General features: G+C 37.6%; 2 protein-coding genes across 6 annotated transcripts; both read right to left on the bottom strand.

Moving 5' to 3' along the window:
- Positions 1 to 4,583: 4,583 nt before the first annotated feature.
- On the bottom strand, positions 4,584 to 37,125 carry LOC127445899 (protein-glutamine gamma-glutamyltransferase 2-like). Its single transcript, XM_051706374.1, has 13 exons — positions 37,054 to 37,125; positions 29,370 to 29,549; positions 16,402 to 16,620; positions 16,114 to 16,232; positions 14,953 to 15,081; positions 14,644 to 14,824; positions 14,067 to 14,202; positions 12,962 to 13,065; positions 11,558 to 11,797; positions 9,380 to 9,655; positions 8,447 to 8,607; positions 8,151 to 8,287; positions 4,584 to 5,897 (listed from the first exon to the last, which is right to left on the bottom strand). The coding sequence occupies exons 1-13, from the start codon at positions 37,055 to 37,057 to the stop codon at positions 5,747 to 5,749; spliced, it is 2,037 nt and encodes a 678-aa protein (XP_051562334.1). The 5' UTR covers positions 37,058 to 37,125; the 3' UTR covers positions 4,584 to 5,746.
- Positions 37,126 to 40,813: 3,688 nt separating this feature from the next.
- On the bottom strand, positions 40,814 to 105,505 carry quo (quattro). Of its 5 annotated transcripts, none has more exons than XM_051706354.1 (24): positions 105,227 to 105,505; positions 83,246 to 83,443; positions 79,882 to 81,790; positions 76,671 to 76,838; positions 75,380 to 75,503; positions 73,008 to 73,101; positions 72,715 to 72,801; positions 70,381 to 70,497; positions 69,456 to 69,551; positions 68,614 to 68,762; positions 63,128 to 63,266; positions 62,852 to 62,974; positions 62,185 to 62,379; positions 60,778 to 61,946; positions 58,183 to 58,432; positions 55,744 to 55,833; positions 55,397 to 55,627; positions 50,498 to 50,668; positions 48,298 to 48,475; positions 44,093 to 44,209; positions 43,779 to 43,796; positions 43,498 to 43,704; positions 41,129 to 41,334; positions 40,814 to 40,966 (listed from the first exon to the last, which is right to left on the bottom strand). In XM_051706354.1, the coding sequence occupies exons 1-24, from the start codon at positions 105,227 to 105,229 to the stop codon at positions 40,925 to 40,927; spliced, it is 6,081 nt and encodes a 2,026-aa protein (XP_051562314.1). In that variant the 5' UTR covers positions 105,230 to 105,505; the 3' UTR covers positions 40,814 to 40,924. The 5 variants fall into 5 exon arrangements, with proteins under 5 accessions (XP_051562314.1, XP_051562317.1, XP_051562315.1 ...); XM_051706357.1 differs by having other exon boundaries at positions 41,231 to 41,334; XM_051706355.1 differs by having other exon boundaries at positions 55,397 to 55,624.
- Between the last annotated feature and the right edge of the window lie 20,740 nt (positions 105,506 to 126,245).

Raw genomic sequence — 126,245 nt, 5'->3', positions numbered from 1 at the left:
CAAGTCGCTATCAACAAACAGAGCCTTGATGTCAAAGCATCCCTGTGACTTGATCAATACAACAGTTTCTGTATAATCCGAAACAACTTTTAATATCTGTGGAAAGCACCCTCGCTACCCCCCCACCTCTCCCTTTCTCACACACACTCTCACACACAGACACATACACACATACACATACTCGCAGGCCGGGCACATAGTGATGTCAACTCAATTAAACAGTTGGGTAGCAATAGGAAAGCTATATATAAGAATGGCGACACTGAGAAGTATACTTAAACTTACATCTTGGTGATTTCAAGCGATGCTTCTGCTGACGAGAGCTGCAAACACAGGTAATCCCACATGCAATCTCTCTGTTTTCTTTCTCTTGCTTTACCTCATGCACACACACACGCAGAAACACTCAAACGCACTACCTTGTTATTTCAGTAAGTGCTCCAGTAAAGCAGTGCAAGCATTGCAATCCTCCGTTTCTATTTGTAAAGTGACTTTGTCGAACTAGCAATGAAGGCTCAGGCTGTATTAAAGCAATATGCTGAATCTGTGGCGGAAGAAAATAGTTCCACTCACAGGAGTGTTTTAGGGACGAAAACCAGAAAATGAGATAAAACCTTGAACAATGTCTTAAGGTGTGGTAACCGTGGTATAAGTGGAATAATTGACTCCAGCCCACTGAATTGTTGAAAAATATTGCACGCTCAAGGTGTAACGGTCACTGTGCTTCATGTCATGCTGTTTTACCACCTCGGGGTGTGCATTATTTTTCAATGATTCAGCGGTCTGTCGTCAATTATAACTCACTTATTAATTGGAACAATGTTAATTATATGCCAGTGTCACACATACTGTATATACTTGTGTTAAGTGCATTTGTGTAAAATCACTGCGTAATGCACACTCATAATGACTGTTAAAACAAACGTTTGACTGTATCTTATTGCCGTGTACATCTACTTGTGTTATATTTGCTCAAAACCCTGCATGTTACTAATTAAACGAATTTAAATAATGCTCCAACAGTGCAAGCAATAAAACACAGTCAGTCAATCTTCAGTCTGACCCATTATTAGATACTTTAATACTGCTAATGACTATTAAAAATAGCACTGCAATAATGATTTTGTTTTTGGTATTCAAAGGCGCAGAGTGCACTGCAAGTCACAGCAATAGTAGTAATTTTATTAATATTTGGTGAAGAAAAACACTTAAGATCTATAAAGTTGTTTATTAAAAAAATTATACAAAGGCCCCATTTTCACCTGGTATTAAGATGCGTTTCGGGTGATCCGATCACATGTGGTCAGCACTGAATACAAGTCTAAACGGGGTCTAAAATGTTTTGTGATCAGATCACAAAAACCACACATGAATGTGGTCAAAAACACATGTGTCCAGATCACATTTGAGGTGTAAATGCTAATCTGTCCTGTATGCGTCCCGGCAGCAGTGAAGCTCCACCCCTCACCTGTCAATCAACTTCTGCGCTAATACAAGAGTTTAAAGTTTGCCGTTTACGAGCGGCTTTAAAAGGAAATAACCGTCCAATTGGAAAGTTAAAAAAAGCAGATACACACACAATCATAAGAACTTTATGGATCTTCTTCAGTGTGTCTGATATCAACACAGAAAAGAAGCACAAACACCTGAAGCTCCTTTAATACAGGTAATACGCTAAAATAGCAGATAATTCTGCTTGATATTTTGCGTTTATGCTTAGATTGAATTTCAACCGCACCATTTTTTTTTTGCACTTTCTTTGTCTTTTCTGACTTAGTTGCACTTTATTACTAGGTGGATACGGGGCAAAAGATGCCGCAATATACTGTATATTATATTAGAGATTTAAGAGAACTCGTGTAAGATTAAATGCAAAGGCAAAAAAAAGTTTGTGCATTATCTACGTCATCAATGACATCTATCTGTCTATGACAGTGAATGTGATTCTCATCAGAATTTGGATGTGTGCTCCATACATAGAGAATGTAAGAATTATTAATAATTTTCATTTATTACTAAAACACATATCATGGCTAGTATTAACTGTGACTGTACCGGAACGCACTTCTAAAGGTCGATTTTGATTTAAAAAAAAAATAAATTATTAATTCAAAATCATTCAAATTCCAAACATTTTACTCTCTCCAACTTCTTCCACCGGCCTCTTTTGCAGTGACTTAAAAATCACTCTGTGACAACAGGTGGAAATTACCAATACACATTAGATCATAAATACTATTGAAAATATAAACATAATAATAATAATATTAATAATTGAAAAATAAACTATGAAATAAAGATAGATTAACACAATTTTTTTTTTCTATTTTTTTTTTTTTTCTTAAAACAGTGATTGTCAGGGACTTAATGTAATGTTCATGGGCGTAGAGGAGGTAAAGCCCCCACCCCGCACCCCCAGTGGAAACATATAAATGCTTCACACTGCATTTAAAAATGTTGCTGTGTATTATTATTTGTTGTTTTATAATAGTTTAAACATTTTGCTGAAAGCAATTGCTAAAAGGTTGTTTAAATGCTCAGTTTTGAAACTTACCACATAACATGTGACGACATGAAAGGATAAGGGGTAGACAGCAGGCCTACATCCAGTAAATAACTTATGGCAAATAACAGTCATAAATTGGCTAATCTGGTAGTACATGCTTCAGCCTAAACGTTTGTCTGAAGTATATAAAACGTATATTTCTAAATTTAAAGATTTAGAAAGTATGTGTTTGTACAATAGATGCACATAACATGAGAAAGCATCATTATTTAATTTGTTTATGACATATATATACTGTGTAACTGGCTAGTTTAAAATCTGTGTAATGCTTTATGTAGCCACTAATAAAAGTGTAATAAAGCATTTCTCCCTTTGAGCAACAGAGGTCAGTATTCACCCCTCATCTTTATTCATTACTTATGTGTTTTTGTGCATTAATTCAATTGTCTATTAACTGATAATTAAATGTTGTTTTGGAATATGTTACCTACTATTCAAGGTGGTTTGTTCTAAAAATTAAACAGATCATTATTAACAAGGAATTCAGAGAACAGTCAAATCTCTTACAAGAGCAAGAAACATGACAACACATGCAAAGTGTGTTATGTCTATTTTAATTTTGGACACATTTTCAAACTATTTTTTTCATTAAGTTTTTTTTGTACAAATGTATGTATTATTTAATACATTATATTTCACTTTAGGAGCATAATAAACATTTCTTATACTGCTGTTTATAGAAAACACTATCAAGTATTTATGCATTCCTAATAGTTTTCAATGGGGGTCAAACATAACTAGAAGAACAAAAAAGGTGTAAAAAAAAAAAAAAAAAAATATATATATATATATATATATATATATATATATATATATATATATATATATATATATATATATATATATTAATAAATAAAATACAATATAATGTAACTTAAAAATGTAACAAAAAACAGGATTTCCTGTTTCATTACCTAGAAACTTGTATAATAATAATAAAAGAAAAAATACTATGTAATTAATGTAAATATTTCATTACCACAAATTTTATATATTTATATAAACATAAAACTTTATATAAGTGTTCAAATTGCTTGTGCTTTTCTTCATTAGTAAGCTGCTTTATACAAATCATATGCTGAAAGATTAAATGTAAATGTAGTTCCAATATAAATATTTATTAGTTTACTTTTTAAAAAATCATGCTCACATTAAACGTTTGAACAATTAAATGTCCATCAAGGCAAACAAAAGATTCATTCTCCATATTTTACTTAATTCAAGAACTTCTCCCTCTACATGTTTGTCTGTTTGACTCTTTCCATCAGCACTTACATAAAACAGGTGAAGAAATGTTTTAATGGTGCACAAAGGCATTATTGATTCAGTGAGGAAATTTGTCTTGAAAGTACACAGAGGAATCATATCTACACTCTGCAATGACATACAAGGAGACTGTGCATGGCTATTTAGCATCTGTTTTCACCTTTTTTATACAGATATGTTCTGTACAAATTCCACTTTAAATGTTGCTTACCTCTGAGTGATTACATTGCTGAATTCAGTATATATGTACATTGTGTTCTGTCAGTTTAATTATGTCTCTGATAATGTTTAGTTCACGGGAGCCCTGTGGTTGTTGGAAATATAAACAAAAATTGTATAGAAGAGAAAAGACCATGAATGTTTTTGCTCCTTCTCATTCTATAGAAGGGTTTATTTTCCATTTTCAAAAGGTGATTTTGAAACTACAAGGAGCTTCGCAGAGAATTTAATTCAGATATTTCCACTAATATCCAATTTTCACAAAATCACAGTATGAAGGGTTGATATTTACAGATTAAAGTGTTATTGACGAGTTCACTTGCAGAAAATGTCAATACGTTTTTATATTATTATTATTTACAGTTGTTTCTAAGTTTAAAAGGGATAATATGATGGCATTATTTCTGAACTCAGGTCGTTTTTTTTTTAAAGATTATACAGGTAGAAGTCTGAACTCTTTACAGTGGTTGAACTTCATCATTACCTCACCATGACCGGACGTGCCAGTTTCTGAACATTAAATCACCATCACTGATGTGTAAATATTCCTTTTAATAAAAAGTAATCTCGGAATACAATGATACATAAGACAAAACACAAGACATATGTTCACAGTCAATGAAAGTCACACTGATTTTCAATTTCTTTCATTCATTCATAATTTTCTTTTTAATTGCAGGGTAATACTTCTTAATATGCAATACCAACATTTAAGCTTTCAAACATCCAGGGATGTGGCATGTTTAAGGTACAAATGAAAAGATTTGACATAAACACAAAAATATTTAGCCATCAAACTGAATTGTGTAATCTTTAACAAAAGTTTATGATTTTAAACTCTAAAAGTTTACACAGTTCAATTTGTTATGAAATTAAAATGCATACATTTTTTTTTTCTTTTTTTTTTGTGAATGGGTCAATGATGTGATGCCATTTTTTTGTCTGGATCTATTAAGTTGTTGAAAAATACACTAAAAATGGCACTCAAGATAATTACTTGAATACACATCTGATATCATGTGAAAAACCCTTTCGACTTTTAATTATTTGGCAATTTTATGAAAGGAAAATATTTTACTCGGGTCATTTGGTGTAACCCTGAGAAAACGTCTCCATATTCATGACTCAAAAATTCAAAATATTTGCAAAACATATATTTATTTATTTTTACCTTGGAAAATATGTCTGAAAGTGTTTTTGTTTAATGATTAAGTTGTGTAAACTCTCATGTATTGAGGCACAAGGTGCAACTATTTTAATGCATTTTTACTTATTAATGCATAATTCATAGATACGTTTGACATTATTAAAGTAATTATATATATATATATATATATATTGTAACAAATGTTATAAAGGTTTTTTTTTTTTTTTTAATTAAACAAACATGGACACAAATATTACATTTCTTTGATTTTTAAAACATATTTTTACCCCGGATGACCTTATTTGTCAATGACCCATATATCCATGCATACTGAGTACCACACTTTACTATTTTCAGAAATGGCATACTGTGGACAGTTTGAAATGCTATAGAAGCCAGTTTGTAGTGTGAAATTAATGTTTTTCACATTCTTAGAAATATACTGTATATAAAAGACATAGTAATACTCTCTCAATAATCACAAGTGGCACACAGAAAAACAGATGATTCCACTTTCCATTCTCTACCACATTAAAGGTTGAAAGGTCTTATTTTCCAATGATAACATTCCTGTATCCTCTTACATGGCCCAGCTTGTCACTGTCAAAATCCACTACGAGTTTGCGCAGGCCGCACTGAGTTGGAGTGAAGTAGATTTTGACTTTAGCCTCTTGTCCGGGTTCAATGCTCGACTCGAGTCTGGAGGGATGAAATGTTTATAAGTCAGACTCAGAAACCACACGTTTTCAATCTTTTACACATTCCTTACCTGATTATTGTTTGTTCAAATGTAAATTGTTGGACCATAGTAAAGAACAATTAGTGTTGTAATTCCTCACTCTTTTTAAATATTGAGCGGGGTCCAAAACTCTGAGACAAAATGAAAAATCTCAGATTTTATCAATTAAATCTGGAAAAAAAATATTGAAATAATTAAAATAACCTCCTGAGCCCCCTGAGTGACTGCCGTGTGCATTTTCCATTTCGCTTTTTGATTTGTAACTAGTAACACCTAATATAAATGCAAAAACAATTCTAGAGCAAATAGTTTTCCTAAAAATGTATGTCCTTATATGTGGACAGTGGGACTAAGTTGTGACATTTTAAATAATACAAGCTATTTTTTTTAATCCAACTGTTTCCAGGAGTGTTGGTTATTCATGTTTTTGAGACGTTACAGACATTACATCAGAAATTAGCATAAATAATTCTGACCCTAGCTCCCTATTTAGTGAATGACTTAACCTCCAGTGTGCTGTCTGTCTGCACTGGTCTCAGAACAGTTCAAAATGCACCTTATTTTCATCCTAACTCCATATAAAGCCTCTGCAAGCAACATTTTTCAGCATTCTCCATGTAAAAAGTAAATGTAGGAATGTATTTACTAATGTTAATGAATAGAATCGTATTGCACAATGATAACAGAATAAAATATAACAACATTTATTTTAAATGAAGCGAAATGACCCACAGATGTGTTAAAGTTGAAAGTGATTCATAATAACCAACATGTCTTTTCAACTTTCGAGGGAATAATGTCCCAGAATCCACGTATGTGGACATCATGTTTATCAGCGTGTTGACGCGTGAAAAATTCATGCATTTTTTTAAGCGGCATATCAAATGAAACAAGAGACGCAACTATTTACACCCAAATAGGTTTCAATGAAAAAAACTTAAATCGGTTTCTTACCAGAGGCACTTTTGTTGGCTCTGCACACATAGAAGCGATTCAGGGAAATCGACGTAGTGTGGCCGCATCACGACTCGATGCGGAAGAAGTTTAACCCTTTACATGACAGTCTAGAGTCTTGTAAACAGTATTCAGTCCGTTTAAATTCATTTAAATTATTTGTTGCTTGTCGCAAAGCCAAAATATACCACGCATGTAAACGAGGGGTCACACGAGGTTAATAGAATTCTGTGGTGTCAATGGCAGTGATAAAAATGACATTTTGAATGTTTTTCGAAAAAAATCGGGGATTGTCTGGGAAGTCTGGAAAAAACTATGTTTAAGGTTTTTTGGGGGGGGGAAATATTTAAGACACAAGCAACATTGGTTATCAGCATGTTCTAAATTTCTATCCACCCAAATTGGAACCCGATGTGCCACCATGTGACAAATGTTAAAGCCCCGAAAATACCCCACACTGTTCTTTTGATGACACATACCAGATACGACATTTGCAAAGAAGTGAAAAAACGCTGTGGCGAAGTTGCGCATGACTGTAGTTCCAGCTTTGGCTACTGGGATAGTTCGGAAATTCGGAAATCATTGACCAATTTTTGCAGACAAACACATATACAAATTGAGTTTGTCAGTCTGTCCGAGGTAGACTTAAGGGGATGTTACCACGGAATGTGTTCTTGCATTGCGTAAGCACTATTTTCGTTGGTCTACGTGTATATACACAAGATTTTAAAGCGTCACTGTGATTGCAACATGTGTCCCAAGTTTACAGTGTCTCTGGCCATAAATGCTGCCTTTTTAGGACATTATGTCAAGTTAAATGTAGTTTGAAACCACTGGATCTCGAGACCCATGCATTCTGCGCTGTGAAGTCGTCTTCGATTTCTTGTCTGTACAGCTGGATTTATGCTTACTGCCCCCTGCTGACTGGTACTCACAAAGACGGTGACAAGGTGGTACTTTTAGCTTGCATGGCTTATTTGATGGAAAATTTATTTTTAATGCATTTTTGTATGTTCAGAGGGCATGATCATTTTTATGTAATTAATCACACTACATTAACTCGTTAAATCGACAGCCTTAATAATATTTATGAAAGAATGAGCAGAAATTATGTTAAGTTTCCGATTGAGTGCAGCATGTAACACCGCAGTACATGTCAACTTCCCCACAATATTTCATGCCAACTAGCCGCTTCCTCATTTGAAGACATAAACATTAGTGTTCTTACTTCTAGTATTATTGTTAGTTAGTGTTCTTACTTCTCAGTGATGCTGTAGCCGCCCGTGAGGTTTGCACCCTCTATAGTGAAACAGCAGCCTTGTAAAGGTTCTGGCAGTGGGTTCTGCAGCGTAAGTTCTGCTGCCAGCTTACGGTTCTCCTTGGGTTCTCCAAGAATCTAAAAAAACATATCTACATTATCATGCATTTACGAGTGTGCTCAACATCTTGGACCTGACATGGCGATTGTACTTAAATGGGGTTGACATGGTGATAACAACATTTATTTTGTGATCATGGTGACTGAGGGGTTGCAATGGTAACCATGTGACTGTACCCTGATTTTGATATCTGGGTTGTCCACTACAATGTCTCTCATGGCCATGACAGCTTCTCTGGTGCTGTAGTCAATGAGCAGAGCGCCTAGACGAATTAGATTATCCTCCATTAGATTATTACAGTATTTACTGTAGTTCAGCCTCAGAGGAACCTTCCTTTCTGAAACAAACACACAACACAGTCAAGACACATACTATATCCATAACACACACATAAAAAGTGCTTTTTTATTTGATTATTAATTAACCAGCCTAAAGTATTTTTGTAAACAAAAACTGGGCAACAGCTATGTTATTATTCTAACTGTAAAATTTAAACAAAGAGAGAAAGTTTGCATATAACTTGTTATGACAGAGCTTTTAATAAATTATATATATATATATATATATATATATATATATATATATATATATATATAATCTTAAGGGTTTCTTGCGCCAAAAGCAACCATAATTTAGTTTTTTACCCCAATTTCTTTTCTTTTTGACCATTATAAAATAAAAAAAAACATGGCAAAATCTTAACATAAATTTATCTCCATATTCCTTGCTAAATATTTAAGAACAAAGTAAGCACACCAAGTAACACTGGCTATAATGAAATGGCATATCAAACAGAAATATATGTTTAAGACGACAAACTACCTTTAGCATTTCAATTCAGAGTTTCCAACTTGTAATTATGAGTTTGACAATACGTAAGCATTTTTACAGGTCAGAAACTCGTAATTGCGGTAGTCCGGACATGAGGTGAATGAAATTAGTTTCATTAAATCCTCTGGGTGGACTGGGGGTTTTGAGTAACAAATGACTAAATGGTACAATAAACTACTGTTTTATTTCAAAGGATCAAGAAAAAATAATTCTAATTACATGACCCCTTTAATATTTAATCACACACATCAGTCATATAAAAACTAAAAGTCACCCACCTGCTCCTGGCAATAGTTCCACATTGAGCAGATCTTTAAAGCCGCACTCTCGTCCAGTGACTCCATTATAAGACACGGCGCGGGATGCAAACACAAGACGACACTTCTTCTCTTCCACTGTGTTATTTGTCACAACTGCAAACACATCAAAGTCGCAGCCCTTCCTGATCCCGGAGGAGAGCTTGATGGTGACGTATAGCCCGGCGTTCGCCTGCTGTTGATTCAACTTGTTCTGGTGTTTGGCTTTCTCAAAAACCTTCCGCTCCTCCGCTGAACCTGCATGAGGAATCATGTGTCACCACAGGTCAAAACCCATCAACAGTCAAAGCTTACATAGAAATGTTCACTGCAAAGCTCTCTTCATCATGTTTTCCAAACGAGTCACATCATGAATTATAACAGGGCAACTTGTGTTTCTTGCTGCAGCCGCACCTAAAGTTATGTGGAAACACTGTACACTAACAGTGTCCCAGTGTGTGTGTGTGTGTATATACAGTTGTGCTCAAAAGTTTGCATACCCTTGGAGAATTGGTAATATATGTACCATTTTTAAAGAAAACATGAATGAGCAGGCAAAACACATTTCTTTTATTTCTTATGGGATTCATATTCAGCTGTAGGTTATAACAGAGTGGCACAATCATAAAACAAAACATGGCAATAAAGAAAAAATTGAAATGACCCCTGTTCAAAAGTCTGCATATCCTTAGTTCTTAATACTGTGTATTGCCCCCTTTAGCATCAATGACAGCATGCAGTCTTTTGTAATAGTTGTCTATGAGGCCCCAGGTGGTATAGCTGCCCATTCGTCTTGGCAAAATGCCTCCAGGTCATGAAAAGTCTTTGGTCATCTTGCATGAACCACACGTTTGAGATCTGCCCAGAGTGGCTCGATGATATTAAGGTCAGGAGACTGTGATGGCCGCTCCAGAACCTTCACCTTTTTCTGCTGTAACACCTGGAGGGTCATTGTCATGCTGGAAAGTCCAAGAGCGTCACATGTGCAGCTTTCGTGCAGAAGAATGCAAATTGTCTGCCAGTATTTTCTGATAACATGATGCATTCATCTTGCCATCAATTTTCACAAGATTCCCCGTGCCTTTAGAGCTCACACACCCCCAAAACATCAGTGAGCCACCACCATGCTTCACAGTGGGGATGGTATTCTTTTCACTATAGGCCTTGTTGACCCCTCTCCAAACATAGCGCTTATGGTTGTGACCATAAAACTCTATTTTGGTCTCGTCACTCCAAATTACAGTGTGCCAGAAGCTGTGAGGCGTGTCAAGGTGTTGTCGGGCATATCATAACCGGGCTTTTTTGTGGTATTGGCACAGTAAAGGCTTCTTTCTGGCAGCTTGACCATGCAGCTCATTTTTGTTCAAGTATCGTCGTATTGGGCTCCTTGAAACAACCACACCATCTTTTTCCAGAGCAGCCTGTATTTCTCCTGAGGTTACCTGTGGGTTTTTCTTTGTATCCTGAACAATTCTTCTGGCAGTTGTGGCTGAAATCTTTCTTGGTCTACCTGACCTTGGCTTGGTATCAAGAGATCCCCGAATTTTCCACTTATTAATAAGTGATTGAACAGTACTGACTGGCATTTTCAAGGCTTTGGATATCTTTTTATATCCTTTTCCATCTTTATAAATTTCCATTACCTTATTATGCAGGTCTTTTGACAGTTCTTTTCTGCTCCCCATGGCTCAGTATCTAGCCTGCTCAGTGCATCCACGTGAGAGCTAACAAACTCATTGACTATTTATACACAGACACTAATTGCAATTTAAAAAGCCACAGGTGAGAGAAATTAACCTTTAATTGCCATTTAAACCTGTGTGTGTCACCTTGTTTGTCTGTAACAAGGCCAAACATTCAAGGGTATGTAAACTTTTGATCAGGGCCATTTGGGTGATTTCTGTTATCATTATGATTTAAAAAGGAGCCAAACAACTATGTGATAATAAATAGCTTCATATGATCACTATCCTTAAATAAAAGATTTTTGCATGATCAGTCATATTTTCAAAATCAATGCCAAAATTTCACAATTTCTGCCAGGGTACGCAAACTTTTGAGCACAACTGTGTATATATATATATATATATATATATATATATATATATATATATATATATCGAATCTGACAGCTTACATGTAATGTGTGTATATTTCTACCTTCAGGATATTTGTACAGGTGTGTGATATCTTCTCTCACATCACAGCCCACACTCTTAGTGCTGATCTTCTGTCCAACCTTCTGGTCATTCACGATTTTTCTTGTACTGCCGTCTTTATACTTCAGGAAGAACGCTAGGTCTGCGTTCACCTCCGCAAAAACAAATGCAGCGTCATACTTTAATGTGAGCTCTCCTTCCTTTACTGCCCGTACAGGGACTGGTCCACAACAGAACACACCTGAGAGAATAAATAATTTTTGAGGTGATGCTTTTTGCTTCTTTAAAAGGGTCATAACATGAGACATTGTAATTTCCTTGATCTTTTTAAATAAAAGAGTTAATAACTTTCAGAACTCAAAACTTCGACCCCAGTCCAAAAAGAACCTTCTATTGAAACTAAACTGCAAAACTGTGCGTTACAAACTATACATTTACACTTTGACGATAGCTAATTGCATTTTAATTGGGTTTCTAATTTACTGGATTTCTAATTTGATGTCATATTTAAAATAAAAATGCATTAAAAGAAATCTTCAAGCTGATGCATGTCTGATCCATCTGATTGCAAATTTAAAATATAGCTGCAAGCAGCAATTACGGGGCCAAGCACACCAACGTATGGCATGTATGGAAGTGTCAGTGGACATCACTGATTATGACTTTAAGAAAAGCAGCATAAAAAACATAGGTACAATTGATAAAATACAAGTAATTATAATTTTTGACCAGTAGGTGGAGCAGTAACCAAACTATTCAGACATTATAAGCAAAAATAGGCATTCTTCATATCTCCTGACCACTAGGTGGCACTGTGCTGAAATGCTACAGGCACCCTCAAGTCATGATGGCTATAACATATACCAAGTTTGGTGTTAATACGCCAAAGCTTTGCAAAGATACAGCCTCACGTCCATTTTGGAGTACTCGCCATTCAATTCGTTGAAGAGTTATTCGAGAACAGTTTGGTCTATCAAAAAGCTTTTGATAAATTTTTGTCCGCTGTGTCTCTAGATGATACACAACAAATTTTGTGCAAATCAGACTTATGGTCTAGGAGAAGTTCGAAAAAGTATTTATTTTTTCGGAAAATTCAAAATGGTGGAAAATCTAGTCAGACGGAAATTGAAACCAGAAGTTATGAGCCCAAACATAAGTGCAATTTTGAACAGTTGGTGGCGCTAGAGCATTGGCGTTAGAGACCCCAAATTTGGGTCAGTTATAGTTAAGAGTGTCTTCTATCAGTGTGCCAAATTTCATAACTTTTCCTACGTACGGTTCTATGGGCTGCCATAGATTTCAATGGCGGAAGAATAATAATAAGATGAAGAACAATAACGAATACAATAGGTACCTACGCACTTTCAGTGCTTGGCCCCTAAAAACTATAGAATATTCTATATACCTTCACTTTTCTCCTGTGGTGTCGGGTCACTCGCCTGCCACCCATCAAAACCAGATGAGAGGTCAGGTCGGGTCATCCAACTCTCAACCCAGCAGTGATAGTTCCTACATGAAATAATAAAGATTTTAAATGTTTATTTATGATTAATGATTTTTTTGTAAACAACTACAGGCTCTCAATGCACTAGTAAAACAGCAGCTTCTTACTTACATAACGACAATATCCCTAAATACACAAGCTGACACATACAGTTCCACCAAAGGTATTCAGGCACTTAATGTCTGGATTATTGCATTAAATAACAAAATATCAAACCAAGTGTTGTCTGTTTTAAATAAAGATGGTACAAGCACACGTTTTAAGCAAAACTATTATACAAAAAAAGTGTGTCAGGTATTCATGATAATACTTTTAGGAGCCATTATGTGCTTATTTTTAACCTAATTCTTGAGGTTTCATATTTATAAACTATTTTTACTAGAAGCATGCTGCCTTCACATGCTAGCGGAATTATCCTACTTCACACTACTGGAGTCGTAATTACGAATATGTCACGTTCAAGTGCGATGTTATCAGAGAGAGTAGGAAACTTGGAGGACGCCAGGTTTATTCTTGCATATTTCTTGGGGAACTATTTTGACACTGTAATACGTGTTTGTCAGCTTATCGATGATAATGGAATTTTGGTCAAATACATGCTATTTTCTCTGTGTAAAAAATGTATAATGTGCATCAAATGGTTACTGATATATATAAATATATGTTACAGAAACAGCAAGAGATTAACAAGGTAGCTGTATTTAGAAAAATTAATAAAACCTATCATTCACTGCAGAAAGTGTGCTCTCCTCCGCCATGTTGAAAGTTTATGTCTCCTCCCAACTCGGAAACTCAGGTATCAAAATTATCTCTGAGTTTACCATTCGTGAATTATGACTTGCATTCATGTGCAACTTCCTAGTAGGAAACTCATATATACGATAAAGCTGACAGCACGTGAAGTTAGCATTAATAATAGAATAGAATTTAACATAATTTCACTGACAAATCACTTTCCTCATGTATTAATGTATAAAAAGTTTTTAAAAGAAGTCATTTTTCATACCATATCATATCTCTGCTGACACTCTCTGTTTCACCTCTTTCATTGATGTAACGTTCGATCACAAGGTTGCTGTTTGTATCGTGGGCTGAAAAGTAGTTTGTTACCACCCGGCATGGAATCCCAAGAGCTCGAGACACTGACAACAAACAAAAAAACATGCTTAGTGTGAGTACACAAAGAAAATACTATTTCAACTTTTTAAATAGTTTATAGTAGCTACATTCATCTTTCAATTTAAATGTTAAAAGTTAAATAAGTTATGTATTATTTATAAAGTATTATAACTGTAGTTACAATTATTTATGAGAAGTTATAACATATTATAAGACATATTATGAGACATTATGAATGCATTATAATGCATTATAAATATGGGCTTCATAGAAAGTGTTACCCAATGTTTGACTTTTTTTTTTTTACTTTTGTATTTTTGTACTGTTTTGGGTCACCACTTGACGTCCAGTTAAAAATCTGGATCCTGAAGCAAAACCAGTTGAGAACCACTGATCTACTGTAATACCTTCTACAAGAAAATACATATTTTTTACAGTCTGAATAAATGAGAATCATATAATACCCGTGCAGGCAACAGCTGCAAACACCCAGCACTGGCCGTAGCGCACGGGCAAACAGGAAGTGCTGTTCCACGTCCTCAGAATCTCAACGCTCCCCCTCCAGGACATGGGGCTCATTCCACCTTCAAATGACTCTTTCCAGCAGCCCTCCAGTACGCCAGAATCTCTGTCATTACTGTTTATCTGGATTGGGAATAAAGTAAATGAGTTGCAGGCCCCATTTACACCTGGTATTTAAATCTGTCTCAGGTGATCCGATCACAACAGCACTAATTAAAATCCTTTGAATGACGCTAATGTCTGACTCTTACCATCGCACTGAGAACTCGAGTGACATAAATGACATTTCTACGTCCAGAGCAGTCTTTCCCCGGGTTTCTCTGGTGTTTAGGGTTCATGTCCAGGATTCTCAAACAAGCATCCAGGATGCCTTCCTCAAACTGCAGGACATAACACAAAAGAGATGCATTTGCAAATAACACATTGCTCTACTATCGATATGTAGTGTTTACAACTGTTACAATGAATTACAATTTTATTCAGAAATAAAAATAGGAAAGAAAAAATTATGCTTTTGCTGAAGTGCTCAGATGTTTCTCCTGAGAAAAAGACCCTCACTTGCAATCTCACATGTATCTCACAAGAGATCTCAACAATGTATCAAACTGTGCTCAGATTTACCAGGATACCAAAGTCTGCAATTATAAGTGAGGGATCTAAATACCATAAAAAAATTTTTTCAAATCAACTCATCCCTCATCATCCTTTCAATGGAGGATTTTCCAGAAACTTTCATAGAAATTTTTCTACCCCATTATCTCTAGGGGGCGCTAATTTGGGACACAGATGTTTTGAGGCCTTATTTTGTTATTTTATGTAACATGAATGCAGAAATGATTCTAAACTTTCAAACGATATCTCATATGCCTCACTTATGTATACGGAGACTTTAACGTTTTAAGCGAAAACTTTTTTCGCGATATGGCGCCCCCCTTTGGACCCGCCTGCGGGTAACCCAGCCTCACTGTAACCCAGATTTTTGCTTTTTTTTTTTTTTTTTTTAAGAAAAGGAGGGTTCAGTCAAAATAAATGTTTGTGGTAATTATGCCACAAATGCTGTCGATTGAGCATAACTTGTATTGAACCCAGAATATTCCTTTAAGCATGCCAATTCTTATTATTACAATGCAAAATGCAGAAAAAATAATTACATATTAAGTATCATGAATGCTTAATTGTCATGGAAATAATGTCACAATGCAAAAAATCTTAATGGTACAAAACAGGCTTCAGTTTCTCACCAAACTTTGATTCTATGTTCATTCTTATAAAGCACCCTCATTTGTGTCTTTGCTGCTATGCATTAAGAAGTTGTTTTGAGCTGAGTTGTTACAGGGTGACATCACCATATGCTACTAGATCATTATCTTACACAGGAACACCTGCATTTGTTCTTGCGTATTTATTGGTACCTGTCCAAAATCCCAGGCCAACGGGACGGGATAATCAGCATCGCCCCTGAAGATGATCCCATCCTGAGCCAAAACATACTCCACCAGTTTATCTTCGCTGTCCATGTACACCACATCTCCTGTAAGTCATTTTTATAGGCTGAGTGTGTATGAACCATAACACAGTTTTATCCATCTGTCAAGTTGCAATTAAACAATATTTTCCAATCATGCAGGGAGGAGAACAGGATTTCCATGGGTCTGTGACCTTAAGATGTGGTCCACCCAAACACATGTGCTTGTACTTACTTGGACACCACGGGTTGAACAGCAGTATGAAATCAAACTGGACACAGCCATCTAAAGTTAGGACATATCGGCCAATGGGAGCATCAGGGGCAGGGCAGACAGAAAGGCAAATGGTGTCCCCAGGTGGACTGGTCACTGCAGCACTCCAACACGTGCTGTCGATCTCATCGCTGAGGCTAAACACGGCCCTGGTGCCGTATTGCATTGCAGGCTGAGGGCCTATCAGAGAATCACACTTTATTACAGCGTCAACTCCTAATTAGATGTTGAAATAAGTACATAAAAAAGCAAAGCCTTTAATGAGTCATTGTAAGGGAGAAATATGCCTTGCTGAGTGTATGACTTGTGTGCGAATAGAAAATATGGACATTATTTTGAATTCAGTGAGCAAAACTGGAGATTTTTTTATTTTTATTAAAGCAACTTTAAATAAAGAAATTACTACTTTTCGACAAAGTAATCAGTAAAGTAATCTTATTACAATTGTATAAACTCAATTAGTAATTTGAAGTGGATTATTTTTGACTAATTTACCTAAAACATTTTTTTTTACTGTTATTACAATAACACATATCTTCTTCAGTCTAGAACCAGGGTTTCCAGGGGCCGTGGACAGATGTATAAAACATAAAAGAGTTAGTTTAAAAATATACAAATATTCTTTATATTTCAACATTTATCTCTAGATGATCTATTTAACATTATAGAATGTAATAAAGTAATGTTTGTTAATGTTATTAATGAAAGATATTACAAAGTGTTACAGAGAAATCTAGCTTTTTATATTGGGGTACTGGGTCTGTAAAGGTTGAAAACCACTTATCTAGAACACCCGGCTTTCAGCAAATAGTCATTTAGCGGACACATTTGGGTGAATCTCAGCCAGGTCACTTTTCACCCCAAAATCAAATGAAAGAAAATTTACTAAATTAAGAAGTGTGAAGAGGTCACGTGACGCCATGCAAGGAGGAGACGTGTGAGCGACGAGCTCTGCGCACTTTGCTGAATTTTCGATTATTTTCATGTTATAATCTGGTAAATTTTGAAATACCCAGTTACACATTTGTCCTTTGTTGCAAAACATGGCAAAGAAGTCAATATCCTCAGGCTCTGGAGACATTAAAAGACACTTACGTGTTCAGGATGAAAGCCCCGACAGGCCTACAGACCGCTGACTCGATTTAGATGGCGCGGCGGGAGAGGAGATCCAGCGTCAGTTGTCCAACATGTCGGTGATGTTGACGAAGGTTCTTGCTGACTTGGAGGATCTCGCTGTAATACGTTGATCGATTACGGCGATGGAAATAAAATTCTCTGAGTTAGGTACAAGAGTGACTGATGTTGAAAAACGAATCGATTTTCTGGAATCTTCGGAGAGGGAATTAACCGCTAATCCACCCGCGACCAAAGTTGATCTGGAACATCTCCTTGAAAAGCTTGAAGATCTTGAGAATAGAAACCGCAGGAATAACGTTCGAATTGTTGGAATTCCGGAGCATGAGGAGGGCAGAGATATGGTGAAATTCCTAGACGAGTTTTTCCCGAGTCTGCTCGACATAACAGGCCACAAGCTGGAAATCGAGCGAGCTCATAGAGTCCCAGCTCACGGATCTGCTGAGGGAGACAGGCCCAGATCGATTCTGGACAGATTTCTGAGATCATCCGTTAACGATCTTGTGTTGCACCAGGCGAGGAGCAAAGGGAAGCTTTCTTGGAAGAACCATAATATTTTCTTGTTCCCAGACTTTGCGAGTTCAACAAGAGAGAAACGCGATCGGTTCAAGGAATGTAAGAAACTCTTACATCAGAAAAAGATCTCGTTTGCTCTGATGTTTCCTGCCAAACTGAGAATAGAAACGAAAGACGGTCACAAAGTATTTACATGTCCCAGTCAAGCAATGTCTTTTATTGAATCAATGGATGAGTAAACCATTGGATGTTTCTCATGTGAGTGGGTTTGACTCGCTGTACTTACTCTTGAGGAAGCTGGGCGACATTTTGGGTTTTTTGCGTTGGCTCCACCTAGTGGCTGGAGCTTGTTTTGTGAGTAACACTTTTCCTTGAAGAAACTTTTGCATTGAAGTTCCCGGACAGTTTGAGAGTGGACACTACGGATGACCGCAAAATATCTACATGCTCACACAAAGGATGTCTTTTATAAAGTTGACGGATTGAGTAAGTCATGGTATATATGTTTATACAGCCTCAGAGTGAATTGACTCGACCATCCGGGGAACCGGGATGCCGGTTTTGTTTCTTTTTGTATTGGTTCCGCCTAGCGGCTGGAGCTTGTTCTATTGAATAACACTCCTTTGGAACAGCTGTGGATTAATCTGTTCGTTCTTCGTGCTTATTCCTCCTGCTGGCTGTAGTTTGTTTTTAGTTTATTTTACGAGACATTGGAACAATTACGTCATCCGCTGAACTCATAACAGCTGACTCACTGAACATTCGTTTGTCTGTCTGAGGAATCTGATCGGTTTTATATCAGCTGGAATTTGTTTTGTGGAAGATCACACCTTTGAGACAGTTCTGTGAATGAATGTACACATTCTTTGTGTTCATTCTTCCTATTTGCTGGGTTTATTTGACAAAGTATTTTCTGTTATGTAATTTGTGAGGCAAAATTGAGCAATCCGATGCAAAGTTGTCATGGAGGCTCGTGGGCGTTCATGGACCTTTTGAGTTTAAAGGGAGTGTCGCCGGTTGGCGCTTTTGTGCGCGGGGTTAATGTGCGCGCTTTTCTTTTTTCTGTTTGTTTTGTTCGGGTGTTGATTGTTTCACTAATGGGGAATGTGGTCTGTATAATTTTGTTTTTCATACACAATTTTTTTTTTTTTATTATATCAATATGTCAAGTGTTAATATGAGTGTACTATCTCTCTCCACATGGAAAGTAAATGGGTTGGGGCACCCCATAAAAAGAAGGAAGGTATTACTTTTCTTAAATGTAAGAAATATGATATAGTGTTTCTTCAAGAAACACATCTCTACCTGCAGGAAGCTGAAAAATTTGGGAAGATATGGGGTGGACATGTTTTTTTTAGTGCTGGCTCAATTAAGAGCAAGGGAATCATTATATTGATTAATAAACATCCACAATTCAAATGTCTCAAACAGACTAAAGATAAATTAGGAAGAGTCATTATTGTGCATTGTGTTGAAATTCAAGGGCAAAGGTTGATTTTGGCTAATATTTACGCACCTAACGCTGATGATCAAGGCTTTTTTATAGATCTTGAAGGGATGTTGCAAACTGCTGGCACCCCTCATGATATAATATTGGGAGGAGACTTTAATCTTTTGATGGACTCAGTCCTTGATCATGTGATTTTTTTCGTTTTTTATTTTTAATAAATTTGCAAAGATTTCAAACAAACTTCTTTCACATTGTCATTATGGGGTATTGTTTGTAGAATTTTGAGGAAAATAAGGAATTTAATCCATTTTGGATTAATTTCAGATTATTTTGCTTTGGATAGGGGAACTCGGCAGGGTTGCCCTCTTTCCCCTTTATTGTTCTGTCTTGCCCTGGAACCATTAGCAGCCGCGATAAGAAAGGAGGATGATTTTCCAGGGGTGGTGGCGGGAGGTGTGGCGCATAAACTTCTGCTTTACGCAGATGATATTTTATTATTTGTCACTGAACCTACTAGATCTATGCCTTGCCTCAACAGAATTATTAATTCCTTTTCTAAGTTCTCAGGATACAAAGTTAATTGGTCTAAATCCGAAGCTTTGGCTCTACAGCATACTGTCCAGTAACGGCTTTCCAGCCGGGCGCCTTCCAGTGGCCCAAACAGGGCATTAAGTATTTGGGGATTTTATTCCCAGCAAATTTGTCTGATTTAGTTAGTTAATTTTGACCCTTTAATAAAAAGGTTTTCGAGCGATGTGGGCAGGTGGGCTTCATTACATTTATCGATGATTGGGAAGGTTAATGTTATTAAAATGAATTGTATTCCAAAATGTAACTACCTGCTACAGTTCCTACCTGTAGATGTCCCCCTCTCTTATTTCAAGCAATTCGATAGCATAGCGAAGTCCTTCATTTGGAATGGTAAATGTCCCAGATTGCATTTTAATAAGTTACAGTACATAGGCCGATTGACAAAGGTGGGCTAGGACTACCCAAGATTTTGTTTTATTACTATGTGTTCAGTCTCAGACATTTGGCTCATTGGTCACTTCCACCTGAGAGAGCCCCTCCCTGGTTTGTTATTGAACAGACAGTTCTTGTCCCTATTTCGCCGTTACAAAGCATCTCTATCAAACTAATTGGAAAAGTTACACCCCGTTATTTCGCATTTACACTCGGTATGGACTAAAGTGTCCAGATTGTTTAAATTGGACACGTATTTAAATGTTGCCTCGAGCATATGGCAGAACCCAAGATTGTGTATTGGCAAGTCCCCTTTCTGCTGGCCAGAGTGGATTTTGAGGGGGGTTGCTACACTCGGTGACCTATATGAAAGTGGTGTGTTGAGATCGTTTGAAAACTTGGTCCAACATTTTGGGATCCCCAGACCTCAGTTTTATAGGTATTTACAATTGCGCCACCTGCTTTGTACTATTTTTGGGAGTAGCACACACCCCCCTGAGGAGGCAGATGCTTTGGGAGAGGTGATTGTGGCTTTTGAAAAAGGTCATGAGGCATCAGTGTACTACTCCCTGTTAATTCAGAGTATGGGGGATGGAGTTTTAACTTCTATTGAGAAATTATGGGAGAAAGATTTGAAATTGGTATTGGAGGAGGGAGTGTGGACTAAGATTCTGAAAAATGTCAAGTCTGTATCTAGAGATGCAAGGGTTCGCTTTTATGTAATTTAAGATTTTACAAAGATTTTATTGGACCCCCTCTAGATTATACAGGCTTGGTCTTAAAGACACACCCACATGCTGGCAATGCCAATCAGAAGTTGGAGACATAGCCCATGTTTTTTGGGGATGCGTTAAGATCCAAGATTTTTGGTTAAAGATTCAGAATTATTTGCGTGACATTCTGGACACTCAAATTTTACTTTGCCCCAGACTTTGCATTTTGGGCGATGGGGAAGTTATAAATTCGGGTGACAAATATATAAAAATTGGGTTCTGACTAGCGTGATGATCGGTAGACAAATTATTTTAAGGGGATGGAAGTCAAATGGAGCGCCACCATTTCCAGAGTGGTGTGCGGAGATGGGGAGGGTGGCGGCTTATGAGAGGATGATAGATGGAAGGCTGGGGCGGGAGGACTTATTTTTCAGGAAGTGGGGTAGGTATTTGGCAGTTTTGGAGGATGAGGAGGGAGATGTTTAGTTTAATTATGTATGTTTATTATATATTTTATTTTATATTTATTTTTATTATTTATTTTATTCGTTGTGTGTGTGTATTATTTTATGTGACCACAGGGGTTTTCTTTGGGGTAGGGTGGGGTTGGTGTTTGGGGAGGGATATTAATGAGTGTTAAAAGTTAAATGTTGATTCGGTGTATATATGTTGTGTTTTTCTCTGTTGTGCTTTCTTTTTGAATCAATAAAAATGTTAATTACAAAAGAAATGTGAAGAAAATATATATTTTGCATAACAAAAATGAAGACCTTAAGATTATTTCCCCCAAATTCACTTTATTGTAATGCATACAGACATTTTAATTCTAAATGTCTCAATGGTGAATCTCATTAGATTGTCATTACTGTATTACAGTAAAATAAAATAACTATACACTATTTTTATTTGAATCAGCATACATTAAAGGTTGTAAAAGTGCTAGCAGAATATATATATATATATATACAGTATATAAGAGCTGTCAAAATTAATGGGTTAACGAATGCGATTAAAAAAGTTACCACACTAATTTTTCTTAATCACGATTAACACATTTACCATAAATAAAGCGTAAACCAGCATAAACACTTGTTGGAAGAGCCTTGTGATGTGTCTGCCCGGAGTTATTACACTGATGCACACACCACAACACACGCAGTGATTCAGTGTCATGATTCAGAGATCAGCAGTTACAGAAACACTCAAACCAGCCAATCTGGCACCAACAATCATGCCACGGTCCAAATCATTGAGATCACATTTTTTCCCCATTCTGATTGTTGATGTGAACATTAACTGAAGCTCCTGACCCATATCTGCATGATTTTATGCACTGCACTGCTGCCACACGATTGGCTGAGTAGATAATCACATGGATGATTGTTGGTGCCAGACGGGCTGGTTTGAGTATTTCTGTAACTGCTGATCTCCTGGGATTTTCACACACAACAGTCTCTAGAATTTACTCTGGTGACAAAAACAAAAAAACATCCAGTGAGCGGCAGTTATGCATATGGAAACGTCTTGTTGATGAGAGAGATCAACAGAGAATGGCCAGACTGGTTTGAACTGACAAAGTCTACGGTAACTCAGATAACCGCTCTGTACAATTGTGCTGAGAAGAATATCATCTCTGAATGCTATTCTGAGATGCGGGTTGGCGCTGTTTTGGTGGCACGAGGGTGACATACACAATATTAGGCTGCACACGTAATAATTTGCACTTGGTGTAAATAGGCCCTAAGAGTGTCACAAATTACACATTATTCCAGATATAACACATAGAACATGAGAACATCTCAGTAAATACAAGCCAAATGTTTGCACAAAAATTTCCCTCTGCTTTTATTCTAAACTATTCCGGAATGTGTCCACTGTTCAGTCTGTGAATCTCCGGGACTGTCAGATCTCATTGAGTCATTGACCCTGCTATCAAAGGTCAAGGAACACACTGGAATTCTGTGCACTCAGACTTGGAAGCATTCCAGAGAGCCACTCCTTTCGACTTGCTCCAGAGCTATGAAATATGTACTACTAGATGTACTTACAAAAAAGGAAAAGATTACATTTCCCATTATTATAACATCATAAATCAAACAAAAGTGTCAGTTCCACTGCATGAATGTGTGTTTTCTTGAACGATGCTATGCGGTTGCTTACTACCTCAAATCAGAAGAATCCAACCTTTAAGTTTCTTTTAAATTCTGGTCTCTACATATGGCTCAATATGTTTTTGTATCTAAATAGTTTTTGGCAACACTACTAAAAACTTTCAAGGGCTCAACATCTGTGATCTAACTTCATAAATTCCATTAAACAAGCCAAAAGTCTTGGTCTTGTTGTCTTGACAGTGGTGTTATCTGAGACTGAGCAGACACTTTCCTATCTGATTATTCATACAAGCAAACTCACAGAAAGTAAACAGTGGCTCATTTTTTAGAGAACTGCCTAAGGTAAAAGCATATAGTAAAGTCTGTAGCTATTTGGGGCTTACAGCAGTAGTTATCAGAGCACAAAAGAGACGTTTGTATTTGATAACTTACAGAAATCATATTTCACTTTATGATTCTTTTAAAAATCTTTCAAACTGTGGTATTAGGGCAACAAAATGTCACATCCCTGAGTGTGAGAGCTTTCATTTGATATATATGACTTGTCCATTTATGTGCTATGTAAAGGACTTTTATTTTTATATAAATATTTCTACCCCATTACCTCTGGGAGGGTGGGGGGGGGTGGGGTGGGGGGGGGGGTATATAAGGCACAAAGCCGCTACAACATGAGCCGTCATCTTGATTGTTTTGGATTGAACGGATCACTGACTGCATCACATGACAACAAATACATCATCATTTTCAGCCATCTCCGTTTTCCCCGTCCACACTACAACGCGATGACGGCATTTTCAAATGTATCCACTTGGGACAGCATTTTCGAAAAGCTCAATTTTTCCTGTCAAAAACACCCTCTCTGTGTGGATGGAAGGTTTAATAGTAGAGGAAAAGATGTGTTTTCAAACTAAAATGTATTGGTGTGGACAAAGTTAAAAAATGCTTACATTTTCTTTTTATTTAATAATTCTTCTATGATGATTCCACAACGCGATCCGCTCTGAACAGCTGGAAGCCCGGCAGATGTAGCATGCTGTCCGGGATGGCTTCATTCAGCCAGGTTTCCATGAAACACAGAGCAGCGGAGTTAGAAAGCGATGATGACTAATGTGTTTTGCGTCATTATCTGGTAATTTATTTCTAAATAGAAAAAAATACATATTTATTAATCATAAATAATAGTCAAATATTGAATTGTTTTAGCCTCATGCAACCCTGCGGCCTCATGCGAGGACTCGTTATTTTGGATTAACTATACGCAACGGATCATTTAAATTCATTTAAACACATTGCATACTGTTCATTTAAGGGTTAAACTTCTAGAGACACGTGACCAAACACCATAGCATCGATTTCTGTGAACTGCTTCTATGGGCGCAGTGCCAACAAAAATGCCCCTGGTACGAAACCTATTCACATTTGTTCCCTGAAACCTGTTTGGTAGTAAAGAGTCGTGTCTCTAGTTTCGTTTGATATGCTGCTTTAAATATTTCGTTCATTTTTCGCGCTTTGGCGCGCTGATAAAAGTACTCGGATGAGTGCTGTGGAGCGGTTTTCTGACAGACGATCCAAAAACTTTTCACAGTAACAAATCTGTGGGTGATTTCGCTTCATTTTAATATAAAATGTGTTATATTTTTGTTTGTTAACACTGTACAATACCATTAGTAAATGCATTCCTATTTACTGTGCATTTTCATATTGAGAATCAATGGGTTCATCCAAAAGCTGGAAAATGTGTCTTTCAGAGGCTTTATATGGAGTTAGGATGAAAATAAGGTGCATTTCTAAACTGTTCTGAGACCAGTGCAGAGAGACAGTACACTGGAGGTTAAGTCATTCACTAAATAGGGAGCAAGGGAGCATCCTATAGCTCTCTATGCAGTTAAGTGCATTCACTCCTAAAATCTGATCAAAAGTTCAGTTTCAGGCTGCAGATGATGTTTGGATCACTCAACATGTTTGGCAGACATGGGACAATGATAATCAGTACATAGATTCAGAATTTTATAATGCTACATTTTATTTTAACACGATTGGCAGTGATTTGATGATGCTGGACATTACTTTAAATCAGAATTACTGTATGTATTCATCTTTCCAGAAAATCAGCTGTAATGTCTATAACATCTCAAAAACATGAATAACCAACCCTCCTGGACATATAGTAACTAGGAAAATATTTGATGAACAAAATCTGACTTTCTATAGCTTGGTATTTCTTAAAATTTCACAACTTAGTCCTGCTGTCCACATATGAGTACATCAATGTTTAGGAAAACTATTTGCACTAGTTTTATGTTTTTGTTTTTATTTTGCTTGTTTATTAGGTGCTACTAATTACAAATCAAAAAATGAAATGGAAAATGCACACAGAAGTCATGCAGCGGGGTTAAAGGAGATTTAATTTTTCTGTCTTTTTCAGGTAAGATTAAAGAAAGTGATATTATCCATTTTGATAATTTGATGATTGATAAACCCCATCCCTCCAAAGACATGAATGCTCTAAATAACAAGGAGGTGAAAAGCGTTTCTGATTGGCTAAATAATAGCATCCTGCATCCTTTTTATGCTGTTTACAAAATATAATGCTGTCAGAGAGAGGTGAGATTACTCACGACACTTATTTCACTGATATCTATCAGTCGGGTAATAGCAACATTTTCTGTGTGCTTTTAATTTCAAGCATTTCAAACTTATTTACTTTCTTCCTATCTTACCTGTACTTTGTAATGCACCTTTAATTGAGCTATTGGCCTAATAAATTACCAGATAATGACGCAAAACACATTAGTCATCATCGCTTTCTAACTCCGCTGCTCTGTGTTTCATGGAAACCTGGCTGAATGAAGCCATCCCGGACAGCATGCTACATCTGCCGGGCTTCCGGCTGTTCAGAGCGGATCGCGTTGTGGAATCATCAGGGAAAACGAGAGATGGTGGAAAATGCTTTTACATCAACGAAGGTTGGTGTACAGATGTAACAGCGTTGAAGAAGATGTGCTGTCCTAATTTATAAGTGCTCTTCATCAACTTTAAGCCTTTCTACTCGCCACGGGAGTTTTCCTCGTTTATTCTGGTGAGTGTTTATATTCCTCCACAAGCGTGTGTGAGTGCAGCTCTGCAACAGCTGGCTGATCAGATCACAGACACAGAACAACAATACCCTGACTCACTTATCATTATTCTGGGAGATTTTAATAAAGCTAACCTCACCAGTGAACTGCCAAAATACTAGCAACACATCACATGCCCCACCAGAGACAGAAATATACTGGACCACTGCTACACCACTGTAAAGGATGCATATCGCTCTGTCCTACATGCAGCTTTAGGACTCTCTGATCACTGTCTGGTTCGTCTTCTCCCGACCTACAAGCAGAAAATAAAATCAACTAAGCCTGTAGTAAGGACTGTAAAGAGATGGACCAATGAAGCAGAGCTGAAACTACAAGCCTGCTTTGACTGCACTGATTGGAGTGTTTTTGAAGCTGCAGCCACAGACCTGGACATCATATATCAGCTTCTGTGAGGATATGTGCATCCCTACTAGGACATTTTTATCATTCAATAAAGATAAACCATGGTTTACAGGAAAACTCAGGCAGCTTCGTCATAAAAAGAGGATGCTTACAGAAGTGGGGATAAAATATTGTACAACCAGGCCAGAAACACACTGACTAAGGAAATTATGTGTGGCTAAAAGAAGCTACTCTGAAAAGCTGAAAAAACAGTTTTCAGCCAACAATCCTGCATTTATGTGGAACAGTCTGAAAAGCATAACCAAGTATAAGATACCTCCCCCTCATTCTGTAGAGAATCAATAAATGGCTGATGAATTGAATGTGTTTTATTGCAGGTTTGAAAAGCCCAGTCTCACAGCCATTTCCCACTCTGATCTTCACTTCACACTCCCCCTCCTGCTACTCAACCTGCACTTATGGTATGTGAGGAGGATATGTGCCGGGTCTTCCAGAAACAAAAGACTAGAAAAGATTCAGGCCCAGAAGGTGTCTCACATGCCTGTCTGAAAGTCTGCGCTGACCAACTGGCCCCCATCTTCACACAGATCCTCAATAGATCACTGGAGCATTGTGAAGTCCCCGAAAAACCCAAAATCACAGGACTTAATGACTACAGAATTGTCACTCTCACATCTGTGGTCATGAAGCCATTTGAGAGACTGGTTTTGGCCTACCTGAAGGACATCACTGGACCCCTGCTAGACCCCCTTCTATTTGCTTACCAAGCAAACAGGTCTGTGGATGATGCTGTCAACATGGGACTGCATTATATCCTGCAACACCTCGACAGACCTGGGACTTATTCAAGGATACAATTTGTGGACTTCAGTTCAGCCTTCAATATCATCATGCCTGATCTTCTCTCAACCAAACTGACCCAGCTCTCCATGCCAACCACAATCTGTTGGTGGATCAACAGCTTTCTAACAGATAGGCAGCAGCTAGTAAGACTGGGGAAAATCACATCCGGGACCCTCACTATTAGCACTGGTGCTCCTCAGGGATGCATTCTCTCTCCACTGCTCTTCTCCCTGGCCTCATTCGCGATGGTGATGAGTCTGCATACAGATGGGAGGTTGAACAGCTGGCTGTCTGGTGCGGTCACAACAACCTTGAACTGAATAAGTTTAAAACAGTGGAGATGATAGTGGACTTCAGGAGAAATTCCCCCGCACTCCCCCCCCCACCCCCACCACCATCCTGAACAGCACTGTGGCAGCAGTGGAGACATTCAGGTTCCTGGGCTCTACCATCTATCAGGACCTGAAGTGGGACACCCACATAGACCTCATTGTGAAGAAGGCTCAGCAGAGGTTGTACTTCCTTTGCCAGCTGAGGAAGTTCAACCTGCCACTGGAGCTGATGACTCAGTCATACTCAGCCATCATTCAGTCTGTCCTGTGTACATCTATAACTGTCTGGTTTGGTTCAGCCACCAAATCAGACAGAAGGAAACTACAACATGCAGTCAGGACTGCTGAGATGAATATTGAATGTTCCATTTATATAGCGCTTTTTCTGACACTACACTCAAAGCGCTTTACACAGTGAACAGGGGACTCTCCTCAACCACCACCAGTGTGCAGCATCCACCTGGATGATGCGACGGCAGCCATAGTGCACCAGTACGCTCACAACACACCAGCTATTGGTGAAGAGGAGAGATAGATTTACAGAGACAATTAATGGATGGGGATTATTAGGAGGCCATGATTGGCCAATGGGGGGAATTTGGACAGGACAACGGGGTTACATCCCTACTCTTTACGAAAAGTGCCCTGGGACTTTTAATGACCACAGAGAGTCAGGAACTCGGTTTAACATCTCATCTGAAGTATGGTGCTTTTATACAGTATAGTGTCCCTATCACTATACTGGGGCATTAGGACCCACACTTAGCAACCTTAGTTTTCCCCAGGAGGTCCCCCATCCAGGTACTGGTCAGGCTCAACCCTGCTTAGCTTCAGTGGGCAACCGGTCTTGAGCTACAGGGTGATATGTCTGCTATTGGTGCCGCCCTGCCAACCCTCCAGAGTAAGGAAAGTGCAGGTAGAATCACTCTTGACCCCACACACCCTGCCCACTACCTTCTTGAACTGTTGCCCTTTGGCCGGCGCAACAGAGCACTCAGCGCCAGGACAGCCAGGCACAAGAACAGTTTTTACCCTCAGGCCATTTACCACATGAACAATTAAACTGCCTTCAGGACTCCCATAGTGCAATAATGTATAAATATGTCATGTACATATGTAAATTCACTCATATTTAATTAAATAACTGTACATATCCTTACCTTGTACATATATCATGTACATATGCCATTCTGTTATATGTCCTGTTTTTTGTATGTCTATTTATACTCTTACCTTGTTTTATATTCTGTGTCTCACTGTAATGTTCTGTGTGCACTTGCTTGTTTCTCTAATCACCCAAAAAAAAAAAAAATGTATTGTCTACGTGAGGACACTTGACAATAAAGCTCATTCTAATTCTGATTCTGATTAGCACACAGCATTACCGGTCTCTGCTATGATTTGAAGTTGACTGACTCCCGGCAGGTAAGAACCAGAGTTGAGATACAGATTAATGGTGAAGGGCTGTCCTCTCCTCACGATCAGTCGATCGGTGCCGTTCAGCTCTGTGTGGTGGTCAGTGTTATTGAACTGACATGCCAGATCCCAGGTGCCAATATCTAAAGCTGTGAGAAGAACAGAAAATAAAGATTATTTTGTGTCACAGACAGAGTACCACTGCTGAACAGAATGAGAAAGAATGGACCCTATTTACTTTACTAATAATAAACATTACTGGTCTTTTCCTGGTTCACTCTATAGGACAACTGATATATATCGATAACTTATAAACCTACCGTAGGATCTGAGGTTGTTAATTGATGGAATATGCTTCTGTTGAAGGCATTAGTCCATATTATTTCAACTTCATTAAAAAAAATTATGTTTAATAGGGACCTGGGTAGATCAGCGAGTATTGACGCTGACTACCACCCCTGGAGTCACGAGTTTATATCCAGGGCATGCTGAGTGACTCCATCCAGGTCTCCTAAATGAACAAATTGGTCCGGTTGCAAGGGAGGGTAGAGTCACATGGGATAACCTCCTCATGGTCACTATAATGTGGTTCTCCCTCTTGGTGTGGCGCGCGATGAGTTGTGCATGGATGCCGCGGAGAATAGTGTGGGCCTCCACATGCGCTGTCTCCATGGTAATGCACTCAACAAGCTACGTGATAAGATGCGCGGATTGACGTCTCAGACACGGAGGCAACTGAGATTCATCCTCCGCCACCCAGATTGAGGCGAGTCGCTACGACACCACGAGGACTTATTGGGAAGCGCATTGGGAATTGGGCATTCCAATTGGGAAGAAAAGGGGAGATAATAAAAAAAATATTCCTGGTGAAGAACTGCACTACCCATGATCCTGAAGAGAAATATCCACCTATCAGAAATTCATGGCGAACAAAGCACACCAAAAGTGCTCTGCAGCAACACGTTATGAATGACGCAATCAAGCCGCTCTCCTTACACTCTCGAACTACTTATATATTTGTATATATCTGAATAATTTGCAATAGTATAAAAGTATATTGTTTATATGCTTATAATCAACACCTTTAAATAAATAGTTTTATTTCTTTCCATTATTTTTTATTTATGACATTCACAAAGCTTCATGGGATTGTAGTTCATTCCCTCATGAAAGACGGTAAGTACACAATCTTGTTTTGTCGTTGCCCTTCACTTTTGCTTGTTTATTATCATGTTTCACTCTGAAATTAATTACATTATGGAAGAAATTGTTTTATGCTGACTTCACCATGTCTTAATGAATTATTCTTGTACACTTCCTTACAAATAGATACTGTGTTGGTACTAAGTTGCCCAATTTGCATACTAACAAAACTTTTGAACAGGGTCATTTTAACAAATCAGCCGAAAAGTTTCTAAGACAACAAACGGGTTTGTACTTAGCAGCTAAGGTTAACAGTCTGAATCAGTCATTTTCATATAGTGAATCAGCCATCAGTGAGTTCACAAGTGACTACCGGATTACTGGACATTTATAACATGCGTTTGTACTGTTGAATTACTGCTTATTTGGAACATTTTCATTTTGCCGTGTTTTTTATTGTAAGTAACACATTGTAAATGATTGTAAGAGAGCCTATTTTGAACCTGGGAGCACATGCATTTCAAAATAAGAGTCCTTGTGTATTTTGGGCTTTATGTGTCAAAGCTTGTTTTTATTTTATTTATTTTTTTCTTCCTGGTTGTTATTGGTTTTTGGAAGCACAATAACTGCTTCTGATATAAATACAGTGTGTGTGTGTGTGTGATATATATATATATATATATATATATATATATATATATATATATATATATATATATATATTATCTCTTAACAAGGCCACATGTCAAGATCTGGGTAGATGGTAAGCGAACAATCAGTTCTCGTAGTCAATGTGTTGAATGGAGGAGAAATGGGCAGGAGTAAATACCTGAGTGAATTTGACAAGGGCCAAGTTATTATGGACAGACGACTGGGTCAGAGCATCTCTGTAATTCTGTAATTTAGAAACTAAAAATAGCCATTTGTCTCCTAAATGTTTCAGTTTAATGGCTCATTTTTTTTGGTCTGGAGTAGGGGTGCCCCCCATCCCGTAAATATGGGATCATCCCGTTTTTAAAGACGAAATGATGCATCCCGTATCGAATCAATATGGGACGCGATTTGTCCTGTATTTAAGCTGGTCAGATGTCGTTAGGGTGAAATCATTCCAGATTGCTAGTTTAATGTCGATATAAGTTGGAAATTTTGCATACGGTGGGTAAGGGACTGTCTGAAAAGTCCACACATTGTGCTAAAACGTGCTAATACTGTGGAGGGTGTGGTAAGGGTCTGTCAGAAAAGTCAGCACGTGCTAAAACTGTGGATTTTTGTTCTATATACATTTTCAAAAAGATGTACAAAATATACAGATGAAGTCATAAAGACAAAAAGAACAGGTGAAGGAAAAAATAATGATAATATATATATATATATATAAAAACTTATAAACCAACCAAAATGTACTGTGTACATAAATAAGATAAAGAAGATAAATAATCGAAAAAATAAAAATTAATATATATTTTTTTATAAATCATGGGTCAGGAATGTTCTCATTTTAGCATATAAGAAAGGATATAACATTTTTATTATTAATAACTCAGTGCATTTGTTGCTAAAACAGTGGAGGATGTGGTAAGGGGACGTGATATGTTTGAACTTGCTGACCAACATATCTGTACATACCATTCATACCATTAAAAACAAGAGAAAGCATGTCCTGTTTGGCCTCATGACATTTAATCAAGGCAGGTGGTGTTTGCCTGAGATTTTGGGTTTATGGTTGGGATTAAGAAGAAAACACCCTGGAAACAAAGACTTACACATCCAAGCAACTTACTTTCACAGCTGTTCTCCAGATAAACTCGTCAGAATAAGTGTTTGGTTACACTGATAGTCACCAAAAGAGAACACAATTAAATAAACACAACAAATAAGTTCAGAAAATGCTGAAAAAGCATCTTTATACAAAAGTTTTAGTCTAATGTGACTGTATGGTGTTGCACAATACACATAGTGATGTAAAGTATCAACAGCATTAATCTCACTATTTTTAAAAGTTTCTCTACTTTCTTAAATTACAACACAAATATTTATTTTTAGTTACAGAGTTCAAAGCTGCATAACTTGAATGGCTGTTACAATAGGAGTGCCTTGTAAATAATAATAATAATGAAAAAATCTAAAGAATGCATGGCACATGTGAAGCATGTGGTTTATGTTGAACAGATGCACCTTTGAAGGGCAGTTTACTGAGAAACGTTATCTGTCACTAATTACTCTCAGTACATCAGTTTGATGTGCAAACTATCATTGTTCCTCACACGATGCTATCTTATGACATCTAAACACTTTTACTATAGCACATTATTTATTTTACCGTTCGCATTACATAATCAACTACATTTACAAGCTTGTTCATGAGTGATTAAATAGTGTTGCACTTGTGATGTTAAGTGTTGATGTATTTGTGTTTTTCATCTCACATTTGCTTTTTCTGACACTATCGGTTAGGTTTAGGTTTAAGGTTTAGGGTAGGGAGGACAGTTTTGTTGATTTAAAACTCGATAGATCTGTTTGGAAGAACATTTAACTCACTTTTAGCGCCACACAGTGGACGTTTCACCTCGGAAATCCAGTGATACGTATAATGAACCACTTAAAAAACATTTTTGCAAACGTCTCACCACAGTTACGTAATTTTCATGAGATCAGGCAGGAACTATTGTTGCATGGAAAAAACTGCATGAAGATTCTTCAACATGTCTTTTTAAAATTTGTGTTCTGCTGTAAAATGTATAGAATACTGGTTTGGAACGGCATGAGTGTAAGTAAATAATGACAAAATAAAAATTTTTGGGTGAACTATTCCTCTAAAGGATGATGTTTAAACCACAGATATTTGTAGAGAACCATGGGAATGCAGATACACATTTTCGTTTTAGTATGTTGTAAGCTAACCACCCTGCGGTGAGATAATTACTCTCAGGCCAGTGTGTGTGTGTGTTGTCCTGCATATTTGTGGGGTACGTGCGCAGCGGGGTGTCCTCTGTTTTCTATCAGTCTACTCGCTCATGTAATCTTTAACAACTCTTTCGTCCAAAGTCTGAAAGAGATGTCGTCTGAGTCAAACGATTTTATAGGTGTTTCTTCGGGCACTTTCAGGTCCCAGGGTTTGATTTTTATTTATTTATTTTTTTTTTTTTTACTAATAGAATATAACTTTTTGTTATATGAAGGCCACATTAAAACTATCTTTCTTCACAGGCTTTCGTCATTTATTTGTGGTACTTTTCGAATTACTTATATATACATTTCCATTTAATCATTTAGCAGACGTTTTTATCCAAAGCGACTTACAAATGAGGTGAACAAATAGAAGCGGTTCATCCTAATGGAGACAGTAGGAAGCAATGTGCTGTGATCCAAGTTACAAAAATTAGTTAGAGAAGTAAACATAGCGAGGAAGGTGAAAGACAAGAGGATGTATAGATTTTAATGTTTTAGCCTTGTCCCAGACCCTGACTTTCAATATGAAGCTATGAAAACCCATTATAAAAATACTAATTATTACATGTTCAACACTTGTGTTGTGTTTGTTTATGCTAACACCTTTTGTGTCTCCAGTCAAAAATGACCGGCCCACTAAGATTGTTTATAAATCTCTAATTTTGCATATATTATCCAAAATATTGTATAACACCTTTTTATCAACTTCTTTTTTTAGTAATTATGACAGGTTTTGTACATCTTTTTTTTAAATATTTTTTTTTATTGATAGAAGGATTCATTGAACTGAGCTCATACTGGGCTAGTGGAGGGCACCCCCTGCAAATTAAAAAAATAAATAATAATAATTACGTAATAAATTAATAACCACTTGCTTGATCTAAACAAAATAGGTGTCATTTTAAGGCTTTGAATCTGGCCTTTCTATGCATATAGCTGATCCTACCAATTCTTTAATTTGCTGACAAATCAGAACTGTTTCGTTTTCATCATTTGCAGATTTGTCATCACAACAATTATGTTCAGAGTTGGTAAAACGATAAAACAGATGAGATAGTCATGTGTTATATATCATTGGAAAGGTCTCTATTTGTAGAATACAATGAGCAAACTTGTTTCACACAGAGGCCAAACTGCAGTGAGTTTTAGTGTTTGAAATTTGCGCAGACACACACAGAAATAATAAACAAGAGTGTCTTTTTGTCACGTTTTTCCTTTCTGTAACATACATATAACATTTACAATGACATGTCGTAACTTACAGCAGACTATCCCGATTCAGACGAGCCCAGATAAAACATAATATGATGAGTAGATCTTGAAATATTCCTCAAATAGCATACATGGAAAGATGATGCACAAAAGGGCGCTCAACACACGTTGTGTGTGTGTGTGTGTGTGTGTGTGTGTGCGTGTGTGTGCGCATATGTCAGAGGACTTTGTGTGTGCATCCACATATGTGCTTATCTAAAGGATTGGGATGCTCCTGATCACTTAATATTGCTGTATTTTGTAGTCTAATCCATTCATTAACAATGGCCGGTCATTTCTGACCGGGAACCAAAGTGAAATAAAACCAATAAAATGATCAAAGTTTTTGTGTGTTTTCAGATACTGTATGTGAACAAAGTAAAGGAATTTTATTCCAATTGGATAAAAAAAAGAAAAAGAAATTAAAAAAAAGTTGTCTGGGTCAAAATGACCGGAACACAACATAAGGGTTTAAATAAACATAAACCATTATGTACAGTATATATTTATGTATAATAATAACAATAATAATAATAATTTATATATATATATATATATTTATTTATATTTATATTTACATATATATTATTACAGTATTAATTAATCTTTGTTAATATTTGTTAATAAAAATACAATTGTTCATTGTTAGTTCATAGTACATTAATAAATGTTACCTTATTTTAAAGTGTTACAACCATTTCAATATTTATAGTTTGAAAATGTTGCAACCTCAAACAAATATCTGTATTGTGCCCCTGTGTGGGTGTGTGTTTGCTCATGTGTGTCTCATTCTTGGCTCACACACTCCATTCGGATGTTTAACTTCCATTCGGATATGTTGACATTCTGAGTGTACTTAAACCACGCTGTCTGCCAGTATAAACTAAGATGGGTATTCTGGACCAGTCCAGGTCACACATGCTAATGAATGAGTGATTGAACGAGAACAATAACAAACTGACAAACAAACATGTGAATGCTACTTTCATAGAAAGGTGAGGGAAAATAACAGGTCTTTGAGTGGTCAGGTGACTGCCGTACTATTTTAATCATTATGACCCTTTATAAATATTTTAGTTGAGGATATGATACAGCTGTATACTTTTATTGAGAGACACTTCAAAGCAACAGCAACATTGCAGTAAAAGTGTAAAACAGAATAGTTCTTTTCAGCAGAGTTCATAACACGCTAAATCAATTTATACAGGAGACATAACACCTGACTTGGAGCTGCACTCCTTAAACTACACCAAAACATACATACCAGAGATGCCAAACTTAATGTCACCTACATTGTCTACACTGTGGGCAGAGAGGTTTGTCATTAAACAACCATATAAATCTCCAAAGTAGATAAAACAGCGCAATTTAGCATTTACATCCAAACATTGTATGGAAAGACCATATGTTACTGTATGTATTGTTAATGCTCTGACAAGTATAAAGCATTTGTATCTCATGCCAGATAATGTTATAGTTCCATCATTTAAATATATCTAAATGTATACATACATACAGTATATATATATATAATATATGTGTGTGTGTGTGTGTGTGTGTGTGTGTGTATATATATATATATATATATATATATATATATATACATATAAATACACACACACACACACACACACACACATATTATATATATATATATATATATATATATATATATATATATATAATTTTTCTTATTTTAATAGTTTTTTTTAAGATTTATTTTATTACTTTTTATTCTTATTTCTTATTCTTAATTGGTTTTAAAATTTATTTTATCTTGTATTTTCTTTATCATTTTTACATAAAGCACTTTAAATGGCCATTGTGTATGAAATTGTGTTTGCTATATAAAAAAATTAAATGAATGAATGGAAAGGAACTGTAATAAGTACTTTTATATAAATATAGATTAGGTAAGACACAAAATAGATGTTCATTGAATTTGTGTATTACACAACAGACAATTAAACAGATCTCTATTGAACAAAATGAATTAATTAACAGCATATAAAAGGTAAAAATTACATTAGTTTTTGTAGCACAAAGTAGTCGTTTTTAGCAACTCATAATAATATTTTGATTAAATAAAACCAATTTATTTATATGTTTCCACAAGCTTGTTTTTTTACTGTAACAGTTGTTACAGTGTGAAACTATATGAAATATACGCTTAGCATTCATTTGCCTGTGAAAGAAAGTTAAAAAGCTCTATTTATTATTCGCTTATAAGACACCGTTATAACAACATGCACTGCTAATATAATAACGCCCCTAGCATCGAAGTATCCTGCTGTTGTGAGAGTCACTTACCCATGTTGTTAATGTTGTGATGTTTTGCTGTAGGGTGAAATTCACTATGCGCGCTCACGCTGACGCGCGCCTTTAAATTTACAGAGCGAGACACGCGTCACGAGCGACACGCCCACATGTGTGTAAAAGTGCGTGGGCTGTTAAAACAACCATTGACACCAGTCTGATCTCATGAAGCAATACATATACTGTATTAATCACCGAATTGAAATACTCTCTCTCTCTCTCTTCTTCACAAGTTTCTCTGAAATTTAGACTCAACAGAAAAAAAGGATGTTTTGTCAATCATCAGTAAATTGTCAAGTTTCAGGCTAATTTAAACGTAATCTTTTACACTGATTTAGCTCATACAAATTCTCAATTTGTTAAAATATGTTTGTACATTTGCACATTGGTAATTTTATGAAAGATGTTACAGGTGGATGTGTTTAGGTCTATATACTGTATAATGTGCACATTTAAGTAAATAGGCCTATATTAGATTTATTATACATTTTTCACGAAAACATGGGCAAAAATGAGGCATCACGACATATCTATAAACTGTACAAAATAATTTTCTTATTGAGTATTTTTGTCTTGTTTTCCAGTAAAAATATCTACACATTCTTAAAAAATTTAAGTTTACTTAAGAAGCAAAATGACACTATATGTCATCTTATTTTCAGAGAAATCTAGCAACATTTTGTAACATTTATGTTTATAACAAGCCGCAGACCGGTCAGAGTGCCCATGATGACCACTGTCAACATCAAAAGCGCCTACAATGGGCACGCAAGCATCGGAATTGGACCTTGGAGCAGTGGAAGAAGATCGCCTGGTCTGATGAGTCCCGTTGTCAGGGATGGCCGTGTATGTGTGCACCGTTTACCTGGGGAAGTGATGGCACCAGGATGACTGTGGGAAGAAAATAAGCCAGTGGAGGGAATTTGATGCTCTGGGCAATGTTCTGCTGGGAAACCCTGGGTCCGGCCATTCATGGGGACGTCAATCTGACACGTGCCACCTACCTAAACATGGTTGCAGACCAGGTACACCCCTTCATGTCAATGGTGTTCCCTGGTGGCAGTGGCCTCTTTCAGCAGGATAATTCGCCCTGCCACACTGCACACATTGTTCGGGAATAATTTGAGGAACATGATGAAGAGTTCAAGGTGTTGCCCTGGCTTCCAAATTCCCCAGATCTCAATCCGATTGAGCATCTATGAGATGTGCTGGACCAACAAGTCCGATACATGGTGGCTCCACCTCACAAATTACAGGACTTGAAGGATCTGCTGCTAATGTTTTGGTGCCAGATACCACAGGACACCTTCAAGGAGCCTATTAGAGTCCATACCTCGGCGGGTCGGTGCTGTTTTGCACACAGAGGACCAACAGCATATTAGGCAGGTGGTCATAATTTTTGGGCTCATCAGTGTACATGTAGACTATATTCCTTTTTGCAGTGTAGCATGTTGAAATGTATGTTAACAATCTATCCTGTAAAACCTTTCTTAGTATGATGTTGTTCAATTGTAATAAAACATTCTAACAGCAATGACCATAAAGTCTCACCAAAAATCTATGCTTTTGGTTTCATGATGCATGCAAAATGTTATTTTTTAGAGTTTATTTTGCATAGTAATATGTGTTTTGTTATTAAAAAAATATTGTAATAACTGGAGTAAAAAAGTTTGGTAGCAAGGGTTTCTCAGCAGAATGAGTTTTACTGTCGCTTTGAAAGACTGCTTCAAGACCTCCACCATCATCCCCGTCCCCCAAAAAACAAGGACCACAGGATTTAATGACTTCAGACCTGTCACCCTGACCTCTGTGGTAATGAAGTCATTTGAGCGCCTTGTACTATCCCACCTCAAAGCCATCACTGATCCTCTCCTGGACCCCCTGCAGTTCGCCTACAGAGCTGACAGGTCAGGAGACGATGCAGTTAACATGGCCCTCCACTTCATCCTCCAGCACCTGGACTCCTCAGGAACTTACGCCAGGATCTCGGCTCTGCTGCAGGACAAGCTCTCCCAGCTGAGTGTGCCTGACTCAACATGCAGGTGGATCACAGGCTTCCTGACTGATAGGAGGCAGCACATGAGGCTAGGAAAACATGTCTCTGACTCCCGGACCATCAGCACTGGTTCCCTTCAAGGCTGTGTTCTTTCCCTTCTACTTTTCTCCCTGTACACTAACAGCTGCACCTCCAGTCACCAGTCTGTCAAGCTCCTGAAGTTTGCGGATGACACCACCCTCAGATAGATCAGAAAGACAAATAGAAAGAGAGACAGACAGACAGACAGATAGATAGAACAGACAGACAAATAGAGAGACAGACAGACAGATAGATAGATAGATAGATCAGACAGACAGACAAATAGAGAAACAGACAGACAGATCGACAGACAGACAGATGATAGATAGATAGAACAGACAGACAAATAGACAGACAGATAGATAGAGATAGATAGAACAGACAGACAGACAATTAGAGAGACAAACAGACAGACAGACAAATAGAGAAACAGACAGACAGACAGACAGAGATAGACAGAACAGACAGATAGACAAATAGAGAGACAGACAGATCGACAGACAGACAGTTGATAGATAGATCAGACAGACAAATAGACAGACAGACAAATAGACAGACAGACAAATAGAGAGACAGACAGATCGACAGACAGACAGATGATAGATAGATCAGACAGACAGATAGATAGAACAGACAGACAAATAGACAGACAGATAGATAGAGATAGATAGAACAGACAGACAGACAGACAATTAGAGAGACAAACAGACAGACAAATAGAGAGACAGACAGACAGAACAGACAGACAAAGACAGACAGACAGAGATAGACAGAACAGACCGACAGACAGACAGTTGATAGATAGATCAGACAGACAAATAGACAGACAGACAAATAGAGACAGACAGACAAATAGAGAGACAGACAGAGACAAATAGAGAGACAGACAGACACATCGACAGACAGATGATAGATAGATAGATCAGACAGACAAATAGACAGACAGACAAATAGAGAGACAGACAGAGACAGACAAATGGAGACAGACAGACAGACAGATAGATAGAACAGACAGACAAATAGACAGACAGATATAGATAGAACAGACAGACAGACAAATAGAAAGACAGACAGATAGATAGATAAAGTAACATCATAAGCCTCTGAAGTGTTTATTATGTATGACTCAATATGATTCGACCTAAATTTTGAAATCGTGATATATTAATGAATTCCCTGAATGTTGTTTGTGATTCACTGGTGTTGTATCATTAACTAAACACATCTGCACTATATGTCAGGGAAGGACAAGTCAATTCAAGAACCTTTTGTGTATGTTTTTAACAGGATGTTATTAAATAGAATTACTATATTTTGCAATGTTATGTGTAATTTAGCCCGTCACTTTACTAACTGTGTCCTTTTTGCTGCTTTTTATGTTTTTTACTTTATCATAATAGAAGAATTCGAAACATTTTCAGAATATTTTTTCCCCTTTTCTGAAGACCAGAAAATTGATAATTCTCATTGTTGCTTATTCTTAGTTTATTTTTTATTTATTTTTTATATTTGAACAAAGTACTTTTCTACAGATAAAACAATTTTTAACAGATTACACATTTGTATGAGGTTTCACCTGTACAACACACCTAATTGGAAACAAATAAGGATTTTGTAAGCTTAAAAATGAAAAGTTAGTTCCATGAACCAATGTTATACACTCACACTGAAATAAATAAATAAAAAAAGCTTTATTTACAGTTTCACAGGATTCATAGTGGTCCACATGCATGATGTATGATAACATAAAGAGTATGGAGATATTACAGAATAAATATACATGATGGGCTATACTTCTGTTGACTTTCCAATGAAGGTTTTCTCTTGAACCTGAGACAGAACAAAGAGTAAATGAAAATATTAATAACCAGAATATGTCAGGATCTTAATAATACTAATGAATAACTGTATAAACATTTTTTTTTAATTTTTTTTTTTTTATAAAAATGTTTTGGTAAAGGTTCTGTTATGTTTTATTTGAAGGTCTCATACTTTGGAGCATGGCTGTTTAATAGTTTGGTTTGTTGGGTTAGTGGGTTTAACTTTGCTTTCCTGCTTGTGGGGACACAGTTTTTTCACAACAATGACAGGCACCTCAGATGGGGCATGTTCAGCGTCTCCTCCAATCACAGATTGGCAGCTGTGGCCAGAATTGCTGAAGCAACTAACACTTTCTCCAGACGATTCTGAACTCTCAACTGAAAAAGAACACAACAAAACATTTACTTTTGAACAAAACAGAAATTTCAAACATTTCATGTTTCATGAATAAGTCCCATTTACTCAAAAATAATAATAATGTGGCCTGGGTATCTCAGCGAGTATTGACGCTAACTACCACCCTGGAGTCGCGAGTTTGAATCCAGGGCGTGCTGAGTGACTCCAGCCAGGTCTCCTAAGCAACCAAATTAGCCCGGTTGCTAGGGAGGGTAGAGTCACATGGGGTAACCTCCTCGTGGTCGCTATAATATGGTTCTCGCTCTCAGTGAGGCGTGGATCGCGGAGAGTAGCATGAATCTCCACATGCTGTGAGTCTCCGCAGTGTCATGCACAACGAGTCACGTGATAAGATGCGCCGATTGACGGTCTCAGAAGCGGATGCAACTGAGACTTGTCCTCCGCCACCCGGATTGAGGTGAGTAACCGTGCCACCACGAGGACCTACTAAGTAGTGGGAATTGGGCATTCCAAATTGTGGAGAAAAGGGGATAAAATAAAATAATAATAATAATAATAATAAAAATTATAATAATAATAATAATAATAATAATAATAATAATAATTTTAAGGTTTACGTTGCACTCAAAATATTTTAGCCTATTTTTAAGATTCAAGCATTTTAGTTTCATAACAAAGTTCCATCAAATTGAATTGAGTAATATCTAATAAAATAAAATGTAAAAACCCTAAATATTTCAAGTTTAATACAATTTTGTTAAATATTACACAATTCAATTTAATGGAATTTTGTTATGAAATTTAAATGCGTAAATCTTAAAAATAGGCTAAAATATTTGATAACACTTTCTATGAAGCCCATATTTATAATGCATTGTAAAAGGCATTATAATGCATTAGTAATGCCTCATTATACACCTTATAATATGTTATACTTTCTCATAAATAATTGTAACCACAATTATTAAACATTATAAAACTTACATATTCATTGTTATACCTTAGAGTATAATGCATTATAACACATGCAACATCCAATTTTATCTGCAGAAGATTTAATGTATTATATATAGTTGTGATATACTGTGACGAGGAGGAGGGCGGGGCCAGGCCGTATTGCCCCAATCAGGCTACTCAGCCAAGGAGAGGGATAAGTGCAGAAGGATGCGGCAGTTCGAGAGAGAGAGAGCCACACGCAGCTGCTGTGTATGCATTTATGTTTTATGTCTTTTTGTTTAAGTTTAAATTAAAATATTACTTTGACTGTTCAGCCGGTTCCCGCCTCCTCCTTACCCATTTTAACCTTGTTACATTGGTGCCGAAACCTGGGAAGGAGGAGGGATGCGCTGTCATGGAGTCCTCGCCACTGCATGCGCCCAAAGGAGCATCCGCGGCAGTCTGCCGGGGGACGGAGGAGTTGCTGCCGGCCGCCTGGAGCAGTGAAGGAGTGATCAAGGACCAGGCGTCAACGTGTCTGGGAACCGGCGAGCAAGTTTTTTCTCTCTCTCCTCTCTCTCTCACTGTCGCTCTGCCTTGCCCTTTCACTCTCTTCTTTTTTTGTTTTTTGTTTTTCCCTCCCCTTGTCCCCCTCCACAGCTCTAGAGAGGCGGAGAAAAGCCTGCTGCCAGTCACATGGGTTAACCTCCTCATGGTCGCTATAATGTGGTTCTCGCGCTCGGTGGGGCGTGTGGTGAGCTGTGCGTGGATGCCTCGGAGAATAGCGTGAAGCCTCCACACACGCTACGTCTCCGCGGTAAGGCGCTCAACCAGCCACGTGATAAGATGCGTGGATTGACGGTCTCAGACACGGAGGCAACTGAGATTCGTCCTCCGCCACCCGGATTGAGTCACTACGCCACCACGAGGACTTAGAGGGCATTGGGAATTGGGCATTCCAAATTGGGGAGAAATAATTCCATCAGACAAAAAACATGACGTGACCAAGGACTTCACAACTTACTGTAAGAATTTTCTTATATCTAAAACTCAAATTTTCTCCCCCAAAATTGTAATTCTAGCAATTATCGAAAACGGAGTCTCGTTTTTGTTAGCATCAAATTAAATATGCCGTTTACTCCGAATACGCTCTATTGACCACAAAGATAAGACCATTCCAAACCAGACATCACTTCTGATATTTTGCATTAAGACTACTTTGGTAAGAAGCGTTGAGAAGGAGATACCAAGTACACTGTGGTTTCCACTCTCCTGGTCTAAATCATCTTCCTCCAGGATTCCTGAGGTTCCATGTCCAAACCGTTCAAGATCTCCACTGCTTTGACCCACAGGTGGTGGGAAGCCCCACCCAGAGGAGGAAGAGGAATGGCTCCCAGAGGATGATGTACAGCTGGTCGAGCCAATAGAATTTAACCGAAGGACAGGAACCCCACCTAGGATGTCCAAGAAAATCACATTTAAAGGGATAGTTCACCCAAAAATGAACATTCTGTTATCATTTACTCACCCTCATGTCGGTCCAAACCTGTATTTGTGGAACATAAAAGATGAATTTAGATTTTTGTTCTTTTAAATACAGTACAACTAGAGTTCATAGTAACCACATCTGACAAGCTCCAAAAAGGACGCACATTTATTTTATTTTCCACAGAAAAAAAAAAAAAACAGAAAAAAAAAAAAGCACAAAACACATCATTTTCATTTTTAGGTGAACTGTTCCTTTGAACAGGAGCTACTGTACTTAAAATGTGAAGTAAACCATCAGTTCTCATGCTGTCTAAGGGTTGGTTATGGTTAGTTTATTGATTACAGGTGTTTTACCTCGTCCGGTCAGAACACAGTTGATAGCTCGGTCATTAATGGCCATCTCGCTGGGCTGAATATCCATGAAGGGTTTGTGTCCGATTCCCATGAACACTCTCTCCTGCATACGGACGTCTATATGAACAACAACACAGATCTTTAGTACGCTGAACATCACGTCCCATTACAACAAACAATCTAGATAACCAGTAGACAGTTTTATGTGATTAATAGTTACATACTATGCTGTATCTTTCAAATCAAATCAAATCAAATCACTTTATTGTCACACAGCCATATACACAAGTGCAATGGTGTGTGAAATTCTTGGGTGCAGTTCCAATCAACATAGCAGTCGTGACAGTGATGAGACATATACCAATTTACCATAACATCAAATTAACACAACACAATTTAAGCATCTGTTATACACATAATTACACTCAACTTAAAACATCAAATTAACACAACACAATTTAAACATCTGTTATACACATAATTACACTCAACAATATACAAATAATAACATACACTGTACAGTATACAATACGCTGTTTTTGTTTTTGTTTTTTGTTTGTTTTTTGTTTTTTTACTATATAGATACACATTATTCAATAAAAATTAAAAATTTAAATATATATAAAAAAAGTATATATATATATATAGAATGTACAGTACTGTACTGTATTGACATTCAGGCTGTCGGTTGATAGTAAGTTGTTAAGAGAGAATATAATATAATAATAATATAATTTATGACAGTCCGGTGTGAGATATAAGAGTAAGGGTAATAAAGTGCAGTGCTGATGTATATTGATCGTGAGAGATCAAGAGTTCAGAAGTCTGATTGCTTGGGGGAAGAAGCTGTCATGAAGTTGGCTGGTGCGGGTCCTGATGCTGCGATACCGCCTACCTGATGGTAGCAGTGAGAACAGCCCATGGCTCGGGTGGCTGGAGTCTCTGATGATCCTCCGAGCTTTTTTCACACACCGCCTGGTATATATTTCCTGGAGGGAGGGAAGCTCACCTCCGATGATGTGTCTGGCAGTTCGCACCACCCTTTGCGGGCTTTGCGGTTGTGGGCGGTGCTATTGCCGTACCAGGCAGTGATGCAGCCAGTCAGGATGCTCTCTACAGTGCTGGTGTAGAACCGTGTGAGGATGTGGCGGTTCATTCCAAACTTCCTCAGCCGTCTCAGGAAGAAGAGGCGCTGATGAGCCTTCTTCACAACGACTTCAGTGTGGACGGACCATGTGAGTTCCTCAGTGATGTGGAGACCCAGGAACTTGCATATGCCTTAACATATTATATATATTATATATTAGGCCTGTATTTTAAATAATTTCACTACTTCGGTTTGAGCGAAACCTTCCAAGTTTTCTTTTTTGTTTTCCTACTTTCCATCCTGTAAGTCTTTTGCAATATCCCTTTAACTAACAAAAGCCAGTCCCTTAGTGACATCATAGGGGTATAATAATTTTGGATATTTAATTTAGTTATTATTTCTATTTGATATTCAATTTGTCATTTCAATGTAGGTTAGTTTTCATTCGTTTTCGCACTTTGTTAGTTTTAGTTTAGTTTTTGTTTTCTCAGTGTTTTCTAGTTTTAGTTGAGTTATTTTAGTTTTAGTATTTTATGTCTGCCATAGCTAAAGCATTTACTGATTTTATTTAAAATGTCTAACGTAATTAAATATCTCAGGGCAGTCTTGAGTCACCTCCTTCTAGTGGCATAGGTGGATTGTAAATGTTTAGAATTTTATAATATAGGGTGAAGATGGGTAAAGTGGGACAGTTAAGCTTGATCCCCATTGTATCCATATGTATTTCCTAACTGTTTTAAATGATTAAAAATAATGATTAAAATGGTCTTTGGGAAGTAAACAATTAACTTTTTGAGGCTTTAAATGGATGATTTTAAAATGGGATGCGAGTCATAAAAGCAATGGTAAAGAAAATGACAAATTTGAGGTAAATCTTTTCAAGGTTATAAAAAGTCAAAGTTGACTTAATGTTTGCAAATGTTACATATGGTGATTTATGGTGTGAAAGTGCATGAGAAAATGTAAAAATGAATTTTCTATAGAATAATTTCTCTGTCCCACTGCCTAAAAGAAAAATCAGGGATTTGGTCAAAAGAGGGTCTTCAAATGTTCTTCTTCCTAGTATTGAGTATCTAAGGTATGAGACATCCTAAGCTTTCTATAAAGGTATAATGTCAGGTTATGTGTCATTTGAATCATAATTAAAAGTGCCAAGAAAAGTAAAATGTTTCCAAAAGTGCTCCACTTTGCCTATATTCTGCCTATTGTGTATCGAAAACTCAAATTAATTCAAGTTCATTTTTATTTTAGTTAGTTTTGGAGTTATGAAAAAGTATTTCAATTAAGTTTCAATTAGTTTAGTTTTGTTTAGTCTTTAGTTCAGTTAGTTTAGTTTTTAGTTTTTTCCAAGCATTTCAGTTTTTATTTTTATTTTAGTTAATGAAAATGTTTTCAGTTAGTTTTCATTTTAGTTTCCGTTAATGATCATAACACTGCATCATCCTCCAGGAAGTGACATCATTTTTGGAGGGAGAACAACAGCACAAACATCAGTGAGTATTAGCAATGGATTGAATGAATTCTGTGATGTTTCGTTCTATTAGTTGATTTGCCTCATTCTAAAACATTTCATGTTGTTTGATAAAATTGCAGAAATCAGGATGATTTTGGTATGAAATTGTGAAAATTATTTTCAAGTTTATGAAAATTGTAGTAAATATTGCATAAAACAAGTATTTGTTTCATTTAAAAAAAATAAAAATTGTACATCTGATTTGCTGTTGTTAAATTGTATTATGTTTATCAGCATTTATATCGGCCATCCTGCTCTCTAGATATCGGTATCGGCCATTGAAAGACCCATTTCAGTCGACCACTTCTTCGCTAACAAATAAAAATACAACATAATCTTATTCCTTTTTTAAAGTTAGAGTTCAGAAGAAACAGCATAACTGGAACAGTATGGTGCAATTCTTTGTTATTTTTCTTAGGATTCCAATGGAAATCAAGAGTAGTGTTAACTGGAAAAGGGTCTGAAGAGCTATGAGTTGATAGAGAATAATAATTGCAGCTGTGTTATGTTGGGCACGCAAACAGTGCATGCTGTAATTCACCATTTCCTGTTATTTCTTATCACATTCAGACATCTTGCAGGGTTAATACATGTAACGCATAGAAAATTTTTGGCTCCTGATGATAGTTTCTTAGGTATTCTTGGTTTTATTTTCATAAACATAACGAAGAGATGACAGAGGCTGACACCATCCATCATAAATTCCATCCTCAGTATGATAAAGCGAGTTGGTGCTTATAGACACCGTACACTCTACAAACTTCTGGGAGTGATAACTACAAAGGGAGTGAATCTCCTAAAACGAGTCAATCTTGAAAGTGCAGTGGTTGACAGTGATAACCATGGTCGGGTCTAATGGTGCGCTGGGGGGCATTGCCCCACCTAAATGTTCCCTGTGTCCCCCAGTCAGATGGCAAAAAGACAGATAGTGGAATAAGCCGATACCAATAACTAAGGTGGTGTAAAAGGTCGATAACTGATAGTTCCAAAAAGCAACTATCGGCACAGATTAATCGGTAAAATGGATGTATCAGTCAACCTCTAATGCAGACACCTGAATCAATCCTTAAACATGGCAAAAGTGTGCTCAAGTGCACTGTGGGTCTGTTTGTGTACCCAGTAATATTGCTCTTCCTCATCATTTGAGCATCACTGGGTGAATTCTGCTGCCACTAAAAAATGTACACAAATGTTTCTTCTAATTAATCTGCTTTCCATGGGCAATTTAAACGCAATGTTACTTGTGCCAAATAGCGCTGATTTTGTGAATATGGCACATTCTATAATAAGCGTCACTGGACATAGAAAGTTTGCGCTAAACTGAATAACAATGACTTAATTTAAACACACCTGGCACAGCACAAAAGCAGCGTTTATTGTGTCTGGTTGGACTGTGATTGATTAGTGAATGTTTTTTTAATACTGCACACTAAAGTCGAGCAACTGTTTAGTGAATTGTTTGGTAGTGAATTTAGTTGCATGTGGTTGTCACTTCTGTGAATAGCTGAACTCTGTGCGTACAGAACGAGATTAAACTCTCAAGAGTGTAGGTGGCAATAGAGTAATAATATTTCATGATTTCACCATATGAAAACATCTGTTTACCTCTGTTGTGGACAGCTTGTTTCCACAGAATTCTTTGCAAGTCTTTGGTCCAGTTCTCCTTCACTTCTTGACTTTGTGCCTGAAGCACATACGTGTCCTGTGACTTCCTTCTTCGAAACCAGATCTCAAAACACAAACCGCTGTCACCAAAATTATGTGTCATACCGATGTCTGATGTCTGAGACAGGAGAAAAGAGATGGTAGACATAATCAGACAAACAGAAAACAAAAATCTAAAATTGTGCTGCATGTGATAACATTTAAATCAAATGGTTTTATTCAACTCCAAAATATTGTTTAATTTTTAAGACTAAGATCAAAGAGAAATGAAAACGTAGTCACTCAAAATTGATCGTATTCACTTCCTGAATACACCTTTCTGGTCTTGTTGTGAACGATTCATCAGTGCACATTTTTCCAAATAAAATTTTTGTCTTGGTAATCTTTACCAAAATTCCACGTTGTCACTTTTTTTTTTTTTACAGTAAAGGAAGAGCAGAAATACAGAAGCCCTGAACTGCAAGGTGATTCCTTTTTTAAAGTTAAGAGTTCAGAAGAAACAGCATAACAGGAACATTATGGTGCAATTCTTTGGAATCCTAAGAAAAAATAACAATGGAAAACAAGATTAGTTTTAACTGGAAAAGGATCTGAAGGGCTATGAGCGGATAAAGAGAATTAAAAAATGCAGCTGTTTTATGTTGGGCGCGAGCTGTGCATGCTGTAATTCACCATTTCCTGTTATTTCTTATCACATTCAACCATGGCATAACTTTACAGCAGGTTATAAATCTTGCAGGTTAATACGTGTAACGCATAGACAATTTTTTGGCTCCTGATGATAGTTAAAACACCTTTCACCGTATGAAAACATCTGTTTACCTCTGTTGTGAACGGAAAAACAAAATCACTAGGTAACATTTTTTTTTCCTTAAATGTCCAAAAAAAAATTTCTCTCTCTGAAAATTTCTGTCGATTAATATGTTTTTGTCTGAAATTGTTTTTCGCAGAAATGTATTTTTTGTTTGGATTTTTTTTTTCTCTGATTTTTTTTTCTTCTGAAAATTTCTTTTTTCCCCCTGAAATTTTTTTTTCTCTGAATTTTTTTTTTTCTGAATTTTTATTGTTACTTTGTTTCTCTCTAAAAAACTTTTTTTTTTTTTTCTTTGTTTTTTTTTGCATTTTTCACATGTAAATGCTGTAGTGTTCTCAAAGAAGCGCACAGGAGTCTCAGGACCATTTTTAAAGTAGTATTATTTTTGCAATTGTAAGGCCGATGCCCACGCCGTATTCGCAACATGGTTTAGGAGGTGACAAATGTGCTTTAGATGCATTCATGGAAGATTAAGGTTTGCCCCTTCCAAGTGATGTGCAGTTATAGTTGTAACTGCAGTTCTTCACACCACTGCACTACAGACCTGGACCTTCCTCTGGAGGAAGAAGAGGACGACCAGGAGGATGAGCAGAAGCAGGGCCAAGAGGGTGTTGCAGAAGCAAGGCACCTGCAGTATAATACTGATTTGGAAGCCCAACAGAACCATATTGCTTACACATTTGTAATTTATTTTTCTCCAAATATTTGGAGAGAAAGTGTTTATAGATTGCACTGAGATGCATTGCTATTTTATTTTATTTTAATAATCTTTTTTAATTGAAAATCTTTCTTTGTCCCATTTATTCACTTAATATTAGTGTTTAAAACTGCATCTTTCACTTTTTTGTCCTCCGCAATAGGACGAATAAGAGGGAAAATTTGATGAAGTTGCACTTAATGGAGTGGTTGAAAGCTCTCGTTAATTTACGAACATTTTTATGTACTACTTACTGTAGATAACGATGCTTTTGGGAAATGCGCCAAAGAGATTAAGTACTACTTAAGTGCTACTAACGTTTTACTTAGTGTTTCAGGAAACCCAGCCATTGTCAGTTGTCACCTTGTAAGAATAAGATTTCATGCTTACTGATAGTGGAACCTGGTGGCCAAGACTGGTACCACATGCTAATTGTTAGCCAGCAAAAAGACAAAAATCTCATGTTTTGCCTCTTGAGGATGAAAAACATATTTTTTAGAGAAAAAAAAAAAAGGGGGAAAAAAATGTCAAAGAGAAAAATAAATTCAGACAGAAAGAGAAAAGATTAAGAGAAATAAAATTAATACAATTTTGACCTATTCACTGCTGTTTCACACGTAGACGTTTACCTTGAATGATTGTTTGTAGATGTATGTGTCATTCCCGACATCAGTTCTCCTGGTCTTGCTGAAGAGTATGAGATCTTGGAAGAGAAAAATGTGACGGTAACATTTCTTCTTCCTGAAGGTCAACAGGAACTCATCCTGGCGAATGAGCTGCCCTTGTTCCTTCAGATTCACCTGTTAAGACATAAAACAAAACAATAAAGATGATTGCAGAGGCCATTAACACAGGACGAGTTTATTTGGGTTGTTTTTATAACTGATTTTGTTTGTTTTATGACGCTATGTCACATTTTTTGAACGCAAGAACATGTCCTGTGTAAGCGGCCCATTAGGCAGTATTTAGACTGTATTTGACAAACTAGAACTACTTTGGGGTGTAGTTAATAAAACTTAAATTAACCATGTCTTTCACTGTAAACCATGATTTTGTCATTACTGAAAAAATCAAGTTGTCTCAATTAAACATTACTTGAAATGTCAAGTTTTGGGCTAATATCTGTTCCTTGAACTGATCTTTCTTTAAAATCCACAGACTTAAGATTTGAAGTGTTAATAACTCAAATCTGAGTTAAGTCTACTTGCATCTATTTACCTTAACCCTTTAAGCTCTGAAGGTGTTTTTTTAAGATTTCCCATTTCAGTGGCATACCCAAAATTGAAGGCTTATATCTTGACAAAAAAAAAAAAAAAATAGAATTTTTTAATGATATAGATTATGATACATTGAGACTATCAGTCTAAGAAAACAATTGAGCCAAAAATGTACTCCCCCCCCCCCCCCCCTTATTTGACATTATATATCTCAGTGTATAAATAAGATAGCTCAGAAAAACTGCTTTTGTTTTGTTCCCAATCATTTCAACAGTACCTGAGAAAACCTTTGTGTTGAAATAATTTATCATAGTTTCCAAAAATGTTTCCAAGTGTCCAAAAGACTCTCCAAACAAATAAAGGTTTGCATAGCATGCAGACATGCAGACATGATTAGTAATGAGATTTCACAGAATGAGTTTCATTCTGTGTAATGGTTCTTGGATCTCACGCTCCTCACGACAGCCTCCGGCGAATTCCCCTGAGGAAGGACATTCTTTCTCAGGGACGGGGCATTATCTGGCACCCATGACCAGACCTCTGGAATCTCCATGTCTGGCCCTTGGATGGGACACAGAGGACTTAATTGGCCTACCGCCCGCAGTGTTAGACACAATCACTCAGGCTAGGGCTCCCTCTACGAGGCGCCTGTATGCCTTGAAGTGGTGTCTGTTCGCTAAGTGGTGTTCTTCCCGATGCGAAGACCCCCAGAGATGAGCAGTCAGATCGGTGCTTTCCTTCCTGCAGGAGAGGTTGTAGGGGTGGCTGTCCCCCTCCACCTTGAAGGTGTATGTAGCCGCTATTTCAGCTCATCACGATGCGGTAGATGGTAAGTACTTGGGGAAGCACGACTTGATCATCAGGTTCCTGAGAGGTGCTAGGAGGTTGAACCCCTCTAAACCGCGCCTCGTTCCCCCGTGGGACCTCTCTGTAGTCCTTCAGGGTCTACGGGGAGCTCCCTTTGAGTCCTTGGAGTCAGCTGAGCTTAAGGCACTCTCTTTGAAAACTGTCCTCCTGACTGCGCTCCCTTCCATCAAGAGGGTAGGGGACCTGCAAGCGTTCTCTGTCAGCGAATCATGCCAGGAGTTCAGTCCGGGTTACTTTCATGTGATCCTGAGACCCCGACCGGGCTATGTGCCCAAGGTTCCCACGACCCCTTTTAGGGATCAGGTGGTGAACCTGCAAGCGCTGCCCCAGGGGAAGGCAGACCAAGCCTTCACATTGCTGTGTCCGGTGCGAGCTTTATGCATCTATTTGGATCATACACAGAGCTTTAGAAGCTCTGAGCAGTTCTTTGTCTGCTTTGGGGGACAGCGGAAAGGAAGCGCTGTCTCCAAACAGAGGATCACCCACTGGGTCATTGACGCCATCGCTATGGCATCTCAAACTCAGGACATGCCACCCCCTGCGGGGTTACGAGCCCACTCTACCAGGAGTGTGGCGGCCTCCTGGGCTCTGGCCATTGGCGCCTCTTTGGCAGACATCTGCAGAACAGCAGGCTGGGCAACACCCAACACATTTGCGAGGTTCTACAATCTCCGGGTTGAGCCGGTCTCGTCCTGAGTAGTGGCAGGCACGAGCAGGTAAGTTCCGGGACAACTGGCTGGGTGTACCGCTTGCGCATAGCACCTTTCCCCTCCCTTGAGAGGAAGACATGCACTCTTGACTCCCAGTAGTGTTCACTGACTGTGATCCCTGGATGACTTTCCTCCTTAGCCCTGTGGCAGTTGAGTTTGCAGAGAAACTCGCTGCCAGTTCAGTAAGTGTGCTAATGAGACCCTGTACTGAGGTAGGTGCTCCGCATGTGCTGGTTCCCCTGAAGGCAACCCCATGTGATATTTTCTGCAAAATCGTTTCCCTGTCGGTAAACTGCTTCTTCCTTGGGCAGGAGCCCCTCTGCCCCTGGTCACCATGCTTTGTAGAAACTCCTCCCCCTTTGGGTAGGACCTACCATGGGACCTCTCCACATGACATACTTCCGTCAAGGCTCGGTAAAGACCATGTGACGTATTTCCACTCAAAATACCCCCCCCCCCCCTTCTCTGGGCGGGGTGTGGTCTCTGCAGTGTCTTCCCCTTGGGAGTCACACCCCCCTTATGTGGACACTTGCGTATCCCAGTCCGTTAACAAATTTTCACTCTTTTTGGGGAGAAAAAAAAAGAGGGAAAGGAGGCTTCGGCTGGGCTATCCTGTCCCTATTTGTTGGGCAGTCGACTTGTTCCTGAAGGACCATTCCTGAAGGAACACCATTACTAGTTTCATTGAGGGAATGAGTTTACTCTATCAATTGAGTAAAGTCAACTTATTAGGATTTTCAGTGTAGGTGAGATCCAAAATAAAGTCCGCATTTGTCTCAACATCTACAAGAAGATTTCAATTCACTCTTAAAACCGATATCATTATTTTTTGTACCAAATCACCCATTTACATTTATCATTCATAAATAATAAGTGTTTCTAAGATGATTTTTGTTTTGCAGGTTGTGGATTTTTGGTTTTGTCATTTCATGTCATGTATATTCTCCCTCTAAACTTAAATTTGACTTGATGTGGTGGTGGAGAAAGTGTAATAATTATCTTTTTTTTCTCTCCGCCCACTGAGTTTGTTTTTAAAGCATCTTAAAATAAGCATCTTAAACTTGTCTTAAAATAAAGGCAAATAAATATGAAGGTATTTTTCTTTGTAATTACAGACACTGTATGATGTGGGCTACACTCGCCTTCACTTCACACTTGACCAAACAGTTATATAAAAATGTCCTCTCTAGTTCAGCTAACATAATTTTTATTACACAAAATAATCCATGAAAGTTCATGTTCAAGTTGATAAAAACAATAAAAGGGCAAACTCAGTAGCTACACTGTAAAACACATTAAGTTACCTGAAAAGTGTTTTTAGAAAGTTACTTATAAGTAATCAGTAATCTGATTACCATTTTGAAGATTTGTAATTTGTAGTGAATTACTTTTTTTTGAGAAACTTTCCCAACACTGGTAGTGAAGACGTACAGCAATACAGTATACATTAATGTTTGAAACGCTTGTCATTCTGTCAGTACTGCATAATGTTTCTTATATTTTTTTTCACTAATTATGTTGGCTTGACTAAGTTTTTCCAAAATCCCTAAACCAAGATCAAAAATATCAATTGTACAGTATCTCCTCCTACAGCTTTAAAGCTACATCCACAAAACTCCACACAATCCAATACACTGTTCTGACTTAGTGTGCTATATATTTTCAAAATGATTGGACTCTTTTTTTACTGAGACCCTAAGAGGAGAGGGCGGGAATTTTTTTTCTGAAATAGTTTGTGATCCCTCGCAATAAGTTTTGCGATGCCTCGCAATAGGTTTGGCGTTCCCTCGCAATAAGTTTGCATTCTCTTGCAATAAGTTTTGCATTCCTTTGCAACAGTTTGCGTTCCCTACCAAAAAGTTTGGCATTCTCTTGCAATAGTTTGCGTTCCCTCGCAATAAGTTTGGCGTTCCCTTGCAATAAGTTTTGCATTCCCTCGCAATAAGTTTTGCATTCCCTCGCCATAAGTTTTGCGTTCCCTCGCAATAAGTTCACCATGGTTTTGCTAAAATAACCATATTTTAACTTTGATATTAGTAGTAAAACCATACTAATACAGGAAAACTGTGGTTTCCGTCAAAAAATAAAATTAAATAAATAAAAATGTAATAATAAAAATAATAAAAACGGTTAGCCTAAAACAATCATGGTTACTACGATATTACTATATCACTATAGAAAACCATAGTTAAACTATGGTATTTGCATTGTAAAACCATGAATTTTATTACCATAATTTTCGTTTTCCTGTATTATCACTATGGTATCACTATGATTATCATGGTTAAAATATAGTTACTGTAGTAAAAACATGGTAAATTTATTGCGAAGGCACGCAAAACTTATTGCAAGGGAACGCAAAACTATTGCGAAGGCATGCAAAACTATTTCAGAAAAAACATTCCCACCCTGTCCTCTTGGGGGCTCCGTAGTTTGCAAAACAATCGAAAATCCTAAAAATCCCAGAGGCTGTCACTGACTTAACGTTTAAACAGGTCAAGACTCTGTCAACCTGTATAACCTTAAAATATCAAACCTTTAAACTATTTCAAACTTTTAGGCAAGTTTCTGTCAAGCCAACATCAAAGTACCTATCTAGTTCCTAATAACAGGCTTCAAGTGGCCACTTTTTCACCACTTACTGTACACTTTATCCAGCATGTAGTTACTCCAACTAAAACTGATATGGAGCCCTCTCTGAAATAATGTAACCTCTGTAATCTCTCTCACTCACATCACACTCTTGAATGTCGTCCATGGCGAGCAGATTGTTGCCGTGCCGAAGCTGGAACTGTATGATCTCGAGTGCGGTCTGTATCTCCAATCGCTCGCGGCCCGTGTGTGATCCAGACTCACATTCATGCAGCATGTCCTGCAGCAGCAGACTGTATTTACTGATGCGCTGGACCGGTTTCAGAAGATACGATGACAGATCCATCTTATCACCCAACACCTGCTGTTTCTGCTGCATTTAAGCCAAAAACAACAATTATTAGAATTAATAAACACATTAAAACATCTGAAATGTACATATAGTGGACACATAAGTTACACATAGAAATGTCTGAATGTCATGCTCACCTTAAAGAACTCTTTGCCATGTTCAATGAGCATTTTCTCAGAGCGTGGTTTGTTCTTGCTGTATAAAGCGTACAGACCAAAGTTTTCTTTCTGAATGAGAGACACAAGGTTTTCGATCACTGGACACTCAAGTAGAACATGTAACAGATGCCATGACTGGCGATGATGGTATGTATGACGGTAAAGTGAATAGAAAATATGTCACATTACAGTAGGTAAGTCAAGTGTTCATGTGGTTTTGTTTCTTTATGTGATAAGAGTGGCTTTCTATTACTAGACTGCTAGTCAGGGGAGACGCCATATTTAATTTGAGGGTTTTGAGGGATGGATGCACAGTCTGTGAATACACTGAGTACCTAGACAATGTTTTTCAGCCAATGAAACATAGCATTTGTGGCATAATGTCAATTACCACAAAAATGTATTTCGACTCGTCCTCCCTTTTCTTAAAAAACTGCAACAATCTGTGTTACAGTGAGGCACTTACAATGGAAGTGAATGGAGACAATCTGTAAACATTAAAATACTCACTGTTTCAAAAGTATAGCCACAAGACGTAAACTGTATGTGTGTTAACATGATTTTACTGTGATAAAATCACTCTGTGTAAAGTTATATCCAATTTTACAACTTTGTTGCCATGACGTCGTAATGTCGTAAACCCTAAAATCCTAAAACTACCATAAAAAGGATGACTTTACAATGACTTTAACTTAACAGCTCAAATAATACATGAGTTTTAACAGAAGAATTAATGTAAGTGCTTTTACAAAATTATAATCGTCACATTTTTACCTTTTAACCCTCCAAATATTGGCCCCATTCACTTCCAATATAATTGTCTCACTGTAACCTCGAAATTATTTTTTGTGATCAACTAGGGGTGGGCGATATGACCAAAATTCAATATCATGGTAAAAGTAATTTTATATCATGGTAACGGTATATATTACAATATTGTTGGGGATTTTTTTCTTCGGAAAATTAAAACATTTAAAAAAAATTAAAATATCCATATGATGGGGTGGGCGATAAGCACAAAAATATATATAGATATTCTTAAAAGTTTTGGTTGATAAAGATATACATATAGGGCAGCTGTGGCTCAGGTGGTAGAGCAGGTTATCCACTAGTCACAGGGTTAGTGGTTCAATTCCTGGCCCATATGACTCTACATGCTGAAGTGTACTTGGGCAAGACACTGATACCAAGTTGCTCCCAATGGCAGGCTAGTACCTTGCATGGCAGCTCTGCTGTCATTTGTGTGTGAGTGAATGGGTGAATGAGACACAGTGTAAAGCACTTTGTAGAACTGCTAAGGTTAAAAGGTCCTATATAGGTGCAGAATATTTATATGAAGATACATAGGCATATAGCCTACATTTACATCTGTTCTGATGGAAATTGATGTCCAAAGTAGCCTAATGGTACACCTGTCATGTCCATTGCAATGAAAGTTTTTTTTTATTACAAATAATTTTTGATCTGTTTTATATTCTATGCATCATTTTTCAATCCAAGCAAAAAAAATAAAATAAATAATTGCACATAAGCATTTTTTTTAATTATGGAGCAAACTCCTCCATCAGGTATTTGTTTTGAATTTAGCATTCCATTGGACAATGCAGAACTTTTTGGCAACAATATAGCCTGCTACAGCTCGACCGATACCGATATTTTTCGTATTCTGTATTTTGCCGATACCGATAACTAAGAGGGTGGAAAAGGCCGATAACCGATTAATCGGCTGATAGTTTTTAAAATCGATTAACTGAATGTTTAAAAAAAAAAAATTTGTTTTTCCTTACTATGACGGGCACTGACATAGAGGAAACAAGAGCCAAAAAATGAATAAAATCAAATAAAAAATATGGATGAATATTGCAAATGATGACTGTTTTTATTTCACCTCTAGAGGCTGCTGTTATACTGTTAAACCAAGCTGTTCCAACTGTAGTATCCTTCAGTGCTGGCCACAGAAGAACATGGAGGATTAATAAAAATAAAAATATCGGCATAGATTTTTGTCAATAACCGATAGTTCTAAAATGCAACTATCAGCTTTGATAAAACCAATATATCGGTCTACCTCTATTACCTACTAGATATAAATGAACGGTTGACTAAGGTGTAATTTATTTAATAATTCCTGAGAGAATTTACTCAGTGCGATCGCTTCTCTATCCATGTTTGCAGAGCTACAGACAGCGTCAGCAACACTATAAAAAGCAGCTGGGCTTTTAGCGGCTTTTAGCTTTCCTCAACTGCCAGTGACGTTATGTTGCGTTCAATCGGGCCACTCAAACAAACAGATTGTAATTCCATTGGGAATTGTCATTACTGGCACAGAAATTACACACTTCAATTTTTCAATCTTGACTATAGTCTATAGTGTGAGGATAGACAGCCTGGTATCAGGCTTCTGCTCAAAGCTCTCACATGTTTTAAGAAGCAGCGTCCGACACAGAAGGGCTCCTTCAGACAGAGCTCCAATTCTTTCAGAAAGTGATGCTCATGGAAGTCTTGCAGTTTCTCCAGGTTTCCAAAGATGCTTCCTCTCTGTCCCCTGAGATCTTGAGGAACATCAGGACGCTCCAGCTCTGGGATGTAGTGCTCCACCACATACCCCAGCGCTCTTACATACTCTCTCTCCGTTTGGAGCAACTCCTCCATGATGCGCTGAAGTTTACTGTCAGGATAACAGAGAAAGATTTAATATATAACTCTCTTGCATTGTCGGACACACTGCAAAAAATAAATTCTTACTATTTTAGTCTTGATTTCTAGTCAAAATATCAAAACATCCTTAAAACAAGCTACATATACTTGTAATGAGATATTAAGTTTTGTTTTAAGAGAATATATCTTGAATTAAAGGAATATTCCAGGTTTAAGAGAAGTTAAGCTCAATCAACAGCATTTGTGACAATGTTGTTTACCACCAAAAATAATTTCGACTCGTCCCTCATTTTCTTTTAAAAAGCAAAAATCGAGGTTACAGTGAAACACTTTTTTGTGGAACAATTTTTGGAGGGTTTAAAAGCAGAAATGTGTAGCTTATAATTTCTTACATTAATTCTGTTAAAACTTGTGTATTATTTGAGCTTTAAAGTTTTCATGGTCGTTTTAGGGTTTACGACGTTAGGTCGTTGTAACAAAGTTGTAAAATTGGATACCACTTTTCACAGAAAAGTTTAATAAGTGATTTTTTCACACTAAAATAATGTTAACATGCATTCTGTTTATGTCTTATGGCTATACTTTTGAAACAGAAAGTATTTTAACTAGTGGTCGACCGATATGTTTTTTTGTTTTTTTTCCAGTGGCCAATACGATATCTAGAGAGCAGGATGGGTGATATAAATGCTGATAAATATAATACAATTTAATAACAGCAAATCAGATGTATACAAAATTTCTAAAGTGAAAAAAGACTTATATTATGCAATATTTACTCAGATTTAAATTAACTTGAAGAGAAAAAAACCTTTGACTATCGGTTGACAAATCAATTGTTAGATTTTGGAACAGATCCAAGGGAAAGTTAACACTTCTGTTAACCAGCCAAGCAGACGTGGTTATTGGCTGATACAAATCTTCAAATGGCCAAATATCGGCCGATTAATCGGCCTGGACGATTTATCAATCTATCACTAATTTTAACGTTATGCCAAAAATGCTGTCGATTGAGCTTATTGTACACCGAGCTTATTCTTACCCCACTTGCAAGAAGTTTTTCTTCTTTCTAGGGTAAATCTACCTAAATTCTCTGAAAACAAGACTTATTATCTAATTCAGTTTCAAACTTCTGAAGTAAATGTATCTTTTTTATTCATTTTTTACAATACAAAAATACTGATTAAGAAAATAGGCCTCATTCATGAAACACGAGCAGAACGACTTTTTATGTAAATTGTTCATAAAGCCGTTCTGATGTAAATTCTCAGATTCATGAAAGTTTTCATATTTTCAAAATGTTTGTTGGTACGAAAATATTTTTTTTCCCCCAACTCTGCTTATCGTTTTTCCAGCAGAAGTGCTTGATTTTTCTCAAAAAAATTAATGCCCTCTAACATGACTTGTTGGACAATTTTTTTGTTTGATAAGAGCTCTATAATTTAGGTTTCATATTTAAGTATAGGCATCAGTAATTACCACATTCAACTGATAACGTATGGTCCATGCTAATGCTGTTAAATCCATAAACAAACACATCTCGGGCATGTGCATATACAATACATGGAAAAAATAGAAAAAGCCTGCACATTGTCGTAGAACTTACAAATCTATAATATCATATAGCGTATTGGTCAAAGATCTTATTCAGGCATTCTATTAATTTCTCTGAAGATTCTTCCAGTTGCAAGTAAATCACTGTTACATCATAGTTTATCCGAGAAGTTTCACAAATGCTGGCGATCCGCTCAATTGAACCAGAGAAGCTTAAAGGTTGTGGACATCCTCCTCTCGTCGTGAACTGAACATTTTTTACACTCATGTCAAACCATTTTTATTGATTTTTACTGTTTGATTAAAAGAAGAGCCTCCGATGACAGCAAAAACATGCGATGACAGTAAGTCACATTCTTTGAGACACTATTGTGCTTGCTTAATCAAAATATTACAATGTGAATGCACTTTATTCATAAAAACGATTTCATTACTGTTCCACATAGATGTTAACTAGTGAGTCTGGTGCCTTCCTTATATGGCGTTTTCATGGGCGTGTATTATGTAAATTGTGAATGAATGTGCACATGTCCCCTCTTTACGAACGTTTGGAATTCACTAACATCATCCACAAGTTTTACTAACAAATCTGGGGAGTATGAAGCACTTGTGAATCCGGTGGAAAGTTTTCAGGAAGGTCCATTTTACATGCAAATTACTCTGAATTTACTCATATAGTTACAAATGTTTCATGAATGAGGTCCAGTTTTTTGTAGTGTAGGCAGTAGACCGCAAGGCAGCTCACTAGGTTTTGGAACAGAGCAATGTAAAGATGTTTTAACGCAACAACTACGTTTGACTCACAGTGCAGTACTACTGTTGTCCACTGTAAGGACAGGCCAAGAGGTCGACTCATCCTGCGATCTGCCTGAAGAAATCAAGGCCTTGTTGTCCCATTTGGTGTCACTGCATGTCTTCTTGTTTATCTCGCTTTGGCTCAGTCCAGAAGCGCTAGAACTGAAGCTGTCCTGGTGAGACAGTTTAGAGCTCTGTCCATCCCATGATGCTCTATCCGAATCACTGACTGGGCTTGAAGACCTCAGTGAGAAACCTTCTTGACAGGAATCTACAGATGTTCGGTCATTCAGATGGACCACAGGCTTGGCATTAGCTTTGGTTTTGCTCACTGAAACACGATTCCTGGTGGATAACGCGCAAGATCCCTCACTATGTGAGCGGACGAGGGTTTGATTACGTGGTAAGCAGTCATGCTCGTTGACACGGCCGGCTTTTCTGAGATCACTGTCGCTGTGAGAGTAAGTTTCAAGAGACTTCCCTAATTTCGCCGTTTGGCAATTGTGTGATGTGGAAACATTGCGACTGCTTTTGTTCAAGCACACTTGGGGTGGACTTTGTTCTTTGAGCTCTAATGATTGTTGAAGATCTTTTGAAGAACCTTGATGGACATAATGACCAGTCGGTGTGGTTTCTTTGTAAGAGCTTTCGGACATTGTTGGGTCTGAGTTTGGACTCCCTGAAAATTTATTCGCTTGTGTTCCTCTTGTCTCAGGTTGAAACTGGAGTTGCATCAATGTCTCATTATCGCTTTGCCCATCATGACTGTTTTGGTTTTTCATTTGACTGCCAGCAGGGTTTCTTTGGGGATCAATGTCCATGTCTAAACGGTTAGTGGTAATTCCGCTCTTGGATGGGCCTTCTAAGTGGGCTTCATCGTGCGCCTTGGTTTCCATTTTTGGAGATCCCAGGGGCATCTGATTTCTATAAGAGGTGTGCAGTATCTCTGAAAGTCTCTGTCTGATGTTTCGGCACTGAGCCCAGACTGCATTCCACATCCAGATCCCATCTGGGTGCCTCTCGAGAAGCGCGTTTCTCTTCTCTTCAAAGTGTTGGGGTGTGAAATCTCTGAATCGCTCTTCAAAAGCCTTCAATGAGCTCAAGCTGACACACATCGGAGAGTTCACGCTCTTTACAAGTTCTAAATACTCCATACACTCTTTAACCAGAGATGAGGCCTGGAAAGCAAAGAAAATGTACATCATTTCACCCTATTAAATCCAAATATGACTGTATCTTTTACTACATGATCATCTGGACTATTACTTTAGCTCGGTAAAATCAACATGACATCAAAATTGGCCTATTTACAGTATTTTCTTATTAGCTTTTAAATTTGAGTGTGAAAAATTGCAGGCAGCAGCCCAAAAATGCTCCAGAGTTAAAAAGGTTAACTTTACATTTTTGTTGTCTAACCTGTTCACAGAAAAGATATAGATCAAAGGATGTTTCCAGATCAGATTTACGTTCCTCAGCTTTCAAGAGAAAGCCAGCCATGTTGGTTTTGAAAACGGTAATGTGAAGACGAAAAGCGTCAGTTTCAGGAAAATGTGTTCCTTTGCTTTTTCTCTCCACTTCCTTTATCAACAACATCCCTTTTTCTTTTCTCTCCTGGAAAAAAAAATCTCATTAAACTTTACGCCTTATTATTTATTCATTAAGATTACAAATTTCCAGACCATAATTATTATCTATTAAAATCTGGTATTTTTATTACTTTTTTGATTAGTCACAAAAATCCATAATACACAATCTACAACGTAAGACTGATAACACATTCTCTCATTCTAAGAGGCATCCATGTTATGAACCATCAATCTATATTTACTCATTTACATATATTGGTTATAATATAGTTTAAAGGTGAAGAATGTAATTCTTTCAACGTTAAACTCGTATCCAAGTTTAATATGCAGAGACAACTATAAGTAAACCATTCAACTTTTTGGGGAGTTTGGGTTGGGACGATCTGTTTCAATGACCAATGGAAGACTGGTGACACTAAAGGTCCAGAAATTACACCATTCACAATTAGGTCTGGTTTGAGCTTGTTTAGTGGAATAAATCTCTAAAGATTTGTTACCTTTGCTTGAATCAGAACAGACTGAATATCTTGTAGTCTCTGCTCTATTGTCGGAAGAGTTTTCTGTGTGTCATCTTTGTCTTTCTGCCAGGACTGTTCTTCTGTATCACACCACGTTTTGATCTGTGAACAACATTTGCAATAACTCATAACATGGGATATGCTGGATATATCGTATTTATCACAGCTCTCAGACATTAAATGGAGAGCATATTGAGACTTTTGGTTATTATCTGTGTTATAAACAAGCATTCTTTGATTTAAGTGATGTCATACAGTGTTGAGTGAGTCCTCTGTCTCTCTCAACAGCAGAATATGTTCGAGATGTTGCAGTGACTGGTTGGATTTCATCACCAGCGTATGAACAGCCTCTTCAACCTGGTTATACAGACATGTCACAGATTTCAAAGAGTCCCTGTAGAAGAAAGAGAGAGAGTCCTGTATTATTTCAGTAACATTTTGTGCACCATTTTGTAAGTTTTTTTGTAAGATAGTGTAGCTAAACATAAATAATTTATGTTTATGGGTATATGACAAATCATGTAATGTTTGTCAGCATCAAGATTTTAGTACAGCATGTATATGAAAGTACAGTATAAGGAAAAGTTTACATTTTCAAATGCTGTAACAGGTCATGCATCTCTTTTTAAGTTTTCATCGTTTTAAATGATCTTTTGCCTTCAGTACTTTATTTAAATACACAAATGAACCTTTGAGAGTGGATAGTTGACACATAATGATTAGAGGTAGACCAATATATCAGTTTTACCGATATATCGGTTTTACTGATTATTGGGTGGTGATAGTTGCTTTTTGAAAAATAGCCAATAATTTACTTAAATAGTCAAATTAATATTTAAGAGTGGGTAGTTGACACATAACGTGTTAATTAGAGGTAGACCAATATATCGGTTTAACCGATATATCGGTTTTACTGATTATTCTGTGGCAATAGTTGCTTTTTGAAAAATAGTCTATACTTTATTTAAATAGTCAATTGAATCTTTAAGATTGGGTAGTTGACACATAATGTGTAAGTTAGAGGCAGACCAATATATCGGTTTTACTGCTATATTGGTTTTACTGATTATTTGGTGGCGATAGTTGCTTTTTGAAAAATAGCCAATAATTTACTTAAATAGTCAAATTAATCTTTCAGAGTGGGTAGTTGACACAATGTGTAAATTAAAGCTAGACCAATATATAGGTTTAACCGATATATCAGTTTTAATGATTATTCTGTTGCAATAGTTGCTTTTTGAAAAATAGTATATATTGTACTTTATTTAAATAGGGTAGCTGACACATAATGTGTAAATTAGAGTTAGACCAATATATTGGTTTTACCGATTATTCGGTGGCGATTGTTGTGTTTTTAAATCAGTTATCAGCAACTATCTGCATAGATTTTTGCCGATAACTGATAGCTACAAAAAGAAATTATCGCAACCGATAGTTTTTCTTCATTAACAATCATGTGGGGATTCGCTGCATCTTGATCTTTTATCATTGACAATATGCATCCATATTTCTATCCTCACTTCACTGCATATTTTGTTTTTTTATTAAATCATCAAGTGTTCTAAATTCAAGCGAGAGCATGCAAAGAAAAATGCGACTATATGGAAACGTACCCCTTCAGCACATACATCGATTCTCCAGTTTCATATCTTGTGAATATTACTAAACATGATTTCTTATTAAACCTCATCTGGTGAATATATAGGCTATAAAAAACTTAATTTGGTAAATACTTAAATATAGAGCATTGTCACGGAGCAGAGTCTCTGTCATTTTAAAATAAGAGCCCCTTCTGTATTTTGGGCTTGTTTATAGTAAAAAGTCCTACATTCTGCACCAAATCCAAATATTTCTGGTTATTACTGGGATTTTGGTTGCACAATAAACTGCATCTGGGATTTCATTCATTTTGTAGCCTCTATGTCAGTGCACATCATATTAAGGAAAGACTAATAACTTTTTGAAAGTTTTTTACATTCTATAAATTAATTCTTAAAACTATCAAGCTTCTATACCACTTTAGTTATCGTTATCAGCAAAATCCACTATTGGTCAACCTCTAATGTCAATAGACCATTTTTTATACATCAAGATATTAGGTTGAAATTTATATGAATGTATAAGAGAATGTATATATTTTAAAAGATGTTACTGTTCACCATTTTTGAACACATTTAACCTCACTAGTTTTTTTGTTTGTAATGTTATTGTCATGTTTGGGTTCTCCAAGGGAGCTTAGTTTCTTTAAAGGCTCTAACCACTAGGTAAATAGGATTAACTTGGAACCAACAGGTGTCCAAATATCATGGGACCTGCTGAGGTGTCGGTTTAGACCCATCTCACATAATCAAATACTGTATGTCTCTAGAGCAGTGGTTCCAACCCTGATCCTGGAGCCCCCCCAACACTACACATTTTGGATATCTCTCTAATCAAACACACCTGATTCAACTCATCATCTCATTAGTGGAGACTCCAAGACCTGAACTGGGTGTGTCAGAAAAGGGAGTTCCCTTTCTGTCACTCACTCGACGTTGTGTCGATGTAGTGACACTAGAGGTCGATCTTGAGAGCCCGAGACACCTTCAGATCTTTGAGAAAAGGCCAATGATAATTGGAAAATAGAAGGATGCGTACTTTCCCGTCTCGATTTTACCTCGACACAGACCCTTCCTACGGTTCACGTTCGATGGTCGGTCATATCAGTACAAGGTCCTCCCCTTCAGCTTGTCCCTGTCCCCTCGCGTCTTCACGAAGGTTGTGGAGGCAGCCCTTTCCCGTTAAGGGAAGTGGGCATTCGCATACTCAATTACCTCGACGACTGGGTGATTATAGTGCTCTCTTGAGAGTTACTGTGTGCACACAGGGACCTGGTGCTCATGCACTTCAGCCATCTGGGGCTTCGGGTCAACTGGGAAAAGAGCAAGCTCTCCCTGGTTCAGAGCATCTCTTTTCTCGGCATGGAGTTAGACTAAGTTTCAATGATAGTGTGCCTCACATGCGAGCACACGCAGTCGGTGCTGAACTGCCTGAACTTATCCAGGTGGGAAATGTCGGTCCCACTGAAGTACTTTCAGAGGCTCCTAGGGCATATGGCATCCTCAGCGGCGGTCACGGTGCTCGGGTTGATGCATATGAGACCACTACAGCACTGGCTCCAGACCCGAGTCCCGAGGTATGCATGGCACCGCGGCACACATTACGTGGCTCTCACTTGCCGCCGCCTTTTCAACGCTTGGACAGACCTTGCATTCCTGCGGGCTGGAGTCCCAATACAGCAAGTGTCCAGGCACGTCGTGGTTATGACGGACGTCTCCAATACAGGCTGATGCGCCGTGTGCAACGGGCGTGCAGCCGCTGGCTCCTGGACAGGACCTCGCCTGCGTTGGCACATCAACTGCCTCAAGTTGCTGGCAGTACAGCTCGCCCTGCGGAGGCGTTGATCCAGGGCAAGCACGTGTTAGTCCAGACAGACAACACGATGACAGTGGCTTATATAAACCGCCAAGGCGGTTTACGCTCTCATCGCATGTCGCAACTCGCCCGTCACCTCCTCCTCTGGAGTCAGCGGTGAATCAGGTCGCTGTGGGCCACTCATATTCCTGGCAACCTCAACGCCACAGTAGATGCTCTGTCGCGGCAGGTGATGCTCAGGGGAGAGTGGAGACTCCACTCCCAAGTGGTCCAGCCTCCCGAGAATCCTCCCACTGCCCGCTATGGTATGACCTGATGGGAGCTCCCCTTGGTACAGACGTGCTGGCACACAGCTGGCCCTGGAGGCTGCGCAAATACGCGTTCCCCCCAGTGAGCCTTCTTGCACAGTTTCTGTGCAAGGTCAGGGAGGACGAGGAGCAGGTCATTCTCGTGGCTCCGTATTGGCCCATCCAGACCTGGTCCTCGGACCTCACGCCCCTCGCGACAGCACCTCCCTGGCAAATTCCCCTGAGGAAGGACCTTCTTTATCAGGGATGGGGCACCTTCTGGCACCCACGCCTAGACCTCTGGAATCTCTATGTCTGGTCCCTGGACGGGACGCGGAAGACCTAACTGGTCTACCGCCTGCAGTGGTTAACACGATCACTCAGGTCAGAGCTCCTTCTACAAGGCAGCTGTATTCCCTGAAGTGGCGTATCTTCACTAAGTGGTGTTCTTCCCGAAGCGAAGACCCCTAGAGGTGCGCAATCGGGTCAGTGCTTTCCTTCCTGCAAGAGAAGTTGGATGGGTGGCTGTCCCCCTCCACTCTCAAGGTCTATGTAGCTGCTATAGCAGCACACCACAATGCTGTTGTAGGTAAGTCTCTCAGTAAGCACGACCTGATCATCAGGTTCCTGAGAGGCACCAGGAGGTTGAACCCTCCTAGGCCGTGCCTCTTTCCCTCATGGGACCTCTCTGTGGTCCTTTTAGGCCTACGGAGAGCCCTGTTCGAGCCCCTAGAATCAGTCGAGTTAAAGGCCATCTCATTGAAGACCGCACTCCTGACCACGCTCACTTCCGTCAAGAGGGTTGGGGACCTGCAAGCATTCTCTGTCAGCGAAGAGTGCCTACAGTTCAGTCCGGAAAACTCACGTGATCCTGAGACCCCAACTGAGCTATGTGCCCAAGGTTCCCACGACCCCTTTTAGGGATCAGGTGGTAAGCCTGCAAGCGCTGCCCCTGGAGGAGGCAGACCCAGCCTTTTCGATGCTGTGTCCGGTACGTGCTTTGCGCATCTACTTGGATCGCACGCAGAGCTTTAGATGCTCTGAGCAGCTCTATGTCTGCTTCAGCAGACAATGGAAAGGGAACGCTGTCTCCAAACAGAGGTTTGCCCACTGGATTGTGGACGCCATCGCTTTGGCCTACCAGACCCAGTTCGTGCCCGCCCCTTTGCGTATTAGAGCACACTCCACAAGGAGTGTGGCATCTTCGTGGGCACTGGCCAATGGCACCTCTCTAGCAGACATCTGTAGAGCAGCGGGTTGGGCAACACCCAATATCTTCGCAAGATTTTACAATCTCCTGGTTGAGCCGGTTTCATCCCGTGTTCTTTCAGGTACAAACAGGTAAGTTTCATTACGCGGGACAGCTGGCCGGGTGTGTATAGTGCCATTCCCCTCCATGAGATGAAGCCATGTGCTCTTCTCTCCCATGCGTGTTCACGATCTGTGAACCCTGGATGTCCTTCCTCCTAGACCTCTGGCTCACGAGTTCAGCGGAGGAATTTGTAGTTGGACCAGTTCACGTAACACAGTTCAGCCATTGTGGCGTTTCGTATAGGGACCCCTAGTGTCACTACATCAACACAACGTCGAGTGAGTGACAGAAGGGGAACGTCTCGGTTACTGTCGTAACCTCCATTCCCTGATGGAGAGAACGAGACGTTGTGTCCCTCTTGCCACAGGCTGAACTACACCGCTGTAATGGCCAGGACCTTGTCTCGGATCCTCAGTGCAAAAACCTGAATGAATCCACATTCTAGCCTCCCTTTTATACCAATATGTTGGGGGGAGTGGCATGCAAATTCTACTCGCCAATTCTCGTTGGCCTTTTCTCAAAGATCTGAAGGTGTCTCGGGCTCTCAAGATCGACCCCTAGTGTCACTACATCGACACAACGTCTCGTTCCCACCATCAGGGAACGGAGGTTACGACAGTAACCGAGACAATATACAAAATGTGCAGTGTTGGGGGGCCTCCAGGAACAGGGTTGGGAACCACTGCTCTACAGTAAGCCTGCTAAGATTCAAATATAAGGTAAAATACCTGTAGTCTTCAGACTGAGCGAATCGAGACTCTTCCTTCCTCATTCTGGCGAGAATTGCCCCACCCTCTCTCTGGAGAGTGACCAATCGTGTGTCTTCAAGCACCATTTTCATGGAGCGCTGCTGCTCCTGGATGCAGGTCTTCACTTCCTGTACAACAGCATTTCAATCAAAATGATTTGAAAACCAAAGGCAAGAAATATCTAAGGACAATGCTTGCATGTTCTTTTAGGAAATATTTAGACTTATTTGATTGTGCTCTCAGCGACCAATAAGAGAGAGCTTAACGCATTTTTACCATGTTTTTAAATCCATTCTACAGATTTCTGCAGATTTCCCCCAAATCAGTGCAGAAAATGCCAGAAAAGTCAGCAGAATTTAATTGACGGCCTGAATGTTCGCAATTCACATTCAGAAACTCAAGTTGTACCACTGTTATTTTTGTTAACTGAAATAAAAAATTAAAAACTAACATGGTTTGAAAAAACTGAAACTAAACAAATACTTTTTCATTTAGGGTTAGGTTAGGGTTAGAACCTAACCTAACCTAACCTAACCTAACCTAACCTATCCTAAACTAACCCTAACTCCAAAAAATACAAATACTTTTTTTGGTTGTAGTTTTTAATACATAGTATATTATAAAATTTGAAACATTTAAAATCTGCCTTCATTGGACACGAAAATGCTACTTGATAGCGCTATCACAAGACTGCCCTGAAAAACTTAATGTTAGGCATATTTAAATGACATCAGCAAGCACTTTAGCTTTGGCAGCCAAAATACTAAAACTAAAATAGTCAAAGAGTGCAAATAAATAAAAAATAACCCTGAATGTTGTACCTTTACCGTGTCCATTTTTTTAACATCAAGTCTTCTGATTGCTGTTTGTAGTAATGAAGATGCAGCTTGTAGATCGAGTTCAAAGAGGGACAATTTCTGAAACACAAATAGTATAATCAACTCCATACCTTGAAGGCAGGACCTCTGCAGATTATTCAGATCAAGTCATTTTATTTGTATGGCACTTTTCACAATACACATCATTTCATATCTGTAATGTCTTTAACAGCAAGCCAAAGGTGACTGTGGCAAGAAAAAACAACTACATATCTTAAATATGAGTCAAGATGTGGTAACTGAGTAAATTAAGTGAAGCAAATTTTCAATATGTTAGTAAAGCAATTTAAAAAAAAGTTGGGTAGCTCAGCGAGTATCAACGCTCACTACTCTCCCTGGACTCGTGAGTTCTAATCCAGGGCATGCTGAGTGACTCTAGCCAGGACTCCTAAGCAACCAAATTGGCCCGGTTGCTAGGGTGGGTAGAGTCACATGGGTTAACCTCCTCGTGGTCGCTATAATGTGGTTCTCACTCTCAGTGGGGCGCGTGGTGAGTTGTGCATGGATGCCGCGGAGAATAGCGTGAAGCCTCCACATGCGCTATGTCTCCGCGGTAACACGCTCAACAAGCCACGTGATAAGATGCATGGAGGCAACTGAGATTCGTCCTCTGCCACCCAGATTGAGTCACTACGCCACCACGAGGACTTAGAGCGCATTGGGAATTGGGCAATCCAAATTGGGGAGAAAAGGGGAGAAAATCAAAGAAAAAAAATGTGTTAATTGTGGGCCTTTTATCACTTTATTGATAGCAGATATTAACCACGAGAGAGATTTACCACAATTAAATGATTTGGAATAATAAAGACATTAATCAAAAGTGCAACATTTTTGTGAATAATTGTGACTTCTGTTACAATGTGTCTACCTGGTGAAATTGTAGCCAGTCACTGTGACTGTAGGGAAGGGTTCCCCCAAGGTCAGAGGTCAAGTGATGTGCATCAACCGTCTTATGAAGAGCTTTCAGTGATGTCACGACATCTATCTGAGAAAAAAAAGAAATGACATTGTAAAGATGTGAACATTAGGCTTATGAATCTAGTTTACAAACTAGGAAACATCCCTGCACACATCTTCATTGCATTTAATATTGCACGCAACCCTCTAATGTATCTTTCACACAACTTTACACACTTTACAATGAATGCAATAATGACTTTACAGTCGAGTGTGAAACAAAAACAAAACATAGCTTGAGGAACAATTGCGGAAAGCAATATATTTTACTGTATTACTGTCATATACTCTATAGGCATACCTTTGTTTTGGACATTGTTTTAAGTCAAAAGGACCATTCAGTAAATTATAGTTTTAAGTGGATTTTGAATTACTTTACCATAAAAAGGTTTGTATCAGTCGCAGGTCTGACTCACAACAGTTATACATTAATAGCCTTCAACATAAATATATTTATAACAAATACAACTCATACTAAATTGAACACAAGTACATTTATATATACAGAAAGAAAATGTGCTTGTCCAATTTATGTTCTCAATTAATTGGCACTAAATGTTCATTGATAAAAACTTTAATGAAAGGGTTTGATCAGTGACCCTGACCTTTATTGCTTGTTTATCTGGGCAAGCTAAGGAAGATACTAGTTATCATGTCCTAACATAAAAACTTAATGTATCCAAATCTGTGTAGTAATTTTTTATATGTATGCATATGTAGCTACTAAATACAACTAATAAAACTAGAAACACACTATTTTATATAAATGAGTAGAAAACAGTGTTAAATAGCAGCAATCAACTAAATATTTCGCCTCATGAAAGACACAACGCCACTCCCCAATGATACATACACTGTAAGTGAATCGGTGAATTGTTTATTTTTACCAGTTCATTTACATGTTAAATGTTTATTCTATTTGTTCGTATGTGAGGTTGAAATACAACTGATAAAACTAGAAAACACACAATTTTATTTAATTGAGTCGAACACATAATTATAAACAGCAGCAATTAGCCTAATTAAATATTTCATTTCAAGTGAATTGGTTGCTGGTTTTTGGAGCTGGTTCATTTACTATCATCCGAACGAATTGATCCACTAAAATTAGTTGGACTTCTCAACGCTACAAGTGAATCAGTGAATCGTTCATTTTAACCAGTTCATTTATGTGAACTGTCCAAACAAATGATTCACCAATCTAACCAGGAGAGCACGTAGGTGAACACTTTTATTCGGTTTGTTCGGCTGTGAGGAGGTCGAAATACAACTGAAAAAACTAGAAAACACAATTTTATTTAACTGAGTCAAAAACATAGTTATAAACAGCAGCAAATAGCCTAACTAAATATTTCATTTCAATAATAATTAAGAATAATTTTATTTATATAGCACTTTTTAGCAATTAAGCACAAAGTGCTTCACAAAACGTAAAATCAAAAAGAACGCACAGTAAAGCACAACATAAAGAAAACATCAAGTGAATTGGTTGTTGGTTCATGAAACTGTTTAATTTACAACCATTCAAACGAATCGATTCTCTAAAATGAGTTAGACTTCTCAATGCTCCAAGTGAATAGGTGAATAAGATCATTTTAACAGGTTAATTTACATGAACTGTCCAAATGAACTGATTCACCAATCTTACCAGAAGAACACACAGGTCAGGTGAACACGTTTATTCGGTTTATATGGCTGTGAGGAGGTCGAAATACAACTAAAACTAGAAAACACACAATTCTGCATAACTGAGTCGAAAACATAGTTATAAACAGCAGTAATTTGCCTAACTAAATATTTCATTTCAAGTGAATTGGTTGCTGGAGCTGATTCATTTACTACCGTCCGAACGAATCGGTTCACTAAAATGAACTGGACTTCCCAACTTTACAAGTGAATCAGTGAATCGTTCATTTTAACCGGTCCAAATGAGCCGATTCACTTAAATGTTTTGGATTTCTAAAGAGAGACAGTGCGAGCGTGTTTAATTCCTTCGGTTGCTCGACTGCATGTGCAATACAATTCGACAAAAAAGTGATGTAGCATTTACTCGGTGTAAAACGTATCTTGCTACTGGAAAAGCTACACTTCTGGGAAAACAGCTGAACTCAGAACAAACAGATATCATTAAATGTGTGTTTTGCAGACCAGTGTGAAATTCAACACCCCTTTTGACTGATTACAGTGTTTTCCCCTGAAGGTGTAATTGCCGGTGAAAATGAGAGTGTTTGGGTGTGTTAATTACCTGCAGCCCGGGATGCCTCTCCGGTCGAGGATTTACATCTTTATCAACAAGCATTAAGATAGTGTGCACTGCATGAAGAGCCTGCTCCTATATTACACACACAGCAGAGACAGGCTAGTGTGGGAATAATGGGAATAATCTTTTCATTTTAATTAGTAACATAGTGATCTTGGGATGAAGTGAACAAGTCCAGTGAACAACTCCAGAAATATGTGCATATGAAGGATTTGAAAGATCTGAAATATGTTTGTGTTGTTGTTAGTGATATTTATTTTTTCTTGGCTGGTTCTCACCTGAACCATGAGCAGAGACTGATAGAACACAGAGGGCAGAGGGCACTTCCTGCTGTCAATCACAACGGTCAGTCCCAGCTCTCGTACCTCCATCCTTCATAAACACACTCCTTATTTAACATCATATATGTGCTGAATTGGTTAAAAAGATTCATAATAAAATGCTCAAGAGTAAATTGCCATATTTGGTCACATTTTGCACAAGGCCGATTAGATTTGGCCAAACAGCTGGTTCAACACCTACAACAGCTCTGAGGGTAAAATGCAGTGTTGTAGTACTCGAGACCAGACTCGGTCTTGAGTCCGAGTCCAAGACCATATTTTCATGGTCTTGGTCTTGTCATGGACTCATGAGCAATTTGACTCGGTCTTGTCTCAAACTTGAAGAAGTGTGGACTCGGACTTAACCCCGAGTCCAGTTGAGTCCCTTTTCAAAAAATCTACAGTGAAAGCTTCGACTTATCTGACGAACATTTTTGACTGATAATATCAGAGATCTTGACGTCGTGTCTCGTATATGTAAACATTGCTAAACGGATGTCTTTGACCGCTGCATTACGTATCGCTGTGTTTTTGGCGTCTCGTGCAGGAGCGCCATAATGTTTTTTTAAAGTCCTTTTGTCAACTTAAAAAGAACATCAACTGTTAAAAACAAGTCTTGAGACACCTGTGTTATACTCTTTTTCCTGATAGCACACGTACAACACCCAGACGTCTATTTGATGTGTGTGTTTACATCTGGAAGACATCTATTTTACGTTGTTTGCTCATCTGCAATACGTCTATAAGACGCATGTCAATAAGTATGTCTCAGATGTCAATAAGACATTCCGCAAATGAGATGTTTATGATTTAGAATGATTATAAATCTGATCTTTTTAAGATGTTTAGCAGATGTTAGATGATTTCCAGATGAAAAGATCTAAAACAGACCTCTTGGAGACGTATGTGTGCTATCTGGGTTTGTTGCACTGCGTTGGTCTGAACGGCCTCTAGTCTTTTAGAAATGATTTAGCCATTAGTTACATGAATGCTACACATACTGATGAAAATGTAAAAATACTTCTCTCAATGTCATCAGAATTTAATGTTTTCTGAAAAAAAAAAAAAAAGGATTTCTGTGCGTACCCCGAAATGAAAACTTGCAGGCAAAAGTCAGCAGAAATGCTCACTTGACTTGTTATCAAATGTTTATATCACTATGTCATATTTAATACATTATTGTTTGGTTTTTAGGCCCATTTTAGTTATAGTACAGTTATACTGTATTTTTTAAAGCAGAAATGTTAAAATAACAAATTAGGTTTGTATATGCACCTATTAGTTCTTTAAACTATTTAATACATTCATAAAAAACTCTTGTCTTAGACTCAGCCTTTACTGGTCTCGGTCTCGACTCGGACTCGACTCGGACTTGGTCCTCTCCAGTCTTAGTCTTGACTCGAATTCGACCTACTCTAGTCTCGGACTGGACTTGGACTTGGATGAGCTGGTCTCGACTACAACACTGGTAAAATGTGTTGAAGAGATCCATTCTACTCTTTGAGTGTACACTAATGGCTGAAAATAAAATATTTCCAGGCCATGTCAATAAACTTATTTACAAGAATTGTAACAAACTGCTTTTTATGGGTAAACCGCTGTGTCTAAGAGTATACAGTGTGGTCCAAAACTCTGAGACCATATTGAAAATCTGTGATTTTTTTTTCCCCTCCTTCATTTAATCATGTAAATAAACAGAATGTTTTAAGATTTTGAAAAAAATTTGAAACAAAGAAAAGTTATTGTGTAAAATAAGGATGAAATGTTTAAAAGTTTACCATTTCTCAGTCACTAATGAAATTTCTGACATTGCAAAAGGTCATGTTTCTTTGCTTTCTTTGAAACACACAATAAACATGTTTAATTATACTGGATCACACGATCATCAGGTTTGTTCATGCCATGCTCTTATTAAAATAAAAGTGACACTAAATATGTCTATGTTTAGAGACATACCTAATACTTAGAATTCTGAAATTTAGGGTTAGGGCTAGGGTTAGTTAGGGTCAACTTTTACTCAAATTTTTATGCTGATAATATTATTTGTAATGAATGTATAAATGAATATATTAGAAAATAATGCAAAATATAAGCATGTTCTCTAGTGGTCTCAGTGTAAAATTATTATTATTATTTTTTATCATATGGGATGGTGTATATATAATAATTTATGGACATATTTGTCAAATAAAAAGTCTCAGATTGTTGTACCCTACTGTACATGTACATACACTCAAAGTGGATAATCCACTGATACTGGATATACTGTAAATTATACTGCCACTTTCTGCCCTCTTGTGGTGACTGAGCACAGTTTTTTTATTAGTTACCTGGGTATTGAGTGCAGGTAGAGCAGCAGTCTACAAAGACCCAAAGGAGAGAGTTCTGAGGATGCCCAGCATTTTCTGCCCCCATACACCTCAACCACAGCTCGGCCAGCTCTGTCACGACTGCCTGGTGATGATAAAACAACAGAGTTAAAACTAGCAGCAGTTAACACACTGCTCATATTTTGTGTGTGTGTTTGAGATAATGTGTGTGGAGGAAAAGCCACAAAATTAGATTAGAAGAGAAATCAGAGCTTTACTGTTTCCTGACATAAATATTTACTGTACATTTTTAAGTATTGTGCAGTACAGTGGTGGTACTTTTGATATATACCATGGTACACTGACACCTAGTGGCTTGGGTGCAGCATCATTTAAAATCACTAGTTTTCAGTTTTAGATGTTATTGTAGAAATGTAGTATTCACAGTCAGCCATGATTACTTTTAATCAATGAGTGAAAGTGTCAAATAGCAGGACGGTTACTGAGAATAAGCGAGTAGTATTTGACTGGTCATGTGATTCTAACATGGCCACCCCCATGTGCGGACCCTCTCCATGTAGAATAAAACAGCTTTAATAAGGTTACTGATATGACTGGAGTCTTCATTTGAATGTGAGTGCTCATGATTTCCTACATATACTGTATATGTATTGCAAGCAGGGGTGTAGATTCCAGGGGGGATGGGGGAGGTAACCCCCCAATATTTATACTATGATCAATGGAAACATGTAAATTCTTCACACTGTAACCCCCCAGTGTTCAAGATAAATCTACGCCCTTGATTGCAAAATTACCATCAATGTCTTTAGGAGTTAAACTTTTCTAATGAGTGCACCTTTAACTTAGGACTGGCATTCCTTACAAAGACCTAGAGTTCTGAAAATCTTGCTGCAAATTTGCAGCAAATTCAGCACTCATTTTCACATGCAAATGAGCTTTGCGGCAAACTCTTCTTTGTCGCCAATGGTTTGCTGCAGGTTCATAACCTCTACTGGTGAAGAGCTGCAAACTTCTGGCAAACATTTGTGGCAAATCGCAAGCTCGGTTGCATGTGAAAATAACAAGTGGGACATTTGCGGCAAGTTTGTCAGAACTCTAGATTTTTTTGTAAGGGATGTCATGAATCCCTGAGGGCTTGTGCACCCTTGGTTGAGAAAACCCAGCATTATGCCACACAACCAAGTGCAACATACAGTATATGTACAGTGCATTAAACAAGCACCATCATTTATCTATTAATGGTAAAAAAGTGTTGAGTAAAATCAGACACAATTTAAAGCATCAGACTTACCTGGCAGACAGATAATGCCCAGCTGGAGAAGACTTTTGACTGTGGGGTCCTGAGAGAGTAATCCATTCTCACACTGACCCATCAAGAGCTGATCACAGTCAGATGTCTGGAGCTCGACTGCATTAACAACAGGAGGTAGCAGAGTAACAGCTTTTCCAGATGAGCAAGCTTCATAAAAAAAAAAAAAAAAGAGCAACTATAGTGTCAATACTGTTTGGTGAATACTTAATTTGAGCATGACCCAAAATCTAGTTATTTGTATGTGTCACATGCTCTTCAGCTAGATGGAGCTGTTGAGATATCCTTTAGAAAATCTACAGGACTAAAGCAGTGGCCCTTCTCTTCCCATTTAGAAAGACATCAGAAAGCTCCCCCTTTAAAATGGGGGAGGATGTAGTTATTTTTGTCTCTTGCTCTGGCACTTGGTCACCATGAATGCTTCATTCTGTTCTGCTCAAGAGAGAGATCAATGAATGAGCCCAGATATTCCCCATGTGGAACGCTGTGCGCACTGCTGACCTTTGGCCTGTGTCACTCTTTTAAGATGACCTTTTTTAGATGGGTGTATTTTCTGAGAAGAAGGATTCTCATCACTAACTGCATCTAGACAAGGGGTCGGAAACCTATAGCTCGCGAGCCACAAGTGGCTCTTTGTTAAAAATCAAGTGGCTTGCCGGGTGTCTCACCATTCACCAACACATGATTGTTTAAAACATTCTAGAGATAATTTTCCTGCAGAAAGTGTGGGTGCGATTGCAAAGTTTGAAGTCAATGACACTGTTGATTCCTCTCTCCCGAATTTGTCATACAGCCTACTCCTGGTGAACAAGGTTTGAAATTAACACCCGGCAAATACAGATTTTTCATGCGCAGTGGCGGGTAATTTTGCTGATATACCAGCCACTGTGGAGGGCGACCTGTAAGATGTCTCGGAGTGATATATGACAAGAAATTAGACACAAAGACCTGCGTTTGAAGAAACATGTGTGATTATATTTTGAAGAACCAAATGCAGGTGTTTCATGCACGGGTAATTTTGCAACAGGCAGGTGACCTGTAAGACATCTCGGAGTGACACATGATGTTAGACACAAGACACGAGCTTGAAAAAACTTTATTATATTTTATTATATAAAAACAGACAAAAGAAAAGCCGTCATTGCTCGTGTCTGATGCGCTGTTTGTTCAGAGGTGAGCAGCAGGGCCCTGTCTCGTGGAACACACACATGTAAAGAGTTATCACTCCTTTGATGATCTCTAATCATCTCAGGAGGTGCTGTGAGTTTAGTTCGCTTTATTTCCACGGAGCAGTTCACTCTTACGCATTGTGAATGCAACTCTGCAGGTTGAGTAATATATATCTTTCTATTAAAGAAACAAAGACGAAAGTGATAAAATCATAAAATAATACAAGACACCTTGAACCTAAAATTGAGTTACAATACAAACACAAATTCGATAGGCAGCATTATTTTGGGAACACAAGGGAATTTATTAGCTTTTTTATTATGATTATTATTATTATCTTTACATTTATAATTGTGTTTCTGTAGGCTATTAGTAATTTTTCACCTGTTGTCATTGACGGATGCTTGTGTGATGACAAATGGGACGGTTGGAGACGGTAAATGTTTGGATTTGGGGAAGTGGTTATATAAGATTTTTTGATCACTTCAGTATTTTAATTGCTTTTTTCGTTTAGCTTAAAGTGCAATTTGAATTTATAAATGTCTTTTGTTTAAGTTTTTCGTGTTTTAATAAATTAATTACATTTTTATAGCAAAATCAATAAAGCAAAAACATTCACTGACCCTCGGCAGGGGGTTGACGATATAATCGGATATCGCAATATTTTTGAAGGCAATTATCATTAAAATATTTTTTTATATTTCCTATAAGGAAGTGAACTTTTTCATGAACAAATGTAAAATGAAGTAATTTTATGGAGACCCGCACAAACACGTGTACTCAATTCCATATTGCAACATGTTACTTTTAATTGTTACATATTTGTTTGTTTTTGTGATTTTGAGTATGCGAAAACTAAACATTAAAAAATTGGTTCCCGACCCTGGTCTAGACAAACAAAGCCTCATAACTATGGAAAATGGCTTGATTTTTCATCAGTCATGTTTGAACATGTTTCTGATTGAAGGATAAGGAGTCCTGTTAGCCTGACATCATTTTGCTTCAGATGTTCTTTCAAGAACAAAGCGAGATTTGGGTTAAAATCTGTACGCAATTAGTTAAAGGAATAGTTCACCAAAAATAAAAAGTTGCTCACCCTTATGTTGTTCCAGACCTGTATGACTTTCTTTCTTTCATAGAACATACAAGTAGATGTTAGGCAGAATGACAGCCTCAGTCACCTTTTACTTACATTCTGCCTAACATCTCCCCACAGAAAGAATTGTTGGAATATTTTGTCTTATTGTCTTCCTCAAGATGCCTATAACGCTTCAGAAAACAGATCATAACCACAAATAAATGTCATGTTAGGAGCCTGATTTCATGATAAACGTGACTGTAATGAAATTTTAGCAAATCATTACGTTGCTCAAGATCCAAGGTAAAATGTCCACTATTTGGCGCTAAAAGCGAGTTAAATGGTCTTCCAAAAAGATGAGATTTTTAAAGTTAATACTCTATTGTCTTAAAAACCTACTTCCCTACCCTAAACTTTGAACCCAAACCTAACCGATAGTGTCAGAAAAAGCAAATGTGAGACGAAAAATGCAACCATGTCATTTTGTGGTGCTTCCATTACACTCTTGACTGACGTGTCAACTCGTGTGGTCTTCAGGACTCATACCCAGGACCTTTGCATCGCAAGTGCAACGCTCTATCAGTTGAGCTACCGCACAATTTGATTATGCTTGTATCCATTTGTAATTATAGTTGATGTTAAAATGTATTGCCCTAGAAGTCATCCGCTTTAATAAAAGTGTTTAGATGTCATAAACTAGCATTGTGTGAAGAACAAAGTGAAAAGAGTTTATGAACTAATGATCTACCATTTTACTTGTGATTTGTATGAAAGTGAGCAAAAGTCATTGTTGTAGCGCCTTTAGGGTTAATTTCACCAGGGACTGCTGAAATATAGTATATAACGAGCCATGTAAAAATTAATTTGCAAAAATGTTGGTATAGTAACGTGATTCAATGAGACCAGGTTGCATGTTTGTATTTGCAGAGTTCTAACCACACTCACCCTTTCTCGCTTCTTGTCGCCTGTTTAATTTGGGGGATACCAAATTAGTCGTGTGCTTTATTGCTTGAATGACAGTCAAGGTGGGGATGATCTCTGGACAGACATCACTGTGGCTTCTGTTAGATGGTCTGTGCAGACACTCTCTTGTTGTTTCAGAGACAGAAGATGAAGAGCGTGATTTACACCTGCTTTTACCTGGTACTTTCAACACTTGCACAGGTGAACCTGGGCCTCTTTCACACTGTATGCCACCACAGAGGTTTCTGCAATCCAAAGGACTATTCTCATTTTGGAACAGGATCTGACTGCATTGGGACTGAAATAGAGGAAGTGTTTGTTCAGGGATCTGTGGATGCTGAATTGGATTGAATCTCCGCAAACACAGATTAGCATCTTGTCTGTTACCACTATGGTCAGGTAAAGCCCTGAGTCCCATTTTGGGTAAGTGTTGTGTTTTTACATGCTTTTGGCCACTAGTCCGTATCTGAAACTGATCTTGTCTAATACAGTCATTCAGACAATATTGTCTTTTGTCAGGAAACACCTTAGTTCCCAGTACAGTCTGATGAAGATCATGTTGCCCAGCAAGGAATGACTTGTGTTGTTGTCTTGCTTGGACCATGTTCGGGCTCAGCTGTGTCATATGTTGGTCAAGAGACTCTGTGTTTTCTATTGAAATACGGTCATGATATGTGTTCTGACTCAGCTGGGTTGAGTTCTGACAGAGTTTTGTCTCTGAATTCTTAAAGGATTGTATTGGGTTTCTGTCTGTTTGGCTTGGTGTCTGGCCAAATGTGCAACTCGAAAGTTTAAGTCCGAGGCCAAGTCCATTTTCCTCACTACTTGGCTCAGTGTCCGCTATGCATGGCCTAGTTTCATCCAAGGGAGGAAGCATACTTGTTCTCTCAAAATTCACAGGGTTTCGGAGAGCTGCCATGTACGACTGCCGATACCTGCATTTGAATTCTGGTTTGTTTTGCATGCCCTTTGAGAGTAGCTTGTTTGGCAAGCAAGGGTTGCAGTTCTCAACTGGAACTCTAAAGTTCTCACCACACAAGTTGGCGTTGTTTTTTGGTGCTGACTGAGCTGTACTGACTAGCTTGAAGCTCAGTGATTTTGCAGGCATCGCTTTTTGGTTTAGGCCCAAAGTCTCTTTGTCCTTGGTGAACTCCAACAGATCCACATATTCTCCTTCTTGCTCTCGGTTATGCCTGCTGTCCCAGGTATTGGGAGAGACCCAACCAACCGGTTTTCCAGAAAAACTGCTGATTGGGTGTCCTTGATCAACCTTGACCAATCTGGAGCCACCTTCAACAAGCTGAACAGACACAGCCATCCCATCTTTTGCTGGAAGAATCCTAGTTTCCATCTCAAGTGGTAAGAATTCTGCAGGTATCTGTGGCTGAGTTTTGTTCCTCAACATCTCAGTTTGAAGTTCGTCGACACTAAGAGTTGCAGTTGAGCATGCCTGTGTTTCAGACCAGATATTTGTTTTGGGTGTGTCAAGGAATTCTGGGTTGGCAACTTCACCCCAAGGTACCTTCACAACCCCCTGGTCAGAAGAAAGCACACATTGACCTAGAGGTTTACCATGACGGCCCTCGTTGATTTCTTTTAACCAAGATTCAGTGAAGATGCAAGGGTAGGACGTTTCGGATACAGGTATCCCCTCGACTGCAGGACCTTCAAGCACCCTGGAGCTGAGATTCTCCTGTAACAGGAGGTCATCCTGTACAAGGAGGCTTTTGAGGACAATTCGGGCTGACTGATCTCCAAAAGGTTCCACCTGCAGGTAGAAATCTCCAGGTCGGAGTAGTAAAGGGTTGATGGGGGCGAGCTGGATCACCACACGGTCTCTCAGGCACAGCGGCCAGCCTTCACAGCGGAACAGGACATCAGAGTATGCAGCCTATTTGGAGAGAGAAGGAGCTAGTTGATTAGCTGGCCGACTGGATTGGACTGACAGACTTTATGACCACTAAATCCTAAATGGCTTGGATTTTTCTATTAAGTTAACTTTATTGATGCCTTTTAGTGTCTTGCATGCAAACATTCTTGAATCGCCTTCAGAAAAACCTGCCTCGGAAGGCCTTTGTTCTCTCTGAAGATAAAACAAAGCAATCTTGTGCTGAGTGGACAGGAACAAGCAGCATGCAGGGTCTGTGCCATAAAAATCCACATGGATGGAAAGACTGCACAGGAAACTGCTTTGATCTTACATCAGTGAACCTTTACCTTTTAAAAGGATAGTTCAAAGAGAAATAAAACTTTTGTCATGATTTACTCACCCATATCGTTCCAAATACCATAACAGTAGTCCATACGACATTTGCACTATATTCCAAGTCATTTGATAGCTTTGCGTGAGAAACAGACAGAAATTTAAGATGTTATTCAAAAAAATATTTCTCTCTGCTGCAGCTATCAGATCTCGTTCACAATCAAATATGACACATGAAGATGTGTCATGCTAGGTTTGACGTCAATGATGCTGAATGGAAATGTGTGTCATGTGGAGCCAGATCACATGAAAAAAAAAAACGTGCTCCTTACACGTATCATGGCAGTTCTGAGGTGAAATGTCCACTGAGTGGCACTAAAAGTGAGTTAAATTTCCTTCCAAACAGATGAGGTTTTTAAGGTTAATACTTTAACGAAAACCTGCCTCCCTACCCTAAACCTAACCGATAGTGTCAGAAAAAGCAAATGTTAGATGAAGAACGCCATTGCTGAACCAACCACATGTGCTTCTATGACACTTTTGGATCATGTGTCCACTCGCATACTCTTCAGGAATCGTTCCCCGGTCCTTTGCATCACAAGTGCAATACTCTATCAGTTGAGCTACCATGCAATTTGATCATGCTCAAACAAGCTTGTAAATGTAGTTGGTAATGGAAACATTAAAATATATCAGTTTACAAGTCATGCACTATAGTAAAAGAGTTTAGATGTCATAAGATTGCATTGTCTGAGGAACAGGGCAAAAGTAAGTGTTTCTGAATTGATAATCTGTTTTAACAGTTTTACTCCTGTTTTGTGTGAAAGGAAATGTAAGTTGTTGTAGTGCCTCTAATGTACATTTCATCAGGAAACTGCCACGATATGTACAACAAGCAATGAAAAATCATTCAGCAAAAATGCAGGTATAGTAACATGTTTCCATGAGTCCAGGTAGGTCATGTGTGGGTGAGTAAATGATGAATGCATGATCCTTTTTTTGGGGGGGGGGGGGGGGGGGGGATTCCTTAAATGATAAATATATTCACTTAATAAGTAGACCATTGGAAGTTTTCAGTAGTTTTTCACTGTGCTGTTCTTGAATTTTAAATCTCTTGCACTGTGATTATTGTGTAGTACTCACACACGCAGCTTGTTGCACAGTCTCTAGGATGTGTTTGGCTGGGATGAGGAAGTTCAGCAGGCACTGTAGTGCATCTCCATGGTAACGCTCCTCAATGGTGCGAAAGAGTTGGCTGAGAACGGTAGGAGCGGTAGCCTCAAACGGCGGAAAAAGAGATGACAGAGTGCTCTGAATGGACCAGTCCAGGGAGGAAGGGTTCTGAGACAGAGAGAGAGAAACAGAGAGGGAGAGAGATTTATTTGTGAGATATTTGAGACCTTTTTTGGTCTGCAACTAATTTTTTAGTTTCCAAAATTCTGACCCCACACCCCCACCCACATTACAGAATAAAGCTATACACTTTAGGATCTCACAAAAAGAATAGTTTCTTCCTGTTCTTCTAGACGCTCAGACTTTTTGTGTTGATGCCGAAATTTGCATCACAAACCCTGTGTGTGAGATGTAGCAGCACTCTGAAAACTGAAGTGAACTTTGGGCATCCAGATGTATTTTTCAAACCTGAACTACTTTAACTTTAAAAGTTGCACAAAATGCAGCTTAAGTATACTGCATTTTGTGTGTGTGTGATGCTGCGTCTATGCTTACTGTGCTGATGACAAAAATTTCATGGAATACCAAAGCATACTTTGGCATTTAGCCGCATTTCGCGTCAAAGAAACGTTTTTCAGCTTCGAGATCGAGCCCCCTATGTTTTGCTCCACTTTGTTGTGATCTTTCTAGCTGTTTTAAAATGCAAAAACATGTCCTGTGTGAACAGCCCCTTATAGTTGAAAACGTGCATTTTATCACCACTATTATATCCAAATGGGATCGGTATTTGGTCTTAATGCAAGGGCGCTTAATCTGGCTTTGCACAAATATCTGCAAGCAGACTGTACCAGCAGTTTTAGGGCACTTAATTGGCAACACTTCTGCATATTCACCTTTTGTGGCAGCTGGCTCGTTAAAGGGGAGTTCACCTTTGTGTCCGTTGTAACCTACAGTACATTTCAGGTGACATTTCAAGCATAAAGGAAGCTGCATATTTATTCTTATAAATACATTTATAAAAAAAAAACGTAAAAAGTCCATGTGGGGTTGAGAATCTCTAAGTTAGTCGTGTATTCATTGTATGAGACACATCCAGGATTACCTATAAGGATACATGATACTACAACCATTGTGTATAAGGCCCAAATGCTTTGTTAAAAGAAGTCAAATGAGGCTGTTGTCAATTGCCAGTGGCAAAACCTTTTCATGACTTCAACCCATCCTAAATCTCAACCGTTACAAAGCCAGACAAAGAGACAATGAAGCTTGTGTGATATTAAGGTTTCACAGCCTTGTTCTCATCAAATCCATCCTGACGTGTTTCTATTCTGTTGTCCACCATGTGAAGTCAGTGTGGGCTCTCAAAAGTGTGAGTTTGTCCAAGATACACCTCGTTTGATAAGCTGTACCTCATGCAGGGAGGTTTGTATCATTAACAGACTAGTGAAACGAGAGAACAAAGAAAACACACAGTCTGAGAGGGATTAAACGTGTTTAGGTACAGAGCATGTGTCTGTAATATAAAAACATTCATTGATTACTGTGATATACATATGAATGTCTGACTCACATTTGCTCTCCCAAATATTTATCATGCATATTTCTCAGCCAGTCTGCCTTAATGAGGATACTGGGTTCAAGTTTCAAGTGTCTGACCTGGAATCATTTAAATAAGTGAAATCTGTTCTTCTCCAATCTAAATGCTCTTAGTTGAACCTTAAACAGAGAAAATCTGTTGCAGAATTGTTGGCCGTCCACTGCTGGTTTGAGGTTATGATTTTTAAACAGCATGTTTGAAACAATTTATTTATGCAACCCAGTACAATCATTAACCATGGAAGAAATGTATACTTTAGGCATGATATGTAGGGATAGTTCAGTGTTCACTCAATAATTTACTCCATCTGAAACACAATAGGAATTATATATAGCAGAATGTCCAAGCTGTTTTTTCCATATATATAGAAAATGAACGGAGATGGTTTTAAAGAGCGATTTTCAGTGAAAAACAATTTAAATGTCAGTCTTTTCAAGACTTGGGTATAATGCACAAGTCATAGGACCACTTTTTATGATACTTTAATGGTGCTTTTTATTTTTATTTTTTTGTCCTTTTGGCACTTTCGGTCACATCCGCTTTCATTGTATGGATAAGAGCAGCTCTAATAAACATCTCCTTTTGTGTTCCGCAGAAGAACAAAAGTCATAGGGGGTTTGGAACAACATGAGGGTGAGTAAATATTGACAGAATGGTCTTTTTTTTTTTGGTGAACTATTCTTTTAAACTTTTAGCTGAACAAACGTATTAGTGTCTTCCTGTAAAAGATGATTACAGGACCTCAGTGTGATCTCACACAGGAAGTTTATGTCTGCTTGGGAAAGAAAAACATACAAAGATAAATCCCCTCCTTTATGAAAAAAAAATGCCAAGTGTTTATTATGTAACCATGTGTCTAGGCTGACAGTATTTATAATAAGTGGTGTTTGTAAGTACACTTTTAATATTGCTCATAATTCAATACTAAGTATTAAACTTTGCCATGTACCGTGTGTGCTTCAGACATGATTCATTCCTCAAATCATGTGTTTTTAGTTTTTTTTTTTTTTTTTTTTTTTTTTAGGGATGTGTTGTTACTTTACTAAGAGATCACACACTCACCATTTACACCAGTAAACTTTCAGTTTAAGCTATAATGTGACAGTCACTGTATGATACAGACATCAGATGTCTGTGTGGCCGTGTTCTCATCCCTTTGGATAAAAGCGTCTGCTAAATGACTAGATGATGTTGATGATCTCCTGTCTGGATTTATCTGCACTAGACTTGCTCGAGTAATAAATACTTATTGTAATCTTATCTTTAATACTGAACATGGACTTAAACAATATTAGAACAACATAGCTATCCACCATACAGATGTGAACTGAGAGTGTGAATTTGAACTAAATTTGAAATTGGGTGGCAAACGTGATGCACAAATATATTTCAAACTGGAATATAAGGAAATAGACTATTCAAGTGTAGTTTTAATAATACAGTTTTTTTATTTTCGGTACAAATTACCCATGTCTAAAATGCAAGTTAAACTCAATCGACAGCATTTGTGGCATAATGTTGATTACCACAAAACATTTATTTGACTCGTCCCTCCTTTTCTTTGAAAAAAAAAAGAAGCAAAAATCATGGTTACAGAGAGGCACTTACAACTTGGAAGTGAATGGGGCCAATTTTTGGAGGGTTTAAAGTCAGAAATGTGAAGCTTATAATTTTATAAAAGCACTTACATTAATTCTTCTGTTAAAACGTGTGTATTATTTGAGACGTAAAGTTGTTTATATCATTGTTTTACTGTTCTAGGCGTTTATTTGTCACCAATGTTACGTCACCATGGCAACAAAGTTGTAAAATTGGCTATAACTTTCCACAGATGTGGTTAGTAAGTGATTTAATCACACTAAAATCATGTTAATAAACATCTTGTTTATGTCTTGTGTCTATACTTTTGAAACAGTGAGTATTCTAATGTTTACGGATTGGCCCCATTCACTTCCATTGTAAGTGCTTCACTTTTTTTTTTAAATATATATATATATATATTTTTATTTTATTTTTTTTGCTGATCAGCATAATGCCACAAATTCTGTCAATTGAGCTTAGATTCTATTGAACCCAGAATATTCCTAAGAAAGTTATCTCGTCTTGGACTAATGATTTTTTTTATTATTATTTAAGCAGTTTTGTGACTGTTTAAATAATTTCCTTTTCTATCAGGAAGACACGCAGACTTGAGTGAAGTTTTAGATTACATTTATTTGATTCATATAAAACAGAAATGCAATGTCTCTCTTTGGCATAAGCCCGTCTGGCGGTCTGAAGAAGTTGTACTCGGAACCATCAGATCTTGCCGGAGATAGGAGGCAGGGGCGAGGTGCCTACCCCCATGCAGGACGGGACTCAACTTGTGATGGTGGGGTGGTGGAGGTTGCAGTGTTAGCACACTGAAACAGCAATGTGATGCATGTGACTTATAAAGCGATGGCTTACATGTGATTGGCTAGGAGTTACCTAGCTAATGGTGCGATGATGTACAGCTGCTAGTCTTCCCGCTAGAACTACGCTGCGCTTACATTTATTGTCATTCCATTTTTGTTAAAGCAAAATGAATAGTCCCGCCCCAAATTGACGCCATTGGTTGAGCCTATGTTGATGTTTCGAGCTGGTCAGACTGATGAAATAAATCCGCTGTGTTCACACTTTTCAGGAAATCATCCTACAAATGGCTTCATGAAGTTTCTGCATATTAAGCTGGGATAGGAGAACGTCAGTTTCAAATTCAGATCTTGCCCAACTTTGTAGGACGGGGCCATGCACGATAGGTTTAATGGTTAATAATTGCAGAAAGACACAATAGTCTCTAAGTTTAATTGTTAACTGAAGTGGTTTGTCTGGCACGAGCAAGCATCTCGTCCAGGGTGGTCCTGTTTGAGCACATGTGGAACCTCTCCGGTCATTTGGCTGACTTTCCCATCCGATCCTTTTCGTCTTCAGTAAACACTCATTCTGCCGGTCCAGATCGCTCTCTCATTCATGGCTCCGGGCCTGTTGTTCCATTTACCCCCCGTCCTTTCCCGTTACACATCCACACCTTGCTGTTCCAAACACATCCGAGTCAAACTTCATTTAACAAATCCTCAGGATCCCAAGTCTTGGGCCTGGCATTGTTCCTCCAGTCTGGAATTTGCATTCAAAAGACTGTCAACTACATTTCCCAGTGTTTTTATATAAAACATCCAGTCTGGCCTTAGACTCAGCTCTTGGCTGAACTTTTTAAAGTTAATTAAAGGCTTATTTTATATCTGAAAATGTTAGGAAACTCACTCTTTCCAGAGCAAATAATGTTTAACAGATGCTCTGTGGTATTCTCAACTTTACTTCATTCATAGCAGCGCAGTTTTAATGCTAAAACTCTCATATCTCCTGCAAAACACATTTTCATTTGGCAATGCATAAGTCTCCCTATAATTATAATAAACTTCAATCTAATGTTTGAAGCACACCAAAGATTGTTGTCATTAATTCAGAGGCTTTTGCGGATGATTTCATAAACACTCAGTGTTTAGAAACTCGCACACACCCAATAAATAACAAATTTTGTCAGTCATACATTAAATCTGGGTGTTTGCTGTATATCCTCCTGAGACCCGAGCATGACTGCTGTGTGCATTTTCCATTTCCCTTTTTGATTTGTAACTAGTAGCACCTAATAAACATGCAATAGAAGAAAAAATTCTAGAGCAAATAATTTTCCTAAAAATGTATTTCCTCATATGTGGACAGCGGGACTAAGTTGTGAAATTTTAAATAATACCAAGCTATAGAAAGTCAGATATTTTTCATCAAATTGTTTATTATGTTTCCAGGAGTGTTGATTATTTATGTTTACAGACATTAAATCAGAAATTAGCATAATTAATTCTGATTCAATGTAATGTCCAGCATCATCCAATCACTGCCAACCATGTTAAAATAAAATGATACATTATAAATTCTGAATCTGTGTACTGATTATCATTGTCTCATGTCTGTCAAACATGTTGAGTGATCCAAACATCATCTGCAGCCTGAAACTGAACTTTTGATCAGATTTTAGGAGTGAATGCACTTAACTGCATAGAGAGTTATAGGATGCTCCCTTGCTCCCTATTTAGTGAATGACTTAACCTCCAGTGTGCTGTCTGTCTGCACTGGTCTCAGAACAGTTTGAAATGCACCTTATTTTCATCCTAACTCCATATAAAGCCTCTGAAAGCAAGATTTTTCCAGCTTTTGGATAAACTCTTTTATTCTGCGATAATGCACAGTAAATATACTGTATGAATGCATTTACTAATGTTAATGAATAGAACCATATTGTACAGTGATAACAAAATAAATTATAACAACATTTATTAAAAAAAAGTAAGCGAAATGACCCACAGATATGTTAATGTTGAAAGTTATTCAAAATAACTATCATGTTTTGTTTTTTTTACTTTTGATGGAAATAATGTCCCAGAATCCACGTATGTGGACATCATGTGTATCTGCGCACTAATGCGTGAAAAATAAATGCATTTTTTAAAGTGGCATACCAAATGAAACTAGAGACACAACCCAAACAGGTTTCAGTGAAAAAACGTAGAGGTTTCTTACCAGAGGCACTTTTGTTGGCTCTGTACCCATAGAAGCACTTCACGGAAATCGACATCATGTTGTTGTGTCACGTGACTCGGTGCAACAGATGTTTAACTCTTAAATGACAGTCTAGTGTTGTGAACAGTACTTGGTCAGTTTAAATCAATTGAAATTATGCGTTGAGTATTGCGAAGCCCAGATACGCATGTGAATGCAGGTTCGCATGAGCATGTGTAACAATACTCTTTAATAGAGCTTATCAGTGACTGATTTTTTCAGTGGCCTTGGCTACAGTCCAGAAGTAAGCCCTTATTTGCCTTTTATTTCAATAGGACAAAATACAACACTGTGAACCAGGGGTGTTATGCACCTTTATTTTTTTGAGGGGGCACCACTGGTGGTCCTGACTCACTTGGTAAAATAGACAAGATAAGACAAGACCAAAGAAAATACTAAGATGTGTTAGTCAAGTGGTACAGTTTAGTCAAGCATGCAACATATTTACAGTTTATGTGTACAGTCCGTGCGTACTGTACTGATGATGGAATCTGTGAGCGAATTGTAGCAGCATGCGGAAAACTGAAGTATATTTGGACCTTTATCCTTCCAGGTGGGCCTACAAATTAACCTCATGACTGTTGCTGTGATGATGACAGAAACTCCTTTTGTTGGTGGATCTCGATTCAGGACTGTGGGTAGTAGATAGGAATGCACCAATCCGATACCTGTATCGGTATCGGCTCCCATACTGAAGCTTTTAGATGAATTGGGTATCAGTCCAACGAGCCCGATCCAAATCCAATACTGTGTGTTAGTCATGTTCATTACTATCAAGCTCCAAAAATGACATAAAAGGACCATAAAAACACCATTAAAGCAGTTCATATGACTCGTGCATTTTATTCAAAGCCACTTGAACACGTGCGATAGTTCTGTGAATCACAAAAAGCTGTGTTTAATAAGTAAATATATAGTATGCACAGCGCCAGCGTGTTAGTGAATGGTGCTGTTCTGTTGACACAAACTCATGCACAGGCTGGTGATGCACTCGCCACTATTTTTAGCCTTCACAGCGGTGCGCAATATTTGAGCGCTACTCAAGAACAACATTTCAGATGTAGATGCTCAATAGTTCGGTTCACTTATAATATGCATTTAGAATGGCACCGGAGGAGTATTTTACCAGAATCTGAATAAGAAGTGAATTAAACTACTGTGAACTTGTCTACAAACAGACACATACAGGACTTCCTGGAGAGTTCAGAATGTCAAAATAAAAGCGTGAGGGTTTAAAAAGAGCACGATTTAAATATATTACTGTTGTATTTAAAATTAAAATTAAAAGTCAATAATAATAATATTAATAACAATTTATTATTATTATTATTATTATTATTATTATTGTCATCATTAGTATTTGTTTACAATTTATAACAATATTTCAAATTGAATGGGTTCCAAAAAATAACTGTGTGAATGAAAATTGGACTGATGTCTTACAACTAAATTGAACAATAAAGAGATCTGAATCCTTTAAAGTCCAGATGCAAGTTGAAACATTTTTGGGGAAAAAAAGAAGAAAAAAAAAGGCCAAAAATAAAACACTGGTTTCTTTTCTACATAAGACTTGAAGACTGGAATTACTGTTAATTTTGCTGCTACATTATCCAGTGGACTAGTTAATAATAAAGTGTTTCTTAATAAGATATACATTTATTTTGAAATAATGTGTAGTTAGAGGTTTGTGTTTCTTTACATATTAAAGAGTACTCCAATTAGTTCCACACAATAATGTAAAGATATTCTAAACTGATTATGAAATAAAAAAAGAAGGAAGGTTATTTCTTTTCTTAAATGTAAGAAATATGATATAGTGTTTCTTCAAGAAACACACCTTTCTCTGAAATTTGGGAAGATATGGGGTGGACATGTTTTTTTTTTTTAGTGTTGGCTCAAGTAAGAGCAAGGGAGTCATTATACTGGTAAATAAATATCTACAATTCAAATGTCTCAAACAGATTAAAGATAAATTAGGAAGAGTCATTATTGTTTTAGCTGAAATTCAGGGGCAAAGTTTGATTTTGGCTAATATTTACACACCTAACGCTGATGATCAGGGCTTTTTTATAGATCTTGAAGGGATGTTGCAAACCACTGGCACCCCTCATGATATAATATTGGGAGGAGACTTTAATCTTTCGATGGACTCAGTCCTTGATCATAGTGAAGCAAAAGTGTGTAAGCCCCCTAGAGCGACATTGACGCTTCACAGGATGTGTAAAAATCTGGGTCTTATAGATATTTGGAGACTTTTGAACCCATCTGGTAGGAACTATAAATTTTTTTCATCAGTCCATAAGATTTATTCCAGAATACATTTTTTTTTTTTATATCCAAATCCCTTATTTCATCTGTTGTTGATTGCTCAATTGGAAACATTTTAGTCTCAGATCACGCCCTGGTGAGTTTAGAAGTGTTGCCACATATAGAGAAAAAGAAATCATATAGTTGGCGCCTTAATGTGTCCCTTTTGCAAAATCCTGAATTCCAACAAATGTTAAAGACTGAAATCAATGTTTATATGGACTGTGGGCGTGGCTTGGGAGGCACTTAAGGCGGTTCTTAGGGGTCGGATCATACAGTACACCTCATTCATCAAAAAATCCAAAGCACGAGAACTCGTGGAGTTGCAAGGAAAAAATGCCGAAGCAGAGCTGAAGCACCGAATGTTGTCTGATGGCATCAGAGAATTGACTCAATTGAAATACAGATATAATACTATTTTGTCACGGAAAGTGGAGTTTTGGTTATTCAGGGCAAGATAGTCATACTTTGAGTCAGGGGACAAAGCAGGAAAACATTTGGCTAGATATATAAAGCAGAGAGAGTCTTTTTCTACCATTCCCTCAGTGAAATCTGCTGGTGGTGAAATATTTACCTCGATATTAATAACACTTTTAAAGAATTCTATTTTGATCTTTATAGTTCGACGTCTTCGTCTACTGATAAAGATATTAGAAACTTTGTTGAACCATTAGATCTCCCTAAACTGACGACTGAGCAAAAAAATTCTCTTGATTCTGAGATAACCTTGGAGGAGCTTGGCGAGGTTATTAAGGCCCTACCTACTGGCAAGACTCCGGGGCCTGACGGCTTTGCTGCTAAGTTCTTCAAATCTTATGCTACAGAACTGGCTCCACTTTTGTTAGAAGTTTATACTGAATCATTAAAGAATGGAAAGCTTCCGCCAACCATGACACAAGCCCGGATCAGTCTGATTCTTAAAAAGGACAAAGATCCAAGCAAGTGTAAAAGTTACCGTTCAATTTCCCTGACCCAGTTAGATGTAAAAATTTTGTCAAAGATTCTGGCTAATCGATTAAGTAAAGTTATGACATCTCTTACACATATAGATCAGGTGGGGTTTATTCGAGGCCGTAGCTCTTCTGATAACATTAGGCGTCTCATCAATATCATGTGGTCAGTAGCGAATGATTAATCTCCGGTCGCTGCCATCTCACTTGACGCCGAAAAGGCATTTGATATGGTAGAATGGGATTATCTTTTTAAGGTTTTGGAAATATACGGGATCGGGAGTACATTTATTGGTTGGATTAAGTTACTTTATAGACACCCAGTAGCAGCGGTACAAACAAATGGATTAATTTCAGATTATTTTACTCTGGATAGGGGCACCCGGCAGGGTTGCCCTCTTTCCCCATTATTGTTCTGTCTTGCCCTGGAACCATTAGCAGACGCGATAAGAAAGGAGGATGATTTTCCAGGGGTGGTGGCGGGTGGTGTGGCACATAAGCTTCTGCTTTACGCAGATATTTTATTATTTGTCTCTGACCCCAGTAGATCTATGCCTTGCCTCCACAGAATTATGAACTCCTTTTCTAAGTTTTCAGGATATAGAGTCAACTGGTCTAAATCCGAAGCTTTGGCTCTGACAGCGGTACTGTCCAGTAACGGCTTTCTAGCCGGGTGCTTTCCAGTGGCCCAAACAGGGCATTAAGTATTTGGGTATTTTATTTCCAGCAAATTTGTGTGATTTAGTTAGAGTTAATTTTGACCCCTTAATAAAATGGTTTTCAAGCGATGTGGGCAGGTGGGATTCATTACATTTATATATGATTGGGAAGGTTAATGTTATTAAAATGAATTGTACTCCAAAATTCAATTACTTACTGCAGTCTCTCCCTGTAGATGTCCCCCTCTCTTATTTCAAGCAATTTGATAGCAGAGCAAAGTCCTTCATTTGGAATGGTAAGCGTCCCAGGTTAAATTTCAATAAGTTACATAGGCCAATTGACAAAGGTGGGTTAGGCCTACCCAAGATTTTGTTTTATTATTATGCATTCGGTCTTAGATATTTGGCTCATTGGTCGCTTCCACCTGAGAGAGCCCCTCCCTGGTTATATATTGAAAAGGAAGTTCTTGCCCCTATCTCGCCACTGCAAAGCCTTTCGATCAAACTAGCCGGAGAGGTTAGGTCGCACCCAGTTATTTTGCATTTGCACTTGATATGGACAAAAGTGTCCAGAGTGTTTAATTCTGATATTTATTTAAATGTAGCCTCGAGCATATGGCTGAACCTTAAACTATGTATTAATAAGTCCCCTTTCTGTTGGTCGGATTGGATTGTGGGGGGATTAATGCACACAGTGACCTATATGATGGTGGAGTATTGAGACCTTTTGAAAATTTGGTTCAACATTTTGGCATTCTCAGATCTCAGTTTTATAGGTGTTTACAGCTGCGCCACCTACTCTGCACTGTTTTTGGGAGTGGCACGCAACCCCCCCAATTGTGCTTGCTGCTTTTGGGAAGGGTCATGAGGCATCAGTGTATTACTCCCTGCTAATTCAGAGTCTGGGGGACAGAACTTTGAATTCTCTCAAAAAATTATGGGAGAAAGATCTAAACTTAACATTGGAGGAGGGGGTGTGGGCTAGGATCCTAAAAAATGTCAAGTCTGCATCTAGAGATGCAAGGGTTCGCCTTATGCAATTTAAGATTTTACATCGATTTTATTGGACCCCCTCCAGATTGTATAGGCTTGGTCTTAAAGACACACCCACCTGCTGGCGATGTCAATCAGAGGTTGGAGACATAACTCGTGTTTTTTGGGGGTGTGTTGAGATCCAGGAGTTTTGGTTGAAAGTTCAGAGTTTCATATGTGATGTATTGGGCACTCGGCTTTCTCTTTGCCCCAGACTCTGTATTTTGGGCGATGGGGTGGTCATCGACGTTGAGAATCGGCACATAAAGAGTTGGGTCCTAACGAGCGTCATGATCGCCAGACAGGTTATTTTAAGGGGTTGGAGGTCGGTTGGAGCACCCTCATTTCATGAGTGGTGCTCGGAGATGGGGAGGGTTGTGGCCTTTGAGGAAGGGATCTATAGAAGGCTGGGAAATCTGGGGTTATTTGATAGGAAATGGGGCAGATATTTGGTGTTTTTGGAAGGCTTTTTAGGAGAGGTAGTGGAGAGGGATCTATAGGTTTAAATATGTGTGTGCAATTTGATTTTTTTTTTTTATATATATATATATGCTTTTATTTATTGAGTGTGCATGTTTTTTTTTTTTTTTTTTTTTTATATTTATGACCACTGGGGTGAGTGTTTGTGTCGGGTGGGGGTGTTTCTGGGGGAAGGGTTTAATTGTATAATTTGATTCCGCATTTTCTGTGATGTTTATGTAATTTGTAATTTGGAACAATTTACTGCCGTTGCCTAATTAACATGTAATCATGTAATCCATAAAAAAGTAACTGTAGTCTGATTTTGAGTATTTTAAAATGTAATTTAATCCAATTACAAGTACTTGATTTTCATAATCTGATTACGTAATCCAGATTACATGTAATCCGTTACTACCCAGCACTGTCGGTCTACCTCTAGTGGGTAGAGTATTACAGTACTTCACAGAGGATTCAGCAATTACTGTTAGCAAGAAGTTTTAAAAATTACGTTGAAATCACTCTTATAGCTTCTACAAAAGCATACATTAGTGGCATTGTTTAACAACCTTGGATCTCTTGTACATCTGTTGTGAAAAGTTATTGTTAAAAATCTATTTCGTGAGGGAACGTTTGGTATTTTTAAGCCTTACTGTTGTGGTCTGTTGCATTAAAATATATGAGAAATATAACAGAATTGCAAATAGTAAGGCACCATACAGTGTCTAAAAACATGTCTGCTATGCTCAAAGGATATGTCTTGACTTGCGCATTTGGCACAGGACAAAAGAGGCACTCACAGCCTTTAAACCCTCTTTTGAAGCTCTGTAATCACTTCAGAAGAGCACAAAGAATGCAAAAATTGTAAAAGTGGTTGAAGTTAAAAAGTCGATCTGCTCTCTTGAGATAAACACTAATTTAACCTGAACAAGAATCTTCGTCATCTGTAAGCCTCCTAAAGTCTCTCGTTTCAGCTGTCAAAATCCAGCAACTTCTCAGCATGTCTCTCCTCCTCCTCCTTTCCTCTTTTCTTCAGGACACTGTTGTCTTTGTCTCAATGCCACTGTAGTTTAACTCTTCACAGAGGGAGTTTGGCACAATGTTCTGCATTCACAGTGCAAAAGAGCATTCTCAAACCACTGTCCACCCACATCACACAAACATCTAGAACATCTCAGTGGTGACTTCTTTATTTATTCTATTTAAATAGAGTGTTTCTGTTGCTCAACTGGTATGCATAAATGTAAAATGTGACATAAAGATTCTTCAAGGGCTGCCTTACATCATATGTTTTCCAAATTGTGCAAGAATTTAGAGCGTTTTTGAAAGTCTACATTTTTGGGGAGGGAAACGCTGTTCTAGTGTGCATAAGAGCCATAAACATACTTAAACAATGAGCTGTCAAATGGAGATGTATGTGTGTGGACATCGCCTTAAATTTAGCAAAGATCCCTTGCTTAACCTTGTGCGATTGTATTTTGGTTTCTTTATATGCAACACATAATTTAAATAATAAAAACCGACTGAATACTGTTCACAAGACTCTAGACTGTCATTTAAGAGTTAAACTTCTGCCGCACCGAGTCACGTGACACAACAACATGATGTTGATTTCCTTGAAGTGCTCCTACGAACGCAGCGCCAACAAAAGTGTGTCTGGTAAGAAACCTCTACTGTTTTTCATTGAAACCTGTTTGGTTGTAAAGAGTACTGTCTCTAGTTTCGTTTGATATGCCGTTTTAAAAAATCAGTTCATTTTTCTCATGTCAGCACACTGATAAACATGATGTCCACATACAAGGATTTTGGGACATTATTCCATCAAAAGTAGAAAAAAAAAACATGTTAGTTATTTTGAATAACTTTCAACATTAACACATCTGTGGGTCATTTTGCTTCATTTTAATATACATTTTGTTATGTTTTATTTTGTTATCATTGTGCAATACGGTTTTGTTTATTAACATTAGTAAATGCATTCCTGTATTTACTGTGTATTATCACATTGAGAATCAATGGGTTCATCCAAAAGCTGAAAAATGTTGGTTTTGGAGGCTTTATATGGAGTTAGAAGGAAAATGATGTGCATTTAAAACTGTTCTGAGACCAGTGCAGACAGACAGCACACTGGAGGTTAAGTCATTCACTAAATAGGGAGCAAGGGAGCATCCTATAGCTCTCTATGCAGCTAAGTGCATTCACTCCTAAAATCTGATCAAAAGTTCAGTTTCAGGCTGCAGATGATGTTTGGATCACTCAACATGTTTGACAGACATGAGACAATGATAATCAGTACATAGATTCAGAATTTATAATGTATCGTTTTATTTTAACATGGTTGACAGTGATTGGATGATGCTGGACATTACTTTGAATCAGAATTAATTATGATAATTTCTGATGTAATGTCTGTAACGTCTCAAAAACATGAATAACCAACACTCCTGGAAACTATTTGATGAAAAAAATCTGACTTTTTTTATTTTATTTCTCAACATAGTCTCGCTGTCCACATATGAGGACATCAATTTTTAAGAATACTATTTGCTCTAGAAATTTTTGATTTTCTTTTGCTTGTTTATTAGGTGCTACTAGTCACAAATCAAATAGGGAAATGATAGAGTCCTAAAGTTGGCTATATGGTTCTTTGGGGATTGAAAAAGCTATTGAAGTTTAATTATGAGTTCTTCAGATCAGTGTTTTGGTTTCTGGATTCTTTAAAGCACCAGGACAGATATGGTTTTTGAATGAACTAGAGACTAAAAAGTTCTTAGTAGAACTTAAAAAGTACTTCATGCTAGATCTTTTGGTACGTACCCAAGTCCATTTGATGTAAGAGTTTGGTTTGGTTGGTGTGAAAGCTCTTACAGTAATCATGCTTTTACATCCAGAACATGTTAAATCTTTACAGTCATATATCACCTTTGACATTTGCAAGTCTTGTGAACACATCTGTCTCGCCAACTTATTTGACAGCTTGTATGTTTTATTGACTCTCTCCGCTGTATGCCCTGCAGATGAAGCAACAACTCTGCGGTTTCTCACTGAGTTCCAAGACTGCAAAACTGACTCCAAATAATCCTGAATACCATATTTCATTGGATTTTGATTGGAGGTCATGGGACTTGTTTCCAAAATAAATATTAACAACTCAAAACACACAAAAGACATGCTCAGATCACTTAGAGTTCCCTACAGTGAATTCTTGGAACACTGTGTCAGCTACAGTATGGCAGAGAGGAGGGCAGAATTAACGGCCTTAGGGGCCGTTCACATTAGAAAATAACAGATGGAGCGCAACGGAAATATGCAGAAGGTGCATTTATAGACTCATTAACACCCATAGACCTTTGCTAATTTATAAACAGTAAGTGCAACCTAAGGGGTCGTTCACATGGGCATGTGTTTTTGCATTCAAGCAGGAGGTCTTGCAACTTGTTTTTAATATGACACACCACTTTAAAAACATATAATAAACTGGGAGACATGAAACAATGGCCAAAGATGTCTATGTAACTCATTTGTACATAGATCAACAATCAAAAAATAGTGCACATGTAACACAACAACTCGTCCTGTTTGAATGCCTAATATACCCTAAGAGGTATATTCACACAGGATGTTCTTGCATTTAAAAACGGCCATATGGGGCACAACGAAATAGAACAAAAGGCAGGGGTCTCGAAAAATGTTTTTAAAAGTTGAATTGTTTATAGTTTGACACAGCACCTTAAAACACAGTGCTCCTGGCAAAAGACTGTGAAAGAAACAATTAGCAATGACCGAAAGACTTGTGTCTGACACATGTGTATTGACCAACAATCAAAATACAATGCAGACGGAACGCAATATAACATTTTTGGCTATTTGGGGCTCACAGCAGTGGTTATAGGAGCACAAATGAGACGTTTGTATTTGATGTCTTACAGAAATCATATTTCACTTTGTGATTCTTTTGAAAATATTTCGAACTGTGGTATTAGGGCAACAAAATTAACTATACAGTCACAGTCCTGAGAATGAGAGCTTTCATTTGATATATAATTTGTCCATTTAGGTGCTATGTGAAGGACTTTTATTTTCATGTAAATATTTCTACCCCATTCCCTCTAGGGAGCGCTAATTTTCAACGCGAATGTTTTGAAGCTTTATTTTGTTATTTTAAGTAACATAAATGCAGAAGCAATGGTTATCACTGAAAATTTCAGATTCTAAGCTTTCAAATGATATGTCATATGATACTTTAACTTTTTTTTTGTGTTTGTTTTTTCTCCCCTTTTCTCCCCAATGTGGAATGCCCAATTCCCAATGCACTCTAAGTCCTCGTGGTGGCGTAGTGACTCGCCTCAATCCGGGTGGTGGAGGACGAATCTCAGTTGCCTCCGTGCCTGAGACCGTCAATCCACGCATCTTATCACGTGGCTTGTTGAGCGCGTTACCATGAGGAGGTTACCCCATGTGACTCTACCCTCCCTAGTGAACGGGCCAATTTGGTTGCTTAGGAGACCCGGCTGGAGTCACTCAGCACAGCCTGGATTCGAACTCACGACAACAGAGGTGGTAGTCAGCGTCAATACTTGCTGAGCTACCCAGGCCCCTGAGACTTTAACGTTTTAAGCATAAACTTTTTCATGATATAGCACATTTAAAGGGTAATAATGCTGTGCTCATGCAGCGAGACACTGAAAAAACTGAAAAAAACAGATGTGGTGCAAATTTTGAAAGCATCTGTACATAGAACAACAATTAAAAAATAGTGCAGATGGAGTGCAAAAATACATCCTGTATAAACAAGCCATAAAGCGATAGATCACCCAAATATGAAAATTCTGCCATCATTTACTCAATGTCATTCCAAACCCATATGAATTTCTTTCTTCCACTGAATACAAATGGACATGTCTGAAATGAGTTGAATCCATACAATGAAAGTCATTGTGCCTGATATCTACTTCAGTTCCACGGAAGAAAGAAAGTCATATGCGTTTGTAACAACGAAAGTTGAAAAGAATTTTCATATTTGGATGAAACATCCCTTTTTGAACCTTTAGGTCACTGGAACATCAACTGACTGTGAACATCTGGATGAAGGACAACATGCTAATAGAAAGCAGAAGTTCTCTTTGTTTGCTCTTCAGGATGTCAGAGGGGTCAAAAGCTGGCGAGAAACAATCCACGATGCATCATAATCCTGGAAAATGTGTTGATATTTGTCTCTTGATTTATTTGAGGTAAAAAGCCATAAAAATATTTCAGCCACCAGTACTTGCAAGAATTTTACGACATGTCAGACACGGTGTGGTTACCCTCAGTAAAGTGTTGTGTTAGCCTTGCAGTTTTACAAGAAAGATCTTTCCTAAATTTCCCTCATTCACTCGTTTCTTTACTTTTCTATGCTTAATACTTCACAGCCGACAGTGTTTCAACAGCTGTAACCCAACATCTTTAGTATGCCAAAACAAATCTGAAAATCAACACTAGAGCTCTCTTTCAAAGCCCAGTGAGCTACATTTTTAGATACCTTCTCATGGCCAAATTCTAATTCACCAAGATGGCAGACGAAGTGTGAGAAAATAAAAATATGTAATAGAATAACAAAAAGTATTGTTAAAATAGTTAAATCTATCTAAAAAAGGACTATTTTACCAAATATTTGTGTGTACTATGTATTTTAATGCTTAGAGGAACATGTTGTGATCTTAGCAAACATGCTAACACCAAACTCGAGAGTCGAGTCTCATGTGCGGTTCATAGGCTATTTGTAGTTGCTGCCTATGTAGGGCGTTCTAAATTCATAACTTGTGAGGTTACATTTGAATTAGGATACTGCCTTAGCAGCCATTCAGACCAAATGCGTTCTTGCGTTAAACTTAGAAGCAGTGCGACGAATTAAACAGAACAAAGTTGTCTTGAGAGGCATTTTTAAACATTGAAGAACTTTTTAACTTGACATGGCATCGAGAAAACTAGGCGCTGAAAAAACAAAATGTGATACGCAGCACAGTGGACAAATATGTCCATATGGTGCATGTTTACATAGAAAAACGATTGAAAAACAGTGCAGACGGATGCAAAAGCACATTTGGTGTGAACAGGCAAGCTGCTTGTGTAGGCAGTAGACAGCAAGGCAGCTCACAAGTTTTTGGAACAGAACAACACTCACGTAAAACATCCAATATGCCCGATGACACGAGAGAAATTGCGTCTTTAGCTTAGCAACATGTTAATCCTAAACTCTATAGAAGCAAGTCGAATTTTCAGTGCGCTTCACATGAGGAGCGAACAGAAATGCTGCCTATATAGAGCATTCCAAAGTATACTTCGGTTTTGATGCAAACACTTAGCATATGCTTACGGTCGAACACTCAGCCTTTTAAATTATACCAAAGTCTTTTTAGCAAGTCAGTCCACTGGCAGCCATCTTTGTAACTAGGGGCGGGGGATATGACCAAAATCTTATATCATGATTTGAGTCATTTCATATCACGATTGCGAAATATGTCATGATATAGAAAAAGTTTTCTGGAAAATCAATAAAAATTGGTTTAGATATTAAATAACCATATTGTAATGCCTATTTTTGGAACTTCAGTAAGTGAATTAAATACTTAATAAATTAAAACTACTTCCTCTTTATTTGGAACAAGTCAAACAATGTCAAAGTAAATAAATAAAAATATATATCGTCATATCGCCCAGCCCTGTTTGGAACTCTCTCGGGCAGCTATATTTCTATGTAAACAAGCAGCATACAAGTGCACTTGAACGAGGAAAGACCGAAATCTCCAAAACGGTTGGTCAAGATTACGATCAAAGAACATATTTCAAATCAGGATTAAAATCTGACAACACTGGTATCATAAATTGTTTCTTTAGCTCAGTTTGCACAAAAAAATGCAATCTTCCTGGCTTGTATAGCTAATGCGCATGAGCGTTCTCGACTTGATTGACAGGTGATGTCTGTATCTAAAAGGTGATTGGCTCTTTTACCTGTAAGGTGGGACTTCCTTTCTACATCTATGCTGATGCCTAATGTTCACATCTAACCAAAGTATACTTTGGGCTTCAGTCACTTATGAGGTTACATTTTGGTAAGGATACTGCCTTAGAAGTCAGCGACCTGTGTAGGCAGCTCACTAGGTTTTAGATCACCCAAACAATGACGTAAAACACCAGTTTTATCTGGTCTGGCTGAATCATATGAGAATTCCCATGCTGTTTTTGGACAGGGTAAAAAAAGCAGTTTTCTGGAGAACCAGCAGTTTTAAAGAAACTCTTTGCTATTTTTAACAATAAACCAACTTCTGTGTGGACGTGTAGTTTGAAAGCTAGCATTACAGAAGGCCTGTATGTGTGCCTTATGTGGTGAGGTGTGCATTTGAGTGTGTTGTGTTAATGTGTGTACTTGTGTGAGTGTTTCCAAGGTCTGCTAGAGGTCGTAACAGGCTCGAACACAGCATGAGTGTTGTTTGTGTGTATGAATGTGAGAGTTTGCTCTAATGGTGTTTTTCTCCAGTGAACGCAGCTGTTAACTGGTCAGTTTGGTCGCTGTGTAGGAATACATGTGTGCAGGTGTGCAGCCCTCACAAAAACATATCCACCATTTCTCACAAGAAGTCCTGAAACTTCTATGTGCATATTCTAACATTGCAGCAGGACAACCAATGTACACTTTGTTGAAAATGCACAAACAAGAAAGCTTGTTCAGGTTTTGTCAAGCAGCAATGGCAATTCACCGGCAAAATTCACTCTATATTGCTCTTGAGGTCAAAACCTGAACTATAGTATCATACAGCAGAGAGTTTGACCTGTTGACCTATTGGGTGTCCAGATGGAGAATTGCAGTTATCACACTTACCGACTTACAAATTTGTAATCTGCCTTCGAAACTGTAATAGCTTGAACTATTTGCGAAACCATCTATTTACATTATCAGATAAAAAACCGAGCAACTACAAAACAGTATGTTTGATTGATTGACTTTCTACTGAGTTACGATACTGCTTTAATACATGAGATCCATGTAACAATATTTATTTATTTATTTATTTATTTATGTGTGCATTCATATTTCCTACTGTTCAATTAATGAAGAAGCAGGTCGTGTAAATAAAAACAAAATCTGAAATTGGTTTTAATCGCAATCCAATTGTGGCATATGTATATTGCTATGTTTATTGTGTTGTGAGGTAGTTGGCCCTACTTTTAATAATGTTCACTTTAACAACCTGGACAAAATATCTGATCTAAAGATTTTGTACACTTTTTGTTTTTCTACTTTACGACTGGGGGACAGCTTTTTAAACTTGTAAAATGTTATTTATGCTAATGTTATTTATATTAATTTAATGTTATAGTTGAAGTACAGTATGCAATTTCTGCGACACAAGCGCCACTGAACGGAATTGCAAAAATAAACCTTTTCAAAACAGCTTTCCGAAAACGCCCTCGTCTGCTGCTGTTCAAACAGTCAGATAGTCCTGCCTAAACGGGTCACTCAAAACAAACACAGGAATTGTGATAGCATTACAGTGACAAAGTTTACAGTTAAATTAGATGAATCAAGTAAAAGCTGATGTTAAAGTACTTTCTTACTATAAGCAATTTCTAGATAAAATTTCTCGAAAACTGTAAACTTTGTCACTGTAACGCTATCAAAATTCCTGTGTTTGTTTTGAGTGACCTGTTTAGACCTGCCCCCACAACGTTACTCAACCAATGGCATCAGTTGGGGGCGGGTCTAAACGGGTCACTCAAAACAAACAGGAATTTTGATAGCGTTACAGTGACAAAGTTTACAGTTTTTGAGAAATTTTATCTAGAAATTGCTTACTTATAGTATGAAAGTACTTTAACACTGAAAAAGTTACATCAGCTTTTACGTAATTAATCTAATTTAAAGGATCATGACAATATCAAACAAATCATTTGCTTTTTGAAATTCACTGAATTTTGCTTTCATTGGTGCGGCAAATTCTTAAGTGCAATCAATCTTAAAGGAAGGTTCCGGGTTAAGTGTGATTTTATCACACTAAAATCATATTAACATATATAATGTTTACATTTTTTTACTCTATTTTTAATGAGTGTTCAGGCCTATTTTAATGTTTATGGATTGATCCCATTCACTTCCATTATAAGTGTCTCACTGTAACCTCGATTCTTGCTTTTTTGTAAATTAAGGAGGGACGAGTCTAAATAATAATTTATGAAATCAACATTATGCCACAAATGCTGATGATTGAGCTGAACTTATATTGAACCTGGAAAATGTCTTTAATATTATATTTGACTGCCATAATATCAAACAATGCATAAAGCTGCAGAATATAGTGGTTACATTTGGCAAGTAATTGTCTGTCTGTTTTTAGAGATGAAGACCACAAATAACAGAAAAATGCCACATGAGAGAGCACAATGGTGGAAAGACGTGTATATAAATGTAAGTGCAGCTTAGTTCTAGCAGGAAGACTAGCAGCTGTACATCATCGCACCATTAGCTAGGTAACTCCTAGCCAACCACATGTAAGCCATCATTTTATAAGTCTGCTCACAATCTATCACATTGCTGTTTCAGTGTGCTAACACTGCAACCTCCACCACCCCACCACCACCAGTTGAGTCCCGTCCTGCACGGGGGTAGGCTCCTCGCCCCTGCCTCCTATCTCCGGCAGGATCTGATGGTTCCAAGTACAACTTCTTCAGACCGACAGATGGGGCTTATGCCAAAGAGAGACATTGCATTTCTGTTTTATATTCATCAAATAAATGTAATCTAAGACTTTACTCAAGTCTGCATGTCTTCCTGATCCTATCTGAGGGAGTGTAGTGGAGTCTGCAGTAATTTCTGCTTTGCATATTTAGATTCCAGTTGGCATAAACTCTGAATCCACAAACATTCCTCAGAACATCCCTCTCTTCTACTCTACCCGACACGGAGTAAATCATTTTATACCAGAGATATAAAACACACCTGCCCAACTCAAGCAAAACAAAACATAAAGCTTGTGTAGGCTGTACAACTCGCAGCCAAACATCATCAGTCATTCAGAGATGTATAACAAACGAAATGCTATAGAAAGAAACCTGAATATACTCTAGAAAAGATGAGTAGATCTAGCACAACAGAGGTTTTAAGATTTTGAAAAATGTAAGTTAAGTATGTTAACATGACTAATGTACTAAATCGGAACCCCCTTACTGGTCTGTTTCCCAACTGTACTTCAGTAGCCTTGTTATCAGTAGTTCAGCAGGTCACTGGTGCAACATCACAAACGGTGTGTAGAAACTCAAATAAAAAAGTCTTATTTACCATCTTGACGACAGTGTTCCAGCTACTGAGCTGTCATCCTCAAATCTGTGATCCCTAACAAAGGAAACTCCAAATCTAGTTCTGGAAATGCAATGGCACCATTCCCAAGATTTCTCACATCCAAAGGTGATTCCATGCTATCTGGTTTGGGGAGGGTAGTAGACCTGGACTACAGTGGATTACAGCCATTGTGCAGCAAGTCATTACAAGTTTGTACAAGAGCAGAATGCCTGCTGAAAACGGCAAAGTCTGTCGTCAGCTCGCTGCAGTGTTTTGACGGTAAAGTGATTTTTTTCAGGGAGGGAGGGAAAGTAAAGGGTCGGAGGAGAGTAGGAGGTCTTTCTTTTAGAGGAAATCCCCCGAAGGCTTTTCATACTTCTCTCAGTGGCAAATCATGAGCGTCCCTTCTCTCTCTCTCTCTCTCTCACACACACTCACACACTTGGTCAAACAAAGAGACCACTAAAGCCTCCCTAAATTCTTTCATTTCCTTTGTACAGTTCAGTTTCTGTTCATTTAAACAAATCAGTCAGAGACAGAAAGAGCACATTAATTATTTCTCTTTGATGCCGAACTCTTGAAATGTGTAGCTCACTCTCTCTCTCTTTCTCAGACACACACAAACACATGAATATTATTTACAGACTTTTTCAAGAGGAAACTGTGGAATGAAAAAACATTGCAGGTTTCTATGCCAAAGCAGGAATGTAAATGACACAGTCGGGGAGGGAACGTTTTTTTTTTTTTTTTTACTTTCACCACAGTGGCTGGTGAATGGTCAGTTTTACCAGCCTTTTTAAAAATGTTATACTTTATATTATATTTGTTATTTTATTTTTATTTTTGTTTAACTACAGTCAAGCTACTTTTTTGAAAAAGTAGTTAGCTATACTACAAGCTACTGACATTTAAAATGAAAATAGTTTTAGATATATAACAATAGGATGATATAAATAAATTAGAATATAGTGCTAAACAGCAGCAATACACTTAATATTTAACTTTAAAAAAAAGGCAAGGTTCACAACACGATATAGCTCGTAGCTCGTTACTGGAAAAACTACACTATTGTGAAAATCGCCACTGAAAAATGTAGTTAAGAAGAACTCATAAATGTAAAATAGAACTAACAGCTTTTCTTTCTTTCTTTCTTTCTTTCGTACTTTTGTTCGCTCTTTTGTTCGTTCTTTTGTTCATTCTTTCTTTCATTCTTTTGTTTGTTCTTTGGTGCGTAGTTTCTTTCGTCAGTACTTTCGTTCTTTCTTTCTGTCGTTCTTTCATAATTTTGTTCGTACTTTCGTTCAAACTTTCTTTTGTTCTTTTGATCTTTTGTACTTTTTTAGTTCTTTTATTATTTCTTGTGTTCGTACTTTTGTTCGTTCTTTCGTACTTTTATTCATTCTGTAATTTCGTTCGTACTTTTGTTTGTACTTTTCTTTGCACTTTTGTACTTTCGTTCTTTTGTACTTTTGCTTGTACTTTTGTTTGTTCTTTCACACTTTTGTTTGCTATTTCATACTTTTGTTTGTCCTTTCATTCAAACCTTCTTTCATACTTTTGTACTTTCGTTAGTTTTTCGTACTTTTGTTCTTTCCTTCTTTCGTACATTCGTTGTTACACACTTTTTGTTTTTGTACTTTTAATTCTTTCTTTTGTTCTTTCGTACTTTTTCGTTTGTACCTTTGTTCTTTTGTACATTCTTTCCTTAGTGCTTTTGTACTTTCTTTCATTCTTACTTTCGTTCGTTCTTTTGTTCTTTCGTACTTTTGTTCTTTTCTACTTTCGTACTTTTGTTCTTTTGTACTTTCATTCGTACTTTTGTTTGTACTTTCATATTTTTGATCTTTTGTACTTTATTTCTTTCTGTTGTTCTTTCATACTTTCTGTCATACTTTCATTCAAACTTTCTTTCGTACTTTTGTACTTTAGTTCGTTTTTCATACTTTCGTTCTTTTGTACTTTCTTTCGTACTGTTGTTTTTACACACTTTTGTTCATTTGAACTATTAATTCTTTCTTTTATTCTTTCATACTTTCTTTCATTTGTACTTTTTCATTTGTACATTCTTTCCTTAGTTTTTGTACTTTCTTCCATTTGTAATTTCATACTTTCGTTCTTTCATACATTCTTTTGTTCTGTCTTTCATATAGGATGTTCTATTATATCTAGAATATAATTCTATTTATAAATATATTTGTATTAATTAATGCTATATTAATAAATGCCATTTTATATTGAACTAATTCTGTGAGAGTTGTACTGTGAGCAGTCATATGGTGTAATTACCACACGCAAAAGCCTCCTTTTCAAGGGCGTGTCCAACGTATTTGTGTGTGTAGTTATTTGCTATATTTCCTTAGTAAATCATTTGCAATATGCCCACAACATGCACACACGATCTGATAGATTGCACAAGCAAATTAATACCCTAAGTAAATCATGCCCTTTGTGTACAGGAGAATATGACTGATTCTGGCCTGACCACAGTCCCTTTTTAAGGTAAGTCAGTCCAGTCCAGTAAAGACAAGTATGATTTCACCAATTAATCAGTAGCCATATACAAAGACTCTCAGACTCACTCTTACTCACCCACTCTATTTTTATTAATTTATGGGGTTAGCATCACTGTTAAAAGCCACCCATTTGACTGTGGGAGATAAGATTGATGTACAAAAAATTAGCAAAGAGTGAAAGATTTGAGAGTATTTTGTTGGAAAAGAAGGACAGCGAATGCACTTTTTGTGTGTGTGTGTGTGTGTGTTTTATCATCTGATTTTTTTTTATCTGATGTACATATATAAAAGAGTCTGAACTCCAGACGTCTGATCAAAGCCAGACTTAAACACAGACCCATGTGAAACACAGATGTCTGGAGATATAGGAGGGGTTCACAAAAACTACAACATTAAAGAGAAGCAAAGACAACTGGTCTTTGACATTGTCTGAAGAAAATTTGAGTGGTGTTGCTGTGTGGTTATTAGGGTGTTCTGACACTAGGGTGTGAGTAATTATTGAGTGGACAGTTTAGAAAAGAAAAAGCAGCTAAATAAAACTTGACTGGGGATGGGATGAGTGGAGAGAAACAGGAAGGAGAAAATGGAAAGGAATGACTGACGGCTGCTGTAGGATGTAGGATTCAGCTGGATTTAAAAACACAAGACTCTTAATCCAACAAAAGCCCTCAAGCCACTAGACCTGAAGGGGTCTCACACCCTCCATCTGGGAGTCACCATGCCCTGATCTCATTCACCCACACACAGGAATTCTCTCTATTTATTTAGAAAGTGTAAATGCTTAAAGGATCCTCTCTTTATAAACAAAAGCAACATTCTCTCTATTTTAACCTCGTGTGACCCCGCGTACACGAGTGGATGTTTATAACAGTACGGGCAAGGAGGCGGCGGGAACATAAACTTTAATGATTTAAATGAACTTAAAACAACATAAAATATAAGGACACAGACACACATGCTATGCAGCCACGTGCGTCTCTCTCTCTTGAACCGGCGTCTCCAGCTGCCCCTTATCTCGCTCTCCCACTGATCAGCTGATTCAGCACCCCGGCCACACCCTCCTCCTCGTCACACTCCTCCCTCGCCCGATTCAAGCCGGGGCGCAACCAGTCTGACTAACTCCCCCCATCACCGGGGGGGGTGGGGTGTGATGCTGCCCTTCCGGCCGTTCTGTCAGCCAGTGGCCCACCCTGCCTTCTGTGAACCTGGGGGGAGAGACAAGGGGAGGCATGGGGAGAGGGAAAGGGCAATCGGAGACACACAGAGAGAGAGAGAAGAGAGAGAACTTGCTCGCCGGCTCCCAGACGCGCTGTCGCCTGGTCCTCAACCGCTCCTCCGCCCTCTGGTAGATGTCAGCTTTCTCCTCCCCCAGCGGACAGCAGCGAGTCCTTTGGCCCCTGGCGGACGGAACCGCTCCTCCCCTTCTCGGCAAACAGCCGTGGTTCCTCCAGCTCACGGCAGCCTGCAGCGACCCCTCCGTCCCCAGGCAGACGGCCGCGGCTGCTCCCCTGGTGGATGGCAGCGGCGAGGACTCCGTGACAGTGCATCCCTCCACTTTGCCGGGTTTCCTCACCACTGTAACAGTATAAGGACGGGCAAGGAGGAGGCGGGAACTGGCTGAACAGTAAACATAAACTTTAATGATTTAAATGAACTTAAAACAACATAAAAAATAAGGACGCAGACACACATGCAACGTGGCCGCGTGCGTCTCTCTCTCTCTCTCGAACTGCCGTCTTCAGCTGCCCCTTATCTCGCTCTCCCGCTGATCAGCTGATTCAGCGCCAGCCATGCTCCATCACGTCCCGGCCACACCCTCCTCCTCATCACAATGTTGTATTTTGGCTTTGCTAAACGCAACGCATAATTTAATTTAATTTAAACTGACTGATCTCAGTTCAGGAGACTCTGTGCTGTCAGTAAAGTTGAAATTTCGATGAAAGTATGAGTTATGTGACAAAACAACATGGCGCCGATCACAGCAGAGTTTGTCTTTGGGAGAAACAGCAATAAAACTACATCTGGTAAGAAAACTAATTAGGTTTTTACATTGAACCCTGTTTAAGTCAAAAGATTAGAGTCTCTAGTTTCCTCTGATATGCCATTTTTAAAATTTGAGCAATTTATCTCAAAACGGAATGCTGTTAAACACAATGTACACTAATGTGTACTTTAGTGCATTTGTTTCCTCAGAAATCATATTTACTGTGCATTATCACACTGAGAATCAATGGATGCATCCAAAAGCTGAAAAATGTTGCTTTCAGAGGCTTTATATGGAAATAAGGTGCATTTTGAACTGTTCTGAGATCATTGCAGACAGACAGCACACTGGAGGTTAAGTCATTCACTAAATAGGGAGCAAGGGAGCATCCTATATCTCTCTATGCAGTTAAGTGCATTCACTCCTAAAATCTGATCAAAAGTTCAGTTTCAGGCTGCAGATGATGTTTGGATCACTCAACATGTTTGACAGACATGGGACAATGATAATCAGTACATAGATTCAGAATTTATAATGTATCATTTTATTTTAACATGGTTGACAGTGATTGGATGATGCTGGACATTACTTTGAATCAGAATTAATTATGCTAATTTCTGATGTCAACGTCTCAAAAACATGAATAATCAACACTCCTGGAAACATAATAAACTATTTGATGAAAAAAATCTTACTTTCTATAGCTTGGTATTATTTAAAATGTCACAAATTAGTCCTGCTGTCCACATATGAGGACATACATTTATAGGAAAACTATTTGCTCTAGAAATTATTATTATTATTATTATTATTATTTCCATGTTTATTAGGTGCTACTAGTTTCAAATTGAAAAGGGGAATGGAAAATGCACACAGCAGTCACGCTTGGGTCTCAGGAGGATAATTATAAATATAATATACCTAACCGATAGTGTCAGAAAAAGCAAATGTGAGATGACAAACAAAACCACGTCATTTTGTGGTTCTTCTATGACACTTTCTCTGTCGAAGCATTTAATGGATATGAATGTGTAAGATCTGTTTTAAGGGAGTAAAAGAGCCATGTCAGCATGGAAATATGGTGTCTATTTTGACACACACACACACACACACACACATCTAGAAAATATAAGCTTTCATCTCAGTCTAAAAGACATCAGCCACACTCAACACATTAAATACAATCTTAATAGAGGTATGCCAAATTGATTCATTCTTTACAGATGGAAAAAGTGAGCTAACAGAGGAACACATTATCTCTGGTTGTAGCCTGAAGTGCACATCTGGAGTATAGACATCTGTGGACGATTTGAGTTCATGATTGTATGAGGATGTGTAAACTTTGTGACTTTTGAATGAGGAATATTCTCTATTTCAATAAGACAAAAGACGTGAATGAATGTTTCTCATTCTGATGTTTGATGTGAACATTAACTGAAGCTCCTGAACCGTATCTGCATGATTTTATGCACTGTTGCCACATGATTGGCTGATTAGATAATCGCATGTATAAGTAGGTGTACATGTGTTCACAATAAAGTGCTTAGTGAGTGTATGTGTTTACATGAGATTAGAAATCATCAAATTTAACTATTTTAATTCTACAAATGAATCTATCCATGTTGCAGTGAGACATTTACAATGGAAGTCAATGGGGTCAATCCATAAACATTAAAATACTCTCTGTTTCAAAAGTATAGACATAAGACATAAACCATATGTGTGTTTACATGATTTCACTGTGATTAAATCACTTACTAACTGCATCTGTGGAAAGTTATACCCAATTTTACAACTTCATTGCCATGATGACGTAATGCAGCCGTAAACCCTAAAACAACCATAAAAATGAAGATTTAAACAACTTTACAGCTCAAAAAATACTTAAGGTCTAATAGAACAATTAATATAAATGCTTTTATACATTTCTCCCTTTATCCTTTAAGCTCGGATGGGCCTTGAAAAATTAATCGTCAAAATATTAACAACTACAGTCTTGGCCAACACAAAATATGTATCGTTTGAAAGTTTTGAAGCTCTACTTTATAATGCATGTAGGCATTATGACCAAAACTGATCAAATGCTTTAAAATTTGCAGACAAATCAGAAGTGTTTTGTTTTGATAATTTATTAATAATTTTGCACTGTACATTTTATTGTAATCAGTAAAAACATAAAGCTCATCAAATAGCCATGTGTCATATGTTGTTGGAAAGCTCTCAAAGTGTAGAATACAACCAGCATATTTGTTTTACTCACAGATAAAAATATAGTAAGTAATAGCTAAGTATATGTCTTTGACAATTATGTTGGTGTTGCTTATATGCTGCGTTTTTGCTTATAACTTCACGAAAAATAAACAGAACATAAAATATGTCCATTACTTAGAGGAGGTGATTATCTTTCAAACAAGCCCACGCACAAGATAATCGGATGCATAGATCATTAGATAATCCACATGAAGCACAATGTTACATATGTCCACCAGGAGATGGTGCTAAATACATGACACAGACTCAATGATGACTCAAATGACACAGAATGAAACTCATTCTGTGTAATCTCATTACTAAAACCATGTATGCATGCTATGCAAACCTTTAGTTATTGTTGTGTTTGCATGTGTAATTAGTATGTACAATTATTATGTTTTAATTGTTTGGCGAGGCTTTTGGACACATTGAGATGTTTTTGGACACTATGATACATTATTTTTGTAATGCTATAACTTTTTATTGCTTTGTTGTACCAACACAACATTTTTCTCAGATACAGTTGACATGATTGGGAGCAGTTTTTCGGAGCCACCTTATTTACACCCAGAGATATATAATGTCAGATAAGAAAAATAATAATTTTTGGCTTCATTTTTTTTTTTTTTTTCTTAGGCTTAGAGTCTCAGAATTTATCATTTCTTATCATAATTTAGTTGAAAAAAAAAAGTGGTAATCAACATTATACAACAAATGCGTCAATTGAGCTTAACTTGTATTGAACCTGGAAAATACCTGTAATGCCACTGTTCATTATATTTATATACCATGGTATTACTACCGTGGTAGTGTCCAAATAAACATTGTATTACTATATTGGTCATTCCATTGTATACTTTGGAACTGGGCATGGGTGGAGAACACAAACACATAACCTGAATAATTTGTGTGTGTGCGTGTGTGTGTTTGTGTGTGTGTGTGTGTGTGTAAGACACACATCATTTAAATATAGTATGGACCAGACACCCTAATCATAAATAGTACACCTAAACACAGCATGTATTTCCCTCATAATACTGCACATTTCTGCACCACTGCTAAACCTAATACTGTCATTAAAATGCCTTTTCTTATTCTCTTCTTTCTTTTTCTCTGTTTAATTTAGAGAAAACCCAGTTCCCCTTTGTAATACTGAAGGTATGCATACATTCACTATTCAGTACACACACACACACACGTGCGTGCACGTGATGGAGAGGACCTCTAATTCGATTTGGCATTTTAAATCATTGCAGATGAGTCTCAGGATATACAGAGACAATGTGTGTAGCTAACTTGTGATTGTGTGTGTTAGAGAGAAAGTGATAATGCGTTTCTTATGAATGTCTGTATAGAAACTGGATAGTCACATGCGAGAATGGCCAAAGGATACAGTTAAAAGACAGACAGACCCGTTAGTGCTGTGTCCAGACTTATATAGTTGTTCACCTTTGAGTGAGAGCCATTTTTGGTTTCTTGAAAGGGCCATATCATAAATAATCTTTTCCTTTATCTTTTGAGACAAAAGATCTTGCTGTACTATGAACACAAACTGTAACTCTCAGAACTCAAAACATCAATTCAAATGTGTTAAATTTTTCCTGTAGTGCAACTGATAGCACGCCATGCGACCAGCCTTCAAGAGATGGGTTCTGGTCCTGTGGAAACCTATTTTCCCTCTAAGAGTACATGTTTACTCCACTGACAGTTAAGTTTAGAGTTGGGGTTTGATTTAGAGCATATGGTTAATAAAATATGCATTCTTGTTTACTGTATTACATCGTTTACAATAAAAAATAAGCTCTCTTATGGCGCCACCTTGTGGATATTTCACCCGTAAACCGATCAACAACACTTTCAGCTTCAGCCACTGGGGGCAGTGATTTGAATTTCAGTAAGCGCAGGCCGATTTCATCTGAGTTGTACAGTTTGATCAGTCTGACCACAGTATGATCTTGAGTAAAAGCCAAGACAGACTATGCAACATTAACTGTCTTTTAAGTCAGACTGTACGATTGACATCTTAGCTAATGATGATACCACATAAATAAAGATAAAACTGATGTTTTAGTGGCTGGACAAAAGATAGTATGATTGTTACTTGAAGGGAAAGCTAAATAATGAGATATGTATGTTGCATATCATACAGACAAGCTATAAACATTTTTAACTAAACGTTTCTCCCTCTGTTTTGCTCTCTTGAGCCAAAAGTATACTTTGGTTTTGACGTGGGCGCTTAGCGCATGCGTACTAGCCTTTCGAAGTATACTCCATTAGACTGTGTGCGCATACACTGGCAGTTAGCGCATGTGCGCCACGACTGCTATGAGATACTGGACTATTTATCTTCAAGAGTTTAGACCAATAAAGATGTCTTTATATTCCTTCAGACTCGAATTATAAGATGCAGGTATCCTCCAGAACTCTTCACACATGCGCTCTTGACGTGCACATCCACTGTTGTTGTTTTCACCTTCGTCTCCTGTTGTTTACCAGCAATTACACCTTCTTCTAGCACTTCATGACAGCAACGGCTCAACCGTGAGTGTAAATTATTCCAAGAGCATACTGCGCAGAGTATGTGTGGTTAGAAGAATCGAGCTGCACACGTTCAGTGCTCGAGCACTTTGCTAATGATGAAATTTGCGTCACGTGTCCTGTACGCAGACGCCTAGCATTTGTGTCTGACCGTATGCTTAATTTTTTCGAAATCGTGATTAACACATTTACCGTTAATACAACATAAGCACATGTTGGGAAGAGCGAACCTTTGTAATATTTCCACTCGGAGTCATTACACTCATGCACACTTTACAACAGACACACACCAGAGCCCTTCTACCAAGGGGAACCTACAAGCTTAGCATAAAATAGCATATTGCAGAGTTCCCATAGACATTCTATGGGCGGTACTGTCGTAACACGCTAGTTTACCGTTACGCTCTCTCCTATGATGGAGCCGCGGAGGTTGTTATCTCAGTAAATAAAATAATTTCTGCACACACACACACAACAGTGCTTTCATGATAAAATGATGGAGAAAGGACCACTTAATGCTATTTGATGTTCAAAACAAGCCCAGAAGGGACTAGTGATAAAAATCAAGTATTTTTCAGCTTAAGTAAGGCGCATTTTAATTATCACAGAAGCACGTCAAGTCTTAACTATCACCAAAACGCAAAATTTGAGGTTTTTGTTTGCAAGCACTTTTCATGTGAAGTTTAAAGTGGCGCTGGTGTTGATGCCCTGACGCGAATAATGAACGCAGCTTCAAGATTGCTGTAGGAAAGTGGATAGTCACAGTCTACCGGCAGATATATATTGTGGAGGATGAGAATTTAAGAGATTTAATGCCCATTGCAATGAATATGTGACCTATGTGGGGACTAATTCTTTCAATTAGTCAAACTCCCAATTAGACTTGGGGGAACATTTAATGTTACTTGAATTGGTGATATTGTAGTGCATTTTTATCTTTATACTGTGGAAGGCTGTGGAGGGGCAGTGGTGGCTCAGCAGTTAAGGCTCTGGGTTACTGATCAGAAGGTGAGGGGTTCAAGCCCCAGTACTGCCAAGATGCCACTGTTGGGCCCTTGAGCAAGGCCCTTGACCCAATCTGCTCCAGGGGTGCTGTATCATGGCTGACCCTGCACTCTGAACCCATGTGAAAAAAATAATTTCACCGTATATGTGCAAATGTGTGATAAATAAATATAATAAAAAAAGGCTTTGTTTGGAAAATGTTACTTTTTGTTTCTTGCCTAAGATAGAAATAAATGCATTTTGACAGGAAAAGAAGTATATATGGTGTCAAATGTCAGCACTTTCAAAATCTGTGATTAATCGCTATTAACTACAAAAAGTTATGCGATTAATCACGATTAAATATTTTAATCGACTGACAGCACTACTTAACGCACACTTATGTCATCAGTTGCTCTGCTCCTGATGCTCAGAACGTTTGCTGTATGACGAAAGAAATATTTTATGTTTCCGAAATTTGTCTCAGAGGGCAAAATCACAGCCAAATTTGTACAGGGTCTCATTTCTCCGCCACTAGCATCACCAAACAAAATTGCCAAAATAATCACTGTTTTAAAACAATTTTTTGGAATACTCCCTCCATCTTCCATTGGTAGGAAAAAAATATAGTCCCGCACCAAACTTACACCACTGAGTCAATGAGTGCATTTACATGCATATTCTTACACAATTATGCGTAATAATGCGAAAACTTGTTAGATCATGTAAACGCCTTAAATGGCATTTATTTATATATAAATAACCTGGGGATTTCAAGTCTCATGTAATCGCAGGATTCTTCTGGAATGTTTTAATAGCACCACAGAGTCACAGTGTTACACTTTTAGGTTGAAATCAACCTACACATGGCTTACTTATAGTTGACTCTACATATTAAGCTGGGATTCGAGAAAGAATTTTAACACTGTAGAAATTACATACATCAGCTTTAACAGGTGAAACTGGGACATATTGACATTTTTTAAGGAATTGACACACCTCGTGAAACCAGGACGTCTGGTCACCCAATATTTATGTTACACTCCTCCATAGTTCCATTTGGGCTTTTTATGTCAAAGGACGACAACACATTAACCCTGTTAAATCAAACCAGGAATAAACAGCTCTTTCGCTTTAAGAGACAATGTTGCATTGTTCTGCTCTTTGTCTGTTTTAATGGCTTTCATATGCGGTACAGAGCAGCTGGAACTCATTATGAGTGTAAGACATTTCTAGACACTGTACACAGAGGTGATGGGCTTATGGTCATGAGGCATGCAGGAGGAAGTGTAGTGAATCTGGGTGAAAGGACATCCTGTCAAACATGCATACGCATAATAAAAAGGATTTACATGCATTTGCATGCCATTACTACCTGCACATGCTCTGTGATTTTACTAAAGGTCAGAGAGGAAACAGTGCCCTCTACCGGCTGATGAAAACCTGCAGTATTTCAGAAGAACAAAATGGTCCTTCATTTTAGGAAGTAGGATAGATACTATAAATCCTGTACAACAGAAGAAATAATGATAAGAGTAAAATGTGGTAAAGTGCATGAAAGCTTGTGCTGTTTCTTTCGGTGTGTAGAACCTACAACTCTGCAGATCCTTCAGAAGAATCTCAAAGTTTTTTTTTATTATTTTCAACAAGATACCTGATCATGATTCAGTTTCAGCACAGATTGTTTTATCTGTCACAATGTAACGCAGCTGTTACTGAATGATGAAGCCATTCAAAAATATATTGAACCCAACTGCAAACCCGCAGCTCACGTGTGAATACAACAAAGTGCTGTTACTCGTTTCTCATGTGAATAGGACATTTACGTAGGAGTTTTAAAGACACAGCAGCAAAAAACAACCTGGTTAAGGGTCAAAGTGAGGGTGGTTAGTCATGAAAACAGTTGACTAATGCTATAAGTTGACCTCATGGAAATAAAAATGACTGTGTAAAGGCCGGGCGTTAAGCAAACACACCTATTTTCCTGAGTCTCTTTGTTTGTGAGAAGATTAGATTGTTTACACAGCTAGAATGTTATCAGCCATTAGTCTAGGAGCTATATAGACATTATCTCTCTCTCTCTCTCACTCCATTTGCTCTAATGCTGAGCCATCACATTTATGTGACCAGCATAAGTGCTTTGTAGAACAGGTGATTCCCTCTAAAACTGTGAGTTGTATTTAAAGCTTAAGTGTGTATCTTTGTTGGTGTTAAACTACTTCTTTATCCCAGCTTAATATGCAGAGACAACTAATCAAGCCATTTCACAGTAAACACTGTGTCTTTGTGGCACTATAAATGTTTGTTTTGAGCGATCCATCTAGACCTTCTCCTTTCATGATAGCCACTAGTTTTCAGATAACATGTACATGCAGAGATATTTTGTAACTATTTTTCAGTGTTTGGGTTGTGACATGCTGTAGGTTATCACAGAAAATAATTTGTCCATTAGTTTGTAAAAACAAAGAAAAATTCAAAATGATTAATAACTACAGTCTTGACCAACACAAAATAGGTATTGTTTGAAAGCTTAGAAGCTCTACTTTCCAATGCATGTAGGCATTATGACCAAAACTGAACAAGTGCTTTGAAATTTGCTGATAAATCAGAAGTGTTCAGTTTTGATCATTTATTAATAATTTTGCACTATACATATGTGAGATCATGCTATTTATACATAACATGCTATCTGGCTAAAAACATGTTAGCTTTCCTAGAGCAGATGACTTAATTGGAAATGATGTAGTATGTTGTCCAGCATCATGGAACGCTAAACCAATCGCATTAGGATTCAGATCGCTGCAACCAGACGTGGAAGTCATCCAAATATGGGCAGAGAGGATCGTTCACTATTATTACATATGACCACCAGGAGATGGTGCCAAGTATTTGACACAGGCTCAATGATGGCTCAAATGGCACAGAATGGAACTGAATGAGATCTCGTTACCCATGCCTGCATGTTTTGGAGTGAGAGTATTCCTTTAGTCATTGTTGTATTTTCATGTGTAATTAGTTTTTATGTACAGTTATTATGTTTAATTTGTTTAGAGAGGCTTTTGGACACTTGGAGATGTTTTGGGACACTATGAAAAATGATTTTTGTAATGCTGTAACTTTTGATTGCTTAGTCATATCAAAATAAAATTTTACTCAGTTACAGGTGACATGATTGAGAATTAAACAAAAGCACTTTTTCGGAGCTACCTTATTTACGCCCAGAGATATATAATGTAAAATAAGAAAAATAAGAAAAAACGTAAATTTTTGGCTCAAGTATTTTTGTGATTTTTCAGCAGTTTCTCAGGCTGAGAGTTTCATAATTTATCAAAATCTATATCATACAAATTTTTAAAAAGTTTTCTTTAAAATGATACCAAACAATTGACCCTCTTTTTTTTTTTTTTTTTGTAGAGTTATAAGCTTTTAATTTTAGCCATTTAACTAGTGTAATAAAATTTCTTACAAGCCCTTTTTTGTTCAAAGATATGATCCAATTTGTCAACTCCTGTCATGAGTATGTAAAGCCTGCAAATGCTGTAACATGGAATACGTCCAAGGAAAAGGACTTTTTATGCCATGAAAAACCCAAATAAATAAATTACATTAGGTTTCCATCCAAGTTGCGCAATTAATTTTTGCAAAAACTGAATATTGCAAAAGACTTTGTGGATAAAACGGTTTCAGTTGTCACCTCTGGTGAAATCTGCACAAAATCTAAGGATATAGATATAAATATGTAGAGTGAAGAATAATTGCATTCAAGGGTTTTTGGTAAAACATTTTTTACATCCGACATTTCTTATGTGATATCCTAAATATTTGCATAAAAATACCTGAATGAAAACCTAGATTAGAAACCTGAAATGTCAATTTGCCTAAAACCGTGTTCCCACCATTAAAAGGACAATATAAACAACATTATAGCTCAAATAATTTCCAATATTGTATTATATTATGTAGGATTAATAAAGCACATTAACAAAAATTCAAGCTGAATATTTCCGGTGTTTAAACCCCCCGGAACGCTTGTTCCATAGACTTCTATTGTAAGTGCATTTCAGTGTTGAAATTATAGTCTCTGGTAATAAATAACATGCAATGTTATGGACAGTGCTGTCCATAAAGTTTAACTTGTATTGAACCTGAACATTTCTTTAATATTTTTATGTGCACAAATTGCATATAAAAGATTTAGGCTATACAAACATCAGACTGTACTTAGTACTCCATAACGAAGTGTTGCAACAAGGTCTCTCTCCTCAGACATGAATTATACAATAATAGAGTCAGTATTTAGTCTAGGATTGTAATACCATAGACTGATGATAACATTCATTATTGCCCTGGCCTCTTAAGGCAACAGACAGATCAACATAACTTCCTGTACAGTCACAAACATACGTGACATGAACCAAGACAAGTCTGATAACAATGACATCACGTCTGGCACTCTGAGTGTGGGCGCGTCACTGAGACTTATCAGGGAACCAGAGATTAAACTCAACCTTAACTTCCAGAAACAAGGAAAAATGTCACTCATATTTGTTTTTCCCTGCTGAAAAACAAAAACAAAAAACAAAAACAGCTTAAACCAGCCTATGTTTAGCTTAGTGGTTAGCTGGTCTCCCAGACATACTGGTTAGGCTAATCTGTTTTGATGGTTTTAAATCGAGCAAAATGTTCATAATTAGTATATTACATTCAATACTTCATTGTAACAACACAAAATATACTAGTTCAATCTAACGAACCCTTTCAAACCTGGGTCCTTTCCAATGAACATCACTTTTTCTCTGGTGATGAAGTGATCAAATTGATATTTTATAATCTTTTTGGAAACATGATTTTTTGGAAACAAAATATCTGAGCTGGTCACTAAAAGGCTTTTATCTGTCTTTTATCTTCCAACAATGGGATTGAAAATCAATTCCAGCTCTACAATTTTATATTTATAATTTTTTTTAATTTATTAATTTTTTGAAAATAATTTAATTTCTTAAATGATTTAATAATTTATGTAAAATTTTCTGAAGATACTGCAAAAAAAAAAGAAAAAAAAGAAGAAAATAATAATAAAAATAATAAAATAAGTTATCCAGAGAGATGTTGCCCTTCACTACTGTTGTAAAGCCATCTTTCTAAAAGTTGAACAACACACATTTTAATTGCACTTAATTTTTTTCCAGTTTCATTTGAATTTTTAGTTAAAATATAACATCCTTAAATAAGAAACGATTACTTGAGAAGCAGAATGACTTGAGATGTTAAGTTTTGTTTCAGAGAAATTTTGGACAAAATTCAGTGAGGTTTATGCTTAAAACAAGAAAAAAATATCTATTTGCTAATGGAATAAGAGCAGGAGCATCATGCACTTATTTATTTATATATTTATATATATATTTATTTTTGAGGGGGCACCAAGGTCAGCTTAAAATTGTAAATAATGTAAATAAAGATTTTTGCCACAGATATTCAATAATCATTTCATTATATTATCGTAAGGTAAAAATTTGTTTTTGGAATTTCAAATGATCCATTCAAAATCCTCTTGGCTCAAAAATCTAAGGGGGCATGTGCCTCCTCTGTCTGAATGGGCATGATGCCCCTGAATAAGAGAAATTATCTTTTCCTGATGAATACATTTTTTTTCTTACCCCATTGGCAAATTGATTTTGTTATCTTGTAATAAGTATAAACTACTTCATTTTGTCAGATTTCTCAGAACACAAGCCAATATATCTTATATCATGCTTCTGAAGTAAATGTATCTTCTTTTAAGAGTGTTTAAATATCTTTACGGGAAAACGAATAAAACATTTCAGAACCGTTGTCAATTTTTTTCTTTTTTTATCATCATTAAAGGCTTTATTTAGCATAGAAATAAGACACAGCCATATTTTTTGTGTCCCTGGAACATAGTTATGGCATGAAAGGTTTAAAATGGACTATTTTACCAAATCCTAGCGAGCTTCCTTGCTGTCTACTGCCTATATAGGCAGCTACCTTCTATTGCAGCATGCTAACTAAAATGTAACCTCATAAGCAACTGATTTGGAACACTCTAAATAGGCAGCAACTCTGTGCGTCATATAAATCGTGCTCCTCACATGAAGCGCATGAGAGACTCACTCGACTTGACAATTGATTCCTATACAATTTGGTGTTAGCATGTTGCTAAGCTAATGCCACAATACTCTAAGCATAAAATGCATAGCACACACAAATATTGGGTAAAACAATCAATTTTGAATTAGATTGAAAAAAATGTATCAGTTCCTGTCGGTATTGCATGAATTATATGTCTGGTGTGAACGGCTCTCTTGAGGTCATTTCACAGCATCTCTATTGGGTTAAGGTCTGGGCATTTCCAAAGGGTAGATTTGGGATGATGTTTTCATGTTGCTATGCGATACCCTTTTTCAGCCATACGTAGTCCTGCGTGTTCTTCTCAAACAATTCAACCTTAGGGCGTGTTCACACTTGGCAGGTTTGGTTAGATTAAAACGAACTCTGGTGTGATTGCTGTGTTAGTGAACAAGTGTGAATGCTGCCACCTGAACCTTGGTGCGCACCAAACAAGCGGACCGAGACCACCTGAGTAGTGGGTCTCGGTCCGCTTCCAAACGAACTCTGTTGCGGTTCGATTGATATATGAACGCAGCCTGGATCAAAGACATCTAAACGGACCAAAAACAGGAAGTAATTAGCCTAATACTCATTTTATTAGCTCTTCATTTGTTCTCAGCTGGTAAAAAATACCACCATATATACATATGTAAATCTAACGAGTGCATTTTGCCCAGCAGCCAACATTGTTTTGGATGTTCAGCACGTTCCATCAAAAAATATACATCATAAAAGCTGTCCAATCAGGTTGTGACATTTTCCTGATGCCTTTTTTTTCATATCTTTAGGTTCGGTGTTAAAAAAGTCAGTGTGAACGCTAATTGAACCAGGACTAAATGTATCATTTTCTTTTTTGGTCCGGACCAAGAGGACTGAACTACAAGTGTGAACACACCCTTAGTTTCATAAGTCCACAAAACATGCTACCAGTAGTGTTGTGGAGTGTCAAGGTGGTCTTAGGAAAACTTCAGGCACACAGCAATGTTGGAAAGCAGCGGCTTCCTTCATTGTGTCCTGCCATGGACACCATACCTGTTTAATGTTTTCCATATAGTAGATTCATGAACAGAGATGTTAACCAGTTCCAATGATTCCTTCACGTCTTTATCTGTCACTCTAGGGTTCTTTTTTACCTCATTGAGCATTCTGCGGTGTGCCCTTTGAGTCATCCTGGCTGGACGGCCACTTCTAGGGAGAGTAGCCACAGTACTAAATCATCTCCATTTATAGACAATTTGTCAAACTGTGGACAGATGAACATCTAAGCTCTTCGACATAACTTTGTAACCCTTTCCAGCTTTATGCAAAGCAACAGTTCTTGATCGGATGTCTTCTGAGATCTCTTTTTTGTGAGGCATGGTCCACGTCAGCAGATGCTTCTTGTGAATAGCAAACTCAAAATGTTTGAGTGCTTTTTATAAGACAAAGTAGCTCTAACCCACACCTCCAATCTCATTACAATTACTGGATGCCAGGTTTGCCAACTCCTGACTCTAACTAGCTTTTGTTGACGTCATTATCCAAGGGGTTCACATACTTTTTCCAACCTACACTGTGAATGTTTGAATGATGTATTCAACATGTACAAAAACAATATAATAATTTATTTGCCTTAAAAATGCTGCCTACAAAGGCAGATCAATAGGTTTGTCTGCATCCTGTTACTTCACGTCTCTTGTGCACCCTAATAATACACCCTTAAATCGATACGAGTTATCTGAAAAGCTCAGAAAATCTTTTGTTGTGTGTTGTTTTATATGCTGTTAATAAATGTCTGCGAGTGAATCATGCTAATAAATCTAGAACTAAATCATTTTTTGTTGAATACAGTGACATGAACTAAATGGAACGGATCCAGAACAAACAATCTCACTGGGAGAATGAATTGACATCATGCAACATTATTGTGCGTGAATGCTGCAGATGGTGTTACATAAACCTGTGCTTTTCATTTTCAAAAGACTATTCAACTAGCATTGTGCTCTGTTAGAAAGACAGCATTATTCTCTGAAAGAATTAAAAATAGTAATCCGTCTGGTTTTACTGAACTGAAAAATACAGTTCAGCCGGGTACAATATAAAAATATTAAATAAAGAAATAAACTTATTAAATCAGGAGAACTACTGTAGCTGTTTAGCACACTCTGTTGTCTGTCAGATGAATTACAGTCTGATTTGAATCCAAGACAAACACAATCCTGGCAGGAAATACTGTATATTTATTCACATACTAAAGATAGCTACTCAAGAGAGGTGCTATTGCACTTCAGTGTCACAGTGACCCAAACTAACCTGGTAAATAATTAAAAACCTCCATACAGTAATATAGTGATATTTGTAGGACTAACACAAATGGGAAAAGGGTATTTTCTTATAGCAACAAATCTTACACATGCTGTTAAAAGACTAATTAGTCAATTATTTTCTATCAAAACTGTCATATTTCACTACCACTTGAGTTCACTTTGTGGCAGATAAAATTAAGAAACACACAAACATACTTCAACACAATTGTACATTTTCATTAATAGACAAAATAAAAATAAAAGCACACTTACACTCACCTTAAGCAGTTTTCTGGACTCTAGTGTTGCTCACTTACTGTGATCTGTGATCTCTCTAATGGCATGTGTCTGAACATGATGGATAGGTGACAGAACTGAGCCATGTGCTGCTGCCAACAGGTGTATGTGTATGCGTGCGCACGTGTGTGTGTGTGTGTGTGTGAGAGAGAGAGAGAGAGAGAGAGAGATCACACTGACTGGAGGATTACTGATTTAATCTTTTTCTTTTGTTTCTATTTTGTTGAACTATTTCTGAAAGAATTTGAAGTCCATGGATCACTATTTATGCTGTAAAAATGCAGATGATTTTGCAAATATTTTTCTTTTTTTTTTTCAAAGTTGGAGAGTTTATAACTACAGAAGTATTAAAGATATCTTAATATCCTTTTATATTCTGTCTCAGAACACACTTTCCCTTTTTATCTTCATTTTTAAGGCCCTACATGGTGAAATCCCAGAGATATGGGGCCCTCAATGTGGGTCACTGCTTCAATTTGCTCAAAATGACAATTTTCACCTATGATTTTGACGCAAAACTACAGGTAAAAAAAAATTAATAACCTGAGAAAGGTGTCAGTGTCATTATTTTATTTTTTACACAGAGATAGGTAGGTCTATTACTAAAATCAGTTGACTTCAGCACCTCTTGTTGCATTATACAGTTGCGGCAAAAATATTGGCAGCCTTGGTAAATATGAGCAAAAATGCTGTGAAAAATATGTCTTTATTGTTTATCCTTTTGATCTTTCATTCAAAATATTCACATAAAATCTATCCTTCAATTGAAGTAAACTAATTGAAAAGGGGGAAAATCTCATAATTAAATAAATATTTATCTCCAAAACACGTTGGCCACAATTATTGGTACCCCTAGAAATTCTTATGAGTGAAATATATCTGAAGTATATTCCCATTCATATTTTACATTTTTTTGTGCACCTGGGTGTCAAGGAACATGAAATTGTTCAGCCATGACTTCCTGTTTCACAGGGGTATAAATATGAGGTAACACAGGCCAAATTCCATTAATCATCAATCACAGTGGGTTAGACTACAGAATATGATGTGTGGCAAAAGGTTGTTAAGCTTCAAATAATGAGAAGTGGCTATAAGATAACAGCTAAAGCATTGAAAATACCCATTTCCACCATCACACCCAAAAACATATTCGCTCATATCTTATATAAGACTATAAATTATTAAATTAATCAAAATTCTTTTGATAATTCTTTTGTCAGATTTTTTAAAAAAAATTATTTTTTTTTGATCCATTGACATATAATGCAATGAGGTGTTGAAGTCAACTGATTTTAGTAACAGACCTACCTATCTCTGTGTAAAAATAAAATAATGACACTGACACCTTTCTAAGAACAATTTGTTTACTTGTATTTTTGCTCCAAAATTACTAAACTGTAGTTAGTTATTGGTATAACTACAGTTATATAGTTACAGTATAACTACTGTAGAATCATTATAGATATAGATAATACTGTACCAGTTAGTGTAGAAACAAAAACTGGATAAAAAATTATGGTATTTTGGTCAAAACTTCAGTTTCCGGGGGCCTGGGTAGCTCAGCAAGTAAAGACGCTGACTACCATCCCTGGAGTCGCAAGTTCGAATCCAGGGTGTGCTGAGTGACTCCAGTCAGGCTTCCTAAGCAACCAGTTGGCCCCAGTTGCTAGGGTGGGTAGAGTCACATTGGGTTAACCTCCTCATTGTCGCTATAATGTGGTTATCGCTCTCGGTGGGGTGCGTGGTGAGTTGTGCATGGATGCCACAGAGAACAGCGTGAAGCCTCCACATGTGCTAGGTCTCCGTGGTAACGCACTCAACAAGTCACGTGATAAGATGCGCAGATTGACGGTCTCAGACACGGAGGCAACTGAGATTCGTCCTCCGCCACCCGGATTGAGGAGAGTCACTACGCCACCACGAGGACTTAGAGCACATTGGGAATTGGGCATTCCAAATTGGGGAGAAAATGGGAGAAAAAAAAACCTTCAGTTACCAAATTATTATTATTTTTATTCTTTTTTTACTATTTAGCT

This window comes from Myxocyprinus asiaticus, chromosome 9 (assembly GCF_019703515.2).
Source record: "Myxocyprinus asiaticus isolate MX2 ecotype Aquarium Trade chromosome 9, UBuf_Myxa_2, whole genome shotgun sequence".
Classification (NCBI taxonomy): domain Eukaryota; kingdom Metazoa; phylum Chordata; class Actinopteri; order Cypriniformes; family Catostomidae; genus Myxocyprinus; species Myxocyprinus asiaticus.
This window is presented reverse-complemented; position numbering and strand designations above follow the sequence as displayed.

What these genes read in the sequence shown, in the direction of transcription:
- LOC127445899 (XM_051706374.1), bottom strand. An exon ending in GTCAGCAGAGATATGATATG is followed by an intron (nt 13,066 to 14,066) that starts GTATGAAAAATG and finishes TATTTCATGTAG; the next exon opens with GAACTATCACTGCTGGGTTG. An exon ending in GGAACTATTGCCAGGAGCAG is followed by an intron (nt 8,608 to 9,379) that starts GTGGGTGACTTT and finishes TGTTTGTTTCAG; the next exon opens with AAAGGAAGGTTCCTCTGAGG.
- quo (XM_051706354.1), bottom strand. An exon ending in GCGACAAGAAGCGAGAAAGG is followed by an intron (nt 76,839 to 79,881) that starts GTGAGTGTGGTT and finishes TTTTTTATGAAG; the next exon opens with CTTGCTCATCTGGAAAAGCT. An exon ending in TTAAACAGCCATGCTCCAAA is followed by an intron (nt 40,967 to 41,128) that starts GTATGAGACCTT and finishes GTTCTGTCTCAG; the next exon opens with GTTCAAGAGAAAACCTTCAT.